The 144179-nt window shown below is 43.6% G+C and overlaps 3 protein-coding genes across 5 annotated transcripts in view; 1 reads left to right on the top strand and 2 right to left on the bottom strand.

Annotated features, from left to right (window-relative positions):
- Positions 1–34196: 34196 nt before the first annotated feature.
- suclg2 (succinate-CoA ligase GDP-forming subunit beta) lies at positions 34197–102469 on the top strand. Of its 3 annotated transcripts, XM_062986409.1 has the most exons (11): positions 34206–34325; positions 47723–47864; positions 65820–65919; positions 66023–66113; positions 67338–67490; positions 69008–69097; positions 71253–71349; positions 71846–72007; positions 72985–73127; positions 95803–95923; positions 100781–102469. In XM_062986409.1, the coding sequence occupies exons 1-11, from the start codon at positions 34242–34244 to the stop codon at positions 100894–100896; spliced, it is 1299 nt and encodes a 432-aa protein (XP_062842479.1). In that variant the 5' UTR covers positions 34206–34241; the 3' UTR covers positions 100897–102469. The 3 variants fall into 3 exon arrangements, with proteins under 3 accessions (XP_062842481.1, XP_062842480.1, XP_062842479.1); XM_062986411.1 differs by lacking the exons at positions 95803–95923; positions 100781–102469 and adding an exon at positions 73463–73624 and having other exon boundaries at positions 34197–34325; XM_062986410.1 differs by lacking the exons at positions 95803–95923; positions 100781–102469 and adding an exon at positions 73219–73447 and having other exon boundaries at positions 34197–34325.
- Positions 102470–123781: 21312 nt separating this feature from the next.
- LOC134301774 (monocarboxylate transporter 2-like) lies at positions 123782–135855 on the bottom strand. Its single transcript, XM_062986637.1, has 5 exons — positions 135666–135855; positions 131031–131174; positions 128615–128854; positions 127159–127737; positions 123782–124217 (listed from the first exon to the last, which is right to left on the bottom strand). The coding sequence occupies exons 1-5, from the start codon at positions 135814–135816 to the stop codon at positions 123955–123957; spliced, it is 1377 nt and encodes a 458-aa protein (XP_062842707.1). The 5' UTR covers positions 135817–135855; the 3' UTR covers positions 123782–123954.
- Positions 135856–142215: 6360 nt separating this feature from the next.
- The window catches only part of kbtbd8 (kelch repeat and BTB (POZ) domain containing 8), a 5491-nt gene continuing 3527 nt past the window's right edge, over positions 142216–144179 (bottom strand). The window contains exons 3-4 of the mRNA XM_062986771.1: positions 143120–144179; positions 142216–143036 (exon numbers count right to left, since the gene is read on the bottom strand). The exon at positions 143120–144179 is cut by the window's right edge and continues 58 nt beyond it. Coding sequence (XP_062842841.1) covers positions 142573–143036; positions 143120–144179 — 1524 coding nt within the window. The 3' untranslated portion in view covers positions 142216–142572. The remainder of the gene's footprint in view (positions 143037–143119) is intronic.

Here is a 144179-nt window from a genome sequence, read left to right as displayed (position 1 = left end):
TCACTGTCCATTTGATCAGCTCCACTTACCATATAGAAGCACTTTGTAGTTCTACAATTACTGACTGTTGTCCATCTGTTTCTCTGCATGCTTTGTTAACCCCCTTTCATGCAGTTCTTCAATGGTCAGGACCCCCACAGGACCACCACAGAGCAGGTATTATTTAGGTGCTGGATGATTCTCAGCACTGCAGTGACACTGACATGGTGGTGGTGTGTTAGTGTGTGTTGTGCTGGTATAAGTGGATCAGACACAGCAGTGCTGCTGGAGTTTTTAAACACCTCACTGTCACTGCTGGACTGAGAATAGTCCACCAACCAAAACATCCAGCCAACAGCGCCCTGTGGGCAGCGTCCTGTGACCACTGATGAAGGTCTAGAAGATGAGCGACTCAAACGGGATAGACGGGAAGCAGCAATAGATGAGCGATCGTCTCTGACTTTACATCTACAAGGTGGACCAACTAGGTAGGAGTGTCTAATAGAGTGGACAGTGAGTGGACACGGTGTTTAAAAACTCCAGCACAACACACACTAACACACCACCACCATGTCAGTGTCACTGCAGTGCTGAGAATGATTCACCACCTAAATAATACCTGCTCTGTGGTGGTCCTCAGAGACGGTTCCTCTGTGTGATAATAAAAGCTAAATAATTAATAATTAGTAATTATTTCCACACTTATACTCTGTGCACTGTGTACATCGACAGCATCACACTAAAACTAACTAAAACGACCCTGATCCCGAACAGGCCGGGGGTCACGTGCGCTCCGATCGAGCCCTGATCGGCGTCACTCGCTCGGCGGGGTTTAAACACGAGCGCGAGGAAACTATTCTCAGCTCTTCTCGTCTCGAACCCCGAGCTATTTGTACACATGAAGGTCACAATCGATGGCTGGCATTAAAACAAGGCAGCGCAAGGTGAAGCCCATTTAAATCAATACGCCAGCAATTTAGATCCCGAGCGCTAGCTTTCCTTTTCAGAGTGAGTCCCGCTTCTTCAGACGACGGGCGGGAGGGGAAGAAAAAATAACAGACGCCGTATCCGCGCGGGGTCAGTTCAAGTGGCTAAAACTGCGCTAAAAACTTTACACTTTATTAAATATTAAAACGTCAGAGTGCGTTCGGTTTGTTCAAGGGTTTCGCCTGTCGAACCTTTCTATTAAAAACACGCTTTTATTTTTACATCATCTCGCTCTTTCTTCTAGCTGAATTAGTCTGGATGTGCAATAAAAGCGCTGAAGGTTGTGACGACGCGGCTCATTTCTCAGCCGCTCGTTCTGCATGTGCACGAGCCATCAAGGTAAGATCAGTTTATGGTTCAAATGTTATTTCTGCATATTTTCCTCCTGATTTAGTCATAGCCAAGTACTCTTCCGCTCCTGGAGACCCTAATCATGTTCGAGGAGGGTATATTAGCCCAACACACGCTCCGTCAGACACGTGCGCACTCCACCGACCCCTGCTTATTCACCGGTACAACGGTGGATCGAAGCGTGAGGTCGGTCTTGCACATGGAGAGTCACGCTCTGATCTCCACGTTCCTCCACATCTCTACAGGCACCTCGGGCTACTAATCAGGGTCCTTACACAGCGTCGAAGACCCCGCCTACTTTTTTAGTCCTGTCTTTTCCCAGCCAGCAGACTTTAGTGGCCGGTTTAGAGGGCGCCCAGTCGAACCGTAGCAGAGCTTAGATTCGAACTCGACTCTGGGGTGCTACCTGTGCCCACTAGGGGGCGCCGAGGCTCTCACGAGCTCGTAAAGTAAGTAGGTAAGCAGGTAAAATAGGTGTGGCACTTTTAGTACGACGCCACAGCGGTCGTATGGTCAACTCAGTGGATTCGCACGTGTTGGAGGAAGCATGTGCTAGCTAGCGCGGGTGTCACACATGCTTCCTCCAACACATGTGAATCCACTGAGTTGATCATACGACCGCTGTGACGTCGTACTAAATGTGCCACGCCTATTTTACCTGCTTACCTACTTTACTTTACGCTAGATGCACCATCTAGCGATCTTTACATGTAAGAAACAGCATCCTCCGTATCAGAACGAAGCCATCGAGCTCCTGTCCTGCGAAGACTAATTAGTTTCATTAACCTGCGCCGCGGATAAAAACGATCGGCGTAGCGGAATTAAAGCGCCGGCTCCTCCTCCCCCTCCCCGCGCTCGTCTGGCTTCACCTCCCCTGCCGTTCATTATTTTGTTCCCGCTCGTTTTCCCCCGTCCATCAATTTCACAATAATAAAAATAAACCTCCACTCAAATCACACCAGGACTCCACCCGTGTGTGTGTGTGGTTATACACCAATCAGGCATAACATTATGACCACCTCCTTGTTTCTACACTCACTGTCCATTTTATCAGCTCCACTTACCATATAGAAGCACTTTGTAGTTCTACAATTACTGACTGCAGTCACAGCACTGACATGCTGTTCTTTAATGGTCAGGACTCCCACAGGACCCCCACAGAGCAGGTATTATTTGGGTGGTGGATGATTCTCAGCACTGCAGTGACACTGACATGGTGGTGGTGTGTTAGTGTGTGTTGTGCTGGTATGAGAGGGTCAGACACAGCAGCGCTGCTGGAGTTTTTAAACACCTCACTGTCACTGCTGGACTGAGAATAGTCCACCAACCAAAAATATCCAGCCAACAGCGCCCCGTGGGCAGCATCCTGTGACCACTGATGAAGGTCTAGAAGATGACCGACTCAAACAGCAGCAATAGATGTGCGATCGTCTCTGACTTTACATCTACAAGGTGGACCAACTAGGGCCAGGTAGAGTGGCCAGTGAGTGGACACGGTATTTAAAAACTCCAGCAGCACTGCTGTGTCTGATCCACTCATACCAGCACAACACACACTAACACACCACCACCATGTCAGTGTCACTGCAGTGCTGAGAATCATCCACCACCCAAATAATACCTGCTCTGTGGTGGTCCTGTGGGGGTCCTGACCATTGAAGCACAGCATGAAAGCAGGCTAACAAAGCATGCAGAGAAACAGATGGACTACAGTCAGTAATTGTAGAACTACAAAGTGCTTCTATATGGTAAGTGGAGCTGATAAAATGGACAGTGAGTGTAGAAACAAGGAGGTGGTTTTAATGTTATGCCTGATCGGTGTATACAGTAGGAAAAATCGTATAATCAGGCCTCCACATACTTTTGACCATGCTTGTATCTGTATTATTTTGTAAAACAGACTTTATCCAGCGAGCAGACCGACCCCCAAACTCCCAGCTGATCGGCCCAGCGTGACCGGTGCCACCGCCGGCCCCCGTATCGGTGCCACACAGAGCGCCCGCATTCACCGCTGACCTTTGGACGCGGGTAGTCGATGAATCGCATTCAGAGCCGCCGCTCGCTCCGTCCCCGACTTCTGCGCCGCTTCCAGAGAGCCTTTGTGCCTCTGAATCGCCGGCTTATCTCACCTCCGCCGAGCGTGTTAGCGCCGTGCGGGAATGCCGTGTGCTGGAAGGTGCCGTCGCTAACAGCTTTTATAGAATTCAGACCCGGACCAGCGAGTTTGTGTGAAAGCTCAGCACGAGCGCCGCATGCTGCTTAGCAGGAACAAAATAAAATGTGGTTTCTGAGTTCAGACACACAGAACCAACGTAATGAGTTTAAATCACTAAATAAATACAGTCAGAACTTCGTTACGTTTATTAAGTATTTTCTTAGGTTCTTTACCATGTTTAGCAGGAACCAGAACATGCAAACTCCACACAGAAAGGACCTTGACTGCCCTGCCTGGGAATCGAACCCAGGACCTTCCCGCTGTAAGGCGACAGCGCTACCCTAAATTGAAATTATACAGCCTGGAAAAAGTTTGTGAACCCCTTAAATCACCAGGTGTTTTGTGAGAGGGTGGCAAGGTGGGTCGGTGGGTAGCACTGTCATCTCACAGCAAGAAGGTCCTGGGTTCGATTCCCATATGGAACGGTCCGACTAGATTGGAAGGGAAAAGGGAAAATGCAAGACTGCGAGAAAAAGGAAACCGAAGGACACAGGGAGAACATGCAAACTCCACACAGAAAGGACCTTGATTGCCCTGTCTGGGAATCGAACCCAGGACCTTCTCACTGTAAGGCAACAGCACAACCCTAAATTGAAATGATAGAACCCGGAAAAAGTTTGTGAACCCCTTAAATCACCAGGTGTTTTGTGAGAGGGTGGCAAGGTGGGTCGGTGGGTAGCACTGTCATCTCACAGCAAGAAGGTCCTGGGTTCGATTCCCATGTGGAACGGTTCGACTAGATTGCGAGGGAAAATGCAAGAAAAAGAAAGGTGGATCATGGACAGATGACTTCACAGTCTGTCAGATTCTTATGCAGCAAAGCAACCCCATAACACTATCACCTGCACTTTTGACTAGTTAGTATGTTGGTTTGATCTTTCTACCTACAGTTCTTGCTCAGGTGGTTCAAAGTTTTCCAGCTCCACGTATCCTCCAAGATGTTTCTCCACACACACACACACACACACACACACACACAGAGAAAACACGGAGGCGTCTCATCTGTCCCTCCCCATTAGCGTCCTGCCATTACGTATGATAAACATCCGAAACTACTGGGAGCGCTCGTTAGCGTCTCCGTCCCGGCGTCTGAAGGCGAGCCCGGCTCTGGGCTGCCGGAGCGTTTCATTTGAAGGCTCCTTTCATTTCCATTTCAATCGCTGGAGCTCGGAGGAGCGTCGCGAGGGCGGAGCGGCGCTTCCTTCAGCTGCCAGGATGGATTTGAGCGAGCGACGCCGCCGAGCGCCGGGGGAACCTGCGCCTCCCTCGTCCTGTCCTTTCCTCACCCTCGCTGTTCTCGTGTCGTATCAAAATCACGGAAATATTATCCAGAACTCAGACAGCTTTATTAGCTCAACTCTATTTGGGGTCCTGGAGGTGGAAAAAGGTGCCGATGATTTGAAATGCATTTATAAAACATCGTACCAGCGTCCTCAAACGTGGACACTCTGGCAGGCCGATACATCCCAACGCCCCTGTGTTCTCTTGATGTCTCGGTCTCAGTCTTCTTTATCTCTGTAGAGCCTGATATCACATCCTCAATCATATTCATCTCTAGCTAGCTGGACCTCTGGCCTTCCTCCTAAACCATGCAGAAGGTGGATTGGCCGCTCAAAATCACCCCTAATCATTAAAGATAAATTAATTCATATCGCAATCCAGACTAGAATGAAGCGCTAAGTGAAATATTCAATAAAAGATTGGGTTTTTTATATTGGGGGGGGGGGGGGGGGGGGGGGGCACATATTATAGAGGCCAGGTATGAAGTGGGCAGGGCGCAGTTTCCTGTCACATGGTTCCTCCGGCTCCGTATACACTCGCTACACTAGAAGTTTCCCTTTTTTCTCGGCGAGTGCTTTACGGTGTTGCTGTTTTACTCGGCGTGAACCCCCGGCGTGAGAGGAAGAGCGATGAGAGGTGATATTAAACCCTCTTTCATCAGGGCGTGGTGTCAGCAGCAGGTAATTCGCTCTTTCATCACCTCGTAAATCGACGCGAACATTCCAGAACGCGCGGAGATCAAACGACCTCGCCGTGCAGAACGAGCGGGCGCGATGCTCGGGTACGACAGGCCTGCCGCTCGCTGACAGGCGAGGGACCGCGCCGCACCTCTCCGAGCGAGGAGGACGCGGCCTCCGCTCCCGTCTCCCGCAAATAACCTAACGCGAACCGACGTAAACGGGTCCCGCCGATCCGCCGGAGCGAAGAGCCGGATGCGTTCGGACGGCCTCTGTGTTTCCTGTCTGTCTGTCTGAGCTGAATCAGGTTCAGATCTTCTTCTTCTCTCACTTTCCTCTCCTGTTAAATATTTATTTTTATTTTAACTGTTTCCTTTTCATGCTCTCTCTCTTTTTTTTATCTTTTTATTATTTTTATTATTTTTTTAGCTGTGTTCATTCCGTCGATCGTTTGCTTTGATTGCATCTACAAGGACGTTTCCAAAATTGTTAGAAAATATGTTATTTATTTCTTTATTTATCGCAGGGGCCACGTGATGTTTTGCAGCTCTATTCAGTCAGGGTGGGGGTCTGCAGGGGCAGAGAAAGTTATTGTTAGAGAATTGGATATGACTGACTAGGAGTCAGAGCTTTAAAGATGAGACTGACCAAGAGTCAGAGCTTTAAAGATGAGACTGACCAAGAGTCAGAGCTTTAAAGATGAGACTGACCAAGAGTCAGAGCTTTAAAGATGAGCCTGACCAAGAGTCAGAGCTTTAAAGATGAGACTGACCAAGAGCCTTGAACATTTGGACAAACCAAGATTCAGAGCCTCTATGATAAAGACTAAATAAGAGATAAAACGTGTAAAATCAGGTTCTTGATTACTTGGACTAATCAGGAGTCCTTACAGACCAGGACTCATTTCTGAGACCTTCACTTCGGTCACACAGCAGCCTGTAATTTAGAATAAATACTTTATAATATATTGAACATTAGTAACACTGATCTAACACTGACATTATGGATGAACTTTGTGGGTTTAAGTCTCTGAGTCGGATGAAAACACTTGACATTTAGAAATTTTGCTCTTCTGCCGTGATTTTACCGATATACTCTCGCTGCCCCGTGTCCGTATCAGCGAGAGGACCAGACGTGCATCGATTTTACCCCTCTGGGATGAAAGTGCATCACAGAAACATAAAAACAATGCAAGACATGATAAGAGAGGAAGAAGCGAGAGGGTTAGAAAGGGCAGAAAGCAGTGGGCCCGATGGGTGGCACTGATTTAAACCTCTGACTCCTAAACAGTCTCAATTTTAAAGCTCTGACTCTTGAATAGTCCTAATTTTAATGCTTTGACTCTTGGTCAGTCTCATCTCTAAGGTTTTGACTCTTGAATAGCCTCAATTTTTAGGGCTCAGTCTCATCTTTAAACCTCTGACTCTTGGTCTTGCGAATTGTAATGCTCTGACTCTTGGTCAGTGTAATTGTATGACTGACTCCTGTTAAGGCTATTTTTTTAAAGCTCTGACTCTTGGTCAGTCTCATCTTTAAGGTTTTGACTCTCGAGTAGTCTTAATTCTAAAGCTATGACACATGGATAGTCCAATTTTAGCACTTTGACTCTTGGACAGACTAGATTTTACTTCTTTGACTCTATTTTAAGGTCATTAATTCTCAGACTCTCAGTTTTGTCATTGACTCAGACTTTTGCCAAGTCATTCTGGTACTTTTGGTCTGGACTAAAACCTTCTGCTCTTGTTTTCAGGATTCAGCTGTAGTGTTGGAGGGTTTATTACCATTTATTTCATGTATTAAATTTCTTGGTACGTTTGCATTTTGATGCTCTAAATGCTATAAAAACTGTATCATGCAAGATTTAAGACAAGACAGCAGGATTTTTATGTATTTATTATACTTTTTATTAGAATTATTGATATTAAACGCATGTGTTTACGCCGCCTTGAGATTAAACCTGTAAATCTTGAGTCGAGAACCGAGATCCACTGCAATCGTACATCAGCTGTCTGTAAGCACAGGAAATGTTTCCCCTCCCTCCCCCCTGCACGCCTGCGTTTACTGTTTGTTTGCGTTTGCTATCTTTTATTGATTTTTTTCTATATTTTGGGAGACTTTGTTGCCTCCTTCATGAATTCATGCAAGATGGAGATCTGAAACAAACACATGACGAGCTTTGAAGTGTAAATGTGCGTTTCAGGCGCGAGGCGAGCGTCAGCGCGTCCACCTGTCAGGAAGGCGCACCGGCGAACCGAGAGCTTTCATGCTGCAAACGGGCTCTTTACATGCCGATTTAAAACCGAACTGAGCTCACGGTGGAGGCTTCAGGCACCCAGGATATTCCACATGATACTGAACCTCTGAACCTTCAGGAGCGACGCTGATTTCACTGTTAGCTGCGGCTGAAGGGAGACAGTCAGCACTGAGGCTTTTCTAATGTGGTGTTTTTGCTTATGGTCGAGCGGATTCATTCATTCACTTCATTCATTCACTTTATTTATACTATTAGGGTTACAGCAGGTCCTGAATCTGAAACTAGAAACTAGAATCAGGAGTTAATCAGGATTTAGTCAGTAGTAAATCAGAAGTAAATCAAAAGTGAATTAGAAGTAAATCAGAAGTGAATCAGGATTTAATCAGGAAAGAATCAGGTGTAAATCAGGAGTCAATAAGGAGTCAATCAAATGTGAATCAGGAGTCAATAAAGAGTCAATCAGTGAATTAGGAGTGAATCGGGGTGAATCAGAAGTGCGTCAGAAGTGAATAAGAGTGAATCAGGATTTAATCAGGAAAGAATCAGGTGTGAATCAGGAGTCAATCAGAAGTCAATCAAGAGTGAGTCAGGAGTGAATAAGGAGTCAATAAGGAGAGACTCACGAGTGAATCAGTAGTAAATCAGAAGTAAATCAAAAGTGAATTAGAAGTAAATCAGAAGTGAATCAGGATTTAATCAGAAAAGAATCAGGTGTGAATCAGGAGTCAATAAGGAGTCAATCAGGAGTGAATCAGACGTAAATCAGGAGTGAATCAGAAGTGAATCAAAAGTGGATCAGGAGTAAATAAAGATTCAATAAGAAGTAAATTAGGAGTCTGAAATGAATCCTAAATGACTCAGGAGTCAATAAGGAGTCAATCAAGAGTGAATCAGAGGTGAATTAGAAGTGAATTAGGAGTCAGTCAAAAGTGAATCAGGAGTGAATCGTTTGTGAACTAGAAGTGAATCAGGAGTCAATCTGGAGTAAATCAAGAGTGAATCGAGAGTTAACCTGAAGTGAATCAGAAGTGGATCAAAAGCAAATCAGAAGTCAATCAGGAGTGAATCAGGAGTCCTACATACAAATGCTGTCATCTTTTGACTAAATGAGCACAAATTCCCACAGATATTCTTTCAAAGTCTTGTGAGAAGCTTCTCAGAAGAGCAGCTGTTGTTCTAGCTGTAAAGGTCACATAGAGGTCACTCTATAATACAATGTTTTAATACTGTTTGTTTTTAACCGGGACGTCCGACCAGCTCGTGGTCAGGTGACCGAACACGTTTGGGGGTATAGTCCAGCGTTGGTTCGGACCTGATTAGCTCTGTATTTAAATTAGCTCCCTCATTATTAATTACCTTGAATAAAATCTTCATCAGAAACTGGCATCCACACACAAAGCATTAAGCAGCTGGCAGTGAAAGCTCTGGAATAATGCCACCGTGGAAAAAACACTCGACTGGCGGCCTGTTTTCATGGCTACGGAGCGTTTGAGCGTCGGCTAACAAGTAGAACCGCGGCGGAGCGGGAAGAAAGCCAGCCGGTCATTACAGTCACACTGGCATCCACACTCGGCCTCTCAGTGCCAATCCATTTAATCATCTGCAGATTCAGACTGGTACTGATGCGAAGAGCGCAGGATGAAAGAGTCTGAGAGAGGAAGGATAAAGGACGGATGATGAGAAGGACCGAGAGAGCGAGGCGACGCGGTCTCTCGCTTTACGTGAGGCTCATCAGGAACGTGTGACGTCAGTGAGCCATGAGAGTGCATCCGAGGGCTGAAGAGAACAAGGAGGAGAAGGAGAAGGAGAAGGAAGAGGAAAGAAGGAGATGAAGGAGGAGGAGGATGAGGAGAAAGAGGAGGAGGCAAGGATGAAGATGCTTCGATTCTCGTTTGGAATCGAAGCATCTTAGAGGTACAGGGCAGTTTTAGCTCAGTGGTTAAGGTACTGGACTAGTAATCAGAAGGTTGTTGGTTCAAGCCCCACCACTGTTAGGCCCCTGAGCAAGGCCCTTAACCCTGAATTGCTCACAAAATGCGGCTAAATGCAGCAAATGAAAATGTAGGAGAGACTGAGGTGATCTGAGTATGTGCAGAGGAGGGATGAGAGCTGCACTACAAGCTTATGGTCAGGTGTCTACATACTTTTGATCACACAGACCGCTGTGTAGATGTAACGTGACGCCGTGGACCGAACAGACGCTTTTCTCTATAGCAGATACGGCGAGACCAACCCGGGGTGTAATTTCCTCCGGAGCTGTCGGTGATGCTGATGTGATTTAAAGAGTCGCGTGCGGAGACGAGACGGATTTATCAGCCGCCGTTCGGATTCTTTATCTCATTATTATATCTGACAGCGCCGTACTTAGCATCTCCACCCGCCGCCGAAGATCCTCGCGCAGATACTCGCACGGCCACTCGTTTTCTGACCCGGCGACGTTTAGCCTCTCCGACTCCTAATCCGAGCGCGCTCATTAAAACCGCGTCTGATCCGAGCTCGGGCGTCGGCCTCCCTCATAAACTCCAGAAATTCAAATCATCCGCCCGCACCCCCGACCGCGCCGGATCCGCGGCCTCGTGGCGCGCCGCGGCCCTTCAAAGCGACTCGTTTTAATTGGGTATTTATTATAAGATTTAGGGATTCCACTTACGCATCAGACGCGCGGTTTGTAGCGGCGTGAATAAAACATGCGCCGCATGCATAATTCAGCGCAAATATGAACAGTGAGCGCCGATGAAATTTTAATTCTGTACTTTACGCTCGGCTAATGTGGAACCCAAACAGGATCGTGACTCTAAATCTTAAAGGCTGAATTAAGCATCCGGCGTCCGACGCTCGCACCCACCGACCCGCCCGGCGCCGGGGAACGGAATTTAATACAGGTAATGAAATGCAAACGCTGGCAAAACAATATTTAAATTTTATTTTCTCTTTGTGATGATTTGCAAGTCCTGTCGGTATGGACTCGTGCTTTTGTGACCTGCTTATGAGCAATTTCTGTCACCTTATTTTTGAATAAGTGAATAATAAGACATGGAACTCATACGGCAGGTTATTTAGACGCACTATTTATACATCACCACAGTTTTAGCTTACTAAGCTAACACAGTTAGCCTCAGGACATTCAAACTGCTAGCACACCAGCTAACGTCTCCCCTTGTGTCCCAAAAACGGTTAAACCGTCCCTGACGAGCCCCAATTTACACATAAACGACACTCGTATAATTACACCTTTATACACATTTAACATCAACGAGAACTCTGTTGGTTGCTCCACATTGATTCGTCTGCCACGTTTGTAGTTTTTGGTGAGAAAAGTCGTGCCGCACTGCATGCTGGGATTGCCTTCAGCGCTGAGGAGAATTAAGGCGCCTCAGCGGGAGCATTTTAAGGGATCTTTTAAGGAATTTAGACACGCCCTCTTCTCAGGAGTGTAGGATGACGTAAAATATGCCTGTAGGTCTCCAGTCTAATTGTTCATTCATTCATTTTCTTATCCACTTATCCAATCAGGGTCGCGGTAGGGTGCTGGAGCCTATCCCAGCTTTTCAATGGGCACAAGGCACACAGTAACACCCTGGACGGGGCGCCAGTCCATCACAGGGCAGACACACATACACACACATACACACGTACACACACGTACACACACATAGGGCAATTCAGTGTCTCCAATTAACCTGACTGTGTTTTTGGACTGTGGGAGGAAACTGGAGCTCCCGGAGGAAACCCATGCAGATACGGGGAGAACATGCAAACTCCACACAGAAAGGACCCGGACCGCCCCACCTGGGGATCGAACCCAGGACCTTCTTGCTGTGAGGCGACAGTGCTACCCACCGAGCCACCGTGTCGTCCTAGTCTAATTGTGATTAGTGTTATTAATCATTATTCGATCGTGATGCCGTCGTCACCCTTCGCCGACCCTCGGTCAGGACGTACAGGATCCTCCGTCCCTGATTCCCGCCTCAAACAGATCCGTGGCTCCGGGAGCCGCCCGCATCTTGGCGCATTAATAAAACAAAACGCCCAAACTGTTTGAAAACAATCGTCCCTTCTCTGTGCCCGGTGCCACTGTTTATAATTCATGAGAGCCTATCAGAGCGACAGCGGGCGGGAGAAACGCCAGCCTCAGGCCAGATCCCGCCGCTAATCGGGGGATTTATATTTCAGAACCCGGTTCTATACGATCGGCTCTCCGGCCGGGCCGCTCGCATGTTGTCGGGGTTTTATTTTAATCTTAATTTTAAAGTGTGGCATTAAAGTTTGATGCCCCGCCGTCCTTTTGTCTCGGTGTCGTGGCTCTGAGGTTCGCCCGCGCCCGTCTCCGATGTGTTTTTCATTCCGTCCCAGAGCTTCGCTTTAACTGAAGCTTTTACACGTTTATTGCCCTCCTGGTGCCCACCTTCAGCGCGGCGCAGTTAAACGTAACGCTGTAGATAATGAAATATCGTGGTATGGTAATAAAATTGATTAGTAAGGAATCAAACGACATGATTTACACAAATCCAGCGCAGTTTCCTTCACGTTTACCAACGATCCTGGTGCCAGGATGTTCCTGCACTGCGCCCAGCGTCTTCTGGAAAAAACCTGACCCACTGCAACCCTGACCAGGATGACCAGGATTGCTTCCAACTTTGCAGCAACAGTTTAGGAAAAGACCTTTCCTGTTCCAGGACAAAGCAGCCCTATAAAGACGTGATGAAACGCTTCAGTGTCCCGCACAAAGTCCTGACCTCAGCACCACTGAACAGCTCTGGAATGAACCGGAACATCGACTGAGACTTTTTTGACCCACATCAGTGTGCAGCCGTACAAATACAGCTTTTTTGATTGAACTTCAGTTGTGTTGGGTTGAGTGGCAGGATAAAGTATTTCTATACTTTTTTTATACTTATTATTAATATTAACTTATTATATTATTATTATTACTATTATTTATTATTATTATTATTGTTTATTATTATTATTATATTTATTATGTATTATTCTTCTTCTTATTATTAATATTATTATTATTATTTATTATTATTATTATTATTACTATTATTTATTATTATTATTATTATTATTATTATTGTTATTATAATTATTATTAATAATTATTAATAATTGTATTATTGTTATTAATATTATTATTATATTTTTATTATTAATATTATTATTGTTATTATTATTACTATTATTATATTATTATTATTATTTTGTTGTTATTATTATGTTGTTTTTATTATTTTTTATTCATTTTATAATATGTAAGAATTTATTTTATTATGTTATTATTATTATTGTAGTAGTAGTAGTACTGTTATTAATATTATTATTATTATTATTAATATGTTATTAAAATCATTATTATAATAATAATTTTTATAATTATTATTATTATTTAATATTATTATTATTTATTATTATTATTATTTATTTATTTTTATTATTATTTAATATTATTATTATTATTATTATTATTATTATGTTATTATTTATTACACTATGCTGAGTAATTTGAGGTACCGTTGAAGTTGAAAGATCTAAACCTCTTCTTTAATTTTTTATTTTATTAAATTGTTCCATAAATTTCCGGTGGATTATTAGTGGTGTTTATAATGTTTTATTTTTCATGCCACTGCCAGAGAAATTTGTTATTTTTAACTCGAACTGGTGAAACTGGGACGGTACAGTAAACTCTTCCCCGCTGTGGTAGCAGTAAAATCGTCGTGGTCACGGCGTCTGTGCTGGCAAGGCCAAGGGCACCGGAGTCGTTCATTAAGACCCGGCTCTCCTCCGAAGTGCCTCTGAGTCTCACCATAAAGCAGGTTTATAGCGCCACGCTGTCGTCTGCTTTTCTTCACCATGATGAAGTGCACTCCGGCGGGACCGGGCCTAATTCTTCAGTCCTGACCGCCCTGAGACCGGCCGGGAGAGGAAGTCTGATCGAGTCCGCTGGAGTCATTTACATGGACGTGTTCGCTTCTCCATCCCGGGCCCCTGATTACGGATGTAATCTGACGACCTCTGGAGGTGGCAGGCGCCTCTCGTTCTGCTTTTATCCATTTATACAGGGGTCTTTCTGCCCTCTTCACCCCCCCCCCCCCCTCCAAAAATAACTACATGTTCTACATTCCTGTGATCATTTTTTTTGCCAACAGTCCTTTATGTGAAGCCATCACACCAATATACGATGTACGAAACACCTTCCAGACCCCCGTGAGGTCACCTTAGACCGTGGACCGTCTCCAATCCCTTTGGCATGTGCCCAGCTCCTCTACCTCTCCGTTTATTTGCATCCCGGTGTGGCACAGGTGTTCCTATAGATTACCCAGGGCGTCGGTCCACATGGTAAAACGGTGGTAATCGCATTAGCCGATAGAGACAGGTTTCTCTCTTTCTCTCTCGCTCGCTTATAAAATTACCGCCACCGAGGCTCGTCAGGCGTATTTACCCTGAGCCGCCTCGACAGGGAGCGCTCGCCCGCCTTATTCGGTCCGACGGAGGTGCTGAAAATTTAAGGAATTTGATTTGAAAATCAATAAATTTCCACATATCAGAGCCCCCGGAGCCGAGAGGGCTGAGGGACTGACAGTCGGGATTTAAACCCACAACCTTCCGGTAACTCACAGCTCTACCCACCAGACTACCACTATCCCTCCAGTGTGGGCGTTTGTACTATAAGGTACAGATTTAAATGTACGATTTTGATTTTAGTGGATACTGTGTGGGCACAGAGGAACCAAATAGGCACTAGGACTGGCAGGCACATAGACCACGCCCTCTGAAATGAGACATAGAAATGAAACATAGAAGCCACTGAAAATGAGGTTTTAGGTTTTAGTCTGAGTGAAAGAGGTGTGGCATCCGCACCTGTCTGAATGGAGGTGTGGCATCTGTACCTGTCTGAATGAAGGAGGTGTAGTTTTAGTACCTGTCTGAGTGAAGGAGACATGGCATCCGCACCTGTCTGAATGAAGGAGGTGTAGTTTCTGTACCTGTCTGAGTGAAGCAGGCGTAACATCTGTACCTGTCTGAATGAAGTAGGTGTGGCATCTGTACCTGTCTGAATGAAGGAGGCGTGGCACCTGTACCTGTCTGAATGAAGGAGGCGTGGCATTTGTACCTGTCTGTCATGATAAAGGAGGCGTGGCATTTGTACCTGTCCATCACGCTAAAGGACGTGTGGTTTCTGTACCTGTCTGAATGAAGGAGGTGTGGCATCTGTACCTGTCTGAGTGAAGCAGGCGTAACATCTGTACCTGTCTGAGTGAAGCAGGCGTAACATCTGTACCTGTCTGAGTGAAGGAGGCGTGGCATCTGCACCTATCTGAATGAAGATGGTGTGGCATTTGTACCTGTCTGTCACATTGAAGGAGGCATGGCATTTGTACCTGCCTGAATAAAGGAGGCGTTGCATTTGTACCCGTCAATCACGCTGAAGGAGGCGTGGTTTCTGTACCTGTCTGAGTGAAAGAGGAGTGGCATTTGTACCTGTCTGTCATGTTAAAGGAGGCGTGGCATCTGTACCTGTCTGAATAAAGGAGGCGTGGCATCTGTACCTGTCTGAATAAAGGAGGTGTGGCATTTGTACCTGTCCATTACGTTGAAGGAGGCATGGCACCAGCTTTACCTCAACTGACAGGCACAGAATACACACCACCTGTACTGGAGACTGACGTGCAGAGGCCACGCCTCATATTTCGGTGGATTGGCGCGTGAGGCCGCTGATATCCACGTTCCTCCACTTCCGTACAGGCGCCTCGGGCTACTAACCAGGGTCCTTACACAGCGTTGAAGACCCCGCCATCTTTTTAGTCGCGCCTTTTCCTACCCAGCAGACTAGCGGCCCATATTGTCTGCTGCTGGCACTAGGGGGCGCCCAGCCGACCGTCCCAGAGTCCCAGCGCTGGTGCTCTAGGATGATATTTTTCATATCGTATCACGTCATGTTATTCAAACAGCCCTGAATTCCATTGGATTAAATTGTTATATGTTTTTATTTCCTCAGAAGAACACTTGTGATCCAACTGCTCATTTCACCCGCCTGGCGCCAGAGGCAGCGTGAGAGGCAGCGCGAGTAGATTTGGCTCGGCGTGCGGAACATCTGCCGTCGATGCCACAGTCATTTAGCCGAGCGTCAGCACATGTCATGAGCGTGAAACGTGTGCGTTCCTGCGCCTGTGTGATGATCCGTCGTACCACGATGCCACCGCCGGTGTCTGTCAGCCTGGAGGTATTCACAGGGCGGGATTGTGGCCCCCGATAGGTATCTGCGTCAGTGCCGGACGGCCTCGGAGACCTGCGTTTGAGCCGCATTCCTGGGTGAAAACCTAGTGAGCTGCCTTGCTGCCTACTGCTTACCTGATCAGCTGTCTCAGTAGAGAGGCATCAAACTCATCAGGCAGATGGTTAGCTGTAGCTTTCTAGCGATGCTACGTTATATAATTCCCGCCTTTCCGTGTCCCGGTAGAGTCCACGCGAACCCAGCGCCGCGGAGCTCCGGCGGATATTACTGTAGCTATTAGCCCTGTCGCGGGGGGGCGATCATTCAGAAAAATGAGCGAGCCTTAATTGTATCCTAGCATACTTAGCTAGACCTGAGGGCGATTAAATCTGACACCACCATCCCTCTCGCGCGCTCTCCCCCCTCCCGGCGACCCGGGGACTCGCTATCCATGATGGCCGCCGGTCGTTTTCAATTCAGAATGACACAAAGCGAGTATAAGCAGCACGTGCCTCATTATAAACCCCCATCATTCTAAATTATTGCCCGAGCAAAACGTTAGAGCGAGTCCAAAAATCGCTTCAGTTTCTTTAAGTGTTTTTAAATCAGACCCGCGAGGAATTCAGCTCTGATCTACACGTCGTAATTTATCAGCTCGTATTCATCATTTCATAAAATAACATTTTTATTTACTTATACTGCAAACCATCACTGTTTTATTTTATTATTTTGGTTAATGTTATTTATTATTATTATTTATAATTTTTTTCTTTATTTTATTATTTATGTTTTAATTTATTTATCATTTCATTTATTAATTTGTTTTAGTTATTTTTTATTTTTTTATTTTATTATTTATTTTATTGTTTTTATTCATTGATTTTTTTGTTTTATTTTTGGCTTCTTATACTGCAAACCATCAGTTTTTTTTTTTTTTAATAGTGTTTATTATTTTATTTTATTTAGTTTTTTCTTTAATTTATTATTTAGTTTTTTGTTTATTTATCATTTTATTTATTAATTTATTTTAGATATTATTTTATTGTATTATTTTATTTATTTTATTGTTTTTATTGTATATAGTTATTTATTTTATTTGGGCTACTTTTTTATTTTAATTTATTTATATTATTTTTTATTTATATTATTTAATTGTATTTATTATTTAATTTCATATTTTATTTTATTCATTTATTTTTATTTTGGGCTGCTCCTGTTACAGCAGACATTAGCCAGTTATGTCTGTGCAGATGCCCGACCGACCGATAGCACCTCTGTCTGAAGCAGCTGGTACGGTTGGTACCTGACTGGCACCCATGAGAGGGTTCATGACCCACCCAATCTGGTCATATGTGCATAGTAATGGTGCAACTATTCCACCCATTTCTCCCATAGTAGTCATATCCAGTTCCCCAGCTGCATCGTTCCTTCGGTTCTGTTGACTTTAGACCCACTGGCATCAGGGTGACATTATCGTCCAGACACCAGGCATTACGATTGTTCTGATTGTTCCAGGCATTACGATTGTTCTGATTGTTGTTGTGAAGCAGGACGAGTTTTGAATGCTGATATTAAATATTTCCTGATGATTCTATATTGAATTATTTAAGTAAATGTTGACCCGGCGTAATGCAACAATCATTACACACTAACGCTGACCATTAGCGCGACGCCCCCAGTGATTTCCATACGCTAATGGTGCCACAGAAATGCCACAATAGATATAACCCAGCGCCTCCCATTAGCATGGACGCTAGGTTTTGTCTAGCGCCGGCCATTAGGGGAAGCTAATGGGAGAAGAGATCTATATAGCATTTAAACATGTCGCACATACTGCGCCACTTATTTCAGCCCACATGGACGAGCAAGACGAGCGTCATCTTAAATAAAAACTTTAATGTGTTTTTTCATTATTTCATTAAAATAAAATAAAAACTATCAGCCAGCAGTGCAGTCAGGCCACGCTCAAACGTGTCTAATGTGTCCTGCTGAGCTGCTCAGCTCCCTTAATTTTTTTACTGATTTAACTTTATTTATTTTATTATTTTATTTATTATTTTCTCATTTTATTTATTATTTATTTATATTACTTATTTTATTATACTTACTTATTTTATATATATTTTTATTTTACATATTTTATTTATTATTTTATTTTATTATATTTTTTATTTTATATATTATTTTATTTAATTTATTATTTCATTTAATTGTATTTATTATTTAATTGTATTTATTTTATTATTTTATTTAATTTATTATTTTATTTTATTTATCTTTTATATTTATTTTATATATTTTATTTATTATTTTATTTATTTTATTTTATGTATTTTATTCTATTATATATTTTATTTTATTTATCATTTATCATATATCATTTATTTTATTTTTGAGGGTTAAGCGCCTCAAAAGTGGCAACTTGGCGGCAGTGGGGCTTGAACTGGCAACCTTCTGACTATTATTCCAGTACCTTGACCACTGGGTCAGTCAGGCTGCATTCAGAATCAATAATAATCTCAAGGTGCTCTCGGGTGGTGCGGCGGCGAAACTCGCCAAGCCACTTGCCCAGAGTTCCAATCTCAGCTCTGCTATCAGTCGGACAGGCGCCTGCACTAACACACGATTGGCAGCAGGCAGGGGGAGGAAACTAAAGTACCAGGAGAAAAGACATGAGGCTAAAATAAAGCACAGCAGGACTGACAGTGGCCGAAGGCTGGGATTGCCAAGGCGAGTTTGAATTGGTAAATGTGAGACGGCCTGCGACGTACGGGCATCATGCCGAGGGTGGATTTGCATGGATGAATAAAATACTACAGTCTACAGTTTCATGGGCTATTTTTGGACCCTAGAAGGTCGCTCCAACACTCCAGCAAAAGTGAAAGGAAGGTCAGCTGGCAGGCCGTGTCCAACCGGAGACACCCCGAGTGGGTCAGCCACGTCCATCCTGCCGACCACCTCCAGAATGAGCTCAGTTCTAAGCCCCAATCTCAAGACAGGAACACTTCACCACCTCTTTCTCTCTTGGAATAAACCGCCAATGGAGACGCAGCGTACTGGAAATACAGAGAAAACGCGGCGGCTGCCGAGCCAATACATCTCCGCGACAGATCTCCGATGTGTAACGGGATCTGAGAAACTCGCAGGAAATGTGAGCGATGCTCCTCCGATACAAGTCGATGATTTTCTCCTCAGGACGCGACTAATCACCGGGACGTAGAGGAACTGGAACTTCTGAGTCACGTTCACTGAATCTGCATCTCGTTACGCGCTGGACGATTAAAGTTTGTTTTATTTTCTTCAAGGTTTTGCACTTTTTGTGGTTTTACTTGTTTTATTTTGGTCCATTCGGACCACAAGGAAGATTTTGGGTCCTGTTGCGGTCACGGGTATCGATCACCAGTCTGAATTTAACAGAGCAACACAATTTCATAACAATATTAAATATTTGTCACTTGATTCATTCAGTATTTTTAAACATTTGTCGCAGTCAGTGGTAGTACAAAAGGTTCTGCAACACCTATATCACCCATAATTCCCACACTAAACTTGATAACTTGCAAATGGAGTCACTGGGAATACTGGGAACAAACATATGTAGTAAATATACTTACCTTTTCTTCCAATGTAGTCATTTCCAATTCCCTGACTAGCACAAAACTTTAGACACATGCAAATTCTAGTCATAGTGAATATGGAGAGTCACACTATGCTCTGTTTATTCCTCCACCACAGTAGGTGTTGCAGCGGCAGTTTAAAGAAACTCAGTTTGACCTTTCATCCCTCCCTTCCTCAGACACGTCCAACCGTATCAGTGCTTGGCAAGACCGGCAATACCACTAAGATTCGAGATTGATGGTGCGCTGGTGTATTTGACTCTAATACTAACCTAAGTGCCCTTTTCTTGTCATAGATCATTCATAGGTTATAAGTCCTGCAGCATTGCTGTATATATTTGACATTATTGTTTGACGTGGAGCGAATTAACACTAATGAGTTGCAAGAGAAACTGAGTGCCTCTGTGCCTCCTCTGCAGGCCAAAATGGCAAAGCAGAAGGACAATATAATTCAGCAATATAATATCCTAGTGTCAAGTTTAAAACATGTTCAAAGGCTTACAGTAGAAACTCCGAGCAGAAAGAATCTCTCATTTTTTCATTTCTTCTTCCACCGTATTTAACGATGTCGAGTAAAACATCACGCCTGGCCCTGTCTGCATTATTATACAGCCACGAACCTGATCCAAGAATAATTATTCTGATTCGAGAGCTTGTTGCCACATCGTAATTGCTATAAATTGCTTAATGATTCCATTTTTATTTCATAACAGCGTGTTATTGACAGCGCCCGGGGGAGACGAGGGAAGTAATTACACATGTGGAAAAGTGGCAGACAGTAATTATTTTAATGACAAATGTCATTATGATGCCGCTCACGGGCGTGGTGTGTAGGACTGGTGCTACTGAACGATGCCAACATTAGTGACTCTGTCAAAAACAATCAAGGAGGTTCTGGTATTTTTATCTTCTTTAGATAGTAGTACAGTATTATGTACTACTAACCCTAATCCTAAACCCTAAACCTAACCCTGAGCTGAACCCTATTTCTAAACCTAACCCTTTCTCCTAACCCTAAACCCCAACCCTAACATTAACCCTAATCCTAAACCCTAACCCTTACCTTAACCCTAATTCTAACCCTAAACCCATTCCTATAATACTTTTATTCCTACTGTATTATATTTCTATAATTATATAACTTCTATGACCCTTATTCACTAATATCTTATTTTTAAGTTTTGATTTGTTAAAAAAATAAGTAGTGACTGGATGTTGCTCAGCAACAGGGGTTCGAACCAGCATGGGTTTGGTGAGGGGGGTGAATACTTTTGTCAGACAGGTGATCGTTTGTGCATAAGCATGTATTCGGTGTGTCACTGCCCTAGTTCCCAGAAAAATCAAATTTCAGAGCTACTACGCAGAGCTACTACAACACGACCGCCACGTTTGTTTTCCTGTACGGCTGCACTGGGTTGTTTTTTGCTACTCATCTTCCACGTAACCTTGAACACAATTGGCGTGATGCGAACAGAGACGGAGCGAAAGCAGCTTTTCCTTTGATGTGCGGCGAGAATTCAGGTAGCGCCCCGACCGACGTAGGTGCGAGTGCTACGGCGCCGCTGAGGAGGCATCACAGCCAGATCTCAGCACGGAAGCGTTGGCACCAGCTGGTGTTTTTATTACCGCCCCTCTCCTTCCTCCCCCGGTTCCTCGCTCCGACGTTCGGTTCTGGTTCTCTCAGGGCGGCTCGGCGCTCGCGGCTCAGTACGCCGGCGGGTTGGAGGGGCACAGCAGACATATGCTGCAGTCCAGGGTTGAGTGCAGCAGTCAGCGCTGACTCACACACACAGGGTTTGTGTTTTTTTGTTTGGTGAAAGAGCCGAGGCGCTTTTATTTAGAAAACAATGATTGTATTCATTCTGCAGTGGTTCTGTTCTTTCAGGTACGTAGTCCTGTCATCTGATGCTGCTGTGATCTTCTCATGAGGACATCCGGACTCAGAAATGATGCTCTCCAGCTCTAATCACATCAGAAGCTTCCATTCTATTTTAATACAGTGATGATAAAAGGGCGGCATGGTGGCTCGGTGGGTAGCACTGTCACCTCATGGCAGGAAGGTCCTGGGTCCTGCTCCTAATATCCGGTCCTTCATGTCTCAGTGGATGATCCTCAACAGTATAAATAGCATTTCACAAATTAGTACGATTAGTAATTACTGAACCCTAACCTCAACCCTAAACTCTAAACCTAACCCTAACCTTTAACCCTTAATCCTAAACCCTAAGCATAAGCATAACCCTAACCCTTAATCCTAAACTCTAACCCTAACCCTTAACCTTTAATCCTAAACCCTAACTGTAACCCCTACCTAAACCCTAAACACTAACCCTGACCCTAACCTACCCTCAACCCTAAACTCTAACTCTAAGCCTAACCCTTAATCCAAAACCCTAAGCTTAACCCTAACCTCAACCCTAAACTCTAACCCTAACCCTTAATCCTAAACCCTAAACCCAAACCCCTACCCAAACCCTAAACACTAACCTCAACCCTAAACTCTAAACCTAACCTTAACTCCTAATCCTAAACCCTAACCTTAACCGTAAACCCTACCCAAACCCTAAAAACTAACCTCAACCCTAACCCTTAATCCTAAACCTTAACCCTAATCGTAACCCCTACCCAAACCTTAAACACTAACCTCAACCCTAAACTCTAAACCTTAACCTTTAACCCTTAATATTAAACGCTAACCCTAACCCTAACTCTAATCCCAAACCCATTCCTATAATTCCTATATTCCTACTGTATTGTATTCCTATAATTATATAACCCTTATTTACTGATATCTTATTTTATAAGTCTTGATTGGTACGATTACGGTAGCACACCAGATCTGACGTCTCAAACTTACCGGGTGTCTAGACAGACAGTGATGGGCTCGTCTGTTGGGTTGGATTGCCGGAGGGGATTCCACTGCTGCTGCAATTACGACCTCTACTGGCTGATCGATGGTGTCTGCACAGAGACAGGAGATAATAGAGATCAGTGCGTGACTCTCCGTGCGCGATACGGGTCTCCATAGCTCAGGTGAAAAGATGCAGTCGGTTCTGCCCGTGTCAGAGGGGCGTGTGTCAGGTGAATATACCCTCCACAGATGCCATCAGGTTCCCCAGCAGCAGAAGACTAATTGGCTATGATAAATTGGGAGAAAAAGGGATAAAATAATAGAGCAGAAATAAAATAGTAAAAAAGAGAGTGAATAATATATAAACATCTCGACACTATCCGAGGCCTCGCTAACAAGCTGCCGGCAGCATTCAGAGCCGAGAAAGAAAAAGAACCTCCACCATCACGTGAGGAGCGAGTGAAGGACTTTCCCTAAACTATTACCCAGCAGCAGCTCACAGGGAGAACCACACGGTCCAGCTTTGGTTTATTTAAAAGCGTTTATTATCTGGAGGATAAAAAACAACGTTTCTTTTCTTTCTGTGAATCATTTGCGTTTCGTTCCGCTCTCTCCGGAAAAGAAGTTCACTCTGTAATCACGCCGGTAAAAATACATTTAATAAGACACGTCTGCGTACGGGATCGACTCGGGACTCCGCGTCCACGCTCGACGGCAAACAAATAAACCGCCTGATCAAACGGCGGCGGCACGTCGGAATCCAATCCGGAGGAACAATCAGGACCGGGGCTGCAGCCCAGGGAAACCAGAACAGCAATCTCATTAGAGAGAAGCCTGAGAGGAGCGAGGAGAAGAGCTTCGATTGAATAGACGATCTGATTGGATGATGAAAGAGCGCATTAAAAACGCTGCATGCTCGATAGCTAATATGATCCGCCGGCGTGGACGCAGGACGCGAGGGTTACGCTGACATCAGTGCAGTCGTGTCCGCTTACATGAATCATTGATTCTGTGGTGTACTCATTACCGTCTAACCACACGGCGCATGCTCTCCTGCTCGGACGAGCCTTAATGATTCAGATTATTTATTTATTCTTATAAAACACTGCACATGGAATAGAATAATAAATCTGAACTACGAACATGGATAAAGATGACAATATATCTTTTTAAAATCAAATTCTGAATTACTGTATGTCCATCCATCCTACTGCATGTCCAACCAGTGGTGTGTCCAAACAGCCAGCTTTTTTCATCGTCATTCATCTTCATAGGTCTAATCATCCATCCATCCATCCATCCAACCATCCATCCATCCATCTATATGTCCATCATGTCAGTATTGTCCAATGTTCAGTCATATTACTTTTCTGCTCAAACATACCAGTCTTTTATGCTCTATAACTCATCCATCCAGCCCTCACCTAGCTATGTATATATATATATATATATCATTCATCCATTCAACCATCCATCTAACCATCCATCCATCCATATAAGAACTCACCTAGCTATATATACTGTATCATTCATCTATTCGACCATAAATCCATGTATCCATCCATATAACAACTCATCCATCCATCAATTCATCCATTCATCCATTTATCCCTCCACCTCATCTAGCTATGTATCTATCATTCATCCATCCATCCACCTAGCTATATGTCTAGTGATCCATCCATCTATCCATATAACAACTCACCACTCCATCCATCCATCCATTAATCCATCCATCCATCTATATAACAACTCATCCATCCATATAACAACTCATCCATCCATCCATCCATCCGTCCGTCCATATAACAACTCATCTGTCCATCCATCCATATAACAACTCATCCGTCCATCCATTAATGTAACAACTCACCAATCCATCCATCTATTCATCCATTTACCAACTCACCACTTCATCCATCCATCCATCCAACAACTCATCTATCCATCCAGTCATACAGTCTCTTTTTTCACTTCACAGATCATCAATTAATTTCCTCACATCCTTCATTAAACCACCACAACAATATTCAGTTCAACACACTGTTATTATACAGTCACCACAACCTCTGCTGCACCACAACAAGCATCATCCAGCATCTGTATAAACTCACTGTGATCTTCTCCACCACATCACGGTGATCTTCTCCACCACATCACTGTGATCTTCTCCACCACATCACTGTGATCTTCTCCACCACATCACTGTGATCTTCTCCACCACATCACTGTGATCTTCTCCACCACATCACTGTGATCTTCTTCACCACATCACGGTGATCTTCTCCACCACATCACTGTGATCTTCTCCACCACATCACGGTGATCTTCTTCTCCACGTCACGGCTTAAAAAAACACAGAATCTGAACCTTTCAGTGTAAAGTACGAGTGTAATCACGCAAATGAAAACACAAAGCACTAATGAGCTGCGGGGCTGTTAGAATATAAAAGAGGAGTCGCTTATTTAAGGCTGTTTTATGCACCATCATCAGCGCTAAGTCATAATAATGGATTCAGGAGCTGTTCAGGGTAACAGGAGGGTTCTGAACGTCTTCATTTATTCTGCATTATATCTTCTCCTCACCTCTGATTACCAGCAGTGCTAATCATTTACAAACGTGAACTTATGGATGAACCGTTCCGTTTTTTTAGGGAATTACTGATGAGGTGGAGTTTTCTGTGAAACAGCAGAAATAAAGAGCTGCAGAATCATAATCACAGAATTATTCACTAACTTTAAAGGTCATTTCAGAAATGTACAAACGTGAACGCTCCTTTATTCCTGGTTTTATATCCTTTGTTGTCCTTCTTTCTCAAATTCTTCCCTCGCTCCGCTCTGCTCCGTCCTCCCTCCCCGGCCCGTCTGCAGCCTGTCCGACCGGCGCTCCGAACACAAAGAGCATTATTCATGAGCCCCAGAAGGTCTGAGAGAGCTCCACGCTGTCACCCGTCTTCTAAACTTTACTGGTGTTGCCCAGGTCACCCCTGAGAGATGATTTTCTGTTTAGCCTTTTACACTTCAAAGCGAAGATATCATGTCTCTACACGCTAATGAGCATCAGGGTGGACGTCTGCGGCTCTCCGCGGTCGGGGCGGGGGTGGCGCAGGCGGCGAGGGAATATTAATTTGCAACTTGCTCATGTTTCCTCTTTATCCTCAGCAAAAGGTTCAACATATAATCGTGTAAACCATCATGTGGGTGCTCGGGGGCGCAGCGGCAAAACTGAGTCCGAATCTCAGCTGTGCTACCAGTAGGCCGGGCGCCTACACAGACAATAATCAGCTCGTCCACTGCTGTAGTTGCGACCTCTGCTGGCTGATCGGTGGCGCCTACACAGAAATGGAAGATGACTCTCCGTGCGCGATACATATCTCCATATGAACCCATCTCGTGCAGGTTTGTTTACATTTAGCCATCCTTTCATACATCCTTTCATCCATCCAACCATCCATCCATCCATCCATCCATCCATCTATTCATCTCTCATCCATCCATTCATCCATCCATCCATCCTTCCATATATCCATATATTCATTCATCCCTCTATCCATTCATCCGTCCATCTATTCATCCATCCAGCTATCCATCCATCTTTCCATCCATTTATCCATCAATCCATCCATATATTCATCCCTCCCTCCATCCAGCCATCCATTCATATATTCATCCATCCATCATCCCTCCACCCATTCATCCATCCATCCATTAATATAACAACTTACCAATGCTTTTGTAAGCTCATGTAGCCTTGAAGTTGATGCCTTTAACTGATGGAGCAACTTGTTTGTTTACATTTATCACCTTGTCTAATTGGTGCAAAAATTTAATAAAGCTGTTGGAACCCTCAGACCTTTTTTTGAATCTATTAAACATCTGCTTTTGCTAAATCTTGTGCTGCTGGGCAGGTTTGCCAGTCACGCCGACAGCCTCTCTCCTCGTCCTCCTCTCTGCGGCGTGGATCCTCGCCACGGCGGGCGCGAGATGAAGGCCACTTCAACCTCAGTGGCACGGTCAAAGGGCGGCGGGGAGAACCGAAGTTTGAGGAAAGTTCGAGCGGTTTGAAAAGGTTCTCCACTCCCGGCTGCCGGCGGGGGACAAGATGAAGACGGCCGCTGTGCTCGCGTTCACTTCTGAGCTCTCTCTTTTCCTCTCGCTTCCTCTCTCGCCGGCGCCGGGGCGGCCAGGAACAGCAGGCGTGGCGTTTTATATCAGTCAGGGAGCTGCGCTGCCGAGCTCATTCTTCACCACAAAGAGGGTCCCGAAAAGTACCGGGGTCCCCACATGCCGCTTCAAAAGTCTTCTGTAGTTTGTTTCAGACTCCGCAGAAGGTCGATCAGATAAACCAGACGTCCAGACGGCGGTCCTTCCAGAAAGCAACCGCACGGTGTGTCCAGTTAGTTTATATGCACCATGTGTGTACTCTCACTGACCATTTCATTAGGAACACCTGTCTAGATCTTACATTTATTGGTTATTTAATAGCTATATGCCGACTACCGAGGTGTTTAAAAATCCTAACAACACTGCTGCACCTGATACACTCATACCAGTAAAACCATACCACACATATGTACACATATACTCATTATAAAGGGAACCCGTTCGTTTAAAAAAGCAATTACGCCTGGAAGAGTTGAAGCTAAACGAGGACGCGAGGACGAGTACAGATAGCAACAAGATGGATGAACACAATTAGATGAACAATAAACAAACCATTAAGACCCAAACAGGAGACAGAATGTTCCGGAGAAGCTCCATCTATTCTTACACTATACGGACAAAAGTATTGGGACGCCGCTTCTAATCACTGAATTTAAGTGTTTCAGTCTTAACAGTTGCAAATCAATGATATAAAGGAAATCACATGCAGCAATGGTCTGGGGAAGGTCCTTTCCTGTTCCAGCACAAAGCAAAGACGTGTAGAAATAAACTTCAACTTGGGAATGAACTTCATCAGTGCCCAACCACACAATGCTGTCATTCTTTGACTGAGTGGCCACAAATTCCCACAGACATTCTTATAAGTCTTGTGAGAAGCTTCTCAGAGGTGCGGCTGGGGTCACTCTGTTTTAATATTGCTTGTTTTTTAAACGGGATGTCCGACAAGCTCATAATCATAGGGGCAAGTTGTAGCCTAGTGGTTAAGGTACTGGACTTGTAATCAGAAAGTCGCTGGTTCAAACCCCACCACTGCAAGGTTGCTGCTGTTGGGCCCTTGAGCAAGGCCCTTAACCCTCAGTTGCTCAGACTGTATACTGTACCTGTAATGTAAGTACTGTGTACATATATGCCACTTTGATGTTCCGTCCATATAGATCCGTCTGTACTTTTCACCTACCAAGTTCCAAACTGCCCCAGCACAAGGACTGTCCGTCTAGACCCTCCTGGACTGGGTGTTCGTGGCAGGGCGGAAGCTTTGCCTGGAGTGGACTAAAGCACATCATCATTGGACTCCTTGGAGTCCTTCATAGACCCCAGACCTCAATTCTTTCTAACCGTTGTGGGATTAATTGGAATGCCGACTGCCAATATCAGACATCAATTCCCATCCTCGAGATCCTGTTGGCGCCTAATAGAAGGGAATTTCTTTTTTTCAGTTTCCCATAAATCCCTGATTTAATACAAATGATTAAATTATTTCCAGGGTTTGGGGGTGAGATGTTTAGGTGTGGTGGCATGTTGTCCTGGCGCCTGTGTGCATTTAAAACACATGCAGAAGGTGGATTGGCTGCTCTTTGTAACCTACTGATCAGGTTGAAGTGGTTATTGTTGTGGGCATTGGTCTGTATCATGTTCCACCTCATACGGATCCAGTTTAGGGTTCAGTACATTATGTGAATGAGAATACCAACCAAACCCAACACACACACACCGCCGCCGCCACCGCTAACGCTGGCAGAGATCTAGCAGCGTGTATTAGGAGCTTAAAATCAATGGCAGGCAGTGAATGGAAATGATTTAGCGCACTTTCAGAACGGAGGAAAGTGCCGGTGATGGGAATTTGATTACTGGTGGCTTGATGCGCTCAAACACTCAGTAAAAGCCGCCGATTGCTTTTATTTATTCGTCCGTTTATTTTGGGTCGGTGGACGATTCATCATGCTGTAAAAGTGTGTGAAACAGATCGTCCCTCCTCGTGCGGTACCCGCTAAGTGAGCCTCGCATTAACGACGCCGCTTATAAAAGCGTCTTTTTGTTTCCTCCTTGTTTCTTTAGTCATTAATTCATTTATTATTCCTGTTTTGTTTTGTTTTATCTTTGCTAGTTCTTTAGGGTGGCACGGTGGCACGGTGGGTAGCACTGTCACCTCAAAGCGAGAAGGTTCTGGGTTTGATTCCCAGGTGAAGCGGTCCGGGTCCTTTCTGTGTGGAGTTTGCATGTTTTTCCTGTGTCTGCATGGGTTTCCTCCGGGAGCTCCGGTTTCCTCCCACAAGTCCAAAGACGTGCAGTCTGGTCAACTGGAGATACTAAAATTGCCCCTAGGTGTGTGTGTATGTGTGTGTGTGTGTGTGTATCTGCCCTTCGATGGACTGGCGCCCCGTCCAGAGTGTTACTGTGTGCCTTGCGCCCATCGAAAAGCTGGGATAGGCTTTTGGATAAGCCTATCCTTGGATAAGCGGTCAACCTGAGTTCGATTCCCAGGTGAAGCGGTCCAGGTCCTTTCTGTGTGATGCATGTGTCTGTGTGGGTTTCCTCCGGGTGCTCCGGTTTCCTCATACAGTCCAAAGATGTGCGGTCAGGTAAATTGGAGCTACTAAAAATTGCCCCTGGGATGGACCCACCACAACCCTTTTTTCCTTTTATTGTGAGCCTGTTTGGCTTGGCTCACGAATACAGAAGACGCATGGTGTTACATGAACCTAGTCATGTGTGTGTGTGTGTGTGTGTGTGTGTGTTAGACACATCAGTGCACCATTAGTACTGGTCCAAAAGCTGGATAAATGGATGGTTTGGGTCAGGAGGGGCATCCAAGATAAAACCATGCAGAATCAACCCCACCACTTCCATGATGACACTGTTGGGCCCTTGAGCGAGGCCCTTAGCCCTCAGTTGCTTAAAGTGGATACTGTAGGTCGCTTTGGATAAAAGCGTCCGCTAAATGCAGAAAATGTACAGTATATGTACATGTATCCTCATTTTCTGCTCGTTTTGCATTCTGTTGGACGATTCCTTAAAGCAAAACGCACTCGAATACTCCTCACGTTGCTCAGGCTGAGGCGCGAGAGCACCCGAACCTGGTGCGAGATGAAAAACGGATGCTGGATCACAGGTAGTGAAAAGCACTCGGAGATAAAGCGTGCAGATGAACCCTCACCTCACTCTTCCAGGAGCAGACTAATGGTGGTACAGGGAAATTAAATCGAGCAATCAGCAATGAGCTTCAGGAGAGAAGGTTGTGGGTTCTATGAGTCACGGCGGAGAGGATCTGCTCGGACTTTTCAATCAGTCAGAGAGAGAGAAACGTGAGAGGAGAGGTTTTTATTTCTGTGTACGGCGGAGGCTGAGGGATCACGCGGTACTGATGCTGCATTACTGTTTTATGTTGCACATGAGCCTGAATGTGATGTTAAAACAGCACGTACATCTTTATTCCTTATAAAAGGGGAAATAAAAGGGTGGAGATTTGGAAGTGTGCCCCATATTATATCATTAGTCAGACACAGCAGTGCTGCTGGAGTTTTTAAATACCGTGTCCACTCACTGTCCACTCTATTAGACACTCCTACCTAGTTGGTCCACCTTGTAGATGTAAAGTCAGAGACGATCGCTCATCTGTTGCTGCTGTTTGAGTCGGTCATCTTCTAGACCTTCATTTTTGGTTGGTGGACTATTCTCAGTCCAGCAGTGACAGTGAGGTGTTTAAAAACTCCAGCAGTGCTGCTGTGTCTGATCCACTCATACCAGCACAACACACACTAACACACCACCACCATGTCAGTGTCACTGCAGTGCTGAGAATCATCCACCACCCAGATAATACCTGCTCTGTGGTGGTCCTGACTATTAAAGAACAGCATGAAAGCAGGCTAACAAAGCATGCAGAGATACAGATGGACTACAGTCAGTAATTGTAGAACTACAAAGTGCTTCTATATGGTAAGTGGAGCTGATAAAATGGACAGTGAGTGTAGAAACAAGAAGGTGGTTTTAATGTTATGGCTGATCGGTGTATACTGCCCCTAGGCACCCTGACTGGCTGAGGAGAGTCTCAGACTTGCACACCTCTTCTCCAGCACGTTGCAAGCTCTGTAGATATCTGCTAGTGTAAGGAAAACTCTTCATCCATCACCAGACTCTTTACAGCCGATATACAGAGCGACGTTTTTATTACCATGCATCAAACCTGCGAAGCCCGGCGCTAAATCTCAGTCAACAGTTATAAAATTGAGCGTAGCTGCTTTATATTCACAGTGAATCTGTGCTTAAACAGTAACAGTATGGCTGGCACATCCAATACGCACCTCTTGTGTTTAAACGTGGATCTGAGTCTATTAAGAAGTTCCTGGATGTGGTGCATAAAATGAAATGAGGAGCAGAATAAACATCAAGGGCTGAATACAGATGAAGCCAACGCGCGCATTTGCATACTTTTATTATACAGTCTTACACCGACGCGGCTCCTATTCTCAGTAGAACTGAGTTAAATGGTCCTTATGAGTGGTCTTACTGATTAATAGACTGATAAATGTATAAATGGTGCAGCAGAACTGAAAGTTAATGGGGTCGTGCCCGGAATCTTCTGGATTCAATTATATTTTAGAGAGATTGAGGAGGCGACCGTATGTCTGATATGTATGGAACTATTTTGTCATTTTTCTTCTTATAGTGTAAGTCAGATTTACACACACTTGTTGGTGACTTGCACTGTACGTCACAGTCAGAGCTTGAAGAGGAGAAAAAATAACAGGCCTTGGAGAGGGCAAGAAAGAACACCAGACAAAGTCACGTTGCACCAAATAGTAGAGTGTAGAAGTCCTGGTACCAGTGGGTACTGTCCCACTTTGAGCACTGGTCATGGCAGATCTGTTTTTCTTAGTGACTGTATGTCCAAAAAACCTTCATGTGTTCTTTAATTTATCGTGGGTTCTATAAAAATATGCTGGGGCAAAACCTGGCATATAAACTCCTTGGCATGGCCTTCTAACTAACTGCATGTTAGAGATTCTGACTGACTGTAGCTGGTGACTTCTCTCTGACAATACTGTTATTTCCAAACAGAGACTGTTGCCTTTTTTCGGGTTAAGAAATAGCATTCAGGGCAAGGTTTTAGACGTAGGAAGAGAACAGTAAAGAAATGTAATCTTTAGTTATTCACAAAGCTTTATTTGCTTAGGAGGTCAAAAAAACGAGCGAGACCTTAGATCAGCATTATTTATACTGATGAGTTATATAACGTGTACACAGAGCTATCGCTTTATACATTTGCATTTAGCACTGACACTAAATAACACGAGAACTTTTGCACTCCTGCACTGTTTAGAAAAGTCCCCACAGGACTCAACAGAAAGCTACAGGACTATTTTTAACTTCCTAAAGATAAACTAATAGAAATGAAATGAAAGATGCCTCAATAAACAATATTATTTTTACATTACGCCTGTCTTTCCTGTATTTATTTTGTTTCTTTTTAATCCATCCATCAATTTATTCAACCATCCATCTATATACCAGCTCACCAATCCATCCATCCATCCATCCATCCATCCATCCATCCATTCATTCATTCATCCATCTATACACCAGCTCACCAATCCATACATCCATCCATATTTCCATCCATTCATCTATTTATCAATATACCAACTTTCCAATCAATCCATCCATCCATCCATTCATTCATATATACTGTATATATATATACCAGCTCAACAATCTATCAATCCATCCATCCATCCATTCAACCATTCATTCATCCATATATATACCAGCTCATCCATCCATCCATCCATCCATCCATCCATCCATATATACCAGCTCAACAATCCATCCATCCATCCACCCATCAATTCACAAATCCATCCATCCATCCATCCATCCATAATATTTGCTTGACCTCTTTCCTTACTTTATATTTGATTGTTTTGCACTTAATTCTTTGAGTTGTGTTTTGGGTACAAGTGGGTACAGTTCTTATAAAACCTAATGTTTTGAAGATAATGATGTGCTCTTTAGATCAGAGGAGAATAAATTGAGGTCCGGAACATTGTTAGAACAAAAACATGCAGTTTCAGCCTCTTTCAACAATTGCTTTCTGCTGCTTCATGTTTCTTTCATGTCGCATTTGTATTATTTCCACTAACTGACCTGCTACATATGCAGTGAGAATCTGAACTTTGTTAGACGAGGGTTTCATTGTGGCTTCTGCTCATTATCTGGATATTTTGGAGCAGTGATAGATGGAAAGGACAACGTGTCCCATAAAACATGAGAAAATTAAAGCACTTATTGATAGATTTTTAAGTTTTTGATGGAATTCTTTTCTCTTGGTTTCTTTGCTGAGCTCAGGAGAAGACAATAGCACCAAGAGACATGGACAGAATACCAAAATCTTCTGACTTCATTTGAGAACTGACAAGAATAAATACTTAAAGAAAGGGGGTGTTGGCAGACCATAAAAGCTGGCAGCTGTTGAACAAGGTGTGAATACTTTCAGGAGAAAGGGACAGTAGGAAGTTCCAGGGTGCGAACACGTGCATATTGTCGCAATACAACTCATGACTATAAAGCTGCCAGAGAAAGAAATATATTCTAACACTTATAAGAATGTGAATTTGGGGGATTACGTGAACCAAATGACATAGGGTGTGTTCGAAAACCTAGTGAGCTCTCTACATAGACAGCATTTTACGTCATTATACTCGAGCTCCTTAATAAGGAGGCTGTTCGAATTCCTAGATGCCTTAAAATGCTTTCTACTAAGTCAGCTTCAATCTGAATGCTATTTTGACAGAATAACGAGTGAGCATCCGATGCTGCCTTAACGGTAAAGGCAATTCGAATAGTAGTGCGTTCGAATAACCTGTCAATGACTTATTAGAATCCTCTCTACTGAGGTAGCTGATTTCGATCCCCAGGTGGGCCGGTCCAGGTCCTTTCTGTGTGGAGTTTGCATGTTCTCCCTGTGTCTGTGTGGGTTTAAATTGTCCATGACTGTGTTTAAATAATCTTGTGTAATGAGTAACTACCGTTTCTGTCATGAATGTAACCAAAGTGTAAAACATGATGTTAAAATCCTAATAAACACTAGGTTTTCGAACACACCCATAGTGTCCCTAACCATGATTTAAGATGCTTTTTAATCATTTTGGTGTTGTTTTAATCATTGTATGCACAGTAATCGTGTCTTATTACTAATATTTAGATAGATATTTACACTTTTTAAGCTGCCCACTGTCCAACCGCCTTCCGGACAGTATAGCTAGTTATGCTAATACACAGCCACCATCTTTTCAGTCTGTAAACCTGAACAAATATATTTTAGACCTAACCAGGGAAAGACCCAAACCCATTAACTATGGGGGAAGAGGGAACTGGACACAATTCAGACCTAAATTTTGGGACGCCCACCTCACTTGTTTTTTCTTAAAACAACAGACAAAAACAAACAAAAATAAACAACACGACATGAATGTTAATATAATTGAAGCTATTTTAATCTATCTGAAACTGTATTAAGAAAGTATAATATATAATAAAGGATCATTTTATCAAATCTAGTTTGTGTGACGTCAGAACCAAAGGTCGCTCGCTTGACTTCGGCGTGCAGCTCGTGAACGCGCACACTTCGGCGGACGCGCGCACTGCATTGAACATGGCGGCATCCATGGCAACCCGGGCTGTTTCTCAAGCGCTACGTGGAGCTCCTAACTGCCCGTTATTTCTCAACAAACACAAGGTAGGATTTAGCGACTATGTTTAGTTTTATAAACGCGTGTCTTTACGTCTTTTGGACTCCGTGACACAACTTGTCATGTTCTTACAGCTGTCAGTTCGAGCACTGACAGGTATTAGTTTTTCCTACCCGTTTTCGAACGTTAGGAGAATCTGGGCTGCGATTGGGTAGTAGTATTCGCAACACCAAATCGGCCAATCCTAGCACAGCAGGCCAATACTACTAGCCAATCGCAGCCTAGGAGGCGGGTTTTTCCTGAAAACGGGTTGGAAGTGTTACACAGCATGGCGCTGTAGACACTTTCAATGGACTTTACCTTTCATAGACATGCTGCTTTGGTGCTTTCTTGGACATTTAAGTCAAAATAATCATGCCTTGCGTTTATCTAGACCTCTTTTTATATCTGTATGTTTATTTTAAACCCCATTTGCTTCTTTCACCTTTATTGACCCTCAGGATCACATGTATTTGCAGGCTGTGTTTGTCTCAATGGTCAAAGTACAGAAACTCAACAAGAGGTTGAAGGTAGATCGAGCAAAGTGCATGTTCTTGCATGTTAATAGTCAGATATGAACTCATTTCAGCATAAAACTTTAAAATACTTCATATTTTTCCAGTTTTTATTAACATTAACACTGATAAATATCTTAATGTAGTCTGGAATGAAAGCACAGAACTAAAACATCACCAGCTAGCCAATTTATGAAGATATAACCTCATCAGAGGCATTATTTCTACAATAGAAATCAAATATTGTTCAGAAAATCCTTCCGGTTCATGTTTCAGAGATCTACAGTAGGTTTCCCCTTTATTCCAGTTCATTCCAGTCCATTCCAGTCCACTTAATAATAATAATAATAATACATTTTATTTATATAGCGCTTTTCAAGATACTCAAAGACGCTTTACATAAGACAAATAATCAAAACAAATACGTACATACACCATACAAATCATAGTACAAAATCAAAATAGTACATCAACATCAAGAATAATTAAGATAAAAACAAAGAGAGCAGCATAAGACAGTTCATTAAAAATTAGCTAAATTATGAGAGAGAACAACAAATATAGAACAATTTCTTAAAATTAGACAGAAACAGGACAGATTTACATGCAATCAGGAAACTGAAAACTTTACAAGTTTTAGGATCTAGGACTTCACATTTCTGTCGTGATCTAAGTATAAAAACTATTAAAAAGAATAGCAAAAATAAAAGCATTTATTTCGTGTTGTTACAAGTTAAATGCCATATTGAATAGATGAGTTTTGAGAAGTGACTTGAATTTGGACAGGTCAGGACAATCTCGTAGGTGTTTGGGGAGAGCATTCCATAAAGATGGAGCAGCTATGGAAAAGGCCCTGTCACCCCAGGTCCGGTGCTTGGTCCTAGAGGGTATGGACAGTAGGTTAGCCTCAGAAGAGCGAAGGCTACGGGAGGGAATGTGCTGATGGAGCAGGTCGGTGAGGTAGGATGGGGCCTGATTATGGAGAGCTTTGTGAGTGAATAGAAGAATTTTGAATTGAATGCGTTGAGCAACGGGAAGCCAATGAAGTTTTTGTAGAACAGGTGTAATATGATCACGGGAGCGAGTATGAGTAAGGAGGCGAGCAGCTGAATTCTGGATATACTGAAGTTTTTTTAGGATTTTGTTAGATGTACCATAAAGGATGCTATTGCAATAATCAATTCTGGATGTAATAAAAGCATGAATCAAGGTTTCGGCGGCAGAAAAGGAGAGTGATGGACGTAGACGTGCTATGTTTTTTAGATGAAAGAAAGCAGTTTTGGTGATGTGATTTACATGGCGGTCAAAAGAGAGGTTGCTATCAAAAATTACACCAAGATTTCGGATGTTAGAAGACGGAGACAAAGTGTCATTATCAATGGTAATTTGAAAATTTTTTGTGGTTTTTGCCAGGGTTGTAGGACCTACGATGATCATATCTGATTTTTCACAGTTTAATTTGAGGAAATTAGCTTTCATCCACAATTTCATTTCAGTGATGCAATTTGTCAGAGTGGAGTGAAGTTCAGTATTAATGGATTTGGAGGAGATGTAAAGCTGAATATCATCAGCATAGCAGTGGAAATGTAAACCATGCCGACGTATGATGTCACCAAGGGGGAGCATATAAAGAATAAACAAAAGGGGACCTAACACTGAGCCTTGGGGAACGCCTTGGGACAGTGCAGCAATGGCAGAACTACAATTGTTGATATTAACAAACTGTTGTCTGTTTACGAGATATGACCTTAACCACAAAAGGGCAGTACCAGTGATGTTGACAGAGGATTCAAGGCGGGACAGAAGAATGGAGTGATTAATGGTGTCAAAAGCTGCAGTAAGATCAAGGAGGACGAGAATATTAATTTGTCCAGAGTCTGAGGAAAGAAGAAGGTCATTTGTGACTTTGAGGAGGGCTGACTCAGTGCTGTGCTGGGGGCGGAAACCAGACTGAAATGATTCAAATAGATTATTGGAATTTAGGTGATCTTTGAGCTGTGAGGCAACAACACGTTCCAGTATTTTCGACAGAAATGGAAGATTGGAAATGGGCCGAAAGTTACTCATAATGTTAGAGTCAAGTCCAGGTTTTTTAAGTATGGGAGTAACAGCAGCCAATTTGAGTGATTGAGGGACTGAGCCAGAACTAAGAGAGGAATTGATTATCTCTGTGATAAGTGATGAGATAACTGGAAAACAACCCTTAACAAGTTTTGATGGAGCAGGATCCAAAACACAAGTGGAGCTTCGCATCCCTGTTAAGATCTCAGATAGGTCCAAATGAGACACAGGTGAGAACTGAGACAGAGGCTGGGTAATAAATTGAGATGAGATAGGCGGAGAAACAGAGATGACAGGGGAAACTGTCAGAAAATTGTGGATATTCTCAACTTTTGTTTGAAAAAATGAGAGGTAAGAGTTACACTTGTCAACTGTAAAGGAATTGGTAGTATTGTCAACTGGTTTGAGAAGTTTATTTATTGTGGAAAAGAGAGTCTTAGGATTTGTTGATCCAGCATGTATGAGTTCGGAATAGTAAGTGGATCGGGCTGCCGTAAGAGCGTCTTTGTAATGTTGAAGATAATCAGAATAAATCTGATAATGTACTGTTAGACCGGTTTTCTTATAAAGTCTTTCAAGCTGGCGTTTACGGGATTTCATTTGGTGAAGCTCAATTGTGTACCATGGTGCGGAATGACTAAATGAAACAAATTTGGTTCTCAAAGGAGCCAGCTCATCAAGACATGAGGCGAGTATGTCATTATAGTAATCGACAAGGTCAGATGAATTACTAGACAGTACAGGACAGACAGACATCTTTTTAACAAGAGAATCTGAGAAAGCAGAGGGAGAGATATATTGAAGATTCCTGAAGGATATTTTACGTTTAGCTCTAGTGATGGGCCTAGTGACCTCAATGTCCATGATGATTGTCAAATGATCAGAGACAGTAAGGTCATGGCTGGACGGCTGATGAACTAGGACACCAGTAGAGCAGACAAGGTCAAGAGTATGACCTTTTTTATGAGTTGGAAAATTTATATGTTGTGTGAAATTAAAACACTGTAACAATTCCAAAAATTCCCTGGCAAATTTACAGTTGTTGTCATCAATATGGATGTTAAAATCACCCATAAGCAGTACAGAGGATGAGAGGGCACTAAGCTGGGTTAAAAAATCTGAAAAATCAGAGAGAAAGGAAGCGTTTGGCTTTGGCGGACGATAAACTACAGCAGTGACCAGAGGAGTAGGCCCTGACAACTTGAAAGCCAGGTGTTCAAAAGAAAGAGCAGCAGGAAAAGACAAAGTGGTTATTTTAATATCATCCCTATAGACTGCAGCAACACCACCACCTCGCCCTTCCATACGAGGTTCATCAATATACGAGTATCCCATTGGCGTGGTCTGATTTAACATAAAATAATCCAAGGGTTTATGCCAAGTTTCAGTGAGACAGAAAAAGTCTAGTTCACTGTCAGATATAAATTCACTAAGTACAGTACTTTTTGTGTTGAGTGAACGAACATTAAGCAATGCCATTTTCAAGTGGTATTGTTGTGTAGTTGGCTGTGAGGAACGAGGAAGAGAACGGAGATTTGCTAAGTCCACTCCGCGTTTCCCATCCCACTCCGTGGACAGCGTTGTCATGGAGACTACACCGCTACTGGTGTGCAAGGCAGCAGCGCTCTGATGACGTGTTTGCGGAGCGACAGTGCGCACGGCTGACCAGAAGGATGGAATAGCGTTACCGTTTCGAAGATAAACAAGCTTTCTCCGGGAGCCCCTGTGAATATAACGAGGCCGGCGAAGGAGTCCAAGCTGTTTGATGACTGAAATACACGATGGGGTAGTGCAGTTGTTGAACTTCCTCAGCTGGTCAACGGAATAGTTCAACATCGTGCCGATCCCAGGAAAACTCATCCACCGTTCACCACCGGCCGCAGACGCGATGTACAGTAGAAAGAACAAAAAGTATCAAAAGCACAAATAAAAGTATCAAAAGTAACATAAAAGAAATAGATCCACAAGGTGTGTAAAAAGATGAAAACGAAAAACGATAAAAATACAATAAAATACGGTAAAATACGGTAACGGTAGCGGCAGCCAAATGCGCCAGCGTCCACCATCACCATGGCAACAACTTAAAGGGGTTTAACCCTAAAGACTGCTGTCTAATTCATAATTTGATGTTTACCATCTTGTTCTTGTCTTCAAGTGCCCCTTTTCCATTGCACTGCATGGTCCAGACGAGCTTTATTCTGTTGTAGCAATTTTCTGTCAGTCGTCTGTCCGGCGCCCGGTCAGGTCTGTAGCACAGCTGTGTGCTGATTGCACAATGTGGGGTCAGTTTACTGGGTACTGTGTGATCTCTGGATCTAATCTGACTGGGAGCAGATGTGTAAACTGGGTTAGAACTGGAGACAAAGTAGTTCGGATCAGATGTAACGTCCAATGGCAACTTTTCTTTCTTTCTTTCAGCTCTAACTGCTGGAATGTAGGTTGTGGAGATTATATTTAAAATGGCCTTTATTTCCTCTATTTCTGTTCTTATTGTGATCTGTAAATAGTGCAGTGTCACACACACACACACACACACACACACACACATTATTGGGCTTTGTTCTCTTTTCTGTTGGGGTCAGTTGAGTGAAACTTAAAGCTGAAACTAAACACAGTCTCCACTTGATAAATAGAACATACAGCTAAGTGGTCAGGGTCGCGTGGGTCTGATTCATTGTATGAAAGGCAGTAAACACCACAGACAACAGGAGCACACAGAGGAAACCCTTGTGAACACAGAAAGGAGGACCCTGGTCCCCTGGGAATCGAACCCCGCCCCTTCGTGCTTTCAGCTTTTTTGGGTTATTTTTAGAGCAGTGGTAGCTCAGTGGTTAAGGTCCTGGACCAGTAATCAGCAGGTTGGTGTGTTTATGGACTTCGCTTTGTGTGTGAGGTTCAGATTGCTGCATCTTCAGAGTCGCACCTCTATCAGATGATTTGATTTCATCAGCGTGAACAGTCCTGATTGTAACTGAACTTCGGCACATTAATGAAGCGGCTAATCTACATCTGCTAACAGTGATAAGAGATTCTGAGAGTCGCATCACTTCACACGATGCTGAGGAATAAAATTTACTTACATTTGTTTTTAAAAGCAGAACTCTGTGTTACACCTGGTGTTAAAACTTTAATAAATAAATAAATAGATAAATAAAATTATTGCTCTGTGTTAAACCTGGTGTTAAAACATAATTGATTGAATAAATAAATTAATAAATAAAAGCATTGCTCTGTGTTAAACAATGTGTTAAATCTTAAATAAATAAAAAAATAAAAGCATTGCTCTGTGTTAAATGTGGTGTTAAAATTTGAATAAATAAATAAAAGATAAATAAAAGTATTGCTCTGTGGTAAACAATGTGATAAAATTTAAATAAATAATAAATAGATAAATAAACGTGGTGTTAAAACTTAAATAAATTATAAATAAGTAAATAAATCAATAGATAAATAAATAAATAAATAGATTTAAAAAAAAAATAATAAAAAAAAATAAATAAATGAATAAATAAATAGATAAATTAATAAATAAATAAAAGCAGGGCTCTGTTAAACGTGTTGTTAAAACTTGAATAAATAAATAGATTAATAAAAATAAATAAATAAATAGATAAATAAATAAATAAAAACAGTGCTCTGTGTTAAACAAGGTGTTAAAGCTTAATTAAATAAATAAATGAATAAATAAATAAATTAATAGTTAAATAAATAAATAAATGTGTTGCACTGTGTTTAACGTGGTGTTAAAACTTAAATAGATAAATAAATAAAACTGTTGCTGCATGTACTGACTGTTGAAAGCATGAACGGAGCTTGACAGTGTTTATTCGGCGACCGTAATCAAGCGCGGCGAATCTTCTAACCCAAATTTCTCGGTCCGGAGCAACTTTTTTGTATCTGTGTGGGTTTTTTTGTGAGCTGTGCTATTAGAGATAAGTGTGAAGATCTGGAGGCTTCGTCTCCCCTGTCACACAGCTAAGGGGCCGTGATTGACGGCCGGGTATCGTGCCAATTCAGCCCTCCTGGCGGTGACAGTTTGCTCGGCGTGGCGGTTCAATTTGCCGCGGTTTGTCAATAACAAATACGAGCGGCGGCGGCGCGTCAGAGCAGGATTGGAGCCGGCTGATGCCTGATAAACACAATCTGCTGCTAAATATTACTGTCTGGACCCGGAGATAAACCGGGGCATGTTTTTTTTTTTTTTTTTTTTACCCTCACGACTTCAGTTTGTGCTTGTAAACCTGTTGGAAGGTGAGAATAAAGAGTGGGAGGATGTGATGGGGTCGAGAGGCGGTTCACCTTCAGCTGCCGTGAGTTAAAGCGGTAAAACAAAAGTGGACCAAAAAAGAGGAGCGTGAAATTGATTACCGGGACGTCCTGAATATTTGAAGCCGAGCGCAGACGGATTTCGTGAAAGTATTTTTAAGCCCCAGAACTTCAAACGCCGTCCGTCTTTTTTCTTTCTGTCCATAACAGGGACGCGTTTCCATCCCTCCGTCACCAGGGACGCAGAGCCGCGAGTCTCGGCGTAAGTGGATTTGAATATCACTTCACCGAGGTTAATCTTCATTCCTGCAGCTCGTAAACGCTCTTCAGGTACTTTTTAGTAATTGAAGGATTTTCCGCGGCATTAGGGACGAAACGGCCTCATGGGAAATAACAAATATAATTTATATAATCTGCTAAAGAACAGGAACGGAGCGCCGGTGTGTGTGAGTGAGCGGATTTGTAAACCTGCGTCCTAATTATTAAGATTTACGGACCGACTTCTCTAAAGTTTTTAATTAGGGAAGTTTGGGTTTCTGGAGCGTTTACTTCCAGTAAGGGACTTGTGGCCTGTGTGCCCGTCAGTCCTGAGAATAAATTGCCTGTCAGTCATGATGGAGAAAACATGCCCTCATGTCCCTAAAGAGTCCAACAGGCCTGGATTTGTTTTGTCATTCAGTTTTGGTAAAGGAGGGGTGACTTCGGTGCCTGTCGCTCTTAGTGAGGTGTAACTAATTAAGGTGGCGAGTCTTCCAGTAAATAAGGTGCATTTCTTTTAGTTCCTACAAAAGAGGCCTAAATTGGCGCCCAGGTGGCGCAGCGGGATATTCCGCTAGCACACCAGCGCCGAGATTCTGAACTCCTGGGTTTGAAACTCGGCGTTACCACCGGTCGGCTGGGCGCCATCTAGCGGGCAGTGCCTGCTACGGCGGGATGACCGGACTATGTGTGTGGGGTCTTCAAACGCTGTGTAAGGACCCCGATTAGCAGATGGAGGCGCCTGTGCAGGGTGCATGGATGGAAAAGTGTTCCACTAAGGGGTGCGTTCGGGTCGGAGGAGGCGTGAGCGGCGATATATTCTCCTCCACTGCAATCAGGGATCCTCCAGCAGCGGAAGACAAATTAACTACCCCACTGAAGGAGGTGCAATGTTTGTTTTTCCTGTCAGTCAGGTTGCTATGTATGTGCCAAAAATTGGGAGAACCGAAGAAACCCTCTTCCAAAAAGCTGGGGGGCTTCGGGATCCTCCAGGTTTCCCTGGTCATGTGGGGCGGCACGGTGGCTAAGTGGGTAGCGCTGTCGCCTCACAGCAAGAAGGTCCTGGGTTCGATCCCCAGGTGGGGCGGTCCGGGTCCTTTCTGTGTGTAGTTTGCATGACCGTGTCCGCGTGGGTTTCCTCCGGGCGCTCCGGTTTCCTCCCACAGTCCAAAGACGTGCAAGTGAGGTGAATTGGAGATACTAAATTGTCCATGACTGTGTTTAATATAACCTTGTGTGATGAGTAACTACCGTTCCTGTCATGAATGTAACCAAAGTGTAAAACATGACATTAAAATCCTAATAAATAAACAAACCTGGTCATGTGACTTGTGTGTGAAGGTTGGGATGCATCGGGGGGCCGTTTGTAGGCATTGGTCAAGTACTTGAGGTTATAACCTTGTTATAATCACTGGGCAGTGGACGCCAGACTGAATTGCTTGGTCGAGCCACCTATTACCAGCATACAGGTGGATGACCAGTTCCCTCACAACTCCAGGGACCAGGGTTTGGTCCTAACCTTCTTCCAGTTGGTTCATGGATTAGCTCAGCGGTCCCCAACCTTTTTTTGCACCACAGACCGGTTTCATATAAGATATAATTTCACGGACCGGTGGGGGCGGGATGATTTAAAATATAAAATCATACGACGAGCATAATATAACACAAATACATAACAATAGCAATACTACTCACCTTCTTGTTCCTCAGCCTTTGTCCCGATTTTCGATTACGAGGTCGGCATTTCCGGCTTCTTCCCGTTAGGGGTCGCCGGTGGGATTTGGCCCTTCCTGACACAACCCTCCCTATTCATCCGGGCTTGGGACCGGCACTACCATGCACTGGTTTGTGCATCTAGCTTGGTGACATGTCTTTGGACTGTGGGAGGAAACCGGAGCGCCCGGAGGAAACCCACGCGGACACGGGGAGAACATGCAAACTCCGCACAGAAAGGACCCGGACCGCCCCGCCTGGGGATCGAACCCAGGACCTTCTTGATGTGAGGCGACAGTGCTACCCACTTAGGCACCACAGGTTTGATCAGGAGACTCTCTTACTTCCTCCTGCACTTTATGACCTTCTCTAAGTCACCTCCACGCCGCTCGTGCCGACGACGCCTCTTATGAACTATGCTAATTGGCGAGTCGTATCTATAGAGAATTGCCTTCGCCCCTCAGTCAGAACCTGGCGGAGGGAGATTACGCTTCTACCTCACGCGCCCCCGACGATGCGGATCTTCCTCATCCGAACCCGGACGCCCCGAGCCGTGATGACCTCGCCCGACTTGCGAGGGGAAACATTCAGGATGATTATTAATGTTGAATTGGTTGAAATGGCTGTTCCGATTCGTTCCGTTCCGCGCTGGGATGAGGGGATTTGTTTATTAACGCCGAGTTGCTGCATTTGTTACAGCTGAGCGGCTGATCTTCATTAGCGATGCTTCACTGTGCAATATTGTACAGCGTGTGTGTGTGTGTGTGAGGGAGATAATTGCAAACGACTCGTCTTGCCTTATTTATGTTGCGCGTCGGAATCTCTCCCCGCGCCCCGCCATTAATTTCATTAAGCGCTCGTGTCATCGGTGTCGCCGGCTGTGCGATTACGCTCTCATTAGCGCCGCGTTTTGCTGAGTCTGAACGTGCAGCAGTGCCGCCGCGGCAGGGAAAACCATCGGCGTGTCCGGCCGGGTCAGATCAGTGAGTGATTTTTTCTTCTTTTTAAAGTGTCTCTAAACATTTGATGCCCTGGAACCTCGAAATCATTTCAGTCTGAAGGACCCCTCGGTCCCATTACAGGAGGCTCTTCATCCATCTGACGGAGCTCGATGGGATCAGTCATGAGACCATACACATAGTCCGGTCATCCCGCCCTAGCAGAAACGTATCTGCTGCAGGCACTGCCACTTATGCCCGTTAGATGGCGCCCAGCAGACCGGTGGCAACTTTTTTCAAAAGGTTTCCCTTTTTGTTGCATTATAAATAATTTTTAACATTATTTTTATTGTTATTTTAGACAGAAACATACAGTATACCTACAATACCTATCTTCCAAATCAATAAATAAATATTCTTTATAGTTTGTTAATAGTTTTTATTAGTTTTTGTTGATTTTTCTAGTTTCATGGATCAGTAACTTTCGTCTATAAATATACAATTATTATTATTTTTTTTTTTAATTTCTGCTGTTTTCTTTGACCTGTTGTTGATCTTTTAGATTGTTATTAATTATTAATTCATTATTAATAATTTACTATTATTAAAAATAATAAGAATTTATTATTATATATTAATTGTTTTTACTTAAATATTTTTGCATGTTTTCTATGTCCTAAAATGTAATTTTATTAATTAATGAACTTATTTATTTATTCATTTATTTATTTATTTGATTATTTATTCATTTATTAATGAATGAATTAATAATTAAGTTAATAATTAATAAATAATTAAATTAATTAAATTAATAATTAATAATTAATAATTAATAAATTAATCATTGTTATTTAATAATTTATTTATTCATTTATTAATTGATTCATTTATTTATTTATTTATTTATGTATTTATTCATTAATTAATGAATGAATGAATTAATAATAATTAATTAAATAATAATTAACTTATTTATTTATTCATTAATTAATTAATTTATTTATTTTCATGTTTCGGGTTTTATTTACATCAGGGTCTCGTCTGCTCTCATTTCGTTAGAATAAAATAAGAGCAGCGTCGTGTTTCGGCGGACTTTCATTGTTCTGGAATCTGAGCAGACTTTGACAGGAAATGAACATCATGGCTGCTGGCGTGGCCACGCCCGGATTCTAATCGCCGATGATTAACGAGCCGCTCCTCACCGCCTCCACTGGCTTTGAATCAGATGTTTATTTGCGACACACGTGGATGCGTTACGACTCTTATTTCATCTAGGACTCTCTAACATTAGTTGCTGATTGTACAGAGTTTGGCATGTTCTCTCGTTGTCCGAGACGTTTCCTCTTGCTCTCGTGTTGGAGTTGTTTAAGCGCTTTTTAGAGGAAGCACGTGTTAGCCCTGACAGGTTAATAGCTGTCGATGTTGAAACAGTTTGGCTGACAAATTAAAAGAAAAGAAACACACACACACACACACACACACACAATCGCTTAGTAAGACTTTGTAAACGTCCAGGAAAGCGGCCACGTCTCATTTCCCGTCTGCTCTCATTTCTGTCCTGTTTTTCCATCTATTCTTAATGTTTATGGCGACAGGGGCGCTGAGGGGGCGCTGCGTCCCTCTCCCAGAGGTACCGACGCCGCCTGTGTGTGTTTACACTGTTTGTTTACTTCAGGCGACCCTGTTTTCCAGCTCGAGCTCCCTGGCGTGCCGCTGAGGGTAATTAGCCTCGAACCGGAGTCTCGGGGGACTCGATCCCTCACGGCGCCCCCTACAGCTCCGGCTCGGCGCTTAATCATTTCCCAACCCTGTAACAGTTCCTCAGATGCTCGCACCACCCACACTGAGGGCGCAGACTAGCACCCACTCTCTCCACCTTGTGTGAAGATTCTCGACCCCTGGGGTCTGGTTGGGATGCACACACACACACACACACACACACACACACACACACACATTAGAATGTATCATGGTGGTGTGTGTGTGTAGAAAGGACCCGGACCGCTCCACCTTGAAATCGAACCCAGGACCTTCTTCCTGTGAGGCCACCGTGCCGCCCCTGACTCTTTATGGCCAGACGACCAGCAGGGGGCGCTCACTGGCATGAAACTGCTACCAGGCTGCTGGGTGGCCAAGCCTCATTGATCCCAGAGGACAGCAAGGCCGAGCGCTAGCCTCGAGAAGACGGTGTTAACTTTACAAAGCCTGTAATGGGTATTTACGCTCAGCCGACCGACTTAATGCGCCTGCTAATGAAGAGCGCCGTCGTATTTAATTGAGCCTAGCGTGGCTAAATCGCGATGTGTTAGTCCTAGCGCTGGTGAGCAGACTCCGAGCGGAAGACTAAAAGAGTCGGACTCAAGCTCACAACAACTGACTCCCCGTCCCACCCGACCACTCTCGAAGAAAGTCATCTCCACACACCAAACCAGCGGTGACGTCTTTAAGGCGGCGACAGCCGGAGAGCCTACAGCTCCTGAGAGAGTCCACCTTAACCCCGCGGTCCATCTGTCGGACGGCTGGAGCTCCGTTCCGGATTCGCCACCTGATCCTTCTCCTCCTGTCTTATCCCAACAGCTCCTTCTGGACCCGTTTGGTGCTAAAAGATAACGCTGTCGGCCGCTTCGATCGCTCCGTGGAGGCTCGTGGGTGTTTAATGGCGGGTTTGTTTGTGGATCGTAAGGAGGTGATGATGTTGGTGGTGTTTTATTAGGAAGATTCCAGTAAAGTCCACCAGCAGATACAAACTAAAGCAGGGGTTCACAACCCGGGGGTTTCAGTGAGTCTAGACGGGGGTGGGACTGTAGGATCAGTGTTTAGGATCAGACTGTTGGATCAGACTGCTGGACCAGACTCTAGGACCAGACTGCAGGACCAGACTCTAGGAGCAGACTCTAGGACCGGACTGTAGGACCAGACTGTAGAAGCGGACTCTAGGACCGGACTCTACGACAAGACTGTAGGACCAGACTGTAGGACCAGACTGTAGGACCAGACTCTAGGTCCAGACTCTAGGAGCAGACTGTAGGACCAGACTCTAGGAGCAGACTCTAGGACCAGACTCTAGGACCGGACTCTAGGACCAGACTGTAGGAGCAGACTGTAGGACCAGACTGTAGGAGCAGACTGTAGGACCAGACTGTAGGACCAGACTGTAGGACCAGGCTATAGGACCGGACTCTAGGAGCAGACTCTAGGAGCAGGCTATAGGACCGGACTCTAGGACCGGACTGTAGGACCGGACTGTAGGAGCAGACTCTAGGACCGGACTCTAGGACCAGACTCTAGGACCGGACTCTAGGACCAGACTGTAGGACCAGACTCTAGGACCAGACTGTAGGACCAGACTCTAGGACCAGACTCTAGGACCGGACTGTAGGACCGGACTCTAGGACCAGACTGTAGGACCAGACTGTAGGAGCAGACTCTAGGACCGGACTCTAGGACCAGACTGTAGGACCAGACTGTAGGACCAGACTCTAGGACCAGACTCTAGGACCAGACTGTAGGACCAGACTGTAGGACCAGACTCTAGGACCAGACTCTAGGACCAGACTGTAGGAGCAGACTCTAGGACCGGACTGTAGGACCAGACTGTAGGACCGGACTCTAGGAGCAGGTCAGTTGTTGACTTTTATGTGGTTCTTTGTACAGTTGGTGAGGGTGAGTCCCAGACGATGGCTGAACCTGCAGGAGTACCAGAGTAAGAAGCTGATGCAGGACTGCGGTGTAACCGTGCAGCGATTCTTCGTCGCCGACACCGCCAAAGAGGCGCAGGAGGCCGCCAAGAGGCTGAGTGAGTAACGCCCACACACCAAGTTTTATTACTGACGAGTCTGTGGCCCCGTGGTTGTTTGTTTTTACTCCGTCTGGCCCCCAGCAAGAAAAGTTCAGGCTGGTGCTGCTGTACAGTACAGACGGGTCTATATGCCACACACACACACACACACACACCTTGGCACCAGCTCGGTTCTGCCGGTCTAAGCCGGTGTTGGATGTGGAGAGGTGTGTGATTTCTCACAGCGGCCAGAAAGCATTAAGCGGAGATAAACGGCGGTTCGGAGCAGCCGCGCACTCTAAGCTACAGCGGCGTGAAGAAGCCTGGCCTTTATCCAGCGGCCGATCCCTCAGCTGTCCGCTTACCGCCCGCTAATCTGCCCTTTATCTCTCTGCTCACAGCGCAGTCTGCCACACTACACACACTACACACACTACACACACACACACACTATACACACTCACACACACACTATACACAGTATACACACTCCATATACTGTATACACTGTATTTACTCCATACACTTCACTCACATAGTCTATACACTCCATACACTCCATATACTCTATACACTCTATATACTGTATACACTCCACACACACACACACTATACACTCCATACGCTCCATACACTCTATACACTCCACACACACTCTATAAACTACACACACTTCACACACACTCCACACTCTATACACTTCACACACACTATACACTCTGTACACTCTATACACTCCATACACACACACACACACACACACACACACTATATACACTCCATACGCTCCATACACTCCATATACCATATACTCTATACACTCCACACATACTCTATAAACTACACACACTTCACACACACTCCACACTCTATACACTTCACACACACTATACACTCTGTACACTCTATACACTCCATACACACACACACACACACACACTATATACACTCCATACATTTTATTTACTCCATACACTTCGTCTATACACTCCATACGCTTTGCACACTCTATACACTCTATACACTCCACACACACTCTATACACTCCACACCAACTCTATACACTCCACACGCTTCATACACTCTATACACTCTATACCCACTCTATATACTCTATACACTCCACACGCTTCACTCTATAAACTCTATATACTCTATACACTCCAAATGCTTCATACACTCTATACACACTCTATACACTCCATACACTCTATACACTCCATACACTCTATACACTCCATACACTCCACACACTCTATACACTACATACACTCTATACACTCCACACTACATACACTCTATACACACTCTATACATTTTATACATTCTATACTCTATACACTCTATACACTCCACACTACATACACTCTACACACTCTATACACTCCACACGCTTCATACACTCTATACACTCTATACCCACTCTATATACTCTATACACTCCACACGCTTCACTCTATAAACTCTATATACTCTATACACTCCACATGCTTCATACACTCTATACACACTCTATACACTCCATACACTCTATACACTCCATACACTCCACACACTCTATACACTCCATACACTCTATACACTCCATACACTCCACACACTCTATACACTACATACACTCTATACACTCCACACTACATACACTCTATACACACTCTATACATTTTATACATTCTATACTCTATACACTCTATACACTCCACACTACATACACTCTACACACTCTATACACTCCACACGCTTCATACACTCTATACACTCTATACCCACTCTATATACTCTATACACTCCACACGCTTCACTCTATAAACTCTATATACTCTATACACTCCACATGCTTCATACACTCTATACACACTCTATACACTCCATACACTCTATACACTCCATACACTCCACACACTCTATACACTACATACACTCTATACACTCCACACTACATACACTCTATACACACTCTATACATTTTATACATTCTATACTCTATACACTCTATACACTCCACACGCTTCGTACACTCTATACACTCTATACACTCTATACACTCCATTTACTCTGTACACTACATACACTGTGCACTCCACACACACTACTCACACTCCATACACTCCGTATACGGCCCGATGCTTTAATTTGACCGGCCCCTTTAACGGCGCTCCAAGCATGAGGGGAGTGATTGGCGCATCAATAGAGACATGAGTGACCGCAGCCACTGTGGGATTTCGTTATGAAAATCCTCATGTCCTGTGTTAATTTCATTAAAGCTAATGCTCTTAACTACAGGCAGTTTCAGGAATTCTGTGCTTTACTGAGATCCGCTGGCTGAGTCGGGGCGAGTTTTGAAATGTTTTAACGTCCTGCTCCCGGAGATCAACGCATTTATGCATCCAAAATCAAAACTCAAGCACATTGTTTAATTTTTATGCTTCTCTTTCCATTGCTCCCCGATCTCAATAAAACTTGCACTCAAAGTAACTACCGTTTTCGGGAGCATCTACTTCTGTGTGCAGACTTTTTCGAAGTTGAAACACCTTAAATCTCCAACCAGATCCAGACTCACTGATCAACATTTATTACCTATTATGACTGGCAGTAACAAATATGGAGCCTGACGCTTACTGTCGTCAGGCAAAAGCAGGCTCACAGTTCACACTGATTTTTTAAGGAAACACTGTATGAGGAAGGATAATGGAAATTATTAAAATAAATAAAATTTCTGCATTATCATTATGAACTACAATTATACAAAGCCCAGACGATACATCCAGTATACATAGTAAATAGCTTTTTGGGGTGTGTTTACTATTTCACCCGTGGTCCGGCCCCCCGAAACACTGAAGAACCGTAATCTGGCCCTTCGGTTAAAAAGTTTGAGGACCCCTGGTCTATACACTCCACTCACACGCTCCATACACACTTCACACACTCCAAACGCTACACACACTTTATACACTATACACTCCACACACTCCACATACTCCACAAGCTCCAACACACCACACACTCCACACACAGCTGAACAAATCCAGCCCTGTTTTAAGCAGAATTGGGTCACCACATTGTGCCAGACTTGTGCTCCCCGAGTGCCTCGGCTCTCTAGGACTTCTGGATGTGTCGGACACTTGGGTGATTGACGCTTAATCCTCTCCCCAGCCGTCAGGTTCCATCAGTAGTGTCAAATCTGCGTGTGACAGGAAGTGACTGAGCGTATCGCCGGGTATATCGAGTGAGTTCCCGGTGCCACCACAAGTCAGGCATGAGGGGCAGATCGGAGCAAAATTTCGGAACGACGATATAATCTCTGTTTCCATCTGGGCGCACGCTCGGCTCCGAGGTGACCGAGTGTGACACGAATGGATTTCTGTCAGCAAGATGCAGTGGGAGTTTTTCTTCCCCCCCGTGAGATGTGCCGGACACACTCGCTCGTTTTTGGCAGGCCCAGTTTTCCCCCCGGTGACATCTCAATCGGTAAAGCTCTCAGACAGACGCCGGGACGTGGAGCGAGGACGCGGTAAGAGGACGTGATTTATTACAGCTGTGAGTTTAGAGAGTTTAAATCCGCGCTGGATGGAGGAAACCTCTCGGAACATTTACATTCCGGGGGGACGAGTCCCGGGTTCTACTTGTTCCTGAGGAACCAACTTCCTGCTGGAACCAAAAAAGTTTGTTATTAGTGTCTTTTTTGCTTAACATGATTCATTTATCATTCATTGTTTTATTTATTTGGTTTTTCTTTGTTTCTTTTTCTTTTTAATTTTTTTCTTTCTTTGTTTTTTTTTCTTTTTCTTTTATTCTTTCTTTTATTGTTCTTTAATTCTCTCTTGTATTTTTCTTTTATTTTTCTTTTATTCTTTTTTTACTTTTCTTTTATTCTTGCCTTTATTTTTCTTTTATTCTTTCTTTTATTTTTCTTTTATTCTTGCTTTTATTATTTTAATTCTTTCTTTTATTTTTCTTTAGTTATTTCTTTTAGTTTTCTTTTATTCTTTCTTTTATTTTTCTTTAATTCTTTCTTTTATTTTTTTATTCTTTCTTTTATTTTTTATTTTATTTTTATTTTATTTTTGCATTTATTTATTTTTTATTCTTTATTTTATTTTTCTTTTATTCTTTTTTTATTCTTTCTTTAATTCTTTTGTTTTTCTTCTATTTTCTTTAATTCTTTTATTTTTCTTTCTTTCCTTTTCTTTTCCTTCACTCACTCACTCACTCACTTATTCATTTAAAAGTTGACGTCGGAAGGCAGAACCGAAGCCCCCCGCTTTATTTGCTGACTGGCTTCAGGCCTCGACGTTAACGAAATCCTCCGCACCTCTCGAGTCGACCCACGTCTGACTTTCGGACGCCTGTTCTGAGCTGACGAGCGACCCCGACTGTCAGAGAGACAAACCTCATGTCGTCCTCATCCGTCACAAGTTCCTGTTCTGCAGCATCGGCACTTAAACACACACACAAAGAGGATTTTTTATTCTTTATAACTCGGATGATAAATAGCAAACAGGAGAGAGCGGAACAGGAGCAGAGAGAGAGCGAGAGAGCGAGCGGCGTTCAATAATACAGCAGCTTTATAAAAGAATTAGATCAGCACGTCCATGAGAGGAGGTCCAGAACTCAAGTTTTGTTTATTCTGCAAAAAACACAAAAAACCTAAAAGGTTCAGTATTAAGCTTAAAACAACAACAGTAGTAATTGTACGAGAAGTAATAAAGATGTTGGAGGTTGTTACTCGGGAACCACACCCATTTTGTCAATGCCACGCCCCTCTCACCCCTCCATCCACTTTGTGTAAATGATCTTTTGTCCTTATTTAAGTTTTATTTTGAACGTTTATTATTTTATGCTTTTTTTCTTCCTCGTTTTTTTCCATTATTTTCAGTTTTTTCCTTTTTTTTTTTGTCCTGAGATGACGTGCACGGAGTGACACTTTATTCAGACGTTGGAAGTTTTCACTCTTTATTTTTGGTGTTATTTAGACTTTAGAGATGATAAATAATCATATTTTTATATTTTTGGAGTCTCGGCGTGGTGCGTCTGCTTTAGCGCCCGGGCTCGACGTGATAATAAAACACTCCTGTGTGAGATGGATTGTAACCCCGGCGCCCCCCTGCCATCTTTTTTGAGAAAAGCTTCTAATGAAGACAAATCTGTGTTTTCCCCGGCGCCCATGTGCAGGCCGCGCTCCGCTTTCCTCCAGCCAATCGGAGCGCTCTATTATTTCGGCCTCGGTTTGGTGCCGCCGGCTGGGTTGACACCCGCGTCCGCCAGCTACATGGTGATGGATTTTTCTCCTGCGATGTTCTGGATCAGACCGGGAAGGAAACCCAGACGTAACGGTGACGGGAGTTCTGTTAAACATTCACTCACGTCCTTTATTTTTATCAGAGATGAAACTCAGTCTGATGCCCGTTTTAATGCCACGCATCAGAATTTACTGTCCTGAGTCGCCCGTTTCATTTTTACATTTATTCTAATAGTTGAATATTTAATACGGCATTTAATTCTGCACATTTTATTTCTTATTATTCTCTCGTTTCTTTACTTTTCTCTTCTGTCTTCATATATTTCTTTCTTTCTTTTTTTCTTTCTTTCTTTCTTCTCTTCTTTTCTCTTCTTCCTTCCTTCTGTTGCTGTTCTACTTTTGTTCTGTTATGTTCTGTTTTGTTCTGTTTCAGTTCTGCTGTTCTGTTGCTGTTCTGTTTCAGTTCTGATGCTGTTCTTTTTTTGTTCTGTTGTTGTTTGTTGCTGTTCACTTCTGTTGCTGTTTCTTGTTCTGTTGCTGTTCTGTTTTGTTTCTGTTTTGTTTTTGTTCTGTTGCTGTTCTGTTCTGTTGCTGTTCTTTTTTGTTCTGTTTCTTGTTCTATTTTTGTTCTGTTCTAAATTTTGTTCTGTTGCTGTTGTTCCCGTTCTGTTGCTGTTCTCTGTTTTTGTTCTTTTCTGTTCTGTTTCTTGTTCTATCTTTGTTCTGTTCTGTTTTTTAATATGTTGCTGTTCTGTTTCTGTTCTATTCTGTTCTTTTTCTTGTTCTGTTGCTGTTCTGTTGCTATTCTGTTTTTCTTTTTTTCTTGTTCTGTTGCTGTTCTAATTGTGTTCTGTTGCTGTTGTTCTGGTTCTGTTGCTGTTCTGTTTTTGTTCTGTTCTGTTCTTTTCTGGTTCTGTTGCTGTTCTATTTTTGTTCTGTTGCTTTTCACTTCTGTTGCTGTTTTGTTATGTTTTTATTCTGGTTTTGCTGTTTCAGTTCTGTTGCTGTTTTTATTTGTTCTGTTCCGTTTCTTGTTCTGTTGCTGTTCTGTTGTTGTTCTGTTGTTGTTCTGTTGCTGTTCTGTTGCTGTTCTGTTGCTGTTCTGTTGCTTATCTTTTGTTGTTCTGTTGTTGTTCTGTTGCTGTTTTGTTGCTGTTCTGTCGGGCTGATTATCAGACTGTATATTGTAGCTGGAACACTAGACAGGTAACTCAGTTGGTCAGTAATCGTGTGTTGCAAACAAAAACGAGCCGAGGACGAGCCTGGAGGTAAAACCTTGAGGTAAACCACCTCGTTAACACTCGGCCCCATGAACTGACCACCACAGAAACATGTGAAAGTCGTTATACACGTCATCATGCGTCACTTTTCTTTAGTCCCAGGAAGTTGTTTTGAGTTTCAGGTTTGATTCTGCTGCCACTTCATTCCTCTAAAATAAAACCAGTACTGAGACCTTCAGATCCCAGACGGAGCGCCGGCTCGTAAAAACGACACACACACACGCGAGCACAAAACACATAAGAGAAAAATCTCTTTATGAATCATAAAGAAACTGTAATTGGCTGCGTGATTTGTGCCCCCATGGTGGAACAACACCAAACGGCTTCCCAATGATTCGGCACATCCATCGGTGGCGGGAACACAAGCTGCGTCTCGCACGGCTCACAAATCAAAATGTAATTTGGCCTTCCTGACGGCTCCTCCGGATTGGCATTACCCGAGACGCATTAGGGCTCGGCTCGCCTGCGTGTCCCTCCGCCGCCCGGGCGAGGAGCTACGATGCCATTACGCCGCTAATGCACGTGGCAAATTGCTTGTTTTATTAGAACCATTCTACGCTCCATTGAGCGCTAAATTTGTACCAAAAAATGCAGCCTTGTTATTCCTCCCCCCTCCCACCAGATTTGTTTTGGGTCTAGTTCGTCTCGGGCCGGCGTACGTGCGTGCAAATGGAGTGTAGCGTGACCGCCGAGAGAACGGCGTGAGTCTGGGGTTTAGACGTTATTATAGCCGGTGTTATTTGTGTAAGGAAAATGAAATGGTGGAGGGCGCGGCCGCCCGGGTACTGAAACGGCTTCTGTCGAGTTCTTATGGAGTTATGCTAATGTAGCGCCCGGTGTTTTATTATGTTACAGAGAGAGAGAGAGAGAGAGGGAGAGAGAGAGAGAGAGAGAGAGACGGAAACAGAGAGAGAGAGAGACGGAGAGAGAGAGAGACAGAGAGAGAGGGAGAGAGAGAGATTCTGGACTTTAGCTTTTGTTAGTTTTGTTTCCAGCGGCCGGTCATTTTTATGGGTCGGTCACTAATTCAGTGGGCAAATACAGTCTATACAAAACAGCTTAGATATAACCAATTCACACACAGCACCAGGAAATAAACAATTAAAGACTCAAGGGTTGTGTTCTGTTTTGTTCTGTTGCTGTTCTGTTTCTGATTTGTTCTGATATGGTTCTGTTCTTGTTCTGTTCATTTGCTGTTCTGTTCTGTTTCTTTTTTCTTTTCTGTTTCTTTTCTGTTCTGATATGGTTCTGTTCTTGTTCTGTTTCTTTTCTGTTCTGATATGGTTCTGTTCTTGTTCTGTTTCTGTTCTGTTGCTGTTTTAGTTTCTGTTCTGTTCTGTTTCTGATTGTGTGTATGTGATACTGTGTGTGTGTGTGTGTGTGTGTGTAATAGTGTAAGTGTGCTTGTGTTAGAGAAGGTGTGTATGTGATACTGTGTGTGTGAGTGTGTGTGTGTGTGTGTGCGAGTGTGAGACAGGAAGCTGGATGAGGATGTTAATTGACACAGACATGAAGACTGACGGCTGAGGAATGTTTTGGGGGGATAAGATGAAGTATCAAGTCGTCGTGGTTTCCTCACACACACACACACACACACACACACACACACACACACACTCGAAGAGTCCAGAATCCCAGCGCTGGTCGTCCTCAGTCTGCAGGTGTATGTATAAAATAACCGGAGAGGTCGTGCCCTCCTCAGTGAGCGTTAATCACGCCGGAGACGCTGCATCATCATTATTTGTAATTCTGGGCGTGTTTGGCACCGGTCCTGATAGGAGCAGAATGCTTCCCTCACCTCACACTGTGATATAAACGGGACTCAGGTGACTGATGGGAGTTTCTCTCTGATCCGTACCTGATAAGCTCATACGTCTGACCTCTGACCCTTTCGGTCGACATGGATGTACGGTGTCACGCCGTCGTTTTTTCACGCCCGTCGGCCGGGTCCCGGTTTCCTGCGACAGCTCGGTGGCTGAGATGCGGTGTAAGACAAATGGAGCCGCAGAGAATTGCTTTTTTAAGATTAGCTGTCTGAGGTAACGTATGTCTGAGGTAACGCATGGTTGAGTAATGTATGTCTGAGTAACGTATGTCTGAGTAACGTATGTCTGAAATAACGTATGTCTGAGTAATGTATGTCTGAGTAATGTATGTCTGAGTAATGTATGTCTGAGTAATGTATGTCTGAGTAATGTATGGCTGAAATAACGTATGGCTGAGATAACATATGTCTGAGTAACGTATGTCTGAGTAATGTATGTCTGAGTAATGTATGTCTGAGTAATGTATGTCTGAAATAACGTATGTCTGAGTAATGTATGTCTGAGTAATGTATGTCTGAGTAATGTATGTCTGAAATAACGTATGTCTGAGTAATGTATGTCTGAGTAATGTATGTCTGAGTAATGTATGTCTGAGTAATGTATGGCTGAAATAACGTATGGCTGAGATAACATATGTCTGAGTAACGTATGTCTGAGTAATGTATGTCTGAGTAATGTATGTCTGAGTAACGTATGTCTGAAATAACGTATGGCTGAGATAACATATGTCTGAGTAACGTATGTCTGAGTAACGTATGTCTGAGTAATGTATGTCTGAGTAACGTATGGCTCAGGTAACGTATGGCTGAGATAACATATGTCTGAGTAACGTATGTCTGAGTAACGTATGTCTGAGTAACGTATGTCTGAGTAACGTATGTCTGAGTAACGTATGTCTGAGTAACGTATGTCTGAAATAACGTATGTCTGAGTAATGTATGTCTGAGTAATGTATGTCTGAGTAATGTATGTCTGAGTAATGTATGGCTGAAATAACGTATGGCTGAGATAACATATGTCTGAGTAACGTATGTCTGAGTAACGTATGTCTGAGTAATGTATGTCTGAGTAACGTATGTCTGAAATAACGTATGGCTGAGATAACATATGTCTGAGTAACGTATGTCTGAGTAACGTATGTCTGAGTAATGTATGTCTGAGTAATGTATGTCTGAGTAATGTATGTCTGAGGTAACGCATGGTTGAGTAACGTATGTCTGAAATAACGTATGGCTGAGATAACATATGTCTGAGTAACGTATGTCTGAGTAACGTATGTCTGAGTAATGTATGTCTGAGTAACGTATGTCTGAGTAACGTATGTCTGAAATAACGTATGTCTGAGTAATGTATGTCTGAGTAATGTATGTCTGAGTAATGTATGGCTGAAATAACGTATGGCTGAGATAACATATGTCTGAGTAACGTATGTCTGAGTAATGTATGTCTGAGTAATGTATGTCTGAGTAACGTATGTCTGAAATAACGTATGGCTGAGATAACATATGTCTGAGTAACGTATGTCTGAGTAATGTATGTCTGAGTAACGTATGGCTCAGGTAACGTATGGCTGAGATAACATATGTCTGAGTAACGTATGTCTGAGTAACGTATGTCTGAGTAACGTATGTCTGAGTAATGTATGTCTGAGTAACGTATGTCTGAGTAACGTATGTCTGAAATAACGTATGTCTGAGTAATGTATGTCTGAGTAATGTATGTCTGAGTAATGTATGTCTGAGTAATGTATGGCTGAAATAACGTATGGCTGAGATAACATATGTCTGAGTAACGTATGTCTGAGTAATGTATGTCTGAGTAATGTATGTCTGAGTAACGTATGTCTGAAATAACGTATGGCTGAGATAACATATGTCTGAGTAACGTATGTCTGAGTAACGTATGTCTGAGTAATGTATGTCTGAGTAATGTATGTCTGAGTAATGTATGTCTGAGTAACGTATGGCTCAGGTAACGTATGGCTGAGATAACATATGTCTGAGTAACGTATGTCTGAGTAATGTATGTCTGAGTAATGTATGTCTGAGTAACGTATGTCTGAGTAATGTATGTCTGAGTAACGTATGGCTCAGGTAACGTATGTCTGAGTAATGTATGTCTGAGTAACGTATGTCTGAGTAACGTATGTCTGAGTAATGTATGTCTGAGTAACGTATGTCTGAGTAATGTATGTCTGAGTAACGTATGTCTGAGTAATGTATGTCTGAGTAACGTATGTCTGAGTAATGTATGTCTGAGTAACGTATGTCTGAGTAATGTATGTCTGAGTAACGTATGGCTCAGGTAACGTATGTCTGAGTAATGTATGTCTGAGTAACGTATGTCTGAGTAATGTATGTCTGAGTAACGTATGGCTCAGGTAACGTATGTCTGAGTAATGTATGTCTGAGTAACGTATGGCTCAGGTAACGTATGTCTGAGTAATGTACAGTGTATCACAAAAGTGAGTACACCCCTCACATTTCTGCAAATATTTTATTATATCTTTTCATGGGACAACACTATAGACATGAAACTTGGATATAACTTAGAGTAGTCAGTGTACAGCTTGTATAGCAGTGTAGATTTACTGTCTTCTTAAAATAACTCAACACACAGCCATTAATGTCTAAATGGCTGGCAACATAAGTGAGTACACCCCACAGTGAACATGTCCAAATTGTGCCCAAAGTGTCAATATTTTGTGTGACCACCATTATTATCCAGCACTGCCTTAACCCTCCTGGGCATGGAATTCACCAGAGCTGCACAGGTTGCTACTGGAATCCTCTTCCACTCCTCCATGATGACATCACGGAGCTGGTGGATGTTAGACACCTTGAACTCCTCCACCTTCCACTTGAGGATGCGCCACAGGTGCTCAATTGGGTTTAGTCCATCACCTTTACCTTCAGCTTCCTCAGCAAGGCAGTTGTCATCTTGGAGGTTGTGTTTGGGGTCGTTATCCTGTTGGAAAACTGCCATGAGGCCCAGTTTTCGAAGGGAGGGGATCATGCTCTGTTTCAGAATGTCACAGTACATGTTGGAATTCATGTTTCCCTCAATGAACTGCAGCTCCCCAGTGCCAGCAACACTCATGCAGCCCAAGACCATGATGCTACCACCACCATGCTTGACTGTAGGCAAGATACAGTTGTCTTGGTACTTCTCACCAGGGCGCCGCCACACATGCTGGACACCATCTGAGCCAAACAAGTTTATCTTGGTCTCGTCAGACCACAGGGCATTCCAGTAATCCATGTTCTTGGACTGCTTGTCTTCAGCAAACTGTTTGCGGGCTTTCTTGTGCGTCAGCTTCCTTCTGGGATGACGACCATGTAGACCGAGTTGATGCAGTGTGCGGCGTATGGTCTGAGCACTGACAGGCTGACCTCCCACGTCTTCAACCTCTGCAGCAATGCTGGCAGCACTCATGTGTCTATTTTTTAAAGCCAACCTCTGGATATGACGCCGAACACGTGGACTCAACTTCTTTGGTCGACCCTGGCGAAGCCTGTTCCGAGTGGAACCTGTCCTGGAAAACCGCTGTATGACCTTGGCCACCATGCTGTAGCTCAGTTTCAGGGTGTTAGCAATCTTCTTATAGCCCAGGCCATCTTTGTGGAGAGCAACAATTCTATTTCTCACATCCTCAGAGAGTTCTTTGCCATGAGGTGCCATGTTGAATATCCAGTGGCCAGTATGAGAGAATTGTACCCAAAACACCAAATTTAACAGCCCTGCTCCCCATTTACACCTGGGACCTTGACACATGACACCAGGGAGGGACAACGACACATTTGGGCACAATTTGGACATGTTCACTGTGGGGTGTACTCAATTATGTTGCCAGCTATTTAGACATTAATGGCTGTGTGTCGAGTTATTTTCAGAAGACAGTAAATCTACACTGCTATACAAGTTGTACATTTACTACTCTAAGTTTTATCCAAGTTTCATGTCTATAGTGTTGTCCCATGAAAAGATATAATAAAATATTTGCAGAAATGTGAGGGGTGTACTCACTTTTGTGATACACTGTATGTCTGAGTAATGTATGTCTGAGTAATGTATGTCTGAGTAACGTATGTCTGAGTAACGTATGTCTGAGTAACGTTGAGTAACGTATGTCTGAGTAACGTATGTCTGAGTAACGTATGTCTGAGTAATGTATGTCTGAGTAACGTATGTCTGAGTAACGTATGTCTGAGTAATGTATGTCTGAGTAATGTATGTCTGAGTAATGTATGTCTGAGTAACGTATGTCTGAGTAACGTATGGCTCAGGTAACGTATGTCTGAGTAATGTATGTCTGAGTAATGTATGTGTGAGGCGTGAGAGCTGTAATCTCGCCGATGGCTCCGGTGGGTTCTCCGAGAGAGGGGGGTGGGGTGCGGGGTGTAAGTGAAGATTTGGTTAATCCCCTCTGAGGAGCGCAGAGCCGCTGAGACTCATTAGCAGCATCACAGGAGGAGCGCTGAGACCCGGATCAGAAACAGATCCTGCCGTTACAGGCAGTGATTGTTTACTAGTGTTGGAATGTTTCTACAGTTTATAGGGTCGGTGGTTGAAGCCTCTCGATGTTCTGGTATCCTGCCCGGGGTGGGTTAGTGCTTGACCACCAGTGATTTTGGGGAAACTGGACCCACTGCGAATAATAATAACAATAATAATAATAATAAAAATTATAATATTAATAATAATAATAATAATAATATTAACAATAATAATAGTAATAGAGATAATAATAATAAAAATGATAATATTAATAATAATAATAATGATGATAATAATAATTATAATATTAATAATAATAATAATAATAATAATAACAATAAAAATTATAATATTAATAATAATAATGATAATAATAATAATAAAAATAGTAATATCAATAATCATAATAATAATAATACAAATTATAATAATAATAAAATTATAATAATAATAATACAAATTATAATAATAATAACAATATAATAAGTATAATAAGTATAATAATAATAATAAAAATAATAATAATAATACAAATTATTATATAATAATAATAATAATAATGACAATAATAATAATTAAAACAATACTTACAAATTGTTATTTGTTACTTATTTTATTGTTTGATAAATATATAGTTGTTCTTTATCTAAAAATACATAATACATTTATTACATTAATAAATAAATGTCTTAAAAATAAAAAACATTGTGTAAATAATACGTCAGGATTTTATTCTCACTATTTTATTACATTTAAAATAATTACATAATTACATTACATTTATTAAAATAATAATATTAAAGATTTAAATGTATGAATATTTAAGAGCAGAAAGTATTTATAGACTTTTGTAAATCGATCAGAATTCCTCACGTTGACTCTCCTGTTGCTGTGGTAAAGAAACACGTTGTTTTTATTTATTTATTTATTTATTTATTTATTTATTTATTTATTTATTTATTTATTCATGTTTGCTAACACAAAGTCATTGCTCCAGCTTCTTTTTTCTCGTGGCGTGTCCGTCAGTGACACCGACACTTCGCAGGAGATTGTTAGCGAGCAGGTGGACGCCGTAACGAGGCTTCAGCTGTCAGAGCCACCGAGACGGTTCGAGACCTCACACACGCCCAGCGGGGTCGTTCTCCGTCCTGTTTATCAGCCTGTGAGCGCATCCCGAGCCCGGCGGCATCATTAGACGCTCTCCGTCTCGTTTCCTCGCTCTGTCGTAGCCGGTGCGGCCGGCGAGCTCTGAGGATCAGACGGGTCACGCTCCCGCGCGCCGACCGCCGCCTGTACTCCGTCACCTGCCGGTAAATTAAACACGCCGGTGCACACGGACACCGACTGACTGATGCTGCGAGATGAAAAGCAGCAGGTTCCAACACAGAGGTGCTGTCACCCCGCTGCCACCAACACCGAGCCAAAAGTAACAAACGAGCCCCGTGTCCAGGTCTGTTATTGCTGATGTTCTGATGTTCTGTTCACTGTGTTCTGTTCACTGTGTTCTGTTCACTGTGTTCTGTTCACTGTGCAGTCACGAGACTGAAGAACGGATTGCACATCATGTATCTATCGGTCTATCCATCCATCCATATACCAACCCATCCATCCATCTATATACTAACTCACCCATCCATCCATCCATCCATCCATCCATCTATACACCAACCCATCCATCCATCCATCTATACACCAACCCATCCATCCATCTATACACCAACCCATCCATCCATCTATACACCAACCCATCCATCCATCCATCCATCTATACACCAACCCATCCATCCATCCATCCATCTATACACCAACCCATCCATCCATCTATACACCAACCCATCCATCCATCCATCCATCTATACACCAACCCATCCATCCATCCATCCATCCATCTATACACCAACCCATCCATCCATCTATACACCAACCCATCCATCCATCTATACACCAACCCATCCATCCATCCATCCATCTATACACCAACCCATCCAGCCATCTATACACCAACCCATCCATCCATCCATCCATCTATACACCAACCCATCCATCCATCCATCTATACACCAACCCATCCATCCATCCATCTATACACCAACCCATCCATCCATCCATCCATCTATCCATCTATACACCAACCCATCCATCCATCTATTCATCCATGTGTAAACTGCACAGCGATCTGACCATTTAAAAGTCTTGTAGGTAAATAAATAATGTCTGGTGATGCAGAACTCATGTACGATCTGCTGCGTTTCTTATTTTCTCTTGGACCCGGGCCGGGGCTGCTTGGCACCAAACGTAATGCTTACCTAGGGATGTGATTTAATGAAGCCGCGGCCGCGTTCCAACTTTCCCACGCCCCTCCGATCGGCGGTGACCGGGCCGGTTTAATAACGAGCGGGAAGGAAGGAACACAAACCAATTAGTCAGTGACATTTTGAGAAACAGCCAGAAGCCGTGCATATGGACGCGCGGACACGGTAAAGGAAAACTGGGACCCGTGCTGGTGTTAAATGCCATGTCTGGTTAGACCAAGAAGTCCTTAAATATGTGCAGTACTCGCGTTTCTGGGCGTCCAGACGTCATGTAGTCGTGTTGTTTTTAAAGAGTACACAAGCAGAAAATAATGTCATGAGACGTCTCATCTAAGGAAATGCCTTCAGAAATACTATAAATAATTAGAGAAATAATTGTCTAAGCGACGTTAAAAAACACATATAATAAACATAAATCATTAATCTTCTTTTTAACCTGGTCACCAGCCCATCCAAGATCTGTTCTTTTTATTAATCCATTTCATCCATTTACTTAACGTCTATTATTTTATCCATCCATCCATCCATCCATATGTATACTAGCTCAACAATCCATCCATCCATCCGTCTACCAGCTCAACAATCCATCCATATAACAACTCACTCACTCATCCATCCATCATCCATCCATCCATTGATCCATCCATTTATCCATTCATTCATATACCAACTCACCAATCCATCCATCTATTGATCCAGCCAGCCATAAAACAACTCATCCATCCATTCATATACCAGCTCACCAATCCATTCATCCATCCATCTATTTATATACCAGCTCAACCATTCATCATCCATCCATGCAACCATCCATCCTTCCATATAACAACTCACTCACTCATCCATCCATCCATAATACAACTCATCCATCCATCCATCCATCCATATACCAACTCACCAATCCATCCATCCATCCATCCATCCATATACCAACTCACCAATCCATCCATCCATCCATCCATCCATATACCAACTCACCAATCCATCCATCCATCCATCTGTCCATATACCAACCCAGTAACATTACAATGATTCATTCATTCATCCATCAAATTCATCCATCCATCTATTTCATTCCTTAAATCCCGCCCATTTATTCAAGATTCATCTATTAAAACCCACCCAACTATGTGTGACCCATCACACACCACACCCACCCAAACCCAGCTGTTAAACCTGGAGAGCATCCATCTATTAGATAATCCGAGACCCATTCATCTATTAGATAATTCACCACAATCCATTAGGTGTGTTTGCCTACCTATCCGTCAGCTCCCGCCCGTAGCTTCTTTCCGCGAGAAGTTTGGTTCGTCATATTTCTCTCAGATTTCTTTATTTTTCCCTCCTTGACCATGTGGCTTTATTAGATTCCGCTCCCGTTCTCTCCGGGTGCTTAGGGACAGCTGAGGCGGCACAACATGGAGGTGGAATGAGACGCAGCCAAGTTTGCGGCAGCCGTCGGTAAATAAGCCCGGAATTAATTTGAGCTCATTAATTGGAAATGGCTCGCCCGGGGATTTCTGCGTTACACTAATTAATTAGGACGTCGCCGAGACGCTCGGTAAAAAACCTGAAATAATTATTGTTTATTTTATTATTATTATTTAGTTTTTTCTTTTGAAAGCACGGGAGAGAGAAACGAGGCAGGATTTATTAAAGGAAGAAAATATCGCTGATTCTTTTCGGTCGGACTCGCCTGACATTTGTGCCGACCTTATCGTGTCTTGGCCGAGGTTTAAATTGGTTTAGCGAGAGCCGCGGATTGAACTTGGCCGGGTGAGGATCTGATTCAGAAGTGCCAGAACGCTGAAGGGATTGGGCCGGATTTAGAGGAGCGACTCGGTCCGAGGGCGCGTTTTCAGCTGGCTTTTTTTAATCAGCCCCAACCAGATGGGCGTCGAACCGAGCATGTAAACTCTAGATGAATTCTAAATTCCTCTTTGTGTTGGAGATCACGGTTCAGCTAATGTAGCTAATTTACGAACCAAACTCTGGTAATTAATTCTCACTCATTATCCTAGCAGTTAAAGTACTGGACTAGTAATCAGAAGGTCGCTGGTTTAAACCCCACCACCGTCAGGTTGCTGCTCTTGGGCCCTCGAGCGACGCCCTTAACCCTCAATTGTTTAGATTGTGTATTGTCACAGCTGTAAATCACAGAGCAGTTGCAGCTCAGCAGTTAAGATACTGGTCTAGTAATCAGAAGGTCTCTGGTTTAAGCCCCACCACAGCCAGGTTGCTGCTCTTTGGCCCTCAAGCAAGGCCCTTAACCCTCAATTGCTCAGACTGTATACTGTCACACTACTGTAGGTCGCTTTGGATATACGCTAGCACACTACTGCTGAGATCTGGGGATCCAGGGTTTGACTCTTAGGAGTGCTATCAGCCAGTACGACGTCTGCATGGACATGATGTCCAAGGGTGGGAATGGGGCACGAAACAGCTTAGCTTAGCACGAAACCCAAGCCCGGATAGAAATAGAAGGGGGGATTTAGGAAGGGCATCCTGGGTAAAAACTGCACCGAGTCTGGAATGAGGACCAGATCTGTTGTGGCGACGCCTAAATACAGGAGCAGGAGATTTAGCATTTCTCACTCATGTAGCGTTCAAGTGCGTCACATTTGCTGGTTAATATGCACTATGAGGCGTCCTAGCGATCCTACGGCAATTCAGTTAGCGATCGCTTAGTCAAAACGTCCGAGATGTGGAAGTAAAGCAGCTAATAACACGACTCGGGTAACTGAGTTTGGAAACATCAGTGTAATAAAATACTAATAATATTTACGGTAGCTCCTGTCTGTCTGCGTTTCCCTCCTCAGACGCTAGAGAGATCGTCCTGAAGGCTCAGATCCTGGCCGGGGGGCGAGGAAAGGGCGTGTTCGATAGCGGCCTGAAAGGCGGAGTGCATTTAACCAAAGAGTAAGTGTAGTCCTCGTCCTCCTTTACTTCATCATTCTTCTCACTCTCAACACGCTGTGTTTACGTTGTCTTCCGCTCTCGTGTGCTCGTGTGCATTTCCCAGTCCTGCTGCTGTGGGTGAACTGGCCAATAAGATGCTGGGCTTCAACCTGACCACTAAGCAGACTCCGCAGGGGGGCGTCAAGGTCAAAACGGTGAGTGTTCACGTTTTTTTTTTCTTTCCTTTTCTTTTTTCTACCTCGCGGTACAGGATCATTATCTGAAATTAATGACCGTACCTGCTCTCAGGTTGTTAAAAACATCATTTAGCATATTTCTCTCACCTCGTACTCTCGCTCGCTTTGAAGCCGCCGCCGATGGATTCGCTTCCCTTTTTCTCAGATGTAAGCAAAACAATCTCGCCTGTAACAGGGAAGAAAATAAAGAAAGAAATAACGTGAGCAGGCGTTGCATCAGGTCCCGGTGCGGCTAACAAGCCGGCGTGTCGTTCTCATTTTCTGTTTTTCTTTGCGCCTCTCTATCACCCCAGAACAGGAAAGGAAAACAAACCCATGCTCGCTTCTGCAAGTAATACAGGCTCAGCGTTCCTTCTCTCACCAGCGTACGAAACGTAGCCGATACAGCTCCATCGCTGGCGATCGCTTTCTTATAGCATCCTCTTGTCTGCCCTTATAGCTTTCATCAGTTACATACACTAAGGGTCTGTCAAAAAACCTAGTGATCTCTCTACACAGGTGCATTTACGCCATCCTACACTCCCGAGAAGAGGGCGTGTCTAAATTCTCTAAATTAGATCCCTTAAAATGCTCCTACTGAGGCGCCTTAATTCTGAGTGATGATCTGACTGAATAACGAGGGCGCGATCCCAGCATTCAGTGCGGCACGACTCTTCTCACAAAAAACAACAAGCATGACCCTGTATGACCAAAAGTATTTGGACACCTGACCACGAGCTTGTCGGACGCCCCAAATGCTATTAAAAGAGAGTGACCTCTGTGTGACCTTTATAGCTGCAATAAGAGCCGCTCTTCTGAGAAGGCTTCTACCAAGATTTTAAGTTTGACTGTGGGAATTTGTGCCCATTCAGTTAAAAGAAAACAGCTGTTGAGTGGGGCTGAGGTCAGGGCTTTGTGCTGGAACAGGACAGGACCTTCCCTAAACTGTTGCCACAAAGTTTAAATCATATAAGTTCCTTTATATATTTGATTCGTTACACCTGTTAGTAATTGTATACTTCTGTCCATGTAGTGCAGGTGTATAGGTGTAAATCTGCTGTACGCTGTATTATTCACGCCCGCCGCTGGGCCACAGTCAGTAATTGTATGCATGTTAGCGTTTAGCACCTGTTAGGCGGACGATGAACCGCTGATTTGCCGCTCTCACGCTTTCATCTCATCACGCGCCTGGTTGCCGTGCAGGTGATGGTCGCCGAGGCGCTGGATATCACCAGGGAGACGTACTTCGCCATCCTGATGGACCGCGCATGTAACGGGCCGGTGATGGTGGGCAGCCCACAGGGAGGGGTGGACATCGAGGAGGTGGCGGCCAAAACGCCGGAGCTTATATTCAAGGTGCGCGCACACACACACACACACACACACACCATATATCCAACCACGTAACAGTTCACCCATCCTCCATCCATCCATCTAACAACTCATCCATCCATCCATCCATCTAACAACTCATCCATCCATCTAACAACTCATCCATCCATCCATCCATCCATCCATCTAACAACTCATCCATCCATCTAACAACTCATCCATCCATCCATCCATCTAACAACTCATCCATCCATCTAACAACTCATCCATCCATCTAACAACTCATCCATCCATCCATCCATCTAACAACTCATCCATCCATCTAACAACTCATCCATCCATCTAACAACTCATCCATCCATCCATCCATCCATCTAACAACTCATCCATCCATCCAACAACTCATCCATCCATCCAACAACTCATCCATCCATCCATCTAACAACTCATCCATCCATCTAACAACTCATCCATCCATCTAACAACTCATCCATCCATCCATCCATCTAACAACTCATCCATCCATCTAACTCATCCATCCATCCATCCATCCATCTAACAACTCATCCATCCATCCATCCATCCATCTAACAACTCATCCATCCATCCAACAACTCATCCATCCATCCAACAACTCATCCATCCATCCAACAACTCATCCATTTATCCATCCATCCATCTAACAACTCATCCATCCATCCAACAACTCATCCATTTATCCATCCATCCATCTAACAACTCATCCATCCATCCATCTAACAACTCATTCATCCATCCATTCATCCATTCATCCATCCATCCATCCATCCATCCATCCATCTAACAACTCATCCATCCATCCATTCATCCATTCATCCATTCATCCATCCATCCATATAACAACTCATCCATCCATCCATCCATCCATATAACAACTCATCCATCCATTCATCCATCCATCCATCCATTCATCCATCCATCCATCTATCCATCCATACATATAACAACTCATCCACCCATCCATTCGTCCATCCATCCATCCATCCATCCATTCATCCATCCATCTAACCATCTAACAACTCATCCATCCATTCATCTATTTACACATCCGACCATTGAGTTACCACTCTACCCCCAGCAGAGGTCACCTACCCGCCCTTCTCTACTGTCATGCCTCTACGTGTTCATCCACCCAGCCGACCATCAATCTGTTCACACATCCGTTCATCCGTCCCGTTAATGGATCCATCCATCTAGCCGAGCCTCTATCTCCATCCATCGTCAACCCCAGCCGTCTGTCTACCTTCCATCCATCCATCCACTCACCCATTCACACACCAGTTCACCCACATCACACCTGTCCATCCGTCTTCTCTGTGGATCTGTTTCCGCTTTCCGTCTGTTTACCCACAAATCCATTCATCCACCCGACCACCCCGACCATCCACCCTCCAGCACGGCTCAGTCTTATCCACCCATCCGTTACTCTGGCAGCTCGCCACTGAATAATTGCGTCTTTTAATATTTTAATACGTTATTCCTGACTCTCTCTCTCTCTACAGGAAGTCATCGATATTTTCGAAGGTGTCCGAGACGACCAGGCGCTGCGCATGGCGGCTAATTTGGGCTTCAAAGGGCCACTGGAGAGGCAGGTAACGGAGCGCCGCTCAACCCGGCACGAGTGTCGCGCTAACACCCGGCCAAACGCCGTTTATCCTGGGCTTCGGCGGGGACGCCGGCGGTCCACGGCGCATCAGCAGTCCGCGCGGCGTTTATTCCGGCGATAAATGACTCACTGATGCGCCGTAACTGCCTCGGCTATAAACGATGAGGCCTGATTTAAATCTTCACTGGGCATTAAAGACATTTAGAGGTTATCTCCATCCCGCTCCTGCCAGCGCGTGATCTACGCTCACATCTCGACCTCTGGGAGTCGTCATCCGCTCGGCTTAATTCTTCTGCTTTTTTTTCCTTCTCCGCAGCAGTTTTAAGCGCTTTGGTGTCGTCTGCGGAATTTAAAACAGATTTAAATGGGATTAATGAACCCATTTCAGCCCGTATGCACAAGTTAGTTTAAATCGCCCTGATTCCAACCAGTCAAGGGTGCAGCCTGTCAGACTGCTTCAGCTACAGTCGTACGTTTAATAAAGCTCGTTTGTGAATGCTTATTCTACCCAGCGGTAATGCAATTGCTTTAAACTGGAAATATATAGAGAAATATATGAATATTATACCCTGGGAACATAGAAACTTGTAAATACAGGCTCATCTCATGGGAACTTGGGACCCTTGAGAAGATCCGCTGAGAATTTAAGGCCCTGGCAATAATGGTAGACCCTTGTAATATAGCGTGAACCCTGGAGGACTCTGGAACTCCACTATGGACCCTGTATGAAAATAAAATAAGAGTTTAGCAAATCTGGGACTCTAGGAAATTAATATAAGATCCTGGGAATAAAGAAACCAAGAAACTTTAGTATTTATTATAAAATATACATCAAGTCAAGTTAAATGTATTTATACATCACCTTTAACCATACTCATTGTCTCAAAGCATCTTTACAGATTACAGGACCAAATGCACACGCTAGTTTAAATCGCCCCGATTCAAACAGCCCGAGGATACTGACGTTACCAGTCAAGGTTGCAGCCTGTCAGACTGACTACATTTAATAAAGCTCGTTTATGAATGCTTATTCTACCAAGCAGTAATAAAATATATCAAGATGAGAACAGATGAATATTGGACCCTGGGAACATAGGAACCTGGAAATACGGGCTCATCTCATGTGGATATAGACTTATGGGAACTTGGGACCCTTGAAAAGTGGGCGCTGAGAATTTAAGGTGAACCCTGGAGGACTCTGGAACTCCACTATTGACCCTGTATGTATTAAAGAACCTCAAATCTTAGGAATAAAATAAGAGTTTAGCAAATCTGGGACTCTAGGAATTGAATTTAAGAATCTGGGAACATAAGACCCTTGGAATAAATTGTAGGATTGCACTTTTTACCATGCCCACTGTCTCAAAGCATCTTCACAGATTATAGGACCAAAAAACCCAGCCGAGGGGCAACAGTGGCAAATAAAAACACCCTTAAAATTACAAGGTACAAATCTCGAGAGGTCCCAGACTCAGACTCTTTATTGGAGTTAATTAAATAGACTCGATATGAATACATAATATTATTCTAACCTAAGGTATAAGTTATATTAAGTAAAAAGCATAAATACATTCAATCAGAGTCATTTAGAGACTGATGGGAATTCATGAAGGATGCTTGTTGTGTACTGGGAACAATGGGAGGAACCCTGGGTGTATAGTAACGAATCCTGGGAATGTAGAACACTGGAAACAATGGATTATGGGAATACAGACCCTGGGAATGTAGTGTTGACCATGCTTAAATCGTAATAAGTCACATTTGCATTTAGTGGTGAGTTAGTGGGATTAGTTTGAGGCTATGGGAATCATTCCTTGTAATTTGGCTATTAAGAAGGGATAGTCTGTACCTCTGGAGTACCAGTGCTGCCGTAATGCCAGTACAAAAATCTGTAACATTATCATAGCAGAGCGTTCCATTATCCTATAATATATGTATATATATATATATGTGTGTGTGTGTGTGTGTGTGTGTGTGTGTGTGTGTGTGTGTGTGTGTGTGTGTGTGTGTGTGTGTGTGTGTGTGTGTGTGTGTGTGTGTGAGTGATCTAAAAGTGAAGTGTTGCTGAAGTGTGTGGGACAAGGACGCTCCCGGGTTTGATAGCTGTGCTGTAATTAGTGCTCTCTGTGGATCTGTCCCAGGCTGCAGACCAAATTAAGAAGCTCTACGATCTGTTCCTGAAAGTCGACGCCACCCAGATCGAAGTCAATCCACTCGGCGAGACTCCAGAAGGACGAGGTGAGACGCTTTTAAGTCGCCTGCGGCCTTCTGAACAGCGTTTTCACGTACACGCTTGCCGCTGGATCGTGTGACGGCTTGGTCGGACGTCAGTTTGCATTATTAGAGCTGCGGGGTCGCGTGTCCGTCAGTGTCCGTCGTGCCACAGTCCGTCACGCCACAGTCCCACAGTCACCGAGGAAGCAGAAACATCACAGATCTGAGTCTAAATCTAACGCCACAGGTCGTCTTACGCCTACCTGTTAGATCCTTTATTATAATAATGTTATAACACATAACAAGCTGTATGTGCAGGTCTGACGTCCCTCCCAAAATATGACTTAACTTTAATTTTAAATTATTTAATTTTATGGTTTGGAGAGACAATTATTTTTCCTCTCCTGAACCCTACCCGCCAGATAAATACACAAGATAAGTACAGGACGGAATGGTGGTGTACAGATCATCCGTCAGAACCAGAACCGAACCCTCCGGTCTCTTTGCTTTCGTTTTCTAGTCGTCTGCTTTGACGCCAAGATCAACTTCGACGATAACGCGGAGTTCCGGCAGAAAGAAGTCTTCGCCATGGACGACACGGCCGAGAGCGACCCCACGGAGACCGAAGCCGCCAAGCACGACCTGAAATACATCGGGCTGGACGGGAACATCGCCTGCTTCGGTGAGTTTCACTGACGTTCCTGTAGTAATGTGAGGTTGTAATTGGTTTTTACTGGCTCAGTGACTAATCGAATAGTATCCAAAGTAATTTGGTGCCATTTTCGTTGAGTCGACCAACCCTACAATCTGATCATCGAGATCTTTAGAGCTGTGGAAAATCCCCTTATTGTTCTGATCAATTTGGGAGACAGGAGCGCCACCCATTTGATCTTATCCCATCCTATCCCATTTTATTCTATTCTATTCTATCCTATACTGTACTGTACTGTACTATCCTATTCCATCTCATCCTATCCAATCCACTCAAATCCAATCCCTTGCCATCCTATCCCATCCTTTCCTATCTCATTCCATCGCATTCCATCCCATCCTGTCCTGTCCCATCCTGTCCCATCCTATTCTGTCCCATCCTGTTCTGTCCTGTCCCATCCTATCTCATCCCATCCCATCCTGTCCCATCCTATCCAATCACATCTCATCCCGTCCCAATCTGTCCCATCCTGTCCTGTCCCATCCTATTCTGTCCCATCCTATCCTATCTCATCCCATCCCATCCTGTCCCATCCTATCCCATCCTATTCCATCCTATCCCATGCTGTCCCATCCCATCCAATTTAATCCTATCATATCCCATCCAATCCCATTCCATTCATATCCCATCCCATCCCATCCACTCCACTCCACTCAAATCCAATCCAACCCAATACCATCCACTCCACTCCAATCCCATCCCATCCTATCACATCCAGAGAGCAGCTTAATGGTCAAAACCTATAGAAGTTCTTACTCCAAGGTCTTTCTACTTAGGTCTTTGACCCTCAGAATTTGGCAGTAAAAGTACCTGTATGAAAAAAAAAAACATTTAGGTTGCATACTCTATCCTGCACACTGATTTGGGACATGTAGTACGTAGTAGACTATATTGAACACAGCCGTACATGTATTTTACGTCCATGCTGCGTCTCCCTGTCCTAACAGTTAACGGTGCCGGCCTGGCCATGGCCACATGTGATATCATCGACCTGCACGGCGGGAAACCGGCGAACTTCCTGGATCTAGGAGGAGGAGTGAAGGAGAGTCAGGTGTACACCGCCTTCAAACTGCTCACCGCTGATCCCAAGGTACGAGTTTAATATATATCTGTAACGATGGTGAGAGAATGTGTTTGTATTCTGTGTTCCTGATTTTTACCTTTCATCACATCCTGATCAGGTTCATACGGCCGTCCTGAACACACACTCCTCAGAACTCATCTGTTCTTTATTAGCCTGAATAACCAATCCTGCGTTTACGCTCCTCTAATATCACGTGCAGCCTCTGTGTTTGCGCTCGGCGTGTTCACCGATATCTTCATCCTGAATTAGAGCGCCGTATCCGCCTCCCACAGACGGCAGCACCGTGATTTTAATACACCGCACCGATGAATTTCAAACAGCCGGTGTTTTGTTTTACTCAGATATCCAGAGTGGATTTATGATCATTCTGACACACCTGAATCTATCAAAATGTGCTGAAAAGAAATGAAAGTAGTAAAGATACAGAGAGGAAGGACCGTCCCTCACATCCTGTCCGGAGGAATCAGAATAATCGCTGATTTATTAAAGATGACTAAAATGTATTGTGTGATTCATCAGGGTGTAATGATTTATCGTACAATACCGTTCAAGCTGGAGAAAACGAGCTTGACCACTTTTACTTTTTTTTTCTTTTTTTTCTTGCATAAATTACTGCATTTTTTTTTCTTAAGAACCAAAAGTGAAGAATAGAAATGTCTAGTTGAACGTACATAGTCTTTTTCTTGGTACATAGTCAAAACTGGAGGATCAAAAACAGTTAGGATACAGAAACTACTAATATTGCCTCTGAAAAATAATGCAAATGAATGTATTTATTTATTTATTTATTTATTATTAGAATAAATATTAATAATAATAGAAAATAAAAGCAGTTTATTTTGAAGAAATTATGCTTGATAGCCTGACAATAAATCAGTCAATAAATGAACAAAACTAATAATTAAAAATAAATAAATAAATAAATAAACAAATAACCTGTACAAATGTGTGACTGTTCCAAAAATCTACTTAACAGTATTATTTAACATGATTTATTATTAAAACACAAGACAAATTTTTCTCAGTCCTATTATAATTAATAAAGACTCGTTGAATTTAAAATATGGTTTAAATGATTAAATCAATAAATAAATAAACCTAGGATAAATTAATATAAAAAAATTAATAACCCAAAAAACCCTAAACTTAAACTTTTTGTTTTGTTATTATTGTTATTATTCTTTCAGTATTATTATTAATATTGTAATCAATTATTATTATTATTATTACCACTACTATTATTACATAATTATTACTGCTATGATTCTTTTAGTATTATTGTTGTTATTATTATTATTATTATTATTATTATTATTGTAATAAATGGTCTAGATTTTTTTGCCATGATATAATTTAAATAAATTTATAAAATATTTTTAATGTTGTTACATTAAAGTTGGAACCAGTTAAATAATAATTATTATTATTAATATTATTTTATTAATATTATTATTATTAATATTTTTATTATTGTTATTATTATTGTTATTATTATTATTATTTGTACATTTATCGCTGTGACAGATTCAGACGTTTCTTTAGTTGGTGCTTAAATGAAGGATGTTCGTTGTGTTTATTAGCAGGGCACTTTACTTCTCCGGGTAAAAGAATTAACCTGTCCGACTCTCTCTCTTACACACACACACACACACACACACACACTCTCTCTTTCTCTCTCTGTCAGTTTAAGGCGGCATTTGCATTTCTCAGAAGTGCCGTGTGCCGCCACCTCTCTCCCCTGCGCTGGGAATTTTAATCAGGATGTTAATTATTCCATCTCAGACTGAATAAAATCTACATTTGCTTCCCGTCTCACTTTGTGAAGCTTTCGCTTTTTCACTTACATTTTCGGGCTGCTCGTTATTGTTAAGAAACGGAAAAACGCAGCTTTCACCTGCTTAGAATTTTTGGGGATGATTATTTAATTATTTCTGATCATTATTCTGCTTCATTGTTGTTAATGGTGAAGAAGAAAGAAAAGATGTTTAAAACGTGTTTTATTTTATTAAAACTGAGTGAGACAAGGCTCAAACTGATGGACTAAGAACATAAAGAACTCAGACAGTACAGCTCCATCATGTGGTCCATAACAAGCATCAGGTGTAACTACGCTATATGACCAAAAGTATTTGGACACCTGACCATGAGCTTGTCGGACATCCTATTTCAAAAACAAATTTCACATGACACATGATGTGATCTTTTCAGCTAGAACAACAGCCGATCTTTTGAAGGAATTCTTCTCACAAGAATTTGACATATGTCTGTGGGAATTTGTGCTTATTCAGTCTCTGTTGATGTTCCAGTTCATTCCAGAGCTGTTCTGTGGTGCTGAGGTCAGGGCCCTGTGCAGAACACTGGAGTTCTTTTAATTAAACCGAGCTTTTCTTCATGTCTTATAGAGCTCGCTTTGTGCTGGAACAGGAAAGGGCCTTCCCTAAACTGTTAAAAGCATATAATTATTATATAACCAGTATAACCCGATTTAAGTGTAGTAAATATTGCGAGTCAGCACTGACTGAATGACGTCGGACTCGACAGCATGTTCTCCGCTCTCCTGCCGTTTCCTCTCGCTTTAATAATGCAGAGCAGGAAAGTTCCCGAGTCTGGATCTGTGAGGCGCTTATTCAGATCCGTCTCTACCACCCGGGTAACAGAGAGGAGGAGAATAAAGCAGCGAGAGGACTGATTCACCACCGGGATGTGAAAGGGTGCATGAATAAAACATTCTCTCCTCTGGTATTACAGTGCAGCCTCCTCTGACACACCTCACACACACCTGTCGACCGAATGACAGCAACCGAGGACCAGAGAGAGAGAGAGAGAGAATGTGAGAGAGAGTTAAAGAGAGAGAGAGAGTGCATAAGAGTTAGAGAGCGTGAGAGTTAGAGCGAAAGAGAGATGGAATGAAAGACAGAGCGCACAAGAGTTACAGAACAAGAGAGTTAGAGATCGAGAGAGATGGAATAAGAGAATGAGAAGTGTTATAGAGAGGGCGAGAGAGAGCAATGGAGCGACAGAGAGTGGACGTGAGCGAGAGATATGGAATAAAAGAAAGAGAGAGAGCATAAGAGTTAGAGAGTGAGAGAGGTGGAATAAGAAAAAGAGAGAGAGTTACAGCGAAAGAGAGATTCAATGTGAGAGAGCACATAAGAGTTAGAGAGAGAGAGAGAGAGAGAGAGAGAGTTAGAGCGAAAGGGAGATGGAATGAGACAGAGAGAGAGCGTAAGAGTGGATGTGAAAGAGAGATGGAATAAGAGAGAGAGAGAGTTAGAGCGAAAGAGATATCGAATGAGAGAGAGCGAGCATAACAGTTAAAAAGCGATAGAGAGAGAGAGAGAGAGAGAGAGAGAGAGAGAGAGAGAGAGAGAGAGAGAGAGAGAGAGAGAGAGAGAGAGAGGGAAAGTGAAAGAGAGAGTGTGAAAAAGCGATGGAATGAGAGAGAGCACATAAGAGTTAGAGAGTGAGAGAGTTGAAGCAAAACAGACCTGGAACAAGAGAGAGTGTGTATGTGTGTGAGAGAGTGTGTGTGGGAGAGAGCAGGTTGAATGGCAGTAGCTCTCGGCGGTCTATTAGCGTTAGTCGTGTGTTTGAAGTTTCTCGGTGGAGCCGTTTGACAGAAACATTGTGACTGGTGGGAATTTGGAGTTTTTTGGTGCTTGAGTGTGTGTGTGTGTGTGTGGGTGTGTGTGTGTGTGGGTGTGTGTGTAAGGCAGGACCAGCCTTATCAGAGTTATTTCATGTCATTCCTGTGACATGCCCTGACCTTTGACCTGTGTCATTACTTGACCTCCACATCCTGTGTCATTCCTGTGACATGACATAATCCTTGTCCCATGTCATTACCTTTATTTTGCATCATTAGCTTATCTTTTTAGCTTATCTTTACAGTACCCTCCCTGTGTCCCGTGTCATTCCTGTAACAGTACCCTCCCTGTGTCCCGTGTCATTCCTGTAACAGTACCCTCCCTGTGTCCCGTGTCATTCCTGTAACAGTACCCTCCCTGTGTCCCATGTCATTCCTGTAACAGTACCCTCCCTGTGTCCCGTGTCATTCCTGTAACAGTACCCTCCCTGTGTCCCGTGTCATTCCTGTAACAGTACCCTCCCTGTGTCCCGTGTCATTCCTGTAACAGTACCCTCCCTGTGTCCCGTGTCATTCCTGTAACAGTACCCTCCCTGTGTCCCGTGTCATTCCTGTAACAGTACCCTCCCTGTGTCCCGTGTCATTCCTGTAACAGTACCCTCCCTGTGTCCCGTGTCATTCCTGTAACAGTACCCTCTCTTTGTCCTGGGTCATTCCTGTAACAGTACCCTCCCTGTGTCCCGTGTCATTCCTGTAACAGTACCCTCCCTGTGTCCCGTGTCATTCCTGTAACAGTACCCTCCCTGTGTCCCGTGTCATTCCTGTAACAGTACCCTCCCTGTGTCCCGTGTCATTCCTGTAACAGTACCCTCTCTTTGTCCTGGGTCATTCCTGTAACAGTACCCTCCCTGTGTCCCGTGTCATTCCTGTAACAGTACCCTCCCTGTGTCCTGTGTCATTCCTGTAACAGTACCCGCCCTGTGTCCTGTGTCATTCCTGTAACAGTACTCTCCCTATGTCCCATATCATTCCTGTAACAGTACCCTCCCTGTGTCCCGTGTCATTCCTGTAACAGTACCCTCCCTGTGTTCCGTGTCATTCCTGTAACAGTACCCTCCCTGTGTCCCGTGTCATTCCTGTAACAGTACCCTCCCTGTGTCCTGTGCTGCAGTAGTTTTTTTTGTCCTCTCTGTGACTGAGCCAGCTAATAAACAGCAGAGACTCAGCGAACACGTTCGGGTTGGAATCGGAACTCTGACTTGTTTTTTATGTGAAATCTCGTCTGCGGCGTCTCCGCTTCGCACCCTCACACTCTGGCGGGCGAAACACACACCCGGTACCCGCGGGGGCATCTGTTCCTACGTCTGTTTACGTGTTTGTAGATTTTCTTTGCCTTTGTGTTGGTTGGACGGCGGCTCCCCGGAGGACGCGGCGCTGAGGAAGACAGATGGATAGAGGTTACGCCGAGAACGCCAGAGGTGCTAGTGCTCGAGGACGAGAGGATCCGTCTCATCATCTTCCTCCTCCTCACACACACACACACAAACACTCGCACACACACACACACAAACACTCACACACACACACACTCACACACAAACACTCACACACACAAACACTCACACACACTCGCACACACACACACACGCTCCAGTCTCACCTCTCGCTCCATCACATTTCATTTACGCTTCATCGTTTCTGTCTGGACGGACCCCAGTGCCCTTGCCGTGCTGGTTTTAATGGCTGTGTTGGTGTGTGACGATTTCTAACACCACAACACACACACACACATAAACACACACACACACACACACATTTGTCTTTAATAGGCCAATTTTGGCGGCCCAACATGACTTCCTTCTGTGATGGAGCTCATTTCCCCAGTGGCTGGTCATGTGACCTGCGGGTCACGCTCAGCAGAGCCCCCCTCACGGCCCCGTCTCAATCCAACACCACACTGAGGGTAACCGACATGACAACACGCTGCTGTGATGACCGAGCTAAGTGTGTTTAGCTGTGTGTGTTTTACTGGCCTCTCTCACTCGCTGTAGATATACAATCACTGACTGAAGCCCTTCTCTGCTCTGTACACTGTCGCCCCACTGTACCCCATTTATCAGTCGAAGGTGGACCCCAGCTGAGCCCTTGATGCCTGACTGAATCATTTTCAGCACTTCACTACGCTAACATGGTAATAACGTGGTAATGTGGTGTTCTGGTATGAGTGTAACAGGTGCAGCAGTGTTGTTGGGATTTCTGGACCTCTTTAGTAGGAACACATACCCTCTTAGCTTAGGAGTGGTCATTAGTGGGCAGTTAGAGCAAATCTGTGGTCACATATGATTAAGTTTAGGTGTTTTACGCACACCCACAGCCAACAGGTGTATAAAATATAAAGTAAAATAACAATATAAAATGTAATAACATTAAATTACAGAATTAAATTAAGTAATTAAATAAAATAAACATTTATATAAAATATATAATACAAAAATAAAATCATTAAATGATTAAATAAAATAAAATTATAAATAAAATAATAAAAGAAAATAAGATTTAATTAAATAAAAAATACAATACAATGTATACAATAAAATAATAATGAAACAAAATAATTTAATAAAATAAAATTTTGTAATGAAATTGTAATTAAATAAAAAATACAATAAAATGCAATAAAATAAAAAGACTAAAATAAAATTTAATTACATAAAATAGTTTATGTATAAAATAAAAAATATAAAATAAAATAAATAATAAAATAATAAAAATTACATTTATTTAAATTAAAATAAAATAAAACGCCTTTTAACTTTCGTGCTCCGACGTGCAAGGTGAGGTCCATAAAGCCATAGTTTGACCATTTAGAGTGGAGGAACAATCGTTTCTGACCTCACCAGTGTTCTAATTCCCACAGACACAGTGTAAAATCCTGCTACTTGAATCTAAATGCACTGTTTCAGAGCTGGATGTTTATAAATGTTTATAAATATAAACGGTGTCTATACACTTTCGGTCAGACAGTACCAGCTGCTGCGGTAATCTTCTGCTTTTCTAGCGTCGCTGCTCTTCTGAACCGCTAGGCTACTTCACAGCGGCGGCTATAAAGGCTCCGCGCTAGCGTTTGATTCTCTTTTACTCCGGTAGGACCTGTGATCTCGAGTCGTTATTCTGAAGGAGGCCGGCGTCTCCCAGAAGGTAAGAACAGGAGCGAGGTACGGTGGAGAGTGCATTCGCTGATTGTTTGCTCTGGAGGGTTTTTGTGGCGGCGCGGCGGAGAGCGGCTTTGAAGATCAGAGACGCTGTTTGCCGCATAAGAAAGTCCTTGACGTGCATAATCAAGTAAAACCGAGTGTGTGTGTTCGGTGCATCTGTGTGTGTGTGTGTAAGGTTGATGCTTCGTCTATACCGGTGGAAACTGACCGTGAGCTCAGTGGACGTCCAGTTACTTATTATCTACTAGGTTTTGGAGTGTGTCCATGGGAAAAGGTGCCCATTCAGACGGGTACAGTTGGAAGTTGTGTGCTGTGTGTGTGTGTGTGTGTGTGTGTGTTTCCATTCTCGAGCTGTACCTGAGGTGATCCGGTGAGGCTAAGCTCACGCTAACGCTGACATCAGGAGAATTACACAGACCAGCGACTTTGTGTATCCGGTTATGCGCTAATCAGAGGTCGCCGAGTCCAGCTGTCGCCCTCGGCAATGGCCGGCGGACAGTCGCCGGCGGGAGATTTTTGGTTGGTGGACGTCCCCGCACGATATTCCCCGTTTGTATTCCCCAAGTTTAGTCATTGCCAGTTCCCCTGTCACGATCTTCAGACGATCTGTTTGATCGAGCCGTCCTGCTTTATTCGAGGTGGCCCGTATAAATCCGTGGCATTTCCATGGTACCCGGCGGGTGTGAACGCCCCGCGGTCATTTGCGTATTCACGCCGGATGTTTCCATCTACCGTCCATGGATTTTCACACGCTGTGAACCGGTCCTGTCCTTCAAAACCCTCACACTGACTGAAAAGTGTCTTGACCAGCAGATCGATAACGCACGAGGGATGCTAATTGAGTCTTTTCTTCGCCTTCGTTCGCCTCCCGGTCGCCACCTTCGGTCGCCATGGTTACCCTGATGCCCAGTATTTCGCACAGCGTATACATTTCGTCCCTGTGTAGTCCATCACTGACTGTACACGATCGCTCAGTGCTCGATTCCTTTTGGATGTCGCAGCATCGCTTAGCGCCTAATTTGCATTCAAGTGTTGTGACTCCGCCCACTTTGTATCTTTAGTGTTTGTTGGTCTGTAGGATGCCGGATTGGAAGGTTGCTGGTTCGAGTCTCACCACAACCACCAGCAAGTTGTAAGACCATTGGCGGACTTCTCCCAGTAATACGTCGGCAAGGCAAAACGGCAAGTCTGATCCCACCCTAAGGCGTATTACTGGGTGAAGTCCGCCAACGGATGGTGGTAGACATGCAGTCGTACTCCAAAGTCCAGCAAGCCCACGCTCAGGTGTCCACATACTTTCGGTCCAGCAATAAAATACGTTTGGTCTGTATATTTTGCATCAGTAAGCCGGTACAGTCCGAGATAAAGTTCGTACAGAACGTTCCGGCTCTCCTGTCTTTTGTAGAGGAACCCAGCGGTGGATCAGTGTTTTTCTCTCCCTCTTTTCTTCCCCCCCGTCCCGAGATCTTTCGCACCTTCAGCTCCACGATATTAAATATTAAAAGCAAAAGATTTTCAAGGAGCTGAAAGTTCAAACTTCTTGTTCTTGCTGAAAGAATTTTCTTTCCCTCTTTCGGTCCCGGTTCAGTCATTTCCGATTCTCGATCGCGACCCGTCGGGCACTTTCGCCACCGCCGTGCTGACCGAGGAGAGCCGCAGACCATCGCTCAACACGTGTCCACTCGCAGGATGCTTCTTTTTACATAATAATTTTTTTTTTTTTTTTATTGAAAATATTTTTTACATAAAGTATTACTATTTATTTAAAAATACATTATACAGTGTTATTATTATTATTTTTATTTATTTAAAAATACTTTTGAAAATATTTTGTGTTATTATTTTTTATTAAAAATATATTTTAAATTTTTTTAGTGTTATTATTTTTATTAAAAATATTTTTAGTGTTATTATTTTTATTAAAAATATTTTTACAGTGTTATTATTTTTTATTAAAAATATTTTGTAACGTTTTTTTATATACTGTTATAATTTTTTCTACATGGTGGTAATTTTTTAAATATTTTTTACAGTGTTATTTTTTTTTTTGTACATAATTATGACCTCCTGCATTACTGTTCATTTAAATAATCAGTCTCTTTTTTTGACTGCGATTACGAAAGGTGTCCGTATACTTTTGGTACTAATAAAGTGTTCAAAGCTCACAGTATGATTACTTTTATTGTCGTTCTTTATTGAAAGTTTTTCTTCTCATCTTATTTCTTTTATTTTTCTCTCTTTTATTTCCTCTTTGTGTGTGTGTGTGTGTGTGTGTGTGTGTGTGTGTGTGTGTGTGTGTGTGTGTGTGTGTGTGTGTGTGTGTGTGATCGCTGATCCGTGCTGAGAGCGGTTCACAGGTATTATCGGGGGTGTAATTGGCTTTTCGGAGGATCTCTATAAGATGAGGCGCTTGTCTGATTTTGAGCCTCTCTGCTCTCACGACAGAACGGGCAGCGGCTTCGCAGTCGTTTTCCGTTACTGCCCGACCAATCATCTCCTGTCTCGCTAGAATTAAAGCGGTTCAGAACGAGTTTAGAACCTGTCGGACTCTGGTTGAGCTTCGGGTTTGTGTGGAGATCCGTATCGCGCACGGAGGCGGCATTGACCAGCCAGCAGGGGTCGTAACTGCAGCGGTCATGAGGAATCCGGTCTGGCGTTCCCACCCTCGGACGAGCCAGTCATCGTCCGTGTAGTCCGTGATTCATTAAACCAGGTCTGTTTGGACCTCGCTGCGTCCACGGGTGCACGGTCATGTCCGAACCCCGAAACGGCCTTCCCCAGACTGTTGGCACAAATTCAGGTGTGGGCATGACAGATCAAAGTGGAGAAACAAACCCAGTATCGTGCAGGACCAGCCTCACCTCCGTGCGCCACCTGAGCGCCCTGTAATTGGCATTTTTGGTGATGCTGTTTCCCTAGCAATGGTCCATCCTTAATGTGCATTAACTTTTAGCACTTTTAGCTTTTGATTAGTCCGACGCGGACGTCCACGTGATTCTAACTGTACAGTAACAAGCTGGCTCGTTTTTTTCCCGAGCTCCCAGAATTCATCAGTACGCTCGGGGGTATCCGCGCGCCCGTCTGCGCTCCTTTTATTACGTACAGATGGTGGTGAGATGTCGAACATGACCCCTCCTGACACTCTCTGTGTGTCTGTGCCGGACCTGGTGATTGCTGTCAGAGATCCAGCAGAGATGGACGTGAGATCTCGTCCGCCGCAGCCGACGCCCGGACCTGTCAGTACAGGCGCTGATCCGTGATGAGGTTTCGGCTTCTACACGCCGGGCGTCGGGCGCTCCCCCGTTATTCAGTCAGATTATCAGTCAGAATTAAGGCGCCTCAGAAGCAGCATTTTAAGGGATCTTTTAAGGAATTTAGACACGCCCTCTTCTCAGGAGTGTAGGATGACATAAAATGCGTCTGTGTAGAGAGATCGCTAGGCTTGGTGGCCAAAAGTATCTGGACACCTGACCGTAAGCTTTTCTGACATCAGACATTTACTCGCCCGCTAAATACAGTGTGGGCACGACAGATCAAACTGGAGAAACCAACCCAGAAATAAACCCAGTATCGGGCAGGATCAGATTCATCTTCGTGAATAGTTTACTGTAGCCCTCGATAGCCCGGAAGGTCATGGGTTCACATCTGACGCCCCACCCAAGTTCCCAAGTGCGAACAGACTGAATTAGAGGGGCGATTATAAAATTCCGGATTGTAGAGAAGACGAACACTGTGATATCAGAAGAGGACACACAGCAGACACGAAGATTCGAGTGTCACTCCAGTCGCGGCGACTGTTTGATTCACTCTCCACCTCTAAACCTGGCAGTACCCGTCACGGTGCCCATCACGCGCCCCCGCGGACACCCACGTTCCTGACGAGGAGAAGCCTCCCCTCCAAAAAAAAAAAAAAAAAGATGAGCCCCAGTGATTACAGGCGCAGACAGTTTTCTAATTATTCTGTCAAACATCCCAGCGCCGGGCTGGAGGGGCTCGGGCCGGCCGTGATGGACGCCGTGATCGCTTCGGCACTTCAGAGACGCCTGCACACGTACGCCGCGACAGGTTGACACGCCGCCCCACCGAAAAAAACGAGAGTCCTGAAGATTAACCACAAGGTTCTTTGATGGCGCTTGTTGTCTTTATCTCATCATTTCTAGTTTGAGTTGTCGCCGACGAGAACAAACACGCACTTCGGACGTAAAGCATTTCGGACGCAGCCGGTTGTGCCTGTTCAGCGACCGTTCAGGCCGGCAGCACTGCCGAGTCTCCGCACTGCTACTGGTCGCCTGGGCGCCCCCTAACAGGCACAATCGACAGTGCAGACGGTGCAGCAGACAAAATCAGCCACTAGTCTGGACTAAAAAGTGGGCGGGGTATTTGACGCTGTGTAAGGACCCTTACTGGGCACCGATGTTGGTCAGGAAAGTCTCGGTGTTCCGATTCATCCCAGAGCTGTTAAAAAAGGCTGGAGTTTCTTGGTTTTTAAACCGAGCTATTCTTCACGTCTCTATAGAGCTTACGGTCATTCTGGAATAAGAAAGGGCCTTCCCTAAACTGTTGCTGCTAAGTTGGATAGATATACTAACTAGGAGTTTGCAGGCACAATATTAAATGACATTATTAAACACCAAATGCTGAATTGTTGTTGCTGTTTGCAGGTTTTTGGTCGTATTTTTATTAAACTTGATATAAAACTGATTCCAGGATTCAGCGGCGGCGTGGTCCAATCGTAATGAATTGACGACGGTAAATAATCATCGTGATCTTGATTAAAATACCATCAATCACACCGACTCGCCGTAAGCCCGCCGCACCCACTCGCTGTCCACGTTTCGACCTTTAACAGAATCTAATCTTGATTGTATCCATCATTCAGGCCTGATTTGTGGTTTTTGGATAGTTTAGCAGGCTCTCAGCCCCCCTGTAGCCAGTTGGGGGGGGGGGGTTTGCGTACACGTGCTATTCAATCAGTTTTAAATTACTCATTTGGACAGGAGCGCGGCGACAAGCTCGTTGCATTATAATGAGCGAAGCGAAATGGCAATTCTCACCCGAGTAACAAATTAGCGCCTCTAAAGGCTTTATTTTTAGGATCGAGTTCAGTTTTTTTGGAAGCCGGGGTGGGACGCCACGTGAGGACTGAGGACACATAAAACTGTGAGGACGCACAAACAGGACTCTCAGGACACTCAGACAGGACTGAGGAGACTCAGACAAAATAGAGGACACTCAGACAGAGAGGACACAGGACGCACAGACAGGACTGTGAGGACACACAGACAGGACAGAGGACACAGATAAGACTAAGGATACACAGACAGGACAGAGGACACAGATAAGACTAAGGATACACAGACAGGACAGTAAGGACACAGACAGGACTGAGGACACACAGACAGGACAGTAAGGACACACAGACAGGACTGAGGACACACAGACAGGACAGTAAGGACACACAGACAGGACTGAGGACACACAGACAGGACAGTAAGGACACAGACAGGACTGAGGACACAGACAGGACAGTAAGGACACACAGACAGGACTGAGGACACACAGACAGATTCGAGGACACACAGACAGGACAGTAAGGACACACAGACAGGACTGAGGACACACAGACAGAGTCGAGGACACACAGACAGGACTGTGAGGACAAACAAATAGAACTGAGGACACAGGTAGGGCTGGGGGACACGAAAAGCACAAAGGACACGAAGATTAGGCTGGGGGACACAAACACAACAGTTTAGGGAAGGCCTTTTCCTGTTCCAGCACAAAGCAGCTCTATAAAGACATGAAGGAAATCTGCACAGAGCCCCGAACTCAGCACCACTCAGCAGCTCTGGAATGAACCGGAACACCAACTGAGACTTTCTTGACCAGCATCAGAGCCCAGCCATACAAATTCCTACAGACGTGCTCCAAAGTCTTGTAAGAAACCCTCTCAGAGGAGCGGCTGTTCTGACTTTGATCGGCTCTGGACTCGACGCAGTACAGCAGACACGGTTTCGTGCCGTTAATGCAGCCGCTCATGCAGCCGCCGCCGCCGCCACAGAGTTCTGTTCACAAACAGGAAGACGCGTCTGCGAGGTGGAACTAATAAGGATGATTTGCCTTGCAAAAGGTTACGCATTCGCCCCGCAGACGCCTCGTTTGTCTGAGATACGGGGGCACCGCGATCGGAAGCTTCCGGATAATCCACCTTCTGTGCGAATACATTACAATAAATGAATTTTGGGCGGGCGCGAGTGCAGCGAGAGCTGTTTGAGTGCTGATCTTTTATACCCTGAGCTGACTGTGCATACCGTTAGGTGACGCTATGCGATTCCTTTTGCTCTGATGAAGGAACTGTGGTTTGATGCGGCGTAACCAAAACGTTGCTGTGGAAAACAGTTAGCTATGAATTTTTCTTGAATCTGTTTGGCATTCCAGACTTAGATGCCCTTCCAGGGCGGGCACTGACTAGGCTGTTTCGGGTGTGTATAACGTGGCGTTTGTTGTGAGCCCTGACCTTTAACCCTCTAGCCCTCTTGAAAACTACTGGGATGACTCGGAACGTCAGTGGTGAGCAAGGCCTTTTGTGCTTTTGACTGAATAGGCATAAATCCTCACAGGCACACTCTGAAATCCTGCTAGCTAAGTAAGCACAATGATATTGTGCGTGGCTGGTTGTCACTGTTGGACCCTTGAGCGATGGACGCGTGTCTTCCTCCGTGTAGCCTACCTGTCCGCCAGCTCGGCATGCTGGGACGTGTGCGGGAGGGTTTGTGTGGCATGCTGGGAGTTCGCAGGAGGACCCCCCCCCCCCCCCCCCTTCCAACTGTATAGCCGCTCTTCTGAGAAGGCTTCACTCAAGACTTTGAAGTATGTCTGTGGGGATTTGTGACCGCATTTGTATGGCTGGGCGCTGACGTTGGTTCCGGTTTGTTCAAGGGTCAGAAAGTTTCTTAAATTGTCTTAAAATGTCTATAAGGACCTTCCCTAAACTCTTGGCAGCACATCATTTCCTTGACATAATTGATGTATTACAGCTGTTAGCGATCGTCATGGCGCTTGTGATTCCAGATCGTATGGAGCGCGGGTCGGGATCCGAGGTCCACGGACGCCGCTTTGCCTTTGTCCTTTTTTTTTTTTAATAAGCCCACGGCGGATGATCGTTTTCGGCGGGAATCGAGCGGCGGCCTCTGAAAAGGCGGCTCTCGCTCATCCGTGATGAGCCGCTTCGTGTCACGGCCGTCACAGTTCACAACCCTCTCCACCGTTGCTCGACAATCCCCGGACCTTGAGGCGGATATGAGCGACTCGAGCATCAATTCACCTGGACACTGCACACACACACACACGCACTCACACACACACTCACACACACATGCACCTTCAGACCCGGACTCCAAATCTATTTCTAACTTGATTGGTTTCTTTTCAGCGGAGAGAGAACGAGCGCGAGGCTGCAGCACAGACGGATAATCGAAGACTGATAGAAAGAAGCCAGACACGCCCGACTTATACACACGCTCGCGGGAAGGCCGCCGTAAATTCTGACCATTGGCTAGCAATGAAACGCCGTCTTCTACGCGCCCTGAGACACAGGTGCTAGTTAGGGAAAAATTGATTATTGTGAGGGACAAGCCGCCACTGTTGGACCCCTGAGCGAGGCTCTTAATCTTTAGTTGCTGGTTAGATATAAGCATCTGATAAATGCTGTAAATGTTTAATATTTCTGGAGCAGTGATAGCACACCAGTAAATGTACTGGACTGTTAATCAGAAGGTTGCTGGTTCAAGCCCTCTTACTGACTAGAATTCACTAAGTGTCACTGTTGGACCCTTGAGCGAGTCCCTACAAGTGCCGTGTTCAAAACCCAACACAAATTTTACTAAAGCAGTGAATCAGGGCTCGAGCAGCAGCAGTGGGGCAAACCTGAAGGTTGTCGGTTTTACTGTTGGACACTTGAGCACTTAACACGCCTTCTAAATGCTGCAAATGTTAAATAGTTGTAGTGGTCATAGCATAGTAGTAAAAGTACTAGACTGGCAATCAGAGGGTTTATGGTTTAAGCCCTACTACTGACTAGGATGCACTAGGTTTTACTGTTGGACCCTTGAGCAAGGCCCTTAACCCTTATTTGCTATGTAGATATAAGTGCCTTCTTAATGCTGTATATGTAAAATATTGTTGTAGCAATAATAGCACACCAGTAAAAATACTAGACTGGCAATCAGAAGGTCGCCGGTTTTACTCTTGGACCCTCGAGCGAGGCCCTACAAGTGCCGTGTTTAAAACCTCCTATTTATCCTGTTCATGGGTGCACTGGTGTGTGTCCCCTAAACGGCGAGGTTCATGGGACGCCACGTATCGCACTCCTCAAATACTTCTACAGATTGGACAGTAACAGACACTAGCGCATTAGGAACGCTTCAGCTAGTTCTGGATAGGGATAGGGTCTCATACTGTGGGGTGCCGTACTATGAAATTTGGCAAGTGTCCTAGGAGTGGTTGGTAGGAAGGAGCCGAGGGTTCTTCGGTATGATGGCGATGTGAAGCTTGCTTGACTGTGGGCAGCTCATGGCAGGTCTGTTATTTTGGTGCTCTATGGTTCAAACACGCCCTATTCACGCGCCTTACGGGTACCAATAATTCCGTTTTGTTCTTTTTGGACGGCGTATTCGGAAGCAAGCACGCTCGGGGATGTGGCGCTGGGCGGCGGTGACACGATTCTCTTGGTTCTCCGCCGGCCGATTTCTCGACGCGGCGAGAGGAGGAGCCGTCACGCTCCAGCGGACTGGATAATTATTTCCCCCTCTTATCCCCCTTTCGCCGGGGCCAATCTCGGCCCCCAATAACAGTCCGAGACGAACTGCTTTTTCTCTCTCTCCTCCCTTTCTTTCTTCGCCTCTTTCTGTTTTCTTTCTATTCAGCGTCCCGTGGCACAAGCAGCCCAGCCAATGGCACGGATTAACAGGAGCGAATTTGATAAGATGGCACCGGTAGAAAAGAAACCGAAAGAGAAGGGACGGGGCTTCAGACGGGAGTGGGGACGTTTGTGTCGGTATCAGTGGCGCTGTCAGAGAGGGACTCGAATCGTATATCAGAGCCTGGCATGTTTTTTTACGTTGGTTTAAGCCTGCCAGTCAGATTTCGCCGCTGCGCTGACAGTTTAAATGTGTTTGTGTATTTTGTTTGTATTGGTTTGTATTTTTTCACTCTGGCGGCCATCGCGGGCGTGGTAAGACGCCTCTTGATTTTGGCACGTCGCCTTCAGGAAGCTTCTCGTCGTTTCGGTGATGTTTAATATTATTGAGGCTGGATGTGATTTTTTTTCTCTACATATTATCAATTGCTTTACATCAGGAAGGTCATGAGTTCGATTCCCAGCTGTAGAGTTCGTGTAGGTTTCCTCTGGGTGCTCCGGTTTCCTCCCACTGTCCAAAACAGTCCCAAAGACGTGCAGTCAGGCCAGCTTACGTGTGTGTGTTCTGTGATGGACTGGCGACCTGTCCAGGGTGTTTCCTGAATTTCGCCCAGAGAGCTGTACCCACTGCAACCCTGATCAGGACAAAGCGGTGGTAACACAATGAATAAATAAATGAATGAATATTATCAACCACAATGTTCATGTGAATGCTATCAAAGACGTGTTTTATTTATTAATATTCGATGGAGATTTTGAACCGCTAAACGGCGCTAACGTTAGCCCGAAGGTTAGCGAAGGTGCTTAAATTCGGGTGCGGACGGGAGCAGCTGCGTCCCGCAGATAAGCCGAACAAAGAGCGCAGGCGGGAGCCGACCCGGCGTCTGTTAGCGTCTAACAAAAGACAGGCGCCTTTCCGCGGCGTGATCGGCGCCAGTCAGGAGCGCCCTGCGTGGGCGTGAGTTTGTGTTCGCGTGTGATAATGATAGCGCCGTGCGAGCGCTGTCGTTTTATTTATTCGGTTTGATACGGACCGGTGTTCTCTCCTTTTCTCGCCGCTCCAGGCGAGGATCGGGTGATTTTCTGTAATCCGGTTTCACCCGGATCGCGGTGCCAGGGGTATTATAGGCATCGCAGACGGCGTCGGATCAGAAATGTCTGACCGACAGCGGCGAACCGGATCTGACAAAGCCTGCCGGGGCAGTTTAAAGTCACGTCTATTGTATTAACGGTCCTATTAAAGCGATGCCCGGGTGGCACAGGAGGCTGACAGACTCGAACGGCCAGGTGGGGCACATCTGTAGGAATCTGCCGCTCATCCATGTGAAGATGTGCCCGCCGGCTTAACACATGTCGCAGGACGCGTGTGCCAGCGTGCGCCCCTACCCGACCCGTGTGGGTGCACCTGGCACAGGCAAAATTAGTTCATATGAGGTCAAAAGTTTACATACACTTGATTTAACATTTGGAACTTAAAACTTATAAGAACGTAGTTATGGTACTAGAATGGTGATTTGAAGGTCAGTGGTCAAGCCCTAACACTAGTCAGGACACTGTTGGACCCCTGAGCACATCCATTAACCCTTAATTAAACTTTAATACCTTGGATTGTATATAATGTATAGTCCACTACCACTGTCTCATATTCCTAGTGTCCTAGGATACCACTCTCACATATTCCTAGAGTCCTGGGCTACAACTGTTCCAGATTTCTAGAATCCTAGGCTACCACTGTCCCAGAATCCTACAGACCTAGGATACCACTGCCTCATATTTCTAGAGTCCTAGGATACCATTGACCCAGACTCATAGAGTCGTACGCTACCTCTGTCCCAAGGAATAATGATAGCGATGCCCCAGATTCCTAGACTCGTACATTACCACTGTCCCAGATTCCTACACTCCTAGGCTACCACAGTTCCAGATTCCTAGATTTCTAGAGTCCTAGGCTACAACTGTTCCAGATTCCTAGACTCCTACACTACCACTGTTCCAGATTCCTAGAGTCTTATGCTACCTCTGTCCCAGATTCCTAGAGTTCTAGGATACCTCTGTCCCCAAATCATATGCTACAATTTTTTCAGATTTCTAGAGTCTTAGGCTACAACTGTTTCAGATTTCAGAGTCCTAGGCTACCACTGTCCCAGTGATGATGATAGTGATGTCCCAGATTCTTAGAATCCTGGACTACTACTGTCCCATTTTCCTAAAGTCCTAGGATACCACTCCCTCAGGTTTCTAAAGTCTTAGGCTACCACAGTTCCAGATTCCTAGACTCCTAGGCTACCACAGTTCCAGATTCCTAGACTCCTAGGCTACAACTGTTCCAGATTTCTAGAGTCTTATGCTACCTCTGTCCCAGATTCCTAGAGTTCTAGGACACCTTTGTCCCCGAGTCATATGCTACAACTTTTTCATATTCCGAGATTCCTAGAGTCCTAAGCTACCACAGTTCCAGATTCCTAGATTCCTAGGCTACCACTGTTCAGTTACAATTGTAAGTCGCTTTATAGTAAAAAAAAAAAAAAAAGCTTCTGCTAAACACCAGCATGTAAAAATAACAAACGTCACATGAGAAATATACACACAGCATCTTGGATTATGAATTGCAGCCTGTAAATCCATAATGAAGTCAATCTTGCTTGACAGTGAACAGCATCACCAGTGTTTAAAAGCTTTAAACCAGTGCCAGATCTGTATTTTGTTTATTGGTTCTTGGGTTCAAGCGGTACTTGAATGACAGTTTGGGTTTTCCGATGCGCCCGCATTTACCCACCGCTGGAAAATCAGTTGCACTTCGTTTTCTGTCATATTAGAGAAATTTTTTTTTTTTTTTTCAGTGTTAAAATCATGGCGCGTGTTGAGTTGCGATTGCGAATGACGTCTGATGAAATGGGTTCTGCTGGCTGTGTTTAATATAGCAGACGTGGCAGGGGGAGTAATAATAATCCGGGCAGCCGGATGTTTTTCTGAGCTCTGAAGCTTGTTCCAGCTGTTCCGCCTGAGTTTGAAGGAAAGCACCTTGACAGGCCGTTCTGCCGCCGGCAGTCTGACCTTATTATACCGGATCTGAGACGCCTGCTCGACTCGAGGGGAGGAATCCGTGGCACCGGTGGATCTCTGTGCCGTGTTTATTAGTCGTTAAAAGTCTTATCGCTCGAGCAAAGGAAAAAAAAAGGGATTTATTACAAGTGCCCGCGAGACTCCTGGGGTTTATTAAGAGGGTGTTAACACCCTACCGGATCGATCAGGTCCATTAATCGTCTTAATTAAATGTTTTGCATCGCGGTATCGTTTGACGATCGATCCGACCGTCGGCGTGTTCGCTCTTTAAGAGGAGGGGAACCGAACACAATCGATTTGACGTCTAAATCGAGTGCGAGCGAGACGTTTGCCCTTATGGCCACTACAGTTCAGAAGTGCACCGCTAATGCTAGCAGTAGCGCTTCTTTCTGTCTTTTTACGCGGATGCTCTTAAAGTGGTCAAATGTCAAGTAACTGGTGGGATTGTGATGATTTATGTATCTGCTCATTTTCTGTATATGATGTTATGGTAGATATATGATTTTATACCTAAAAAATTAAAATTACGCTAATGCTAGCAGTAGCGCTTCTTCCTGTCAGGACTGTGAGGTGATTTCCCGCTCTTTTTTCCCTGGCTGCTCTTAAAGAGACAGTAACAGATAAAAGTGGTCAAATGTCATGAAACTGGAGGGATTGTAATGATTTATGTATCTGCTCATTTTCTGTATATGATGTTATGGTAGATATATGTATTTATACCAAAAAAATTATAATTTCGCTTATGCTAGTGGTAGCGCTTCTTCCTGTCAGGTGATTTCCCGCTCTTTTTTCCTGGATGCTCTTAAAGAGACAGTAACAGATAAAAGTTTACAGACATTTGTAATAGACATCGCTGGATTGTGATGATTATTTATTTATTTATTTATTACATTTCCCGCCAACTTTCCTCCCAATCTAGTCATATCCAATTACCTGATTGCATTTCACTTCCTCTCTGCTTCTGACCGAGGAGAGCCGTGACTCCGACACGTGTGGAATAGCCGACGGCTTCTTTTTACCTGCACGAGACGACTTCATGCGGTCATTATGGTCCATCGATCAGCCAGCAGAGGTCATTGCATGTAGCCTGTAAGACCATTGGTGTTGTAAAGCTCGCTTGACTGTAGACAGTAGACTGATATCACATTCTCACAAAGAACAGCTGTTGAAATCATACCACCTTGACACACACTGTATGTCCAAAAGTATTCGGACGCCTGACCGTGAGCTTGCTGGATGTCACGTTTCAAAAACAGACTGAGCTCTATGTAACAACCGCTGCTCTTTTGAGAAGGCTTCTCTCCAAAATTTGAAGCATGTCTGCAGGAATTTGTGCCCAATCAGTCAAAAGCAAAGGAGCATTTGCATGGCCCAATTGATGTTCCAGTTCATTCTAAAGATGTTGAGTGGGGCTGAGGTCAGAGCTTTAAGCTAAACTTTATAGAGAACGGGAAAGGACCTTCCCTAAATGATTTCTCCAAAGTTGAAAGCATGTAATTTCCTTTATTTGAAGATTTATTACACCAGTTAGCGACTGCTGGATCCGGAACACACGGATTCAGAAATTAAAGGATCGTCCCGATACTTTTGTTTACATCAAAATGTGAAGAATTGTGATCGGTGTGCCTCTGCTGGTGAAACGTGGATTAAACCGGTGGAGCCGAGAGCCGGAGCGCAGCAGAGCCGGTGTTTTTATGAAGTGTGTGGACTCCGACAGGACGACACATAAATCACATTGTGTGCCATTAATATACATTGATGTCTAAAGGAAACGCTTGAATGAGAGAAATATGGCGCTTTCAGCATGAAAAATGGCGCGCTGGTGCCAGGACGGGACTCCTGGGTGTGCAGTGCCCCCTGCTGCCAGCTGAGCAGAACTGCACAGTTTAAGTGACCGATCAGAAGTATCGGGACGCCCCGTCTGATTACTGAATTTGTGTGTTTTAGCCATCAGGTGTAATAAATCAATTATATAAAGGTAATTATATGCTTTAGGGAAGGACCTTTCCTCTTCAAGCACTAAGCTTGATTTAATTTAAAGAAGCTTCAGTGTCCTGCACAGATTCCTGACCTCAGCTCTACTGAACAGCTCTGGAATGAACCGGAACATCAACTGACGCTTTCTTGACCTACATCAGTGCCATCTTTAAGCTGAATGGACACAAATTCCGACAGACATATTTAGAAGAGAGGTTGTTGTTATAGCGTTTGCTTTTGAAATAGGACGTCCAACAAGTTCATGGTCAGGTGTCCTAATACTTTTGGCCATATAGTTTATATACATTAAAGAAAGAAATGGAATAAATAGTTTTTGTACAGTATCTTATTTGAATATAAAATAAAATTGTATTATTAATGTTATTATTATTATGACTATTATTATTATTATTAATATTGTTATTATATTACTATTATTATTATTATTTTTAGTATTATTATTATTTTTACCATTATTATTACTATTATTATTTCTATTATTACTATTATTATTACAATCATTTTGATTATTTTATTATTATTATTTTAATTATTATTATTATTATATTACTATTATTTTATTACTATTATTATTACTGTATTACTGTCGTTATTATATTACTATTATTATTATTACTATTATTATTATTATTATTATTACTGTATTACTATTATTATTATTATTAATACTATTATTATTACTATTATTATTACTGTATTACTGTCGTTATTATTATTACTATTATTATTATTACTATTATTATTATTACTGTATTACTATCATTATTATTATTATTATTACTATTATTATTATTATTACTGTATTACTACCATTATTATTATTTTTATTGTTGTTATTATTATTACTATTACTATTATTATTATTATTATTACTGTGTTACTATCATTATTATTATTACTATTACTACTATTATTTTTATTGCTATTATTATTATAATAATTATTACTATTATTATTTTTTATTTTTTTATTATTATTATTATTATTATTGGTATGATGTGGAAGATCAGGATAGTTTTTACAACATAGTTGTTTTTTTAATAATGTATACAATATGTTTACAATTTAAATTTTTAATATAAATGAGGGGATTCCTCGTAACTGCTGCTGTTATTGCTGCCCTCTGCTGGCTGATGGATGGGACCTTCACAGAGACGAGGGATAATAGAGATCAGTGCGTGATCTTCCGTGCACGATACAGATCTACTGCGCACGTGTGTTAGTCACGGCTCTCCTTGATTATGAGTGCTGAAGTAGGGGTAGCGAAATGCGATCAGGTAACTGGATATGACTCGATTGGGATGCATAAAAACAGAGAAAGCGGCTGAAATGCGTCCTCGTTCAGGCTAAACTGTACTTCTGTAACGTATTTAGTAGCTCTTGAGGGATTCATCTCATCCCGTACCTGACTGCGGCTCTAACCTCGGGCCTCTTACGTTTTCAGATTTCACGTTTATTTCAGCCTGGGTTTAAAGCTCAATTCCGTTTCTGTCTCTCTGTGTGAACACTCATCTTCCTCAGCGAAACCTTCTGAAGCTCCCGGACTCTTCCTCTCACTGCTGGGTTCTTTAAAAACGCCGCGCAGGACGGTGTCGAATCAAGTCGTGGATCAGTGGCCAAAGATCTGATCCAGAAGGCCAAGGGTTCTAACCTGGCTGTGTCCTGAGTAAGCTGGACGTTGCTTTAGACCAGGGGTTTTCAAACCGAAAAAAATGGATTACAGAGAAAAAAGAAAAATTAAATAAATTTGTATGTGTGCGCCCCCTTGTGGAGGCTTTATGTCACATCTTGTAAACCACAGTGGGACCAGAGAGAGTAAGATGCGCTGATTGTGTTCAGGCGCTTTTTATTCTGTATTTAAATTCATTTCTTTATTATTTTATGTGCCGCTTGCTGTCGTAGGTGGAGGCCATCCTGGTGAATATTTTTGGAGGGATCGTGAACTGTGCCATCATCGCTAACGGCATCACCAAGGCCTGCAGAGAGCTGGAGCTCAAGGTGCCCCTGGTTGTCCGACTGGAAGGTTAGTGTGTGTGTGTGTGTGTGTGTGTGTGTGTGTGTGTGTGATGTGTCCTGATTTTTCTTCGACATCAATGAATAAACTGTTCAGTTTCACCTTTGCAATCAAAAGCTTGACACACAGTGGGATTAGAACCTCACACCTACTGTATACGGACCAAAGTATTCGGACACCACTTCTAATTTTTGACCAAAAGTATTCGGACACCTGAGCTTGACCTCTGTGTGGCTTATCACAAGAATTTGAAGTATGTCTGTGGGAATTTGTGCCCGTTCAGTCAAAAGATGACCGCATTCATATGGCTGGCCACTCAGTTGATATTCCGGTTCATCCCAAAGCTGTTCAGTAAGGCTGAGGTCAGCGCTCTATGCCCTGCAGACCACTGGAGTTTCTTTATGTCCTTATAGAGCTTGGAGGTCCTTCCCTAAACTCTTGCTGCACATCTGGAATCGTTTACATTCCTCTATATCAGGGTTTTTTTTTTCAGGCTTTAAGTTATACCTTGTAAACCACAGTGGGACCAGATCGCCACCGTTGCCTGGGTTGCCGTTAAATCCTGCTGTTTATTATTGATTTATCACATCCAAAAATTCCCAATATCCCAATACTTTTGTCCACACGGTGTAACTAGGAGGCAAAGTTAGCCGTCGCTTTTGTTCATATTAAGTATTAGTTAGCTGATGGAGTCGTGGATCAGTGGCTAAGGATCTGAACCAGAAGGTTAAGGGTTCTAGCCCAGCTGTGTCCTGACTTTAACTAAAAGCCTCCGTTAGTTTATTCCGAGCGGTTTTGCTCCTGGATCTGGAGGCTCCGCGGTTAAGCGTGACTCGGCTGTTTCCCGCCAATTATCCTAACGACCGGCCGGAGCAGGCGGAGAGCTGAGCGCGAGCACACACACACACACACACGCGTGCACGCTAGCACCTAGCATTAGCATACCCAGGTGAGAGGTTGCCAATCAGAGTGCGTGTGTGTATCTCTCGCCGTCCCTAACGACAGCCGTTAGGATGTTGCGCGCATGCTAACGATGCTCCCCTGTGTGCCGCGGCGCCTGTGAGAAGTTTCGGCGGCGTATAATGAGCGTGCTGATGAAAACATTATTATGTACGGATGTGGCGTTTAACATCGTCTGACCTTAACTCATTAGCTGCAAGCTAACTGGGGGGAAAAACTAGCGTCGGATAATAGATTCTTTTCCGTACGTGGAACGAACCGACGATGAAGGCCCGGCGGGTGATGACGATGAGGCAGACTCGCCCGGGTTCGACGAGAACGCGGCATAAAACGTCTCAACCGGCGTTTCTGTACGTTTATTCGCCTGAAGTAGCACTTAGCATAAAATAATAAAGAAATGGATTTAAATACACAGAGTTACATAAACTCAGAATCTTGCTAATGCTAATATTACTGACGTCCCTCAGAAACGACTAGTGTCGTGAACTAGTTAATGTTTGGTGTCTTTTGTCTGAATGGGCGCAAATTTCCACAGACACACTTCAGCATCTTTGTGAGAAGCCTCCTCAGAAGAGCGGCTGTTGTTCTACCTGAAAAGATCTCGTGATCAGGTGACCAATTACCTTCGGCCATGTAATGAACTTCAACAGAACCTGTGTGTGCGTGTGTGTGCGTGTGTGTGCGCTGCCGGCAGGTCGATAGCCGCGCCCGTGTCTTAGCTGGAGCTTTGATCATGGCTGACAGGGAGCTATAAGATGGTTCCTGCGTTTACGTTTAGCTACATTAGCCGAGCATCGATTCCCACCTGAAACGTCACACAGACGATCAAGTTTAGCAGATTTAGCTCGTCTGCGTTCTGGACTCGCGCGTGTGAGCCGCTTCGTTAGCGTCCGGACATGAACGTAGCCGCCTGAGTCAGGTTTACCTCTAAAATGAACTCCACACGGCTGCTGGTTTAATGCACCTGTTACAACGATCGTGGCTGAAAACCCTAAACTCAGGAATCAGGAGGGGCGTCCACATACTTTTGACCAACTGAAAACATACAGGTTCAGGTTTGTTCCAAACAAATACACACAAACACATTTACACAAATACACACACAAATACACACATACACACTTACACAAACTAACACACACACATACACTAACACACATACATACATTAACACACACACAAACAATTACACATACACAAACTAACACACACACACACACAAACAAACACACATACAGTAGCGCACACACTTACACAAATACACACATACAAACTAACACACACACTAACACATACACACTTACACAAACTAACACACACACATACACTAACACACATACATACATTAACACACACACACAAACCATTACACATACACAAACTAACACTAACACACACACACAAATACGCACACAAACACACACACACTAGCACACACTTACACAAATACACACATACAAACTAACACACACACTTAACAAATACACACATACACTAACACACATACATACATTAACACACACACACAAACCATTACACATACACAAACTAACACACACACACAAATACGCACACAAACACACACATACACTAGCACACACTTACCCTAGTACACACATACAAACTAATACACACACACAAACTAACACACACACATACACTAACACACATACATACATTAACACACACTCACAAACCATTACACATACACAAACTAACACTAACACACACACACAAATACGCACACAAACAAACACACACACACTAGCACACACTTACACTAGTACACAAATACAAACTAACATGCACAAAATACACACACACACAAATACACAACTACACACACACACACAACCAAATAAACACACACCCTAATGGACATACACACATATACACACATACACTAACTCACACATACAACCTAGCACACACTCACACAAATACACACATACACGACCTACAAACACAAACTAACATACACAATCTAAAACACACAAACACACACACAAATACACAAACTAACTCTCACACACACGTTCAGGTTTGTTTCACACTCAAACACACAGACACACATAAACTAACTCACACACACACATAAACTAACTCGCACAAATACACACATACACAAACTAACTCACACACACACGTTCAGGTTTGTTTCACACTCAAACACACAGACACACATAAACTAACTCACACACACACATACATACATAAACTAACTCGCACAAATACACACATACACAAACTAACTCACACACACACGTTCAGGTTTGTTTCACACTCACAAACACACAGACACACAAACTAACACACACACATACATAAACTAACTCGCACAAATACACACATACACAAACTAACACACACACATATTCAGGTACACATACTAACTCTCACACAAACTAACTCATACACAAACTAACACACACTTACACAAATACACATACACAACTTAACACACACACTCACACACACATTCAGGTTTGTTCCATTTAGAGAATGTTTTCACCATGAAATGTAAAATAAAACACGAAATTGTATCAGGTGTGTGTATGTGTGTGTGTGAGAGAGAGAGAGAGAGAGAGAGAATGTGTGTGTGTGTGTGTATGTGTGTGTGTGTGTGAGAGAGAGAGAGAATGTGTGTGTGTGTGTGTATAATAAAACGCGTGTGTGAGGAGGTGTGTGTATGTAATGTAGGTCTCTGGCAGCACCTAGTGGTGAAACTCAGACTTGAAGCTGTGTGTAAGTTTGTGTAGGAGTGAGTTCACATTCAGACATTCAGCGCCCCCGTCTGGTGCATCTAAAGCAGAGAGAGAGAGAGTGTGTGTGTGTGTGTGTGTGCGTGTCAGAACCGAGGCCCTGATCACTTTTCCTTAGTGTTTCTCCTCGTTCACAGCCTCTCCGTGTCTCTCTGAGGTTCTGTACAGGGGCGTGGAGCGGCAGACACTCGATCTCGGGCCCCAGTCCGGCCCTCGCTGGGCCCCGTCCGGCCCCGTTTCCCACTAATGAAACGATGGGATTGATTGTTGGTGCTGCCGGTGAGAGGACGTGTTAGATTGAGTCGTTATGTGAGCTGGTGCTGAAATATCAGGAGTTAAGTGGTTCAGTAACTGAATTCCTTCTGTAACTGCTATTGATTACAGAGAGAGAGAGAGCACACACACACACTCACACACTCACACACACACACAGCAGTGTTAGGTTTGTATTTATACACAAAACATACACAGGTTGTTCTGTCACTTTTGGGATATTTGGTCTTTTTAACACACACAAACACATTTGCAGGTTTGTCAGGTTTTAAAGCGCTCGGGGCCCGTGAGGGTTAAAGGACCGTGGTGGAAGACTGATCAGAATCACACTGAGCGCGCTCACTAGGGCCCGTCAACAGCTGGGGCCGATTCGCACCGACGGCCATAAAACAAGACCTCCGACTTTCGGCCAATAAGACGACAACTCTGACTTTCAGCCAATGAGCGAGTCACTGTGTCGCTTCTCTGTCCAATGGGCCGACACGTTTTCATTTTCAATGCTGCTGCCTGTCTGGGGCAAAAAAGACTCACCGTGTGTGTGTGTGTGTGTTTTACTGGTAATAAAAGTTTTAGGTTCCCCTGGGTTTGATTCTCACCTTTAGTGTTTTCGAGGAGTTTTGTATGTTCTCCACATCTGTGTGTGTGTGTGTGTCTTGTATGTTAAACTCGAAGCACAAATTCCCACAGACACACTCCGGTGTCTTCTATAAAGGCTTCCCAGAAAAACTAGCCCAAGCTTTCCTAAGGATTTTGAAGCCTGTCTGTAGGAATTTGTGCCCATTTAGTCACGAGAGCATGTGTGTGTGCATCAGTTAATACGCTTCTTTTTTAACCTGTGTGTGTGTGTGTGTGTGTGTGTGTGTGTGTTTAGGAACCAACGTGCAGGAGGCTAAGAGGATCCTGTCTGAAAGCGGCCTCCCCATCACCGCCGCCACCGACCTGGATGACGCCGCCAAGAAAGCAGTGGCTGCTATCTCCAAGAAATAGCACACACACACACATACACACACACACACACACATATACACACACACACACATATACACACACACACACACACCTAACCTGCCTTCATGTTTGTTTAATAAAACAAATATTCCCTTGTAATAGTTTGGGGAGGAACCTCTGTGGATCCTTGCACACACGTGGGACCGAGCTCGACCCTCAACGTCCCAAATTCCATCAGTCCCGATCTCACGTCTTTCGAGCGCCACCGTCCTGTGCCACATAAATCAGAACTTTATTGCCTTATTTGGTCGTACTTTACTTTCCTGTGCTTTTTTTTTCCTGATCTTGTTTGCATTCCATTTCCCGGCGTGACAGTGCCAGCGGTTTTAGAGAAGATAGCGATCCGTTTCATATAAAGTAAAATGTATTGTGGTGTAATCGCGCGCGCTAACTTCGGGCCGCGTGACGTTTATCGTTACGACTGTGAAATGACTTGCAAAAACTGGTATTGATTTTTCTAAATCTCATTATCGCCTGAACGTCGGCGCTGTTACCTCGGCTAACTACTTTACACCTGGAAGTTAAACTGAGAACCACCCGTCACTGAGAACCAGAACCGTCTGTCACTGAGAACCGCCTGTCACTGAGAACCAGAACTGTCCGTCACTGAGAACCAGAACCGTCTGTCACTGAGAACCGCCTGTCACTGAGAACCAGAACTGTCCGTCACTGAGAACCAGAACCGTCCGTCATAGAGAACCGCCTGTCACTGAGAACCAGAACTGTCCGTCACAGAGAACCACCCGTCACTGAGAACCAGAACTGTCCGTCACAGAGAACCACCCGTCACTGAGAACCAGAACCGTCTGTCACTGCGAACCGTCTGTCACTGAGAACCAGAACTGTCCGTCACAGAGAACCACCCGTCACTGAGAACCAGAACCGTCTGTCACTGAGAACCAGAACCGTCTGTCACTGAGAACCGCCTGTCACTGAGAACCGTCCGTCCTTTGTTTACACTGGTGTCCTGTCACCAGTTCAAAGTCCAGTTTGTACAGATCACTTTTACCCAGTCCAGTTGGAACTGACCTCTCTCTTTTGTCGTTACCTGATCGAGGAGTATCAAGGCCGTCACGCCCCCTTCCTATGTCACCTGCCAGAGGGTGGAGTCCAACAGAGTCTGCCCTTTTTTTTCACCGGCCAGGGGGCGGAGTCTCACAGAGTGCAGTGTCGCCCATCCACGATCGAGAAGCTTCCTATACAGGGATTCTGTATCAGTACTGACACGGTTCTCCGGCGCTCTTGCATTCGGTTTCTGGACTTTTGATTTCCTTTTGAGTTTCTAATAAACGTGATGTGTGAATAATCGTGTGTGTGTATCGTCACGTCATCCAGGTTTCGCTTTGTGAGTATTTTTATAATCTCATGGATTTCAGTGCCAAACTTCACCAGCAGCCGAGCCAACTAATCATTTATTTTTATTTTTTTATTCCATATAAATGATGCTAAAACCTTTATTATTAGTTCTTTTGTAATCAAGAATGTTGTGAGATCCGAGTTCTGTTCAAACGACAGCGGACAAAAACAAATGCAATAAAATTTGTTAAAAATATTCATTCCTTTATTTTGTTCTTGTTTCTTATCGTGTGTTCTGTGTTCCGGAAGTTTCTGGATGGTAAAGTTTGCTAGCCACTACTGCTCAGATCTGGGTTCGAATCTCAGCTGTGTTATCAACTGGTAGGCGTCTATGTGGGCACTATCGGCTTGTCAGTGCGCTCTCGGTGCTGGTCCCAGGCCCGGATAGAAGTAGGAGGGTTGCGTCAGGAAGGGCATCCGAAGTAAAAACCGGCTAATATACGGACCTGGCAACCCAGGAGGAACGACGCATCCAGAAAACTGCTGAAAATCTGATGTAGGAAGATGACGACCACTGAGCGAGTGTACGAGATGGCCAGAAGAGAAAAGGAGCTACTGAACCATGTGAGTCCCTTTAAGTTACGTTAATTTAGGCGTTTCATGGGGCGTCCACATGACAACATTGAAGTTAATCAATGGTCACATTGATCTTCATCTTATTGGTCTTCTTTCGGCTGCTCTCGTATATTTAGGGGTCGCCAGACTTGGTATAGCCGGACGCCCTTCCTGCCACAACCTTCCTAGTTGTATCAGGGCTTGGGACCTGCACTGAGAGCGCACTGACGAGTGCAATCACGTCCATGCAGACACATGGCCGGTTGAAAGCACCGCTGAGATTCGAACCCTGGATCCCCAGATCTCAGCGTACGAGCGCATTCTAAGCACATTCTCCTCGTCAGTATGATCGTCTCAGTACCGGTCGGTAGATTGTCTTTGCCTCGTCTGATCAGGCTTTTCCGCTCCTCTTATTACCTCGTCAGTGTGGAGGTGACGCGCCCACGTAAAGAGGCGAGATGGCTCAATAATTGCTTATTTCACGCCCTTCCTCGAGTGTGTCAGACGCCGGTGTGTTGATGGATTAGACGACCACGTTTTATCCTCGCTGAAATCTGCTCTTGTCCTGACATTGTGTAATTCAGCAGGCAGTGTGTGACCGAATATAAATGCGCTGGTGTGTGTGTGAGGTGGACTACGCTGTATTAGCGTTATCTGATCGGAATGCTCTACATGATCGGCACTGGGAGACGGCGTGAGGATCGAATCGACGCCCAGAACTCAATCTCTCAGAGCGTGAACGGTATCGATTCACGTTTCGGGAGGTCGGTTCACGCCGTCCGAGTGCCCTGACCCCTGGGGTGCGTCCCCAAAACGGCGACCCACGTCTCTTCGTCCTACAGCCTGAGACTCGGAAACAGTCCGACGTCTCGTATACTGAACGTCGGGTCCTGACCTCGCTAATGTACTGTGGCTTAATGGGAGTAAATCCCTGCAGTCAAGCTCCGAAATCGATAAAACACGTTCCTGAACATTGGAGGCTTTTATAGAGGCGAATGGGGTCCAACTCGATGTCTTTATATTTTTGGCTTTGTGGTGTTTAGAAATTTAGAATATTAGAATTTAGAATTAAATTTAGAAATTTAGACTTTTGAATAGGGGTGCCACGGTGGCTCACTGAGTAGCACTGTCACCTCACAGCAACAAGGTCCTGGGTTCGATCCCCAGGCGGGGCGGTCCGGATCCTTTCTGTGTGGAGTTTGCATGTTCTCCCCGTGTCTGTGTGGGTTTCTTCCAGGAGCTCCAGTTTCCTCCCACAGTTCAATTGCAGTCAGGATAATTGGAGACACTGAATTGCCCTATAGATGAATGTGTGTGTGTGTGTGCGTGTGTCTGCCCTGTGATGGACTGGCGCCCCATCCAGGGTGTTACTGTGTGCCCTGCGCCCATTGAAAAGCTGGGATAGGCTCCAGTACGGGAATTTAGAATAAGATTTAGAATATTGGAATTTATAATCAACTTTAAAATATTAGAATTTAAAACTACATTTAGAATATTAACGTTTGCAATTAAGTCTAGAATATTAGAATCTTAAATTAAATTTAGAATTTAGAATATTGGAATTTAGTAGTAGACTTAGAATATTAGAATTTTACATTTTAAGTATTTGAGTTTAGATTTAAATGTAGAATATTGGAATTTAACAAAATGTAGAATATTAGAATTTAAAATAAATTGCACCCTGTAAAACGACCTTGTTTGGAATCTCCAAACCCAGTTTTGTTGGATGCTTGATTTTATGCCACAGGTTTGTTTAAACCAGCTGAACCCACTTGTTAAGTGATGCCAGGTCTGATCCGAACCCTCTTTTTGCGAGTGCTGGTGTTGGTGCGCATTATTCTCCGCTATTAACCATCGTTTAACGACCCTGCGTTAATTAATCGAGGGGGCGGCAGAGGTGCGTGGTGTGTCTCGTCAGATATCTCCACCGCTCTCTGACAGTGACGTGTTTGTTAACACTCCTGAGGTTCCTGCACTAAATAAATAAATAAATAAATAAAGACTCGGGGGGGACGGAGGAGAAACAGCTGATGGCTGAACGCTAATTAAACGCTCAATGAGCGCGCGACCTCTGCAGAAGCTGCTCTAATGAAAACAGGAGCCACTCGCTGTAAAATGGCCCCATAATGAGATACAGAAGCATCCTGGCACACTTCACAGCAGGTGTGGCGTTCACACACACACACACACACACACACACACACACACTCACACACACACGTCCCCGAATGTGCCGATGCCCCAAGTGAATTCATGTCACGGCAGAGCTGAGCGGCGGAACGATGCTGTGCGGTAACTTTTTCTTTAGCTTTGCAAAACTTTGGCGATTTGTCTCCATTAGGGCCTTGCTTAAGGGCCCAACCCATAACCTTTTGATTGATAGCTCAAAGCCCTGCCCTCTAGGCTACTACAGTCTTTTAAAGTACCTAAAAGTAATGCTATGTCATTTTTACATCAGTATATTGACGTGGGAGCATTTTGAGCTTATCTGAATATTGGAGGGGCGTATCCCTGGCACTTTCTTTGTGGAGAGTTTGCATGTTCTCCCTGTCTCAGTGTGGGTTCCTTCATGAGCTCCGGTTTCTTCCTACAGTACAAAGACGTGCAGCCAGGTTAATTGGAGATACTACAGTGGTAGCTCAGCGGTTAAGGTACTAGTAATCGTAAAACTGGTTCAGGACCCACATTTGCCAGCTTGCCACTGTTGGGCCCTTGAGCAAGGCCCTTAAACCTTGATTTCTTGCAGTGTATAGAGCCTCAGTTGTAAGTTGCTTTGGACCAAGGCGTCTGTTAAATGCTTTAAATGTAAATGTAGGAAGTGTCAGTGTGACCGTGTCTGTGATGGACTGGCGACCTGTCCGGGGTGTTTCCTGCATTTCGACCAATGAATCAGACCCACTGTGACCCTGACCAGGATGAATAGACACTGTATGTATGAACTATGAACATTTTTAAACCCATGCTCAGACACACAAGAAGAAAGGAGTGAAGGAAGAAAGGAAGGAGGGATGGAAGGAGGGAAGGTGACTTTTCCGCCACTTGGCGCGGCGCTGGTGCAGGATCTGTGTAATCGTTTTACCCTCTTGCCCTCGAACCCGAGGCGACTGCGCGAGCGCGTGCCTGTCACGCGCCGTCGGGATCAAAGCGGGTCTGACTAGCAGCGCCCCCTGAGAGAAAGTGAACGGGGAACGGCGTCCGATCTGGAGCGGATCGGTGAAGGAGGAGATGAGGGACGCAGGTGGGACTCGGATGAAGGTGATCAAATTTGGCGTTTGTGATTGTGAGCTGTTTTTCCTCTCAAGTTTTTGCTTACGTTGAGCCGACAGTATGTGGACGCCCCACGGTGACCTTGGCGGAGGCTTGCTTTTTAGCTTCAGTCCTCTGGAAACTCTTCCCGGTGGATTCTGGAGTGTGTCTGTGGAGATTTATGCCCATTTGTTTGAAAGGTTTGTATAAACAAGAGCTCTTAATGGTAGATTTTAATATTATGGACACTATCATGGTTAGATGTTTTGTTTTCCTTATGCAAATGTTTACTTCACCTGAAATTTGATTAAAATTAGAATAAATAAGAATTTTTTTTAATGCATCTTTATTGAGAGGGCGGTGAAGGAATCTAACCTGCTGATAAACAGCAAAACGAACACTGAAGATGTTCTGGAGATGATGGTGAAAGGTAGAAGGTTGGAACAAGTGCATCCTTCTTATATTTGGGAAGTAGAGCGTCAAATCCTGCAGAACCTGCTGGTAAAGTGGCACTGATGGTCAAAATGACCAGGATATGGAAAAACTAGTCACATAGCACCATCACCAAGCTCTGATTGATGATAGCCTTGGTCTGGCCAGTATTCACATACGAAGGTGAAGCCTGGATGCTGAAGAAAGAGGAAGAAAGACACGTGTCCAGAATACTGCTGAATATCTAATGGAGGAAGATGATGACCACTGAGCGAGTGTACGAGATGGCCAGAACAGAAAAGAAGCTACTGAACCATGTTAAGTCCCACGAGTTGTGATGTGAATAAAGCACTCGTGAAAGGACCAAGAACGAGCTGTGGGCGTCTGCTACAGGCAACACGAGCTGGCCCATCTGTGCAGCCAACCATCACAAAGCGATGGCTGAGAAGTGACTATGAAATGACATGCTCTGATTAGGTTTTCTGGCGTGTTGACGAATGCTCATGCTTGCGCACATCGCCACCTAGTGGAGTGAATTAGAAATGCGTGGGTGCAGCAGCCAACCACGCAACAGATGATGGAGGTTCCTGACATATCAGCAATCAATGAGAACAGTGACGGATCCTGACGTTACGCAAAGCCAGCGCGTGGAACATGTTTATTAATAATTTATAAATCAGTATGTTGGTGTGTGTGTGGGGGGGATTAAGCTTATCTGAACCCCCCTTCCCCCCCCACACACACACACATTATAATCATAAAACCTAATAAAACTTCCCACATCATCAGGATTTTAAAGGGTTGCCAGATTTACGCCTTCACAAAACGTGACAGAACTCGATTTTAAAACACCCGATAATTTTCTTTACCTGGTCGTGCTGTAGTTTGGAGTCTGGAGTCTCTGTTCAGCAAGTTCTTACGATGTTAATCTGCATTTAAAGTCACGATACGTTCCACCTAAGTTCATCTTTGATCGGTGTTAGCTCACAGATTTCAAATCCTCCCTAAATGCGACGGCGTTCCATTTCCTCTCAGCGCTCGCCTGGATCACACATTTAGCCGGTGACATTTAGTCATAACCTTCCCGCTCGTATCGCCCGTCTCATCTAAAGGCTCTTATTAGTTACCCCTGCTAGGTATTTCAAACACTTCCAGTTGTAAAATTCTCTATTACGCGGGTCGCTCGGGGGTAATAAGGCCCAAATAAGTCTGGGCGCTTGGCGCTGAGGAAATAATTCCCTCCCGCTAACGTATCTGTCAGAGCTTTGATTGCGATTTAAAGGAGTTTCATTCACACGGACAACTGCGAGTTTTTTTTCCCCTCTTCTTCGTCTTCGGTCTCTCTCGCCGGACGGTAATGAATGTGCCATGACGTGCCTTCCACACAGAAATGAGAGTCCTGCCCTTGTAAATTTACCAACTGCTCCACGCCGATGCGACAGGATGCGATGAGAACGGAAAGGAGGGAAAATGAGTTTAAAAAAAATAATAAAAACACAGTGAGAGAGGAGTCGCCGCCTCGTCTCGTCGCCGAGATTAAAAACTCATCTCTTACAGCCGCGCCACCTTATTGGGGATGATTTGCGAGACCCTCGGCGTAAATTGCGGCGTGATTAGTCGCGCCGAGACGAGGACGGCGCATCCTGCCGTCCAATTACCGGCATCCGTGTCATATAGCGAGGAACCTCCGGCCACGCGCCCGCGTCATTACGATACGCCGGAGAGACTCATGTTCTAACGCGTCGCCCTGTGTTCACACCGGAAGCGGCATCGTCGCCTGTTGGTATCTGACGCCAAGCAAAAAAAGCAAATGCTCTGGCGGTACAGCGGACTTTACTGGCTGGTATCCACAGAGCGTATAGAAAACATCTGACCACAAATCACACGTTGCCGCAGGGCAAACCTTGGCGACACAAAGAGGGCGGAGTCAGCGACACGACAAAAGTTGAGCGACTCCTGGCATTTAGCCTTGCTCAAGGGCCCAACAGTGGCAACCTGGCAGAGATGGGGCTTGAACCAGCGACCTTTCTGACCCTTCCTACTAGTCCAGTACCTAATCTGCTAGGCTACAACTGCCCGTCTGAACGTAGGTTTTGAGTGCAGCTGTATCCATCTGTACTAATGACTTCATCCCGATCAGGGTTGCAGTGGTAACGGGACCTGTTAAGCACTACAGAGAAAATACCACAAGTACAGGCATCGAGCGGACACTTTTATCCAAACCCAGGGACCCAATATTGGCCACTTTCCAACGGTGGGGCTTGAACCAGCGACCTGCTGAGCGACCACTGTCCTGATTTCCTGATTCTGTCTCGAAAAGGGACCGCGGGTGCGGAGCAGCCAAAAGGCGCACGGAGGAGGGTTCGTCTCTCCCGGGAGGGTGTGATCTGTTGTAGCCTTGCGGTTAAGGTACTGGACTAGTAATCAAAAGGTTACTGGTTCAAGCCCCACCACTGCCAGGTTGCTGCTGTTAATTTTGAATTGCTTAAACTGTATGCTGTCACAGTACTGTAAGTTGCTTTGGATAAAAGCATCTGCTAAATGCCAAACATGTAAATCTGTTTAATGAGTCTCGTGGCCCCGTTCGGCCCCCACAAACACACACACACACACACACACCGTTCACAGGTCAGCAGCGTACCCACAAGGTCACACGGACAGTAAACCGAGAATAAATCTCTCGCCACTGGAATGGAAACCCGCCTCCAATTACGACTCGTGCCATAACGCTAATAAATGCCCGGTGGCTCGGGCTTAATCAGGCGGTTTGTTTATCTCCCGTCGCTCTCCTGATCGGATCAATAGGGATTAGTATTTCAGCCGGAATCGCGTGTCTCGCCCGGTGTTTTACAAGGACGAACCGTTCCGAAGCGCCGTCCACTCCTGTCTGCTTCCTTCATTGTTTTTACAGGCGTGGTGGGTTTGATTCCCAGGTGGAGCACTCGGGGTCCTTTCTGTGTGGAGTTTGCATGTTCTCCCCGTGTCTGTGTGGGTTTCCTCCGGGTGCTTTGGTTTCCTCCAACAGTACAAAGACGTGCAAGTGAGGTGAACTAGAGATACTAAATCGTCCATGATGTTTAAATCCTAATTCATATTTGTGCATTTTATTTTTTAAAATACTCCGGTATTTGTTACCGCTCTTTCTTTCTGGCTAGCTTTACAGTATTTAGCGTCTCTGGCCGCCGCTCTCTCTCTCTCTCTGCTGCATTGCCCTTGTGTGCGCCGCAGATGATGCGTCATCAAATATTTATGAAAGACAACCTCCGAACACGGTAATTAGAAGCGCTAATTCCGCGGCGCTCCCTCCTCTCTCTTTAGCGATCCGCTCGGGTGAAAACGATGCCAGCCGGCTCTCCGTGTCGGCTCTTTACCCGGGTCTTTAGCGCCTTCGCTTCTTCTTCTACTTTTGACGTGTCACTTAAACATGCTGCTCGTTTACACCTGTACACCCTGGAGAACCCGCTGATCCGTGTTGTGGAAAAATAAGATGAGATGATAAATAAAAAAACGAAGATCACAGTGGACTGGATTGCAGAATTATTGGCACCATCGTGAGTTCTTTAGAGGTGGAACAGCTGAAGAACAAGGAACAAAACTGTGGGCCTCCTTTTATCCTGCTCTAGTCACGTCACACTGTGTGCTGGACTTTGGAACCTACATTCTGTGCTAACTGTTGTTTATCTGCACACACGGTCTGGCTAAGCCTGTTGTGATGCTTTCTAGTGTCGTATTAATTACTCGCCAATTACTTAAACAAATACGCCGCATTAGGCAGCTAATTTGTACCCATTTAGATTAATTAGCCACGAACGCAGAAGCAGATCGATGTCTCAGGCTAGCACAGACCTGCAGCGAGTTGTACTATCAACGTGAACCTGCAGTCCGCTAAAACTGCCCGGCGACGCCCCTCTTATTACCAACCCTTCATTTTCATGTACTGTGATTAGCAATGTCCGGAGGATTTGGGGTTTTTGGACCCACCAGTGACCCGAGAAATAGAAATAAATGATCGAGAAAGAAGCTCTTCTAAGACATCCTTACTAAGACAAACGTGGCGGAGGGTGCCGTGCTAATTAGGGATGCATGAATTATTCAGACGAGTCTGGAGTAATTAAAATTCCATGGACGGGTGCGGAGATGCCGCCTGTCGGAGGATTTAATTGAGAAGTTTGGGAAGGAGACGAGGAGGACAAGGGATTGTTAGAAATTAAAAAGCTTATCATTCAACAGTCGACAACAGCTTAGCAACCTGAAACTTGATGAAGATATTACATTTTTGGGGTGTTGGGGGCGTAATACTCCTGATACGCCCCGCATGTAATACTCTTGATCTGATCCGGTACTTAAGTACATTTCTGTAGGTATTATTGGCCACAGTTGCCATACTCGGGCACTTTTCATGTTTTTTAATAATAATAATAATAATAATACATTTTATTTATATAGCGCTTTTCAAGATACTCAAAGACGCTTTACATAAGACAAATAATCAAAACAAATACGTACATACACCATACAAATCATAGTACAAAATCAAAATAGTACATCAACATCAAGAATAATTAAGATAAAAACAAAGAGAGCAGCATAAGACAGTTCATTAAAAATTAGCTAAATTATGAGAGAGAACAACAAATATAGAACAATTTCTTAAAATTAGACAGAAACAGGACAGATTTACATGCAATCAGGAAACTGAAAACTTTACAAGTTTTAGGATCTAGGACTTCACATTTCTGTCGTGATCTAAGTATAAAAACTATTAAAAAGAATAGCAAAAATAAAAGCATTTATTTCGTGTTGTTACAAGTTAAATGCCATATTGAATAGATGAGTTTTGAGAAGTGACTTGAATTTGGACAGGTCAGGACAATCTCGTAGGTGTTTGGGGAGAGCATTCCATAAAGATGGAGCAGCTATGGAAAAGGCCCTGTCACCCCAGGTCCGGTGCTTGGTCCTAGAGGGTATGGACAGTAGGTTAGCCTCAGAAGAGCGAAGGCTACGGGAGGGAATGTGCTGATGGAGCAGGTCGGTGAGGTAGGATGGGGCCTGATTATGGAGAGCTTTGTGAGTGAATAGAAGAATTTTGAATTGAATGCGTTGAGCAACGGGAAGCCAATGAAGTTTTTGTAGAACAGGTGTAATATGATCACGGGAGCGAGTATGAGTAAGGAGGCGAGCAGCTGAATTCTGGATATACTGAAGTTTTTTTAGGATTTTGTTAGATGTACCATAAAGGATGCTATTGCAATAATCAATTCTGGATGTAATAAAAGCATGAATCAAGGTTTCGGCGGCAGAAAAGGAGAGTGATGGACGTAGACGTGCTATGTTTTTTAGATGAAAGAAAGCAGTTTTGGTGATGTGATTTACATGGCGGTCAAAAGAGAGGTTGCTATCAAAAATTACACCAAGATTTCGGATGTTAGAAGACGGAGACAAAGTGTCATTATCAATGGTAATTTGAAAATTTTTTGTGGTTTTTGCCAGGGTTGTAGGACCTACGATGATCATATCTGATTTTTCACAGTTTAATTTGAGGAAATTAGCTTTCATCCACAATTTCATTTCAGTGACGCAATTTGTCAGAGTGGAGTGAAGTTCAGTATTAATGGATTTGGAGGAGATGTAAAGCTGAATATCATCAGCATAGCAGTGGAAATGTAAACCATGCCGACGTATGATGTCACCAAGGGGGAGCATATAAAGAATAAACAAAAGGGGACCTAACACTGAGCCTTGGGGAACGCCTTGGGACAGTGGAGCAATGGCAGAACTACAATTGTTGATATTAACAAACTGTTGTCTGTTTACGAGATATGACCTTAACCACAAAAGGGCAGTACCAGTGATGTTGACAGAGGATTCAAGGCGGGACAGAAGAATGGAGTGATTAATGGTGTCAAAAGCTGCAGTAAGATCAAGGAGGACGAGAATATTAATTTGTCCAGAGTCTGAGGAAAGAAGAAAGCTTGTATAGGGCGTTTACAATGCAGGCCAGTTTGCTATAAGGGCATGGGTTCAATTCCCTTGCTGTGTGGGTTCCCGTGTCTGTGTGGGTTTCCTCCGGGCGCTCCGGTTTCCTCCCACAGTACAAAAACATGCAGTCAACTGGTCAACTGGAGATACTACAATTGCCCTAAGAGTGTGTGTGTGTGTGTGTGTGTGTGTGTCATGTGATGAACTGACAACCTGTCCAGGGTGTTTCCCTACCTTTCACCCAGTGAATTGGACCCACTGCGACCCTGACCAGGACCGAGCAAAGCTGAAACAAATCACGACTGAATGTTTTGGATTTTCTTGTCTCATGTTACATCTTGTGTAAAGAATATGAAGGTGCCACACTGGCTCAGTGTACAAAATTAACCCTAGGTAGGAGTGTGTGTGTCTCTGTGATAGACTGACGACCAGTGAATTTGACCCACCGCGACCCTGACCAGATAAAGAGGTGGTAAACCATACAATGAATGAATAAATGAATGAACATGATGCGACAAACCTGTAAAATATAAAAAAAAAATGTTCCAACATACTTGTTGGGATTTAGCAGGCTGGCCTGACCAAGGTAGTGTGGCTGTAGTTTCCTGTTAGTTTGGTCTTCTTCATGATAAACTCAAGTACATTTTTTGGTATTTTTACTGCTAATGATGAGCACAGACGTGTGCTTGGGTGTGAACAGGTCTCTGTGTTGATCGATGTTCTGTGGACGGTCTCTTACTATACTGATAGATCACAAAGACTTGTGCGTACACTGATGTGTAATTTTTTAAAAGGCCTTTAAGTGTCATTTTTCTTTTAATTTTTCATACCAAACAGGGACAGAGTAGAAGAACAGCCACCGCAGGTGTGGGTGCTGCAAGGCATCGTGGGTCCCGGGGACACGGGTTTGCTCCTTGTCTGTGGTTGCGGCTTTTCTTCGGGTACTTCGATTACCATCCACTTACTAAAACATGCAGGCACTGGATCGACTGTGACCCAGACCAGGATTAAGCACTTAGTACTTAGGGAAAACAAATGAAAGGATAATTGATGCTATAACAAATATTGAAAACAAATATGAACAAACAGTTTAGGGAGCTGAATTTTTACCTACAAGCCAAAAGTATTCTGACTTTCATGTCGCTCGTGTTTCAGTCCATCGGTACAAGCCGGGCTCCTCGTGAACGCATGTTTTTCACGTCCTGCGGCGGCGGCGGTTACGCCGCTCCTCACCGTCCTCATTCTATCCCGTAAACAAGCGGAAAAGGGATTAGATTGTCAGAGCGAGACAAAACATGGCTTCACTCAACCTGCATCCAGATGCTCAGGGTCATTTCATTCACTGTCAAACTGTCACGTCTGATGAGGCTTCAGCATCCGTATCTCTCCCGCTCGGCCTTCCGTTGTGTCTCACACACACACACACACACTCGAACACGTACACACACACACACACACACACACACTCTGTGTAGAGGGTGATTGATGAGAAGCTCATCCTCGCTTTTCCTCGCTTTTCCCTTTCATTCCTGCAGCCTGACAGCTTCATCACCGAGCGCACGTCCACCGGCGTCCACACTCCTTCCTCATTCGCTTCCTTCCTCATTCGCTGGGAGGAACTCGGGTACCGGACACGCCCTGAATTTGGAGGGAAAATGTCACCCTTCGTTAGGAACGTTACAAACTAAAATGCGCGTGATACACGATGTGTTTCAGCGAGGATCTGACAATCAACAATTTTCATTCATTTATTCTTTCATTAATTCATTAATTTTACTGCTGCTTTATCCTGATCTAGGTAGTGTGGCTGTAGTTTCCTGTTAGTTTCTTCTTCTTTATAATGAACTAAAGTAAAATTTTAGGTATTTTCACTGCTGATGATGAGCGCAGATGTGTGCTTTGGTGTGGGCAGGTCTCTGATCTGTGTCGACTGATGTTGCGTGGACAGTCTCTTACTATACTGATAGACATCACAAAGACGTATGCTTACATAGATGTGTTTAAACCCTCAACCATTTATTAATTTAATAATAATCCATTAATTCATTCAGGACACACACACACACACACACACACACACCTAGGTGGACTTTAGTATCTTCAGTTGGCCTGACTGCATGTCTTTGGACTTTAGGAGGAAACCGGAGCACCTGGAGGAAACCCACACAGAGACAGGGAGAACATGCAAACTTAATGCAGAAAGGACCCGGATTTCTCAACCTGGCACCTGGGAATCAAACCCAGGACCTTCTTGCTGTGAGGTGACAGTGCTACCCATCGAGCCACCGGTGGAAGGATGAGCGTGTAGCCACTGATGCGCCGCTGCTTTCACATCATCATCACATGAAAATCTTCTTCCCCTTAAAGCTTCTTCGAGCGCCCAGAAAGGTGGAAATCAGATGGAGCTAAATCCGGACTATAAGCGTCTCTCAGTCTCTCAGACACGACCGATTACTCCTCCCACCCTCACCGTCTGAACCGCTTGGATCACGGATTATCCGTGGCTCGTTTCGCCTACACAACAGCGAAGTGTGTAAGATGATCTCAGGCATCGTGAGACGCTTGTTCTTAGGTTTAATGTGCTTCCCAGCAATTATCAGCATCAGGGGCAACTAAATACCCCCCCAAAACTCTTTAAACTGTAATTACCTCTCCTCTCACTCCGGAGGCTGAAACAAAAGAGTAATAGACTCCTCATTGTCAGTTAACGATCGCATTACAGGAGCGGCTCGCGGGAGCGCAGCCACGCCGCTTTCACCCGCCGAATCTCATTTTTCGGCCCTTCTTTCGGGGATCCGTCCTTCTTTTGGGGATCCGCGCCTCTTTCACTTAGACTCGACAGCCTGGCCCCGTGGCGGAGGCAGCATATGCCAGTCAATACAGCGGCACACGGCCTCGTCACGGGTGCCAGCCGTCGGATGATTACCCCGCCCAGCTGAAACCGGCTTTAATTAAGGACGCCACATTTTTCTGACCTCGTCGGGATCTGTTTCCCTGCCTGGCGGATTCGGAGTCCGTTACTCCCCAGGAGGAGTTTGCGTTTATCTCGGATCGTTTCGAGCTGAGCTTCCCGAGTTGATGGATGGTGACTCGGGTGGCGCACCGTGCCAGGAGGGGGGAGCAGGTGAGGAAGCCGTAAATGCCATTGTTTTACGGGCACGTTTTTTTGGAAACGCTCGGCTTTTGTTGGCTTGTTTTTCTTATAGCAGCTGGTACACTTTGCTAACAGACTCGATTTTGATGCCATCGACCAGCTTGGCGGATGGAACAAGGGCATATTTTTGGTACAAAACAAATAGTCACCAGGCTTTTTGGCAAAGACGAAACTTGCTTCATGAGTCTTTTTGCACACATTTGAGAACAGGCTATGACTAAATGTTATTTTTTCATCTTTTAGTACCTATACGGTGGCACGTTAACGAACGCCTGTACCATACCTGCTGTCGTGTTAGTTTGCCTAGCCTCTTGGTGTATGCTCATGCCAGCTGTGTGTACATATGTGTGGGCGCTTAGCTGCCACCTTGCTCGCCCTCTCTCCCCTCATCATCCACTCGCACCATATGGTGGTGGCAGCGCCGGGCGTCTGCCGGGGTTCTTCCTGTGGAAGGCCGACCGGATCGGAGACCATCAAGAGCCGGCGCTACGTTCTCCTCTGACCTCTGCTTTGATTTCCAATATGTCCGACCATGCAGACAGATGGCAGAGGAATAAACGGGCACATGGGGCATGGCAAACGGGGCCAGACACGGACCCTAGCTGGAGGATAATCTAATGGAATATTTAATAGGCCTCTGCTGGACGGGGCTGCATGCCACGATTGACGCTGCCATGTTTGGCTGGCGGTCATACATGGCACCGTTTGCATGGCACCAAACACCAGTGTAGGTTCATGAACTACCCATGTGACCCTTCTCACAGCAGGACCGAATTAGACACCCTGACTTTTTGGATTTCATTTTTGATTGGACTAAATTGGCGTCTTAATTTTTATCCAGCCAATAAAAATTTTGCGCCCGCCCACAGAGATCCAGATCCAGGGTCAGAGAGGAAAATCTAGATTAATCACCCATCAAAAAATCTTGTGTTCTCCCAGAGTCTGTGTGGGTTTCCTCCGGGCACTCTGGTGTCCTCCCACAGTCCAAAGACATGCAGTCAGGTAAATTGGAGTCCCACTAGGGTGTTTCCTAGCTCTCATCCGATAAATCGGACCCAGCGCGACCCTTAATAGGATAAATCGGTGGTAAAACAGACAATGAAACGTCTGCCAAAAGCCACAGATGCTTCTGGGGTCATTTTTAATTACCCAGGGAGAAGGAACCCCCTGGCGCCCACCGTCAAACAGTGCCCTGGCGGGTGGCAGTAGGGGTTTCTTGGGGTGAAAGTGAAGCTAGAGGTCATGCACATGTCTGAAACCGTGTGTGTGTGTGTGTGTATGCCGGGGGGGGGAAGGCGGCAGATTTGCCACCGAGGTCAGTTGCAGGACAGCAAGGTGGACGCTGAGAGTGTAGCGCACGTGTGTCCCACTGTCTTCATGAATTATGCAGCCTGAGCAAACGTACATGCTCCAGGCCGGTGGAGGGGCAACATCCTGCCCCAAAGGCACATGTTGGGAGGTTGGAATGAGCTCGGTCAAGGGTCCACTGTTCACACCTGAGCTTTCCTGGCTTCACTCAATCGTCAAATCCTCGTGGGAAAATTATTTGTGGGATTGGACATCTTGGACCACAACCATAGAAGGTACATCACTAGCTGAAAATTGTTTATTAGGTTGTACATTTATTATTTAGCATTATAGACACAAACTACTACTACTAATAATAATAATAATAATAATAATAATAATAATAAACTACTACTACTAATTAATAATAGTAATAAATATAGTAATAATATAATAATAAAAATAATAATAATAATAAATATAGTAATAATAATAACCTACTAATGAAATTAATAATAATAATAATAATATAATAGTAATAATAATAATGATAATAATAATAATAATAAACTACTACTAATAATAATAAATATAGTAATAATATAATGATAATAAACGACTACTAATATTAATAAAAATAACAACAACAATGATAACAAATCATATAAATAATAAAAAATAGTAATATGTTAATATTAACAACAATAATGATGATAATAATAATGATAATAATAATAATAATGTAATAGCAATAATAATAATATCATAAATAATATGAATAATAAAAATAGTAGTAATAATAATACAGTTTTAACACTACAATGATTTTAATTAAATGTACAGTGTATCACAAAAGTGAGTACACCCCTCACATTTCTGCAGATATTTAAGTATATCTTTTCATGGGACAACACTGACAAAATGACACTTTGACACAATGAAAAGTAGTCTGTGTGCAGCTTATATAACAGTGTAAATTTATTCTTCCCTCAAAATAACTCAATATACAGCCATTAATGTCTAAACCACCGGCAACAAAAGTGAGTACACCCCTAAGAGACTACACCCCTAAATGTCCAAATTGAGCACTGCTTGTCATTTTCCCTCCAAAATGTCATGTGATTTGTTAGTGTTACTAGGTCTCAGGTGTGCATAGGGAGCAGGTGTGTTCAATTTAGTAGTACAGCTCTCACACTCTCTCATACTGGTCACTGAAAGTTCCAACATGGCACCTCATGGCAAAGAACTCTCTGAGGATCTTAAAAGATGAATTGTTGCGCTACATGAAGATGGCCAAGGCTACAAGAAGATTGCCAACACCCTGAAACTGAGCTGCAGCACAGTGGCCAAGATCATCCAGCGTTTTAAAAGAGCAGGGTCCACTCAGAACAGACCTCGCGTTGGTCGTCCAAAGAAGCTGAGTGCACGTGCTCAGCGTCACATCCAACTGCTGTCTTTGAAAGATAGGCGCAGGAGTGCTGTCAGCATTGCTGCAGAGATTGAAAAGGTGGGGGGTCAGCCTGTCAGTGCTCAGACCATACGCCGCACACTACATCAAATTGGTCTGCATGGCTGTCACCCCAGAAGGAAGCCTCTTCTGAAGTCTCTACACAAGAAAGCCCGCAAACAGTTTGCTGAAGACATGTCAACAAAGGACATGGATTACTGGAACCATGTCCTATGGTCTGATGAGACCAAGATTAATTTGTTTGGTTCAGATGGTCTCAAGCATGTGTGGCGGCAATCAGGTGAGGAGTACAAAGATAAGTGTGTCATGCCTACAGTCAAGCATGGTGGTGGGAATGCCATGGTCTGTGGCTGCATGAGTGCAGCAGGTGTTGGGGAGTTACATTTCATTGAGGGACACATGAACTCCAATATGTACTGTGAAATACTGAAGCAGAGCATGATCCCCTCCCTCCGGAAACTGGGTCGCAGGGCAGTGTTCCAGCATGATAATGACCCCAAACACACCTCTAAGACGACCACTGCTTTATTGAAGAGGCTGAGGGTAAAGGTGATGGACTGGCCAAGCATGTCTCCAGACCTAAACCCAATAGAACATCTTTGGGGCATCATCAAGCGGAAGGTGGAGGAGCGCAAAGTCTCGAATATCTGCCAGCTCCGTGATGTCGTCATGGAGGAGTGGAAAAGCATTCCAGTGGCAACCTGTGAAGCTCTGGTAAACTCCATGCCCAGGAGAGTTAAGGCAGTTCTGGGAAATAATGGTGGCCACACAAAATATTGACACTTTAGGAACTTTCACTAAGGGGTGTACTCACTTTTGTTGCCGGTGGTTTAGACATTAATGGCTGTATATTGAGTTATTTTGAGGGAAGAATAAATTTACACTGTTATATAAGCTGCACACAGACTACTTTTCATTGTGTCAAAGTGTCATTTTGTCAGTGTTGTCCCATGAAAAGATATACTTAAATATCTGCAGAAATGTGAGGGGTGTACTCACTTTTGTGATACACTGTAAATAAAATTTTAATTAAAAATAAAGTAACGTATGATATAAATGATGTGCCGCTGCTATAGAAAACATACAGAACATCTCTAAATAGGGATTTCATTCTGCTGAGCCTCTCCGTGCAAAGCAGTGCATGCTGGGACGCTGCCCTACTTGTAATATAGTAATATTAATAATAATAATAATAATATTGATAATAATAATAATGACGTAAATCTGTGAGTGAACCCTTATTTACACTCTGCTCTCATGCACCTTCATCTAGACGTAACGCTTTGCTAACTTCGATGTGGGCTGAACACGCACTGAACAGCAGCTGAACAGAAGGGATTACTGCCGATTTCCCGTCACCCTCCGCTAGCGTGAGTAGCAATCCTCAGTGCAGCTCCGGAGCAAATGTATTAATACGTTTAACATACAGCCGGGCTGGGCTGCTCTAAAATAAAGGATCCATGACAGAACCAATGTGTTCCACACGCCAGGCCTGAGGCTGGCACCATCTCCGGAGAGAACTGGCCTCAAACTGGCACAGAGAAAGAAACGAGGCCAAATACGACAGAGCTGTTTAAAAAGCTCCGAGAGAAGAGACATGACAGATCTGCCTCGTTAGAACTGCGTGCAGAGGATGAGTTTGTTCTGTTCTCTCACAACAGCTTCAGGTTTGGAGCTGGAGAAAAAGAGACACAAAAAAAGTAAAACGATCAAAATAAATAGTGGAGCGCAGAGGGGTTCGGACAGTTACATTAATCACAGTAAAGTTACACACACACACACACACACACACACACACACACACACGGTTATATCCACAGATACATACAAAGACATGCAGTCTGGTTTATTGTGTGTGTGTGTGTGTGTGTGTGTATTTGCCCTCTGATTGACTGGCGACCTGTCCAGAGTGTTTCCTACATCCCAGTAAATTGGACCCACAGCAACCCTGACCAGGATAAAGCGGTGGTATCTATCTATTAGATTAGGGTTAGGGTTAGAGGTAGATTTGGTCAGATTAGGGATTTGTTTTTTTTATTCAGATTGATGGGGTAAAATAAATGTAATTACCATATTACAGGGAATTTTAATATTTATGCTCATACGGTGTGTGTGTGTGTGTGTGTGTGTGTGTGTGTGTAATTTCTTTATGACATATTGAGCTAATAAAAAGCAGATCCGTGTGGACGGCCACCACACACTAATTACACACGTCCACCGCGACCTTACTGCGGCGGGCAGTTACCATAGAGCGCTAATACATCGTCCGGGCCGCCGTGTCCAACCAGATTTCCCTTCACCGATTTGCAGCGAGGAACGAGAGAGGAGGAGGACGGTGTGTGTGTGTGTGTGTGTGTGTGTGTGTGTGTGTGTGTGTGTGTGTGTGTCAGTCGCAAGGTCATTACAGCACAAGGCCCAATTACACTAACTAATCTGTGGTGTAAAAATGAGCTGTAATGAGCGTCTGAACGGCGACACGCGATACCAGCAAGCGTGTTTGTGTGGATGTGATGGTCCCAGGCGTGTGGTCAGAATAAAGCTGGAGGTAACAGGAGACCAGGCACGGAACAAACAACACTCGCACAGCCTGGAGTAACCTTTAGAACCTTCAGAACCTTCATGACCTTCAGAACCTTTAGAACCTTCAGCCAGAACTTTAATCTAAAATAAATAAATACAAAATACGATTAATTTATTCATCATTTATTAATTAAGCCTTAATGCCCAGAACAATGCTCATGCTGATCCCTAGAATTTTAATTTACACCCTTTTTTATTGAGGCTTCAAGATACACTTAGGGATATATTAGAGTTAGGGTTAGATTAGGGGTAGTGTTAGATTAGGGTTAGCGTTCGATTAAATTTAGGGATGGATAAGGGTTAGGGTTATATTAGGGTTAGGGTTGGATTAGAGTTAGATTAGGGTTAGATAACAGGGGACTGGGGTTAGGGTTATATTTAGGGTTAGGGTTAGGGTTAGGGTTAGGGTTATGTTAGGGTTAGGGTTATATTAGGATTAGGGTTATATTAGGGTTATGGTTATATTAGGGTTATGTTAGGGTTAGGTTTAGATTAGGGTTAGATTAGGGTTATATAGGGATAGGGTTAGGGTTATATTAGAGTTAGGGTTATATTAGGGTTAGATTAGGGTTATATAGGGATAGGGTTAGGGTTATATTAGAGTTAGGGTTATATTAGGGTTAGGGTTATATTAGGGTTAGGGCTAGGGTTATATTAGGGTTAGGGTTATATTAGGGTTAGGGTTATATTAGGGTTAGGGTTATATTAGAGTTAAGGTTATATTAGGATTAGATTAGGGTTATATAGGGATAGGGTTAGGGTTATATTAGAGTTAGAGTTATATTAGGGTTAGGGTTAGGGTTAGGGTTATATTAGGGTTAGGGTTATATTAGAGTTAAGGTTATATTAGGGTTAGATTAAGGTTAGATAATAGGAGACTCGTCTGTTTGGCATGGAACAAAACACTTACACAGCCTAAAGTAACATTTATAACTTTTATAATCTTTATAACCTGTAGATCCTTCAGCGAGAACTTTTATCTAAAATAAATACAAAATACGATTTATTCATTCATCACAATAACCGTTCTGGTCAGGCTCGCAGAGGATCCAGGCGCCTACAAATACTGTATGCGAGGTGATACACCGTGTGTTTTGATTAAAGTTAGGACTGAGATTTCTCCAGACTGGCCGGGAGATGAAGGAAATTTGGGGTCGGAGATATTAGGACCCGAGCAGCTGCCTCAGAGACGGTGACACCCTCGCCCATCTCTCACCATATGTAACCCATTAAAATCAACCGGCCACCAAAAACACGCCAACCCCCCGAACATCTGCGCAGCGCCCGTTAATTACGCCGGCCTGAGAGAAACACGTGTACCACACGCCAAGATTAATGAAGAGTGAAGGAACGTCCGGCTACGTTCAGGATGTCCAGCGTGGTTTTAATCGCTTCTAATACTTGATTCGGTAGAGGAGAAGGTTCCATAACGTTATTAAATATGGTGGTTCGGTGGGTAGCACTGTCACCTCACAGCAAGAAGGTCATGGGTTCTATTCCCAGCTGGAGCGGTCCGGGTCCTTTCTGTGTGGAGTTTGCATGTTCTCCCCGTGTCTGCAGTCATGCAATACATGCAGTCATGTTAATTAGAGCTGTGTGTGTGTGTGTGTGTGTGTGCGCACTGTGATGGACTGGCAACCTGTCCAGTTTGGTTCCTGCATTTCGCCCAGTGAATCGTACCCACCACAACCCTGACCAGGATAAAATGGTGATAAAACAATAAATAAACAATAAATAAATGAATGAATGTATGTAAATACACAGCTGGTGACTTCTCTGTGCCCATATAAACAGGGCTGATTTGAATATACCCGTTACAAAGAAATGACAAGCAAACATAATGTAAAAAAAAGCGTAAGGGATTGAGGGGTAGTGTTCCGAATTCCTCCGTGGCGTGATTTTCACCTGCACTCTCACCGAACGGGACGGCAGGACTGATGAGCCGAGCGTTACGGTGTCACCGGGTCGAACCTTTCCATTCTGAGCTTTCTCAAGAGCACATAATAAATACACTCCATCATCACCGGCCCCTGGCACCGCCACACACACTCACACACACACACACACACACACACTCACACACACACACACTCACAAACATACACTCACACACAGTGCATTATAAATGTACATTAAATTACCTTACTTGCTCTACTCAGATGGGACCCACGCGGAGATGTGACTGATTAACCCAGGATCAAAAGTATTGGGACGCCCTTTCTACTTTTCTACTCATGTTTCGACCACAGCGCAATTACGTAAAGGAAATGATATGCTTTCAATTTTGCGGCGACAGTTTAGGGAAGGCCCTTTCCTGTCCCTGACCTCAGCCCTACCTAACAGCTTTGGAACGAACCGGAACATCAACTGAGACTTCTTTATGACCGAAATCAGCGCCCAGCCATCCGAATGCTGTCATCTTTGGACTGGATGGGCACAAATTCCCACACACAGACGTCCTTCTAAGTGTTGTGAAAGGCTTTTCAAAAATAGAGGCGTCTGCAAAACTCTGCGACTGGATTGTCAGGTTTCTCCTGTTGGGCCCTTGAGCAAGGCCCTTAACCCTCAATTTTTTTTGCATATCTCACCTCAGAATACAGGGTCAGCCACTGTACGGCCCCTGGAGCTCAAGGGCCCAACAGTCGCAAGGGTTACATAGCAGAGCCTGGATTCGAACCGTCAGTCTTCCGACTGAAAGCCCAAAGCTCCACCCACTGGGCTCCCACCGTCCCACAATTAACAATAACACAGAATTGGAAAGACACTCAACAAGAGTTTATTAAAAAAACAGAAATCTGACCGGCGTGAAAAACATAATAACGATTTTTTTATAGACAAACACAAATACGACATAAATATTTGAAGTATTACAATAATACAATTGGAATATGAATACCAGTGAGCTGTAACAGACCTGTGAAAATATATTTATCATACAGCACATTCAGAACGAACCTCCAGCCCAAATTCGGTTCCCGTTCTACACCGGGACGTCCTCTGCACCCGGTCTGACCACAAGAGTGCCGGACGTCTCCTGGTTCTGGTTTCCATCATCCTCTGCAATCTGGGTAAGTCTCTCACCCCCCTCACCCCCCTCACCCCTCTCACGGGCGAGGCGGGCAGCATCCTTGCGTCTGTAATTGTAGTAGTTCATGATGAAGAGGAAAATCCCAGCGGCCAGCATCACGCCGCCGCACATGTAGAACATGTAGCTGTAGTCGCCGAACATGTCCACCAGAGCGCCTGCACAGAAACGGCACACGTCACTGACTAGCCGCGTCACGCCCCCGAACAGGTTACAGCAGCGGTCGTGTGAACAATGTAAAGCTTATTTACATTGTATTCATTTGGCAAAGCTAACTTACATTTACTGGATGCTTACGTACATTTAACACATGCTATATCACATCTAGCGGATGCTAACTTTCATTTAACGAATGCTAACTTACTTTAGCGAATGCGAACTTACATTTAGCGGGTCCTTACTTACATTAGGGAATGCTATCTTACATTTAGCGGATGGTAACTTACATATAATGGATGCTAACTTATATTTAGCAAATGCTTACGGACATTTAGCAGACGCTAACATAGATACAGCGAATGTAATTTAGTTGTTCCCCCTTTTGACACTCGATCCGTTTGTGATGGGCTAGCATGTTTTACCGCTGCACCACCCCAGCACCTCGGCTTACAGTTTCAACTGAATACATTCTACACAATTAAGGGTTGAGGGCCTCGCCCTGGAGCCCGACAGTGGAAACCTGGAAGCTTTTATGGCAGCACAAGAACACAACCTTTATCAGGTGTTTTCCAGAAGCGTTTAGACGGCATGTTAGGTGCGTTGTACTAATGTTTTGCTAATTAATGTATCTAGTATAATGCTAACAATAATTTTTGCCTTTTGTTTGAGAAGTAAAGGACTCATTTCCCCTACGCAGATCATAATTTTTTACTAGTTCTTGCTTTATAAAAATAAATAACAGTGCCTAATTTTAGGTCTGCTATCATCACTTGAACATTTTTTAATCATTTTGTCAGCTAACACTCTCAAAAGTCCACAAACTTGTTGATGAAGCCTCGGTTAGATCATCCTGAATCATTTATCCAGCTGACGACGTGCCTACAGACCAACAGGTGGCAGCGCAGCGCCGGAGCACGACTCACAACTCCTAGTGCAGCCGAACCAATTAAAGGCCCGATCTTAACGAGCCCTTCTGTGAAGACGATGATCGGGGGAGGGGGGGCACACCGGGTTTCGGAGAGGGTGGGGGGGGGGCGTGTGTACCGTCCTCATTAATGCCCGGCGCTTGATTGGCGCGGCGGTAATTTCACTCCATCTGTCTGAGCGTCCTAATATTTTTGCATGTACTCATTGCTTAATGATCAAACAGGGCGTCTAATGAGTGAGGGGTCGAACCCAGATTCATTAAAAAAATGGCAAAGCGAAAGGCTAATTACTGCCGTTTTCTCACTCCTTCCTCGTTAAGGCCGACCCGAGGCGCCCGGGCGTGGCGTATAGAGTCGGCATAACGAGGGACACGCGGACGCGGGCGGACGAGGGAGGAGAGGCGGCACGCCGGCGCTTATTTACTCTATTAAACACGGCTCTTTGAACGCGGGATCGGCCGGGCGCGGATATTTCTGCCTCATTAAACCAGACGCAGGCCGGGTTGCCAAATATAAATCAAAACCCACCAAGAATAGAAGCGCCGTTAAGAACCGGAGTTGAAACAGCATGTGAGGATCATCAGCGCGCAGGTTTGGGTTCCAAAACTAAGTTGGAATGTTCTGTACTTTGTAATGAGGAACCAGAAGGGTGTGGCACTGCCGATGTCGGCGTATCTAGCACGCCGCACTAGCAGCTTAGCACTTGGCGGCCGTCAGGGACCGAAGACCGAAGACAGACAAGTGAGTGAGAAGCGCGAGGAGACTTCATTACGCCGGCGGCTCTTTCACTTTGGAAAAACGCGGCGTAATTCGGACCGAGAGGCGAATCCTCACGCGACCGCGCCGCTAAATAACCGTGACCAATTACGGCCTCGGCCCCGTAACACACACACACACGCGAGCGAATACACACGGCGCTAACATGCGCCGCCGAGGTGCCTCCCTCACCACCCATAATCCAATTCTGCTGAAATGTCCTACAGTAATGACACCCTGCGTGACACCCTGTGTTCTTCAATTAGTCACGCAGGCGCTGCAGAACGAGAACAAAGCCCGACCATTCGGTTCCATTTCTACTCACTCAGGCGTCTCAAAGCACCGTGAGCCTCTAACTTCAGCTTTTTATCAGTTAAAAGTACATTAAAACACACAGAAAACATGTTCCTAATAACAATTCTTATTTATTTATTATTATTTTCTCTTTAAATTCAGCTTGTTCGTTTTTAGAGGACTAAGTTTTATAAATTAAATTAGTTAATTTTTATTATTATTGTTCTATTATCAGGACGCTCAGTACTGCTGAGTTCAAATCTCAGAGGTGCTATCAGCCAGTCAGGTATGTGGACCAGATCCGATGTGGTGAAATTTTTTTATATTATTTTGTTAGTTGTTTGTTATTATTATTATATTATTATTTTTTATTCTTGTTATATTATTATTACTTTATTTATTTTTTATTATTAATTTTATTGTTATTATTAATGTAGTTGTTATTATTATATTATTATTATTTTGTTTATTAATTAATATTGGTATTATTATTATTATTATTTTATTTATTTATTTATTATTATTGGTATTATTATTATTTTATTATTGTTGCTATTATTATTATTATTAATGTATTATTATTAATACTATTATTACTATTATTATTATTGTTATTATTATTATTATTAATATTATTGTTAGTATTATTATTATTATTGTTAGTGTATTATTATTGTTATTATTATTATTATTGTTATTATTATTATTATTAATATTATTATTATTAATAATAATTATAGTCAAATATGATGGTGAGATGTAATCCAATAACCACCTCACTCAGGTCTGCCATGAATGAGAAACATGCATCGCTGTCCACAGTCGAGTAAGCTTTATATTGCTATGATCTTAGAGGCTTAGTTTCAGCTAGGAATAAAACCTATTTTGCAATAATGCCAGTGTATTAAATCATTGCCCGCCTTTACCTGCCACCAGTACACACAACACACGCCATTAAACTCACCTGCAATGGGCGGCCCCAGCAGAACGGGGCAGCCCTCGAAGATGGTGACGAGCCCCACGGCGCTGGAGAACCTGCTCGGCCCCACCACGTCCATGAGGCACTCGAAGAGCAAAGCGCACACCATACCGTACACCACTCCATAACACACCGCGTACACCACCAGCCCCCAGTAACCCGACGCCAGCGGGCACAGCAGGTGGCACACCCCGTTATAGGTAATCGCGAAGCTGAAGAGATACTGGATCCTGGGCCGGACGCGGGCGGTGTTGGCGAGGAGTCCGGTCCCGGGCCTGGCGATCATGTCGACGAGAGCCAGCACCGACAGCAGGCTGGCGGCCGAATACTCGTCCACGCCGCGGTTCTTGGCGTACGCCGCCAGGAAGATCATGGGGGCGAAGAAGCCGAAGAACATCAGCATGTTTCCCACCAGGTAGATGATGAAGCCGCGGTGGCGGAACAGAGACAGGTCCATGAAGACGCTCATGCTGTCCAAGCATCTCCTTCTCGACCTGGACTGGTCCTCGATTTCATCTTCATTAGAGTCTGGTTTTGGTTTCGTGGTGCCATTTGTCTCTGGATCTGCTTTAGCGCCACCTGCTGGGTAAAAAATATGTAGATTTGTTAGTGTTTTTTTAATGCAAGTTTTTTAAGAAACTATGGTGGCACTCTGGTCAGATTCTGAGTCTGTCGACTAGTCTGTGACTCTCCTTGGCTTGCAAACGGGTCAATTAAAGCCAGGGGGCGCTATAGTGCACATAAGTGATGAGTAGATTAATCAGATCAAACAAATATTTGGTTATGACAATATTCATGTACTTATATCATTTAGGATGAGCTTTAAATATCTGAGAGCTTTTTAACTTGGCGCTTTTAACTGCTGGAGCAGCTTGTTTGTTTATTTTCCTACTTCCTTTGCCATTTGGAATTTCTCTGAAATCCCGAATTGGTGTAAAAACCTGATTAACATGTTGATGTTGTTATTATTGTTATTATTATTATTAATAAAAAAATTTATTGTTATTATTGTTATTGTTATTGTTATTATTGTTATTATTATTATTATTTTATTGTTATTATTATTATTATTATTTTATTATTATTTTGTTATTATTATTATATTTTTTTATTATTTTTATTATTATTATTATTATTATGTTAATATAATTATTATTATTATTATGTTATTATAAATATTATTATTATTCTATTGATTATTATTTTATTATCATTATTATATTTTTATTGTTTTTTATAATTATGTTATTATTATTATAATTTTTTTTATGATTATAATTTTTATTATTGTTATTATTATTATGTTATTATTATTATGTTGTTATTATTACTATTATTATTTTTTTATTTATTTTTTTAAACATTATTTTTCATTATTATTATTATTATTATTGTTGTTATTATTATTTTTGTTATTATAATTATTATTACTTTTCCTCACCGTTTCTCAAAGGTCTCATCAGCGCTCCGGCGACGCAGCAGTTCAGCAGCATGGCTCCGAGGATGAAGAACGCTCCCCTCCATCCGAAACGATCGAACAGGAACTGGTTCAGCGGTGCCAGCGTGCTCAGGAACACCGGGCTTCCCGCCATAGCCAAACCGTTAGCAATGGGTCTCCTGGCCTGGAAGTACTTCCCGATGATGGTCAGAGACGGCTGGAGGTTGAAGGAGAGTCCCAGACCTGCGGGAAACGGAGACGGAAGTGAACGCGAGCTTCGTTTTCAATTAAGAGCCAATCCCGCTCCGTCTCATTTCACGCCGCCCGCTAAAAACCCATTAACACGTCCTAAAGTAACGTCTCCACTGATTCTGCCAGCCGAATGCTAATAAATTAAAGCCTCTTTGCCAAAGAAAATTTAATTTAACGCTGATTTTCAAACCGAGCGGCTCATTTACCCAGATGGAGAGATCTAACTGATCTAACTGTCCACAGTGTTCAGAAATGTATACTTTACATATATCGACCGTTTCTAATTTATCCAAGCAGCTCAGAACATGTTTATAGATCCAGTTCATTCATTCAGCTCGTTTTTGTATGATTTACCACAGCTTAGGCCTGGTCAGGGTCACAGTGGGTCTGATTTATTGTCCGAGAGGCAGGAAACACCCCGGGTGGGTCGCCAGTCCATCACAGGGCACTTTGGATTAAACCATAGCACCCAGAGAAGAGAACTAATTCCAATCCTGTACTCCAGTCATTCTTAACCACTTAATTTGCTCCTGTGTGAGGCCAGAGCCCGTGTGGACCCACCGGTGGCACTAAGCGACCTGTATATTAAACACAAAACAAAAAGAAAGAAGCCAAGAGAGCCGAGGTGAGTATCGGTGCCCAGTCCATCCACACATAAATCCTCCACGGCAGACTGACGCTGGGTAATGAGGCTCGCTGGGCGATCTCACCGGGCAACCGGCCTGGCATGAACAATCCTCCCCTCAGTGGAACAAGCCAGCAGAACACAGACTTAATTACACCCACAGAGAGGCGCTGAGAAAAGGGTTTGTACAATCACAATTCACCGTGTTTCCGGTAAATAATCAGCTTTTTTAATCTGATGGAGATTTTTACATCCATCAAAACATAAACAACTATACAAGCTTGGTTGGCAAATGATACATGAAGAGACATGTAATTATGCGGAAAAATGAAATATGTGAATAGGTTAGTATAAAAGTAGACAGGTAGGTAAATAGGTAGTTTGTAAGGTAAATGTTAAGGTTATTAGAAGGCTAACAGTGAAGGTGGTATGTATAAAGGTCAGAGGAAAGTTAGGAAGGTAGGAAGAAAGAATGAAGACTGGGGGTGACGAAAGATGGAACTAATGTGGGTGTAAGAAAGGGAAGGATGCAAGCAAGGAAGAAAGGAAGGAGGAATGGATGGATGGATGTTATAAGTATGGATGGATGGATGGGTATATAGATGGATGGATGGAAGGATTATATTTAGCTACAGTAAGACTTCTGGTAAGTTGGCATGTAGGTAAGAAGAAGATGGGTTATCAAGAAAACAAAAAAAAGAAGAAATGAAGCCACATGCACAAACTAAAAGGTATAAAGGTTGGTAGGTTGGTAGGTAGGTGGGTGGAAGGCTTTGTCATGAGAAGTATAAAGGAAGGAAGGATCATGATTAGTATTAACAGAAAGACATCAGGTAAGATAGCATGTAGGAGGGAGAAAGATGGGTTATCAAGGAAAAAAGAAAGGAAGTCGACATGTACAAACTAAAAGGTATATAAGGGTTGGTGGGTTGGTAGGTAGGAAGGTAGGTTTAAAGGTAAGTGTTGTAAGTAGAAGAGCAGGTAGAAAATGGTAAGAAGAACAAAAGGTGGGTGGAAAGTAAGACGGAAAGGAAGCTTAGTAGAAAGAAATGAAGGAATAAGTTCATAGTTGGGTTGGTAACTGTAAGGTAGAAGGTTTGTGGTTTAAGGACGACAACAAGGCAAAAAAAAATGCAAGGAAAAATGAGCAAATGACAGTTTTAGCTTTTTGCCGAGGTGTGACCCTCTAAGTATGAATCTCTAACTGCTCTCCAGGACTCCCACGGCACAGAGACAGTAAACAAACGGACCTCAGGTCCTCCCTAAACACAACCCAATTACACACACTCCAGAGAGCTTAACTACAGAACCCAGATGGACCGAGTCCTAGCAGAGAGACTCCTAATGAGTCTTCGCTGCTCTAGGCGAGATCCTCAGGATGGGCTAATCCAGCGTAATTGTGTTAGCTAATCATGCACGTGCCAACATCCCGGCTAATGAATTAGCCTGCCAAGAGCAACCACTCAACATCAACATTGACGAGATTCATAAAACGAGGGGGGCATTTCGAGCAGGACGGGCACTGAGTGAGGGTCAGGGTACCTCCGATGATGCCGATCAGGAGGTACAGGTGTGTGATGGTGCTGCTGTATGAAGCCGCCACCATAGACACGCTGCACATGAGTCCTCCGGTAATGACCACAGGTCTGCTGCCATATCGGTTCACCAGCACGCTGCTCACCGGACCTACAGACAGGAGAAACAATACAAATAATCTTAATTATTAATGCAAACGCCCAAATATCACATTCTAAATCATATCCAGCACTGATGTAGGCGGTGGCTCCATGGGTAGCACTGTTGCCTCATAGCAAGAAGGTCCTGGGTTCGAGCCCCAGGCAGGGCGGTTCGGGTCCTTTCTGTGCGGAGTTTGCATTCTCCCTGTGTCCTGTGGGTTTCCTCCAGGAGCTCAGGTTTCCTCCCACAGTGTGTGTGTGTATGTGTGGTTGCCCTGCGATGGGCTAGCGTTACTCTGTGCCTTGCGCCCATTGAAAGCTGGGATGAGCTCCAGCACTCCCCCACGACCCTAACTGGATAAGCGGTTAAGAAAGTGAGTGAGTAATAAAATTGGTGGCAATCTGGTCCCACTGTGGTTTACAAGATGTAACATAAAGCCTCCACAAGGGGGCACTCGTGTACAAGTTCATTTTGTGAAATTTGTCGATTTTATTATTATTATTTTTCTCTGGGACCCATTTTTTTGGCTCATGACCCACCCAAGAGGCAGAAATGTTTAAATTCTCTGATACGTTTGGCTAGAAAGATTAGACGACTGCGTGATTTAATGCACATGTGGCTGAACTGGTGTAAGACGCTAATCTTAGCAGAAAAGACGAGGTGTCCACACCGTTAAAAGTAGCCGCGGAAAGAGAGAAAGCTACACAGATCAGCCGACAGCGGAAAGAAAATGAGAAATGACGGGTGGATTGATGGTATTTGCATATTTTGATGAGAACTGAAGCTTTTCTTTAGTGGAATTACACCCGAAAAGCAGAGGAAGCGGCCTGGCTGTTTATCTCGCCTCGTCTCCCAGTTTAGAGCAAACACCTTTGATGATACCTATTAGATTAGAGTCACGTTTCGTATTACTTTGATCTCCACGTAAAACAACCGAGCGGAGAGAAAATTATCAACCGAATTATCCACATCAATCAGCCGGATGAGTCTCTCTCTCCTTACCTCCGAGTCTCTACAGAGTGAATTTAACAACCAAAATGTTAAAAGGCCGACTCATTACCTCAAAAATACACTCCCCTAAACGAGGTCTTACACACCAACAAGAAAAATCTGTGCACAATCCCGGTTTGATTCAGAAGGTCGGCAGGTTCGCAGACGTCTGCAGTAATCACATGTTTACATCCACAGCACTGGTCAGTCGAATAAAAACCTCACCAGAACCAATCACGATTCAACATGTGACAGGATTGTGACCGTCGTCGAGCACTAATGTGTAAACGAGCACATCCGGGGAACCAGAACATCACACCAAGGTCCCGACATTAATAATTAGATTCATAATCCAGCACAGACACATGTAACACCGTCTCAGTGGAGTAATCACACTACAGTCATCAGTGTGTGTTCTAATGATGATCCCATAATGCACCACAAAGTCAACAAACTTCATACCGCTACGTCCTTCATAATTTATATTTATTATTATTATTATTTATATTATTAATATTATTATTACTACTGTTATTATTATTACTACTGTTATTTATATTATTATTATTATCATTTATATTATTGTTATTATTATTATTATTACTGTTATTATTATTACTACTGTTATTGTTGTTATTTTTATTTATATTATATTATTATTATTTTATTATTATTATTATTATTATTGTTATTATTGTTCTTATTATTGTTATTAATTATTTATATTATTTCTTTATTATTGTTGTAATTGTTGTTATTATTATTATCACTGTTATTATTTTTTATTATTGTATTAATAATAATATAATAATAATTATTATTATTTTAATTATTATTATTATTGCTATTATTTTTATTATTGTTATTATAAATAATATTATAATTATTATTGTTGTTCTTGTTGTTATTCTTTTTCTTATTATTAGTATTATTATTGCTATATTTTTATTATTATTGTATATACATCTACACGCGTACAGTACAATGAAAATCTTTATTTGCATCTCAGCTTGTTGGGAAGCTGGGGTCAGAGTGCAGGGAGCTGTGAGGGATAGGGGCCTTGCTCAAGGGCCCAACAGTGGCTCCTTACCAACTGTTTGCCATCCTATAATAAAAACATCACTAACATTATCAGTAAGAGCTTTAATACAGTATATAGACTGTGTTATTATTATTTTATTGGCATGTTCGGTTAGCGCTACCGACTCTATTACATTAACATAAGTTCTTTACGTTATGCTGTTTTTAATCTATAAAGTATAAAGTAGGTTGATGTTAAACTTTGTGGTGTGTTTTATATTTTGATGAGACGTTATAAGCTTGTAGGTTATCGGTTTAACCACTAAACTAACGACGGTCAGATCACGCTTAGAAGAAAATATATTTCTGGTTGAACTTTACTGATCATGTTGATTAGTTTTAGCAGCTCCATCCACACTGGTTTAACCTGAGGACAGAAATGAGTTTCTGTTTCTTTTATATTATCTAACTTCAGCACCTCTGATCTGAGTCTGTGTAAAATTTGAGGTTTAAAGTTAAAACATTTCAGCAGAATCAGCCGAACACCCGGACAGATCATCATTCATTAAGGTGACGTTTCCTCAGGAGACGCATCCTGATCTCCTAAAATCCCTCTCGCCTAAAGAAGATGGGGGTCATCACACACGCTACGGTTCCCACCGGGACGGCCCATGAAGGGGAAAACGCGCCGGGCCGGGCCGTGATGAATCTGTGCTGTCGTTCTTCCGGGGCGTGCGGGGTGACATTGGGAACGGAGCCAAGGGCGATATGATGAAGGCCGCGGCGTCACCGTTACACACGGGAACGTTCTCTGTTAATGATGATGTTCTCTAAAAGCCCGGAACTCTGCACCTTTATCCCGCTTTCAGGAACTATTTTTAATGTGAGTGCAACAGTGATCACAGAGACATTACAGCTGATCTATCAGCACTAATCCTGCGATCCCTGATTTCTTCCTGCGACATTTACATTTATTTCTGATCTCGACGTGCTCTTTCATGTGCTGCTTTTATTTCATCACGTTACATTAACATCATGATTACTTTTACATAACTGTGTGGAAACACTGAGTCCTTCACATTCTCCTGAATAAAACCCCCCAAATCAGTGATATAGGTTGATATAATGTGTTATTAATGCATTATGACACTGTTTATGAAAGTTTCTAAACTATTTTAAAATTGTTGTTTTTCAGAATTTTAGGAAACTTAAACTTTCTATATTTTCTCACTTTCTTACCAGCATTATTTTTCTCTTTTTGTACGTATTTACCCCACAAATTACTCCAATTCTTACTTTATTTTTCACCTTAGTTATACCACGTAATCTTTTATTTTTACTACTTGTTTTACTTAAACAAATTATGCACTTTTCTTAGAGACTATAATTACATTCTTTACTTACATTTTTATTTATTCTTTATTTAAATTCTTCCCTTTACTGACTTACATTCTTACATTTTTATTTACTTTCTTTACTTAAATTCTTTACTTAATTTCTTAACTTACATTTTTATTTATGCTTTACTTAACTTCTTTATTGTATTGACTTTCTTTACTTGAATTCTTTACTTACATTTTTACTTAAAATCTTTACATACATTCTTACATTATTTACTTAATTTCTTTATTTACATTCTTCATTTATATTCCTTACTTACATTTTTATTTATTCCTTACTTCTTTGTTGACTTTCTTTACTTAAATTCTTTATTTAGATTTTTACTTAAATTCTTTACCTAAATTCTTCCTTTCCATTTTTTTATTCTTTACTTAACATATTTATTGACTTTCTTTACTTGAATTCTTTACTTATATTTTAATTTAAGTTATTTACTTAAATTCTTTACTTACATTTTTATTTAAATTATTTACTTAAATTCTTTACCTATTCTTTCCTTACATTTTTATTTCTTCTTTAACTTCTTTCTTCTTTATTGACTTTCTTTACTTAAATTCTTTACTCAAATACTTTCATTCTTTACTTTAATTCTTTACTAAACCTCTTTACATAATTGTTAACTTAAATTATTTACTTAAACTCTTTAACTAGTTAAATTATTTACTTACATTCTTAACTGCTTTCATTTATTTTTACTTCATATTATTACTTACACTTTTTTATTTACTTATATTCTTTATTTTGATGTATTACACATAAATTACTTTACTTGCATTAATGACTTTATTTAGGTTTATTACTTCCATCTTTGTTCACATTTTTATTTTTTCTCTGATTTTTAAATCTTTATCCTCAAATTTTGTTTATTCCTTACTTTACTCACTAAGCTTAATTTAATCTTCTTATTTATCCTACATAAACATCCCAGATCTTCTCCTCTCTGACCGCCAGCTTCCTCCTCATTAACTCGCTGTATTTATCACATCACACAGTCTGTAATCCAGGCTTTAAAAACACAAACGTACCACCAGAGCCGGCGGAATTCAACACAACTACACAACATAATAAAACACACGAGGAGCCTCTTACCTCCGGCGTACATCATGGCCAGCATGATGGAGGAGACCCAGGCGATCTGGCTGTAGGAGACGCCGAAGTGACGCCGAATCTCCTTGTAGTAGATGGTCAGGGCTTTGGGGAAGGCGTAGGAGAAACCGATGGAGATGAAGGCTCCGAACATCACCACCCAGCCCCAGCCGCCATCCGGAGGCCTGGAGCCCGACGCCGAGGCCATGAGCGCTCAGGGAGAGAGGAACCGAGTACGACTAAAACCAGGGTCGAGGGGGAAAGATCGAGAAATGTGGTCGCCGGGAAGAGGAGCCGGTCATTCCTGTTCATTTTAACCTCTACACCATCACTGAGTCAATCAGTGACTGACAATGCCACTCAAAAGCATGTGACGCCGGGATATTAGCGCTGATTAACGGGCTGATAACGAGCCACACACATCAAACTAATACAAACCAGGAATTAACACCCACCTTCAGTTTTAATCTCACTGAAGATCTGTACAACTCAGTTTATTTTATTATTTCATTCAAATAATCCTCCTTAGTAAATAAACCACAATTTTATTTATTCATTTATTTATTTACTGTCTGTTTCACCACTGCTTTATCCTGGTCAGGGTTGCAGTGTTTTTGATTCATTGGGCAAAAAACAAAAATACTAAAATACATCTATATACATGTAAAAATATAAAGTATACATATACAAAGCACACAATAACTACAGGTGTTCTTTATCATTTACTGAGCTTCATCACAAAGTTGTAGACGGGGGTTGAGGTCACATCTCTCAGAACGTCGTATCTACGTTTCAGCATTAAGATCCTCTTTAGCAGAACTGAAGCACCGAAAAACAGATCCAGACCACCGTTCATTTGCCACCATCAAGTCGCCACCTGGCAAATCCAAACTCATCCGTCAGACCCCTGGCGTCGGTCCTGATGAAATTAGGCTCGCGTGCCAGTCCATGACACTCCTGGTGAAGCATTTTCATGCTAATGTGGCTTCTGGTGGCAGTTTTGGAACCCATAAAGAGGCGCTTGGGCACCTGGCGGTTCTGTTCTGTGAGCTAATGCGGATTTTACTGGCACTGAAGACACCAAAAGATGATTCTACAATATTAAATCTATAAATATAAACACCATTCAATACTTTCTTTCAAGTTTTATAGGATTTTCAGATGTGACCTATATGTATTTATATTTACTTGATCTTCTATTGCCTTTACACTGATAAGGGCAAGTGTATAGAATTGTATGTGTATAGAATTAGCACTGCACGGCAAATTTTAACAGTTATTTTATAAACAACACTGTATAGTTTCAGGTTTAATGATTTAAGTCTGATGCACAGAGACTTAAGAATAGGAAACTTTGCTTTATGTGCTTCTGTTTGTGGTTAATGAAACTAAACGTACATATATAAGGACTGTCCACATGCTTCAGGACGTGTCCTATATATATTTTATATATACATATATATATATATATATATAAAAATCTGTACTGATCAAAACCAAAATATAAAAAATAAATACAGTGGAACCTTGATTTAACGGAAAACAAAATCTAAAAAACCGAATGTCCGGTCGCACCGAGACCAGTAGTTCAGTAATTGTCCACTAGCCGGCACTCGTCTCTGTTTACATGACTGATAGGCTTTATTTTGTCGGGAGGCTCACTTCATTCTCGCCCTTTTACGCTTCATTTTTGCAAGTTCTAGTGCTTAGTTTTGCACCAACACAGCTCCAGTAACCCCCACTATACCATCACAGCAAAACAAACCTCCTCCACCACACAAGGTAAGTTTTACATGACATATTTACTTCTCTATTTGTTGTTTTTTACCATTGATCATATGTGCTTGTTTAGCACTTTTGTGGACCTCAGTGCTGCGTTTTTATATATTTTCCCACCCCCTGAATAAAAAAACCTCGCCGTTTTGGACAATCGTATCTTACGGACCAGTGCGGCCCCCCTGGTTCCACTGTATACACATCAGGATATATCAGGACAACACGTGTTGTAGTAAGCATTTTATTTCAAACTATGTGCAATGTGAATTTCACAGTAGAGATCAAACATATATTTAGCGAACTCTCATACCACACAGCCGAACAGAGACACGCGCGATCCGAACGTCAAATCAAACAAAACCGAAGGGAAAAAAACCTGCTGTGTATAAACTGTTTAAAGTCCTCTTTAAGGGGACGGCTGGTGTTACTGTCCGTAATGCTTTGAGTTCTGTAATGTAAGTAATGTCATAATTCTGGGGTAAAATCATAAACAAAGAGGTATAAATAAACAAGAGAAAGAAAGATGCCTATCATGCACGTCTAGGGTTAAAAAGAAAATAAAAACTCCAAATTCCGAAAGGGAAAAAAAACAAAAAAAACAACTAAATCACACCAATTATTATTATTATTATTATTATTAAAGTAAAAAAAAAAGAAAAAGGTAATAAAATCCTGCTTAAAAAACTGTGCAAGTACAGCAAATGTTACAGTATAGTACACAAATATCAAACCATAGACAACGAGTCAATTACAGTACTGGTAAGAGTAAATAATCCTGAGAATGGTCCGGTTCTGTTCTCCTGCAAATGAGCCTCGTCGCCAGCTATTGCACCGTTATGTTTGTTCAGCTTTAATCCGTCCACAAAATGAAAGAAAGCCTTTAAAAAATCCAAGTTGAACGTCTTTACGTCCCCCAAAGTCGCCGCCTTCGTCTGCTGGTGGGTTCCGAGTCCGGTCCGGAAATGGCTTTGCCAGGTTTGCGTGTGAGGAAGAGACGAGAGAGGGAATGTAGTGCAAGAACGGGATTCGGTACAACACAGCAAACCTGCACTGATAATAAATCAATAAAATTAGACGTCAGATAAGACCGAGCGGCCGCTGAATGTTTCTGTACAAGATTGTCAAAATAAAGCAGCACTGAGGAACTCCAAACTCGTCGAGATGGACGGACGGTCGGTCGAATGGAAACGGGGTTTCCGAAGCGTCACCTTGATGGGAAAATCTATTCAAATCGAGCACAACATCATCAAATTGATTTACATTTCATTCAATTAGATTTATTATTCATTTGATTGGCGTCCGTTCTACATAAAACTGATCCAGCATGATGCAAAAGTTTGTGCACCCCTAGACATTTTAATGCACAGTTTGTTTATTTGCATGAACTTAACATATTTTCAAGTCCGTTTCCCCCTTAATAAGTAATGCATAAAAGTTATGTTATAATGCATCTGTAAACAATGTGTTCAGCGAAAATGAATCAAATCTGAGCCGGGGGTGCATTCATTTTCGCATAAGGCTGCGTGAATTACCATTAGGGCTGTTAATAATGAAGCAAGCGACTGAAAAGCGACGGATATGCGATCGTCTGCATCTATGTAATGCTTTTAGACCTAAGACTCTGACGTTTTTCATATTTTTACCAGGGTTTTCTTTACCAGGCAGCTTCCTTTATCACTACTGTACTACAAACTATCATTACAGCCTGAAAATGACTGCTATTATAATTATCGAGCCCAATCACCAACTTCAATCTCATAGTTAGCTTTTCTGTCTTCAGTGTTAATTGTAACTCGTGATCAAACACTGATGCTTTCAGTTATCACGACAGATTTCCAAAAAACGAGAGAGGTGCACGGGTCTGAATATCACACAACGATAAGCGGATCAACATCCCAATGATGTTCGGGAGGATCGAATTGATGTCAAGTAATACAGTAATGCTATGCTGTTCGAAAACATCGCTTAATAAATAGTTTGTTTGATTGAGGCATTTGGAGAACGTGTTCCAATTGGTTTATATATACTGGAACTGGTACACTAACAGCTCCCGAGTTCCAGTCTGACCCTAAAATGAGCAGTTTGATGCGTTTGCCATCAGTCGAGTCTCTTTTAATGCACACATTTAGCTTATTAGGATTTTAAAGCCACATTTAACACACGAGTGTCATTTTATGGCTTCAGCTTTGCTGACTTAAAACTCTGGGGTGCGTTTGATTTTTTACCAGGCTGCATCCTTTATTACTACGGTACTACAAACTATCATTACAGCGTCGATTTCGGGATGTGTTTTATTGTTTTTTTCACAAGTTCCAGTCTCTGACCCTAAAATGAGTAGTTTGATGCATTTGCCATCAGTCGAGTCTCTTTTAACGCACCTATTTAGCTTATCAGCACATCTGTGTTTGGGTTTTATTTATTACTTATTAATTTATTAGGATTTTAATGCCACGTTTAACACTTACGTGTCATTTTATTGCTCAGCCTTTATTCTGTACATACTAATAAACTAAACGTGCAGCTTTGCTGACACAAAACTCGGGGATGTGTTTGATTTTTTTTACCAGGCTGCATCCTTTATTACTACGGTACTACAAACTATCATTACAGCTTCAATTTGGGGATGTGTTTTATGTTTGTTCCCAGGTTCCAGTCTCTGACCCTTAAATGAGTAGTTTGATGCGTCTGTGATCAGTCGAGTCCCTTTTAATGCGCCTATTTAGCTTATCAGGACGTTGCATGTTTGGGTTTTATTTATTACTTATTAATTTATTAGGATTTTAATACCACGTTTAACACTTACGTGTCATTTTATCGCTCAGCCTTTATTCTGTACATACTAATAAACTAAATGTTCAGCTTTGCTGACTTAAAACTCTGAGATGTTTTATTTTTTTTACCAGGCTGCATCGTTTATTACTGTACTACAAACTATCATTACAGCTCCGATTTAGGGATGTGATGCATTTGCCATCAGTCGAGTCTCTTTTACAGCACCCATTTAGCTTATCAGGACGTCGTACGTTTGGGTTTTATTTATTTATTTACTTATTAGGATTTTAATGCTCTATTTAACACGTACGTGTCACTTTATGGCAAGATAGGTATTACATTTCTGCTTGTTCATTTTATCCTGTCCGTACGTTTGGGATAAATAATGCTAGCTGCAATTTTCCGTGCTAAAAATAGGTTTTTATAGACAAACTGTCCATCCCTAACTACCGCATATAAAATGGCATCGATTCCGAGCCCTGACAGGACCACAGAGATGGCACGAGGAAGCCAGATTCACAGGCCTACGAACAATTCCATCCTTAAAAAGCAAAACGCCCGAAGCCAAAGAACGAAGCTCAGACAGCCACTGGGATCAATCGTGTAATCGACTACACTGATCCAGCACCACTCTCCAATATGGAGACGAGTAGAGACGAGTACGACGCTGTGATCTCGCCCAAGCTTCAGCCAGTGATGCAAGACTGCCTCCCCAAATACATAAATATAATGAAAGATCAGCTTGACAGATGAGTGTGAGCTTATATGAGGTTGTTTTTTGTTCTAATTCCTGAAGGTTTGAGGATTAGCTGATGAGTTGTTAGTGTGTTGAGGCAGAAAAACAAAAAAACTGGGAGGAAATGTGGCTATTCTATAAAGAAAACACTAAGCTAAGCTCGACTAGGTTTGTGCCGGTAAGACTTATATGATAAAAAGAACCATATATAGACTGTTTTATCATCATAAAGAAAAGACCAAGTCAAAAGGTCACTCAATATGATCTGCTTTTATCAATTGTGCCTGGCCACAGGAGGCGCACTTTGCCAGGAAGGGCATCCGGCTTCACGTATAAAAATGATCAGAATGATCGATTGTGGCCACCCCTAAATATGAGAGCAGCCCAAAAATACACAATTTTAATTTGATTCAATTTTTGCATTTGCATTCCTCCAAATCTAGATCTGAAGAGAGCAGCAATGCATTAAATGTCCCCTCCGACCAGCCAGCAAGCAATGAGGAACCCCACTGACCTCCCAATTTTCCTCCCAATCTAGTCGTATCCAATTACCCCATTGCGTTACGCTTCCTCTGTAATGATGCTGACCTTTGCCGTGACTGACAAAGCCCCCTCCAACACGTGTGCAGTACCGACTGCATCTTTTCACCTGCATGAGGAGAGTTCAAATGTGGATCAGCTTTGCGTACGGAGAGACACACCCTGTGCAGCGCCATCGATCAGCCAGAAGGGGTCGTAATTGCATCAAGTATGAGGAATCCCCAACAAGCCAAGCTAGGTGCCCAGCCTGCCGGTAGCAGAGCTAAAAATACGGGCATTTGTGCCCGTCGGATAGCACGGCGGATATCCGAATGGAAGGTTCGAGTTCTCAGAGGTGGTGGGATGGCACATTAGACCGTGGTGACACCCTCGTTTGAGGCTAAACAAAAAATAGAGCCGCTCACATGCATCAGAAAATTTAAAAAATAGTTAAACAGTCACTTATATTTTACCGAAAAGTCTACCGGCACTGCCCAAGTATGAAAATAAACAACAAAAAGCACTCAGCAACCCTACTCTCAATTATATTTACCTATTTAAATGACTACTAAAGTAAATTTAAATAGAAAAAAAGATTTCCCCCATGAGCTGGCACTGAAAAACAATAAAAGACGACCAAGTCATCACACGTAGCTACCTAACAATGGGCATCTCGGCCCATCATACCCGTATGAACACGTATAGCTATTTAAAGGCCTATTTATTACTTTACCGTGACTTGCCACTCTGTCCTTTTCGAACAGGATTTTTATTACTCTGAAATGCGCCAAAACCAAAAAATAATAACAATAAAATAAAATAAATCAGCGATCAGCGACACAAATTCCCTCACGTAAGCCTGAACACAAACTGCTTCACACACACACACACACACGTCATAATGTGATAATTGCACTTAGAATCAGTTCCGACTGTAAAAACGAGCGACGGCCAGAAATTCGTTCGAGTCTCTTCGATTAAAATACTGCCGCCTACACCGAGCACCTGTCCGGTTCATCAGAAACCCCCCCCCCCGGAACCACCGCCTCTACGCCGGGGTCGGAACAGCACCAAAAAATAAAAAAAAACCAAACAAACCACCAGTGATCAGAGCACTTTCTGGAGACACTGCGGGTACAGCTTGGCCACGACGCACTCGAAATGCCGGCCGAGGTCCCAAAGCCGCTCGGGCGTCTCGTACACTTTGCCCCAGCTGTCCTCCTCCTGGTCGTACTGATACAGGCAGTTCTTGCGGCTGGTCCGGAACACGTGCTCCTCCACCGTGACCAGCGTGGCCCGGACGAACAGGTGGAGCCTCCCGCCCAGCGTCATGGCTTTGATGTACGGACTGGCCGCCTGCTCGAAGGGAAGGTCCCGCCTCCGGCTCCAGATGTTGCGCTCGATGTCGTACACCTCCACGGTGAAGGTGCGCTGGTGGTTACGGCACACGCCTCCGATGTAGTAGATGTGGTGCTCGTGGAGAACCACCAGGCCCTGGCAGCGCGGGATGTTCATGGGAGAAAGGTGCCCCCAGTAGTCTTTACGCGGGTCGAAGCAGAAGAAGTACTCGCCTAAAATAAGACAGAGGGGTAACCAGGTGAACGACAGCAGCCAATCAGGGCTTCGTCTTCGATATCGATCGTTAGATTCTTACCTTGAAGCACGTAGATGCGATCCTTATACTCCACGGCGCTGTGGAACTCCATGGCTACGGGCATGGGGCTAACAGTCGTCCAGCGATCGTCCCTGGCGTCGTAGCACTCGACAGATTTGAGCGCGTTGCGCCCGTCTCCTTCGTAGACCCGCCCGCCGAGCGCGTACACCTTCCCGCAACAGTGTACCAGACGGCACCCGATCCTCGCCCTCAGCATGGGCGCCCGTGCCAGCCAGCGGTTCCCGGCGTGCTCGTATTGCCAGACGTCGCTCTCCGCGCGGTGGTCGATGCACGTCTCGCTGCTGCCCGGGCGGTACCCTCCTGCGATGAAGATGTCGCTCTCGGGCGTGATCAGGATCCCGACCTCGCGGAGGTCGTTGGGCGGCTTGCAGAGCTTGAACACTTTGCCCGTCGCCGTGTCCAGACACGGCACCGTCTGCTTCTTCACCGAGTGCTTGTGCGCCGCGTCGAAGCAGATCACCATCTCGGATGCGGTCATACCCAGGCGCTGCGGGCAGCCGCTGGCGCCGTCCGCTCTGCTCTTTTCCGACTGCTCGACGGGCAGCGCGAGGGCGAAATGGGCCGGAATGCGGCTCACGAACTCCTCGTCCAGCAGGGGGAGCCGAATGCATTTGGCAAAGATGTCCGCTAGTAAAGGCTGTCGGCGAGCGTGGTCGTGTTCCAGCCAGCGCACGACGCCCTCGTAGACGTGCTCCTCCTTCTCCACGTTGAGGTCGTCGCTGTCCAGGATGCCCACCAGCTGCTCCTTGGTCAGGTGCACGAACTCGGGCTCGCTCACGGCGCACAGGAACTTCCTGCGCACGTAGTCCTGGGCGCGATCGCGCAGCTCGCGGTGCCCGTAAGCATCCGCGAACATGAACACGCCGATGCAGTTCTGAGGCTCCAGCCGGCTGATCATGAAGTGCGCGCACTGATCTTGCAGCGCCGGGATCTGGAAGAGGCTGGCGGCCGTGAACAGGGCCTGCACGTTGTGTTCGGACAGGGAGACGCGCGACGTGTAGGCGTAGTCCAGGACCAGGGCCATGGACTCGGACTCCAC

Source organism: Trichomycterus rosablanca, chromosome 24, assembly GCF_030014385.1.
Source record: "Trichomycterus rosablanca isolate fTriRos1 chromosome 24, fTriRos1.hap1, whole genome shotgun sequence".
In the NCBI taxonomy this organism is placed as follows: domain Eukaryota; kingdom Metazoa; phylum Chordata; class Actinopteri; order Siluriformes; family Trichomycteridae; genus Trichomycterus; species Trichomycterus rosablanca.
This window is presented reverse-complemented; position numbering and strand designations above follow the sequence as displayed.

Coding starts and splice junctions, on each gene's coding strand:
- suclg2 (XM_062986409.1), top strand. CDS start 34,242: ATGGCGGCATCCATGGCAACCCGGGCTGTTTCTCAAGCGCTACGTGGA. Junction 66,114..67,337: donor GGGGCGTCAAGGTCAAAACG/GTGAGTGTTCAC, acceptor GTTGCCGTGCAG/GTGATGGTCGCCGAGGCGCT. Junction 67,491..69,007: donor CGCCGGAGCTTATATTCAAG/GTGCGCGCACAC, acceptor CTCTCTCTACAG/GAAGTCATCGATATTTTCGA.
- LOC134301774 (XM_062986637.1), bottom strand. CDS start 135,816: ATGTTCGGAGCCTTCATCTCCATCGGTTTCTCCTACGCCTTCCCCAAA. Junction 128,855..131,030: donor CCTGATCGGCATCATCGGAG/GTACCCTGACCC, acceptor CGTTTCCCGCAG/GTCTGGGACTCTCCTTCAAC. Junction 124,218..127,158: donor GCTGGGGCCGCCCATTGCAG/GTGAGTTTAATG, acceptor GTTTCTGTGCAG/GCGCTCTGGTGGACATGTTC.